At 35.6% G+C, this 106,565-nt stretch overlaps 9 protein-coding genes and 2 pseudogenes across 12 annotated transcripts; 4 read left to right on the plus strand and 7 right to left on the minus strand.

Annotated features, from left to right (window-relative positions):
- The first annotated feature begins 4,620 nt into the window (after positions 1-4,620).
- On the plus strand, positions 4,621-8,110 carry LOC125216632 (AP2-like ethylene-responsive transcription factor AIL6). Its single transcript, XM_048118388.1, has 9 exons — positions 4,621-5,023; positions 5,284-5,650; positions 5,769-5,851; positions 6,659-6,667; positions 6,759-6,847; positions 6,922-6,995; positions 7,084-7,134; positions 7,227-7,303; positions 7,392-8,110. Exons 1-9 carry the CDS (start codon positions 4,873-4,875, stop codon positions 7,826-7,828), a joined length of 1,338 nt encoding a protein of 445 aa, XP_047974345.1. The 5' UTR covers positions 4,621-4,872; the 3' UTR covers positions 7,829-8,110.
- LOC125216631 (receptor-like cytosolic serine/threonine-protein kinase RBK1) lies at positions 8,111-10,497 on the minus strand. Its single transcript, XM_048118387.1, has 8 exons — positions 10,215-10,497; positions 9,749-10,150; positions 9,398-9,655; positions 9,167-9,324; positions 9,017-9,096; positions 8,814-8,949; positions 8,586-8,735; positions 8,111-8,516 (listed from the first exon to the last, which is right to left on the minus strand). Exons 1-8 carry the CDS (start codon positions 10,225-10,227, stop codon positions 8,301-8,303), a joined length of 1,413 nt encoding a protein of 470 aa, XP_047974344.1. The 5' UTR covers positions 10,228-10,497; the 3' UTR covers positions 8,111-8,300.
- Positions 10,498-18,974: 8,477 nt separating this feature from the next.
- On the plus strand, positions 18,975-23,110 carry LOC125210499 (serine/threonine-protein phosphatase 7 long form homolog). The gene is made up of 6 exons (XM_048110048.1): positions 18,975-19,181; positions 20,794-20,846; positions 21,019-21,657; positions 21,750-21,837; positions 21,912-22,342; positions 22,419-23,110. Exons 1-5 carry the CDS (start codon positions 18,975-18,977, stop codon positions 22,092-22,094), a joined length of 1,170 nt encoding a protein of 389 aa, XP_047966005.1. The 3' UTR covers positions 22,095-22,342; positions 22,419-23,110.
- A 4,447-nt stretch (positions 23,111-27,557) lies between these two features.
- On the plus strand, positions 27,558-31,728 carry LOC125214614 (KH domain-containing protein HEN4-like). The gene is made up of 7 exons (XM_048115713.1): positions 27,558-28,356; positions 28,980-29,405; positions 29,539-29,811; positions 30,171-30,443; positions 30,553-30,629; positions 30,891-30,999; positions 31,281-31,728. Exons 1-7 carry the CDS (start codon positions 27,709-27,711, stop codon positions 31,407-31,409), a joined length of 1,935 nt encoding a protein of 644 aa, XP_047971670.1. The 5' UTR covers positions 27,558-27,708; the 3' UTR covers positions 31,410-31,728.
- A 1,391-nt stretch (positions 31,729-33,119) lies between these two features.
- Positions 33,120-36,293, minus strand: LOC125211950 (probable 1-deoxy-D-xylulose-5-phosphate synthase 2, chloroplastic). The gene is made up of 9 exons (XM_048111923.1): positions 36,135-36,293; positions 35,889-36,053; positions 35,645-35,809; positions 35,150-35,572; positions 34,807-35,080; positions 34,420-34,727; positions 34,071-34,352; positions 33,699-33,983; positions 33,120-33,383 (listed from the first exon to the last, which is right to left on the minus strand). Exons 1-9 carry the CDS (start codon positions 36,225-36,227, stop codon positions 33,237-33,239), a joined length of 2,142 nt encoding a protein of 713 aa, XP_047967880.1. The 5' UTR covers positions 36,228-36,293; the 3' UTR covers positions 33,120-33,236.
- Positions 36,294-46,713: 10,420 nt separating this feature from the next.
- LOC125211618 (probable glycosyltransferase At5g03795) lies at positions 46,714-50,902 on the minus strand. 2 transcript variants are annotated; one of them, XM_048111494.1, is made up of 6 exons: positions 50,315-50,902; positions 49,921-50,229; positions 48,697-48,983; positions 47,851-48,083; positions 47,268-47,359; positions 46,714-47,117 (listed from the first exon to the last, which is right to left on the minus strand). In XM_048111494.1, the coding sequence occupies exons 1-6, from the start codon at positions 50,498-50,500 to the stop codon at positions 47,016-47,018; spliced, it is 1,209 nt and encodes a 402-aa protein (XP_047967451.1). In that variant the 5' UTR covers positions 50,501-50,902; the 3' UTR covers positions 46,714-47,015. The 2 variants fall into 2 exon arrangements, with proteins under 2 accessions (XP_047967451.1, XP_047967450.1); XM_048111493.1 differs by having other exon boundaries at positions 47,268-47,425; positions 50,315-50,886.
- A 22,877-nt stretch (positions 50,903-73,779) lies between these two features.
- LOC125210500 lies at positions 73,780-86,179 on the minus strand (annotated as a pseudogene).
- Positions 86,180-88,329: 2,150 nt separating this feature from the next.
- Positions 88,330-91,821, minus strand: LOC125210501 (rhamnogalacturonate lyase-like). The gene is made up of 14 exons (XM_048110049.1): positions 91,762-91,821; positions 91,552-91,673; positions 91,215-91,268; positions 91,032-91,145; positions 90,808-90,927; positions 90,586-90,721; positions 90,213-90,386; positions 89,958-90,116; positions 89,746-89,852; positions 89,574-89,664; positions 89,191-89,489; positions 88,928-89,044; positions 88,676-88,802; positions 88,330-88,582 (listed from the first exon to the last, which is right to left on the minus strand). The coding sequence occupies exons 1-14, from the start codon at positions 91,819-91,821 to the stop codon at positions 88,337-88,339; spliced, it is 1,926 nt and encodes a 641-aa protein (XP_047966006.1). The 3' UTR covers positions 88,330-88,336.
- A 3,625-nt stretch (positions 91,822-95,446) lies between these two features.
- On the plus strand, positions 95,447-98,704 carry LOC125216084 (E3 ubiquitin-protein ligase HAKAI homolog). Of its 3 annotated transcripts, none has more exons than XM_048117704.1 (5): positions 95,447-95,589; positions 95,747-96,061; positions 96,824-96,882; positions 97,398-97,894; positions 97,975-98,704. In XM_048117704.1, the coding sequence occupies exons 2-5, from the start codon at positions 95,810-95,812 to the stop codon at positions 98,523-98,525; spliced, it is 1,359 nt and encodes a 452-aa protein (XP_047973661.1). In that variant the 5' UTR covers positions 95,447-95,589; positions 95,747-95,809; the 3' UTR covers positions 98,526-98,704. The 3 variants fall into 3 exon arrangements, with proteins under 3 accessions (XP_047973661.1, XP_047973662.1, XP_047973663.1); XM_048117705.1 differs by having other exon boundaries at positions 97,990-98,704; XM_048117706.1 differs by having other exon boundaries at positions 98,029-98,704.
- A 797-nt stretch (positions 98,705-99,501) lies between these two features.
- On the minus strand, positions 99,502-100,905 carry LOC125210502 (annotated as a pseudogene).
- Positions 100,906-101,552: 647 nt separating this feature from the next.
- LOC125210503 (glutathione S-transferase T2-like) lies at positions 101,553-102,572 on the minus strand. The gene has a single exon (XM_048110050.1). It carries the CDS (start codon positions 102,570-102,572, stop codon positions 101,553-101,555), a length of 1,020 nt encoding a protein of 339 aa, XP_047966007.1.
- Positions 102,573-106,565: the final 3,993 nt, after the last annotated feature.

Genomic DNA, 106,565 nt, shown 5'->3' on the forward strand with positions numbered 1-106,565 from the left:
ACATAAATTAATTATAACATGATTTAATATCTACTATAAAGAAAACAATTACACTTTTAAGATGTTCTTTTAGTATAGTATTAAAAAGATCTAACATCAAACTCAAATCGAGTAAAAAAAACATAATACGGTAACAGTAAAACAACCCTCCTTTTGTTACATAGTACTAGTAGAATTATTTTTCCATTTCGAACATTTCATAGTAATAGAGTTATTTCTTTTCTTTAGTAAAAGTTAACTCCTTTTCTCACTCTAATTTTCCTCTCTTTCTTACTTTATTACTCTTTCCGTCCCAGATAATTGGGACAATTTGACCGGGCACGAATTTTAAGAAATGTAATGGAAAGTGAGTTGAAAAAGTTGGTGGGATATAGATCCTACTTTTAAAGTATTAGTTTTATAATAAAATGTGAGTAGGAATGAGTTAGTGGAATGTGAGGTCTACTACCAAAAATGGTAAAAGTGAAATGGGTCTAATTATTTGGGACGGCCGAAATGGAATACTGGGTCAAATTATCTGGGACAGAGGGAGTATCTTTTTAGTTAATACATTACACACATTTTACTTAATTTTCGTACCTGAAAGAAATGCCTCTATCATTACAGAATGGAGGGAGAATCATAAGTTTTGGAAGAAAATATACACAGTAAATTAATATCAGTAATGTTAGAGTAGTGCAAAGTGCAAGTGTGACTGAATTTATTTGTAAATCAACTTGATATTCCGGTGTTCATATATAATTCAATCATAGAAAAAAAACAAAGACTAAGACTAAGACGCATGGCTAGAGGCCTCAAGTAATAATATATTCTTTACGTCCTTGAAAAATAGACAAAGTGATAGATGACCCGAGTTTTAATATGTTATTGGTAAAATAAAAGAGAGACGTAAAAAAGTAAGAGAGAGAGAGGGAGAGGAAAAATGTAGTAGAAAACTTTACATATTAGTGTGTGTAATTGGTTAAAAACTTTACATATTTAAACTTTGTCTAATTTAGGAAGACGGCAAAGATGGTTAAATTAGTCTATTTTTCGAGGATGGATGTAGGGGTGAGTATTCGGGTTTCGGTTCGGTTTTTTGCCCAAATCGAACCAAAACCGAAAAACCAAACTTAGTTCAAAATCCAAACCGAACCGAACTTAAAAAACAAACAAAACTGAATAAACCGAAATTATATGAAAAAACCAAAAAACCGAAAAACTGAAAATATATATATATATATATATATATATATATTAATTAATATATATTTTATTTTATATAATAGAATATATATCTATAAAATATAAAATTAATAGAATATATATAATACATATTATATAGAATATATTAAAAAATATATATGTAGGAGTGTGATCAAATACTAACTAAGTTACAGTAATAACTAATATCAATTTTGTATGTTAAAAATATTAACACAAAGACATAAATTTACATGTTGTATTGATATAATTATGTCTTTGTGTAGATAATTTTAATACACAAAATTGAAAGTTATTAGTTATTACTGTAAATTAGTCAGCACATAATATTATATTTAAAATATAATTTGGTATTTTGGTTTTTCGATTTTTTTTGCCGCCCGAACCGAACTGAAAAATCTAAATTTTTGTATTTTCGAACCGACCCGAATTTCAAAATTTCGGTTTGATTTGGTTCGGTTCGGATATTCGTTTTTCGATTTTTTGCTCACCCCTAGATGGACGTAGTATTTCTTTTTACCAAATAATGGAAATTTACAAACCATATAGTCGACGGACCTTTTTTTAGTTCACTCCTTACAAAATTAGTAAATTTTATCATAATTATATCAAAATATTTTAAAAACTTCTCGATAGTGAACGTGAATATCACAACCAACATTTGGATCCCCAATAGTCACATTTCAGTTGACGACTTTTTCATTGCTTATAATTTGAAACCGGAATCTAAGACGCATGGCGCCAAATGCATTTTCAATATTGGGAGAATTAAGAGTGCATTTTCGATATCGACAAATACACAATGCAAATTATACTTAAATTTATTTGTTACAATTAACTAGCTATTATCTAATACACATCAATTTAATATACGTAAAAAAAAATTATTAATTTCATCAGAATATTAGTATATTTTAAAATTTGGAAATTATTTTATAGACATCGATAGTAATACGTAGAATAAAAAAAAATATTATCAATATCATTACGAATATGAGTAAAGAAACTCATACTATTAAATACTACTCCCTCCGTCCGCCGTTAGGAGTTCTATTTGAGTTTGGCATGAATTTTAAAAAATACGAAGGAAAGTAGGTAGAAAAAGGTAGTGGAATTTGAGACCCATTTTTGTATATTAATTTTATAATAAAATGTAAGTGAAATGTGAGGTCTACCTACTATTTATAGTAAAGTGAATTGTGACTCCTAACGACAGATGGACTAAAATGATAAACCGATACTCCTAATGACGGATGAAGGAAGTACAATATATGAATACATGATCATAAAGGTTTAAAACTTATTTGAGTTGGCAACTTCTCTACTTTTACAGTTTTACTATTGGATTATGGTGAAAATAATTTTATCTTTTCATTTTTTATCAATAGTAATGTTTCTCTCCAAAATGACATTTTTGTAAATAGTCCGAAAACTCTCCTTTCATATTCGTGTAGAAGTATAGATTACAAATAATGTTGCAGATCGCAAGGCCTAATTATTTTACCCTAAAACAAATTCACATGTCAATTGAATGTAAATTATATTATTGCATTTGCTTCCGCAACTCGTGGATTGTCCTGAATAGCCCGCTAAATTTAAAGAACAAGTGTTGAAAATTCTAGCCAGATAAAATTACAATCCGATTAATTCGCACTCGATTAGCCCACAACTAAATAGGCACTCGATTAGCCCACAACCTAAATATATACATTGATTATACATGGAGTCATATGTAAGTAGTAGTGAAATACTCCATCCGTTCTATAGTAATAGAGTCATTTTGTCATTTTGGTACGTTCCATAATAATAGAGTCATTTCCCTTTTTAGTAAAAGTCAACACATTTTTCCACACTTACTTTACTCTCTCTAACTTTTTTATTTTCCACTTTATTCTCCCTTTACTTAACTCATCTAACACAATTTTTCTTAATCTCCGTGCCGAAAATAAATGCCTTTATTACTATGGAACGGAGGGAGTATAAGTTAAAAAGTGTAATACTACTACTATAGTATACCACAGTTACCACTTTCTGATTGCTCCAGTTAGCCATGGCGAGACCAAGAGCGTTGTTTGAGAGGGAGAGAGATGGATTATGCAAGACACCTTAAAACAAGGGAATGGAGGGGCATGGCGTGATCACTTTAAATTTACCGCAAACCAAACAAGCCCTAATCACCGGTTCTCTGTTTCTCCTGCTTCTTCGGCCGCTGGTCTCCGTCACACACACAATATCAATCCCCATTACTACTAATTACCACTTAACCTTTTTCACAAGAGTATTAAATATACTATGTTTACCAAAATACGAGCTACACCTACCACTCTACGCCTAAACTCAAATTAATCACTCCTTTTATCACCATGCCTACTATAAACAATTCGTTTTTCAAATAAACGATCACACGCATAATTATTTTGTTTTTTTCTTTTTAATTAACTTGAATATTCAACGGTCTATAAAAATATTCTAAATTCTAGTAGTACTAAATTTTGGAAAAAAAATAACAGGATAATATATTGAAATGTCATAGATGTTATTCCCTCTCTCCTACAAGAGTATCGTATGATTTTTTCTACATAATTAATAAAGTAAAAAATAATAAAAAAATGATTAAAATATTATTAGTATAGAATGAGTTTTGTTTTATTAAAAAGATAAAGATATTTTAAAATTAGAAAATGCATATTAAAAATGAAAGAGTGTAATATTTATGCGTGAGGGAAGGAGTATTAATTTTTAGGAATATGTTAAATTTAACAGCCGAAATAAATGAGCCAGACGTCTAATCACTGGTTTGAACTTTAAAGTCAATAGTGTGTCCGTTTTGATTCATAAAACAAGCAAAGTTAGTTCACAAGATTAGTTAAAGTCAAACACATAATCAAGTTTCCACATAACATTAATTTACTACTAACAGTAGAAGATGTGTGTATAAAAATTCTAAAATCACTAGTAATTACCCGTTTACGTATCCAATTTCCCATTCTCTGTGAAACACATACCTGATACCTATAATTCAGTATTAATTAACTTAGCTAGTTTAGAAAATCAGATAAACATATGCTAAATATAGAAGAAATCTTAAAAAAAGAAGTCGATAGACCGCTAGCCCGCATCTTTCGCGACCCTTGCCTCAGACACATTTTCCTCTGCTCAGAATCCACTACCCAACAAAACACTAAATTTAAAAATAAAAAAATTTAAGAAACCCTTCCAATTCACTTATTAATTCAAAATTTTATCACTTTTAATAAAAGAAAATGTAAAAAAGGATAAAAAAACCCTCTCTCTATCTCTCTCTCATGCAACTAGTTACCTATGGCTAGCTTCCATTTTTATTTAAATTTTTAACCTCAAACTTTTTTAATATAAACACCAAAACCCTCCTCTCACTCATCAGTCATCACCACTTACTTTTACTTATTTCGTGTGATTGCAAGCTGTTGATTGAGTAATTTTTACCAGCCTTCATTTCAAACTCTTGCATGTGCTCTCTCTCTCTCTCTTGGAGCCATAAATAAACACCCTTTTTCGGCTAGTTTCATTTCATCCTTTGCTTCAACCTTAAGGTGAAAAAAAAATTAATCAATGGATTTTGCTAATTAGCTAGTTGGATAGTTGGATTTACTACTTGTTCAAGATTTTTGAGGAAGAAGAGATATCATCATGGCTCCTGACAACAATTGGCTCTCTTTCTCCCTCTCTTCAATGGAAATGCTCAACTCCTCTTCAATATCATCTTCTTCTTCTCATCATCATCAACCTAATGATTCCCACCATTACTATTCCATGGGAGATAACTACTACACCAACGCTGGTACAAACACACACTCACTCTCTCTCTATCTATGTTTTTTGGAATCTTTGAATAGTCCCTTTCCAAAACAACCTCGATGTCTCCGTTTTTCTTTTCTTTTGCTCAGATAAACATGTGTGAAAACAAGACCAACAAACTTTTTTTTTTTTTTTTACTTTTTCTCTAAATTTCTTCTTTCAATACCCACCATTTTTTCGGCTACATTTTTGGCATTTTCTCTAAATTCCTTCTTCTTTTTTTTTTTTCCTTTTTCAAATCAGCCGCGGCGGAGCAGCAGCATATTTACGGCGGCTACCCCCCGCCGAAGCTTGAGGATTTCTTCGCCGGCGGCGGCGGAGACTCGACGGAAACCCAAGATTCCACCCTGACCCACATCTACGGCGCCGGCGAGAGCTACTTCGGCGGCGACGAGCAGCAAGATCTGAAGAGCATCATCGGATTCCAAGCCTTCTCCGGCGACGCGCAGGCTCACTCGCCGGCGGACTACTCTCCTCACTGCCCCGTCTCCGCCGCCGAAAATGCGCTCTCTCTCGACGTCAACATCGACACCAGCAAAGCTGTCGACAACTGCAAGAAAATCGCGGATACATTTGGGCAGAGAACTTCGATTTACAGAGGCGTCACAAGGTAAAAATTAAAAATTTGAAATTGAAAAAATCCAATTTTTTCTTGATTCGGAGCTTTTTACATGCATGGCCCAGTGAAAAAGATTTGATTTTTAGCTGATTAAAATGGTTTGTTGCAGACATAGATGGACAGGAAGATATGAAGCGCATCTATGGGATAACAGCTGTAGAAGAGAGGGCCAAGCAAGGAAAGGGCGTCAAGGTACAACTACTACTGCTGCTAGTACAACTTAATTCATTTTCTTTGTACTTTCTTCGAGGAATAATCAATACAATGCCCTCGTACGAAGAAAATTAACAAAATCACATCTTTCAACCACGATGATTGATTTGATGATATGGGCCGCCAATTTCTTGCCCAATAGTTAATGAAAATATTCTTGCGTTAGATTTGATTGTAATAAGTGTAACACAAACATCTGGTCTGTGAACATTACCTCAGCTACTCTGAACTCTGATGGTCTGAATTTTTTTAGCCCTTTTTTCTTTCATGGGACAATGACTTTTGATGAGGTTTGACCAAAATGAAAATTTGAATGCTCACTTTCTTTTTGAAAATTGGCATCCCTTAAATTGTTAATTTCCTCAAACAGAAGTTTCTTGATTCAAGTATAGCTAGCTAGTAGCATTCATATTTTAATAAATGGGGTATGATGATCGCATGAATTGCTGTATTGGGAAAATTGGGACAACGGTAAGTGATGGGAACATGTGAATGTTTTTTGGGGTCTAAAATGCTAACTAGTGGCCTGTGACATTTTGCCAATTTTAGATGCACTCTAGGGTTTGAAATGTGACATAGGTTGAACAAAAATTGATGATGAAAATTGAGTTCGGAATGGTGAAAAAATGATAATGACAAAAAATTGATGATGAAAAATGATTTTATCATAAGGAATCTCATTGCTTTTGAATCGATTTTGTTTGTTTGGTCTAACTCCGTGTATCGTCATTTTGCATGAACCGTGGTCGTGTTGGTGTTGCTCGAAACGCGAATTGTATGCTGCAGTTTATCTAGGTGAGTATTAAGTAACATTTTGTTTTAATGCTTTGTTCAAAATATGCAATTTATGAATGTGAGTATTTATCATGTAATGTGGGGAACGCAGGCGGATACGATAAAGAAGACAAGGCAGCGCGCGCTTATGATTTGGCCGCTCTCAAGTACTGGGGTCCTACGGCTACTACTAATTTCCCGGTATAGTTCTAATCAATCGCCTTTTTCATGCTTGCGGTTTAAAATCCTAGCTAATCCAAGAATCGTGCTTTTAGATATCGAATTACACCAAAGAAGTTGAGGATATGAAGCATATGACCAAACAAGAGTTCATTGCTTCACTAAGGAGGTTTGTGAATACTACTATTACTTGGGAAAAACAGGTCTATTTAGTTATGGCATTTCCCCTAAATCATTATTTTCTTTACTTTATCTAGGAAAAGTAGCGGCTTCTCAAGGGGAGCATCAATGTACAGAGGTGTTACAAGGTGTGGTTTGTCGATATCAAGGTTAATTTATTTGGTTCGGTCATCGAGAAAAAAATATTGCTAAGCTCGATTTTCGCTTACTTCTTGTGCAGGCATCATCAACAAGGCCGATGGCAAGCAAGGATCGGCCGTGTTGCAGGGAACAAAGATCTCTACCTCGGAACATTTGGTACGCTCCGATTTTTATCTGTGTCGTTGCATCTAATATATAGTAGATACCACTAAGATTGTTGAAACTGACAATTTGTTGTGGACAGCAACGGAGGAGGAAGCAGCAGAGGCGTACGACATAGCCGCTATCAAATTCCGAGGGATAAATGCCGTCACCAATTTTGAGATGAACCGCTACGACGTTGAGGCAATCGCCAAGAGCCCCCTCCCGATCGGTGGGACAGCGAAGCGGCTGAAGCTCTCACTCGAGGGGGAGGGCAAGGCAGGGAGCAGCATGCTGCAAACTCCGTGCAACAGCAGCGGCAGCAGCATCAGTTTCGCCGCTATCCAGCCATCCTCGGGCATCCCGTGTGGCGTGCCGTTAGACAACTCGACACCGTACTACTACCACCACCACAACCTCTTCTACCCCAACAATCCGGTGGCCTCCGACACCTCCAGCTCGGTGTCATTGCTGGGGACGCCAATGAACGTGATGCCGACGCCCGGGGAGTACTTCGTGTGGCCCCACCACACCTATTAACAACAACATCATGCTTAGCTACACTTAGCCAAAGATACTGCTCTTCTACTAATATTTAACCCATAGTCAAGAGGGGATTCGTTGTAGGATTAGTTTCTAGGTAGAAGATGGGAATATGTGGTGTAAGTAGCTTTGGTTTCTTAATTTTAGAAGTATGTTTAATGATGCAAGAAGCAGTTGGTGTGGATTAATTTTCAACCTGTTTTCCACTGCCACAATCTGCTCTTGCAATCACTCAATTTTTGCTAATCATATATAAAAATCACATAATATATAGTACTATATTTATTCTCAGATTCTTGATTGTGTATACTAATCCAAAAGCTATTTGTTTTTGCCATTTCCATGGCAGGGTAGCAACAATACTTAAAACATCAAACACTAGAAAAAAGAGGTGAGAAAAGAGGTGAGAAACACATGAACTTCAACTCTCCTAATTCTCTCTAGTGTTGTTGCTATATATGTACACACACTACTCCATAACTAGCTGCATATGGCGATTTAAATCCGTGAGGTAAGCGGGCGATTCATAGTCCTCTTCATCGCAGGCGTCTATGTGAAGTATCCGTTCCCCCATCGACTTCTGCTTCATGTCATGCATGCTGTCGTCTCTTATCATCTGCACGCGCTCACCCATGGACTTCTGCTTCATGTCCAGCCCATTATCGCCTTTCAGCAGCTGCACAACCTGCACGAAAACACGAGGGCGTGAAGCGTTTTTGCAGATAGCTCAGCCTAGAAAATGATGGTTATGTACACGGATCATGTTTGGCCGCAGGGTAGGCAGGTGGTGGATGCAGGTTGACGCTGTGAACATTGCGCGCTTCATTTCCACAACGTTGAAATTTCCTCCTAACCTAGGGTCGGCTATCTCATCCACGCTGTTGTTCTCCAAATGAGGCTTCGCCTGGCAGCGAACATGATTATTCAGTCTTGTGTTTCATTTCATCAGTATAAACAGAACTAACTCAGTTTACAAACATACCCACATCACTAGGCTTTGGCTGGAGGAATCAACTGCGCGACGCCCTGTGATCAGCTCGAGCAGAAGAACACCAAAGGCAAACACATCGGTCTTCTCGTTAACCAACCCATGCATGAAGTACTCCGGGGCCATGTACCTAATCTCAACGTAGAAAACATTAGTACGGATACGGTAAAGACACAAGAAAAAACACAGTCTCATACCCAAAAGTGCCCTCGATTGGAGAAACAACAAGATGAGCCCAGCTCTCCGGAAGCCATTTTGCTAGTCCAAAATCGGATATCTGCAACACACGCAAAGATCTTCATCGTATCGAATCAATGTACAATATTGAGAAAAAACAGAACAAGAACCTGAGCTTCGTAATCCTCAGAGAGTAAGATGTTTGAGGCAGTTATATCTCGGTGGATTATTCGCCTATGGCAGTTGGAATGCAGGTACTGCAAGCCCTTGGCCACCCCGATAGCCAACTTGTACCGCGTCTCCCACTCCAAACGACAATCTTCCGAGCCTGAAATACTAAACTACACTTGTTCAGAAATGGATCCAGCACCATATTCCAAGGCCAGAGGAAAGAACGTTACCGTGTAGGGCAGTGGCAAGGCTGCCATAGGGCAAGTACTGGAGCACGAGGTACAAGCCCTGATCAGCGCTGAAGCCTATGAGCTTAGCAGTGTTGGGGTGGTCGATGTGGGCAATGATCCCGAGCTCAGCCAAGAAGTCGCCATTCTTTTCCTCGTCGTTCTTCTCCTCCTTCATTATCTTCTTCACTGCCACAACTTGACCATCATTCAACTTCCCCATATAAACTTCCGCATGCCCTCCTTTCCCAATCAACTTATCTACAAAAATGATCAAACAAAAAGGGATAAACCATTTTGCGACAAATCAATTGTGTTATAAGAATAGTAGCATAGAAATAAGCAAAAAATAACCTGAAGCAAAAGAATGTGTAGCATGTCTTAACTCCTCATAGGTGAAATTCCTCCACGACGGTTTAGGCATGATGAAATCTCCGATGTCCTCAGAGTTGCTTCGTCTCCCCTGCATCCTCCTCCTGAGTGGTATCTTGCCCCCTCCGAGCACGGAGATGGTGGGAACCCTCCAGTTGGAGGAGGTCCTCTTGACATGGACGAGCTTCTTTTTCCACTGCAGATCGTCGACGACGTCAATGCCCGATGCCAGCATCTCCAAAACACCCCTCGGAGACGTCTCCCCATCGCTTTCTCCCTTCTTCGCCGCAGATGCAGTCTCGTCCTCTCCTCCTTTTCCTGCCCTCGGCTTCGTTTCATGATGATGCTTCTTCTTCTTCTGCTTTCTTGGAATGTTGTTGCACTCTGCACGCATTTTTTAAACAACAATACATGTATGTGAATGTGATTTTCTCAACCATTAGCTTACCTTCGATCGTCATGGAGAGATGATGGTACGTTCTTGACGCAAGAGAAAGGAGAGGAGATGTGAAATTTGTGTGGAATAATTGAATACAGAGCTTTCTTTTCCTCTCCCGCTTGGCAAGAACAGCGGAGAGGGAGCTTGGAGAGAGAGAAAGAGGTGTTACTTGTGAAATGGTTGATGATCGTTGAAGAGGGAAACCGAAAAACTGGGCTATGTGGTGAAGAGAAGAGCGACTATAAATTAACGATATATTTATGGATCAGAATTTAGTAAAATATTGTTCAAGTTAAATCTATGTGCTTGTGAAATCTATAATGATAATGATTAATTAGGATGTATGTGAATTTGCCTTCGTCACTGCGCCCGCAACTACCGCTTCTACGCTCACAATTAACTACAACGAATTTGTATCCCATTAATGTTTAATGGAGGGTATTATTATTATGTTATGTCAACTGCACAAATAAAAAATCCATCATCATTCCATACCAAATACCTAAGTGACATTAATTTTATGTACTTTACCTATAACTCCTTGGGAAAAAAAAACCACCTTCAATTCAATAAAACTAAGGACACAAAATAAACACCCATTAATCATAGAAAGTTGCGGTATATTACTATTATTAAATATATACGAAATAGACCCCATTAATCATTGAAAGTTGCATTATATTACTACTATATGGAATACCATCATAGAATAGGCGAGCAATATACATGTATATTGACGACCTCTTAATGTAATACTTTACGGATAAAAAAAAAGGGTTTTTGGCTTTTTAAACCAAAACCTTTCCCTGAATTCTGATTTTTTCCATGAACTGTGAGATTTGTTTTTAAAACCATGAACTTTCATTTCGTTAGGATTTTCCCAACCCGACCCGAATAGCACATTTCCGACCCGAATAGCATAATTCAAAATGTTAAAGTTGTGTTTTGTTTATTCAAAAGTTGTCATTTGTTATGTAATAATTGTGATTGTATGTATTATTGTGACAAACAAGATCCAAGTAATCAATTTAGTGACAAATAGGATTAAAATTGACATATAGACAACCCGGGTTTCGTCGTTGACCCGCCCGAGAAAAATCCTAACGAAATGAAAGTTCGTGGTTTTAGAAACAAATCTCATAGTTCATGGGAAAAATCGAAATTCAGGGAAATGTTTTGGTTTAAAAAGCCAAAAACCCTAAAAAAAAAAAAGCATATTGCATTAAATATCTCATTTATTTATCTATCATACCAAATTAATGCACATTCATATCAATTTGTCTAACATGACTAATCTCAGTCGGGGTCAGACTATCAAATATGGAATATATTAGGGGTCATCTTCTGATGAGTTTATCACCTTAATCCCAAATTGAGACTGAATATGAACCCTTTGATCCAAAAATTAGCTGAGATTGAATAAAAAAAATATCAATAGACTGAATTAACAATCTCAATAAGGGTAAAATAGACACTTTACATAAAATTAATCGCGTGCAGGTTTCAATTTCATTTCTCAAACCATTCACTCACTTTCAACGCAACACTCACGCTGATTTTACTCTCAAACACATCGACGATTTCACTCTCAACCACATCGCCGCCGGACGATTTCACTCTCAACCACATCGCCGATTTCACTACTCCAACAACATCTCTCTCACTCAAAAACCAAAGAACAGCTCGAAACTCTCCATCTCCTCCGACGAAAAGCTCGACCTAGGGCAGATTCACAAATTTGAAGAAAAACGACGATAAATATCAAATTTAAGCTTCGAAATATGTTTTGAACTTGCTAGAATTTCAACAGAAACGATACTAATACATTTATTTTGCAGTGAATGACTTTAAAAAAAGTGCAATGGTTTCAATCGAAAATGCTCCTGCAGAGTCAAGAGGTATTTTTCAATTTGATTGACCGATTTCTGATTTTTTTTGCATGCAGTTTGAGATTTCTGATTTCAACAAAGAATTAGGGTTCAGATTTTGGTGAAATATGTTTATAAGCTTCTGTAGTTGTGTTGCTGGTAGATTGATTTCTAATTTGATAACATATGAGAATATGAATCTCTATTTTCTGAAAGCCTGAAGCTCTGATGAATTATTTAGAAGTTCTGTTAATATTAGAAAGCTTTTGTTTACTATATCTAGTACAAATATAGATATTGAGGTAGCTAATTGTATATAATGTGTAAGATGTATGTTGATAATGTGTAAGCTATATGTTGATATTGGGTAAGCTGTTGATGATGTCTTAGCTAAATGTTGATAATGTGTAAGCTATATGTTGATATTAGGTAAGCTATATGTTGATATTGGGTTAGATATATGTTGATATTGAGTTAGATATTGAAGCCATTGAGTCTGAAACTTTTGTATTAAAAAATGTGAAATAGGTATTCTTTCCTGTCTATGACAATAAACACTATTATTTAGTGTGTTTTGAGATGAAAGTAGGGAGAATGTCTGTTATAGACAACTACATGCATTTTGAAGAACGAGAGCGGACTGACGAGTATGGAATCACACTTGTCTTGCTGGTAAGTAGTTTTCTAAAACTATATTGAATAACAAAATTTAAACTTGTTGACATATTGATGAAAAATCTATGTTGATATATGACTGCTTGTGTATGGCAGCGGAAATTCTTTTCCATATATCTTAGCTACAGCTGAAATATAAAGCTTGGAAATGCTGTCAAAGAACTGAGTATGGAACACTTACAGATGCCATGGAAATCATCCATCAACAAGAATGATAGTGCAATATATTTAATGAGACACATGGAGATATACAAGGGACAAAAGATCAAAGATTGGCAAACAGGACTGCCAATTAGAGGATTGAAGACTCTGAGAATCTTACGTGCCAAATATTTCACAACTCTAGTGATGTCTAGATTCAATTGCAACTGCGAGTTGGTGAAGGAGAAGGAAAAACACCATCTAGCTGAATGCAACAAATTTGGCAAAGTTGATGTGGAAGAACTTATTGCAAATTGGGCAAAACAGTAGGAGCTTTGGAGGATTATAAATAAACTTCTTTTGTTGCCATTGAATATTTTGTTTGTAGAAATACTAATGGCATTACCTATATCATTTTGGACATGTTATGTGAGTGTTCCTTTTGCAAGTATAAGTATCGTAACTCATCTGCAAAATATTAAGAAGTACATGATTTAGTATTGTTTCAATGTTGTGTTGATATTATTTTGTTATTCACAGCTATATGAGAATGTGTATAGGCCAATTATTGAGAATTCCAAATAGTGAGAAATTATACACGAATTATTCAGAATTCCAAATAGTAATGTTGAGAAATTATACACGAATTATTGAGAATTCCAAATAGTAATGTTGAGAAATTATACACGAATTATTGAGAATTCCAAATAGTAGTGTTGAAAAATTATACACGAATTATTGAGAGTTCCAAATAGTAATGTTGAGGATTTACAAAGTTGTATTGATGTCATCGTTTACACGAATTATTAAGCAACACGAAATGTTTTGAACAAACTTACCCCTAAAAAATGTCAGTTTACCGACGGAATTACTGATAAGGCTAATTTCATGCATTGGTTATGGGTTTAAATTCTGTAATTTCCCGGGTCTAACAAGATTTTGTAAGCCAGGTGTGTAGAGAAAATGCCAGATCCAGGAAGAAAGGTGTCTGGCAGAGGAAGTGAGCAGAAAGAAGGAAATTCACCAGACGGAGGAGCATCCTAGATAAAGGGCAGAATGGGAAATACAAGGAATAATCTAGAAGCTCCAATCCTTATAAATAAGAGCACGCGGCATACATGAAGGAATCCATCCATCATCATCCATTCTTAGCTCTTAGCTCAGTTTTCTCACACTCTACACACACTTGGGGGATCAGTTTGGGGGTTTTTACGGTTCATGATTTAAGAATCAGTTTGTGCAACACCGTCTCTACGTGAGGCGAAGATACAATTTAGTTTCTGTTTTAAGTTTCCGTTTTGAATTTCTCGAGACTTCGTTGTTCGAAGCTCAGAAGTTAGTGCTATGGTTTCGTTTCATGTTATTACTGTTTTTTTGTTTATTTTGGATGCTTTTAGCGATTGATCTGAGTTTTGAGTTGAATTGTGTGGAGATCGTAGTTAATCAGTTGAATCTGGTTGAATCTGTGTGATCGGAGATGGGAATTGCTGTGGTTTGTTGTGGATGGCTTGGATCCGGAGCGGATGAAGCGTCCAGTGTTTGGATCTGTTCATTCCTGCATGGTTTTGATGTTTAGTTTCTGTTTTCTCATTTACCTCGTCTAGCAATAATAGATCTGCTTACTCTTAGTAGCTAATCGTAGTTTAATGGTTTAATTCAGCTTGCTCTGTTCCATTTTATAGTTTACTTTGTTTCTCTCTGCATTTTGTGATCAAGGATCGTCAGAGAAGATGAAGCTAGTTGTTAGTTGAACCTTTAGTTAGTTATTTTGCAGCTTTTCATTCGTACTTTGCTATTTTGGGAAATGGTCCCCACGATCTGTCTTTCTTCTGTCTAGGCTAATTTTAGGCAAAACTGTTCATTAGGTCTGGTAATATGTTATCGCCGGAGCGTTGTCTCGTTTACATCTTGTTTTTCGTCATGCATATCTCCGTTATATTTGCCTAGGTCTAGCTGTTAGAATAGATTATTTACGTTTCCCCAGTCTAGTAGTTAAGTCTCAACCCCAAAAAATGCGTGGCAGCAGCCAAAAACAGTGTCCGAAATCTCTTGCATGTTTAGTTACGCTTCCATCCCTGTGGGATTCAATCCCTACTTCCTTATACTAAATTTTAGTACTGTGGGTTGGAGGTTTTGAAGAAGCAGGGTAAGATTACCGACGGAATTACCGACGGAATTTCCATCGCTAATTATTTTCCTTTTTAATTAATGTATTTTCCGTCGGTAATTCAGTCAGTAAAAGAAAAATTACCGACGGATTGTAAAAACCTCGTCGGTAATTTTTACCGACGATGACGAGTTCCCCTCAAAACATTTTCAATTGCGGGTTTCATTGCTGGGTCCTGGTCTGTAATTATTAGCCTAGGATGTGCACCCATACATGGTAGAAAATGAGTAAACAACCATGAGAAAGATTCTCATTCGATATTTTCATTTGAAAGAAAACCTGCTGCAAAGGTAACATGACATCCATGGTTGTCCTTACTAGTAAAGGGTGCAAAAATCATACATTACCTACATCAAAAAAAGAAGAAGATGAGGTTAATAATCTCAATATAGTAACATGTAAACCTCAATAAACATAAGTAAGAACCTCAATAAACACCATTAAGAACCTCAATAAACACCATTAAGAAACTCAATAAAAACTTACCTATTAGTTGAATAAGTAGTGTCAAAAGACACCACATCACCAAACATGTCATAGTTTCTTCTAGACACGACATCAGACCTGAACAACCGTGTGAGCTTATCAGCAACGTCTAGTTCATAAGCGTAATAAAAGCCATCACATAGCTCCTTTTTCGTACGCATCTAAGTTAAAATCATCTCAACGTCATATCCTTCCATGCTTGACTTCATATCACGAGAAATATTTCTGATGTCAGTTACCGTGCAGCCAATAGCGTCATAACCCCCCATAACTTCTTTCAGAAGATTGAATGTCATTGTAGGACCAATATTAGCTTTAACACAATCCTCACCAAATTTAAGATGCACAAAATCCAGATTCCTATTACTTTCATAAACTGCTTGTACTTGGGCTCAACCATAGAGTGGCTATGTTCCTCAACAAAGTGTTGCACAACATATCTAATCACACCAAAGTCAGATACAAACTTTAAAGATATCTTGTCTTCACATTCACACCTCTTGGATGCACGCCTACGTTTACTATTGGAAGCACCTTCCTTTGCATTCAAAGAATCTATATCATGTAACTGCTTCACACCCTCCCTACTACATACCATATACTGCCAAGTAGTAATGTTGCCTGTTGTTTTCTACCAGATTTTCGAGGATCAAATCCAACCTCTTTAGCATCATAGAAGGAGATAGCAACATCAAGTGACTTGAAACTTTTTCCAACAAAAGACCTTAATTCTTCTTTGCACAGAGGTGTAACTTTAACTAAAACATGAATTCAACATTATAGAAAACAAATTCAACATATCAGGTTACAAAAATCAATAATAAAGTATAGAAACATCAATAAATTACATTATCAACACACAACATAAAACATACAAATTAAAACTAAGAAACAGAGAATAAGAACAAAAAACAGAGGAAACAACATATGAATAAAACTGATAGAATAATCATCAAACAAACTGAGACAAAAAAACACTAAAACTAGTACTAATCAATGAAAAAACTACTAAAAGCATAAACATGTATCGGAACATGAACATCAAAATAAAAAATTACAAAAATTACTAACGAATGTATGAAACAATAGCTCGAATAAAAACAGAAACTTCAAATACAAAAATTGAGAAGATGCATTTCGGATGATTCAAAATTAAAACATAAAAGCACAATTATTAACACATACCTGCCATTACTGAACAAACACAAGCAAAATAACTTCGAAAAGGAGACAATCACGATAGGTTGAAGAGATTGACAGAAATTGACAAGCAAAATAGCTTCAAAAAGAAGAATATCGCATGAAGACTGAATTTGATGAGATCGCTAGATTTTGAATAGCGAGAATCAATTCCTCCAATTTATAATCGCGTGATTCAGAAAATATAAATTTGGAAAGAAATCTTTGAGATTTGAAGACCAATTTGATGGTACAAAGAAAGAAGAGAAATTTGAGGAAGGAGAGATTTTAGGAAAAGAAATCTGAGCGTGAATTAGAATATTGGCATGCAAAACAATTTGGATGGACTAAAATATCCTTCTCATATTATTTAAACTAATTAAAGGAAAAAAATATCTTAAATCTAGGTTAAATCAAGCCCTTGGATTAGAAAAATGGATGGTTATGATGAAGTCTTAATTTGGGATTAGCAATTAGTTAGCATATGATCATGCCCCCTAATAGGAGGATTTCAATTTTGATAATTGATAAAATATGTAATTGGGTAATGTATCTTTATTATTAAGATTTCTCAAATATTACAATCAAGAAAAATTAACCAAAACTATCAAAAAATCCTAAAGTTTCAATCTATCTTAATAAATTAATTTTTATTCATTCAGTCTAATCCTAAATGTTAAACGGTCCTAAAAGGAATAAAAACTCAATATAATAATTTTGATATATGTATTTAATTAGACCAACGAATTCGAAATTAAAAAAAATTAAATGCAACACGCGGTTCTTTCTTACCAAGCTTGAATTCATCCCAAATAAAATTTTACCCTACATCTTCTCCAAAAAAATTCGTATCCACACTAGAGGAAAAATTAAAATTACGACGTAACATTTTTAATTATTTGTATTGTATAATAATATAAATATGTGTCAGAACTTATATTCACAATCCATTTTGTTGTTTGGGATAAATAATGGGCCTAAAAATCAATCAGGGAAAAACACGGGCCGGCCCATTAGTGGAAATGTGATTAAATTGTTGCGTTTATTCATAAGGTCCATGCTTGCAGCAAATGTTTCTGTTTTTCACTCTGTTCTTTCCATTTTATGATTTGTTTTTATTTTTTGATAAAAATGGTCTAGATTTGGAGTTGCACGGTGATAATGTGTATTTCACGTTGGAAAATGGTGTGCAAGACGTGGACCAACGCCAACCAGGCACGACTGCTTCAAGTACTACATCATCTAAAGTATGCTTTGAATCTTAGCAAGTGGAGAGATTGAAGAGGACACAAAACTGAGGCATTGTATTTGACATAACTAGAAAGCTTGTGAAAAATTAAGCTAGATTACCTTGCATTGTTTTTATCATCATTCTTTGGAAATGAGTTATTCCTTGAAATCATTTGTCTGCTTGGTTACTGTAATTTGTCCAGAATGTTAAGGTGTCCTACATTGGCTATATCAAATCTCTCAATCTCTCAATTGCACATGTCTTCTTTAAATTGCAGGCGCAGAGTGTAGTTAGAGTGTTAATTTCCTTATGTAGTGTTGTTTTGTCATAATAGAATATAGTAATGATATGTTACGTCATTACCTCAATGTGAAGTGAGTGTTACATGTAGTACTATTTGTTTTTCTTCTCTATTTTTAACATAGCCAGCTCTTATAAAGACAACTGGATCTGGTGTCCAAAGTGAGGTCATAGTAATCCTCTCCTTTCACTATATTCCTTGTAGTTAAAGAAGAAAATATGAAAAAACAAAATAATGATTTTTTATGCTACTAAAGGTTCAATATCTCTTTGTTACACAACCATCTTAGCATGTGGTTGTTTGATTTATGACGTGCCTTTGTTAATTGTTTGCGTCTTACTCCATTAATCAATGAGCCCATGAACATGCAGAAATGACATTGTGTATTTGTGTTCATTATTTTTATTTTTTGTCGTTTAACATTATTATAACACTGTACAGGGGCACTCAAAAGCATCTATTGGCATTGGATCAAGATTTTGTGAACAAGAAGTTGATGCTATGTCCAAAGACTTAAGCTCGAAGAACTACCAGAAACATGGTACAATCAGTTCTTTGAGAAATATAGGGCAAGTAAATCTTATAGATTGATGTTTTGGGATGGAGAATCTGAAAAACGGACACCTGAACGTTCATGTCTACTTATCTTAAATTGATTGAGAATCACAAAAGGAGAGTAGCCTTTGTAGACAATATATCAAGCTTGCTAACAAATCCGGTAATGATCGATGGTAATCCAGCTGATGATGCTCCCCTTTCCCCCGAAACAATGTATATTTTAAATAGTGTTCCTGATAGTGCAGTCCTTAAAACAAGGAGACCTGAGAATAGTCAGAAAGTGTCGTTCAATGGGGTTTTAGACAACTTACCTGATATTGATTATGATACCACGAAGGACCCATTGAATATATTGATCCAAGAACTCCATGTATAAGGATTGGCAGCGAACTCCATTGATTGAGAATCTGGTTTGATCCACACCAAGAGCTTGGAAAACCTCAACCCGTTGGCTATATGATCAGCCAAGAACCTCGGTATGGTTGAACGCCACAAGAACTTACTCAAAGTATCTTGATTAGTTCCAAACGAGTGAAATACTCTATAAAGAAGACAGAATTCAACTCACAAGACAGTTTGTTTTTGTATTTGATCAATGGGGTACTCAAATGACATGCTTACAACTAAAAGCCTTTTAATAGGCTAGAATGGACTCTTGAAAGTCACACATCATTAGTACAACTTAGGACACTTAAAAGGAGAGAAAATCGGATGTGCGGGGGACTCTACTACTACAATAACAAAAATGTACCAACTTTGTTATTTCTTCCATTTATGGGAAAAACACCAACTGCTTTGGCGTCTCATTAAGAAAAAACGCCAGCATGATCGGCGTGTTACAATTTCTTATCGAATTAAATTTAAAACAGTATTTATCTAAAACATGCCAACGACTTTGGCGTGTTTAAGAAAACGCCTATTGTGTCGGCGTCTTTAAGGCAATTTCGGCTAAATTAAATCATATTTAAAAAAAAAAAAACTGAAAAACGCCATTCTAGTTGGCGTGTTTCCCTCTTCACAGATTCTGCATCTATTTTCCCCCAAATCGCGAACCCTACCTCCATTTCTCCTCCGAAATTGGAAACATCCCCAATTCTTCTCCCAAATCGGAAACTACTCCACTTCCTCCCAAATCGGGAACCTCCAATTCCTGCGCGAGAGACTCCAACTCACGTGAGAGACCTTCAAAGTTTCAGCCATTTTAATCAGGAACCTCCATTCCTACTTCAAGAACTTCCCAAATCGGGAACCTCCAGATCTCCAGCCCTTATAAACCAATCGAGGTACACATCAAACTCTATATTTTTCATAGTTTTTTTCTTGAGTGGTAATTTTCTCAATGCTCTGTATTTTTTCTTGAATGGTAATTTTTCTTAAATATATGCTGCATTGGATTTAAATGTATGCAAGAGCATCTATTTGAGCTTAAAAAGAAAGATATGATTATACTCTTGATTGTGAAAATAGAGAAATTAGGAGATTGGGCCGTTTGAATTGTTATTACTGCTTAGTTAATTCCATTAGTTTTGGTGACCAGGTTGAATAATTAGAGCCAACAATAATTTACCTACAGTTACATACATTTGTTGATTTAATGGTAAAGACACATTTTTGAAAACGTCAGTACTATACATATTTGTTTTGCACTTTTCCATTTTTAGGGGTTTGACAGTAGAGAAACCATTCCATTTTCTAAATTATTCATATCTTCCCAGTTAATGCATCAGTAATGGTCTCTTTTTTCCTCTCAAAAGAAATTAAATTAAAGAATTTATGATCTCTTTTTCTTCTTATGAAGATATGCCAAGTTTTTACACACATGGTCTCTTTTTTCCTCTCAAAAGAAATTAAATTAAAGAATTTATGATCTCTTTTTCTTCTTATGAAGATATGCCAAGTTTTTACACACATAACGCAAATACCAAGTAAACCATAATATTTTTAGTATATTGATTCATTGATGATCCCATCATGTTGTATAGGTGAAATATGACAATGCCATCAAGCTCTCGACGGCGAATTCTATGTGGTCCTGGTGACCCGTCGGTATTGTATCTCCAAAAAGAGCATGTATCACGGATTATATGGGCTGGAGAGAAAGCACCAGCTGTGCGATGTAGAAGGTACTGTGGGCCTATATGAGATGTCCCTATACATCAGCGGGTTTTGCATGTGATTGATGAGATGGGATTTGGCACCATATTAAGGTGTGACAAGCCAAAAAACATCGATCATTATCTTATCACAGCCCTTATTGAACGATGGAGGCCCGAGACACATACGTTTCACTTCCCCGTTGGTGAGGCCACTGTCACTTTGGAAGACGTGGAGGTGTTATGGGGACTAAAAGTGGATGGCAATCCGGTTACGGGTCACATCCCCACCAAGAGTCCGGAATATTGGAAGGAGCATTCCTTGAATTATCTTGGAATTTGTCCTTCTAATAATGAGATAAAGGAAAAGGTTTGGAAGTCGACGACCTTATCAAAGCAATTACGAATAGAGCTAGGCGATGAAGAAGAAGATTATATATATGTCAAACGAGCTCGTGTATACTGCTTGCTTCTACTTGGTGGTTTGATGATCCCAAACGCTACAGGCAACAAAATTTCTTTTTTCTATTTGCAATTCCTTGTAGATCCAGAACGGTGTGCTCAATATAGTATGGGGGGTGCGACGCTTGCCGCATTGTATCACAACTTATGTGAAGCTGCATGTGGGAGGAGGACGGAAGTCGGTGGAGCTTGTACGTTACTACAAGTGTGGGCATGGGAAAGAATCTCAAGTATTCGACCAACGTTGACAAGTCCTCCCGACCATGCAGACTACAAGCCATTAGCAAGCGTGTAAGTTGTTGAAATTGTTGTTTTTTTAACCGTATTTAATCATAATTTTAGTTTAATTTATCCTTGTCATGCTTAAATTGAATGTTTATTAGATGGACTGGTCCTTCTTCATATACAAAGGCACCTCAACATTGTGTTGAGCTTTACAGAGATCAATTCTCTAGGATGCATGCCAATCAGGTAATTTATTATAATTAATTTAATTCATTTGGTTTGTAGTTTATTTGTATTGACTTAATTCATGTAATATGTAGTTCATTTGGAGACCTTATGTTATGCGAGACTTGTCGGCTGTTTGTGTTGAGGGCCGGCCTATTTGGGCGTCTATGACATGCCTCATTTGTTGGAATATGGTGGAGCCACACATGCCACATCGAGTCTTGCGACAGTTGGATCCCCACAACCCATCATCGAGCTTGAAAATAGGTTCCACATGACATATTTCATGAAACAAGATCGTCGTGGTAAATCTCAATGGAATTGGGAATCTCACCACCATGAGCAGATTCAACAATGGGACAATCGACACAACTTGGTGTGGACAGATTGGGATTTCACGAATGACCCAAATGAGAGCGAACCATATATGAATTGGTTTCGCAACATAACGGTGGTGTACTTAATGAAACCTGGCATCCACCACGACGAGGGAATCCATGAAGGGGCATCTTCTCACCACTTTGCTGTAAGTTCAAATAAATTTGGGTGATATTTTTTGAAGATATGATATGATGAACATGACTAAATTTATGTGATTGTAGGTTGAAACTCTTCACCAGTTACATCACTTCATAAGGGGTCGAGATATGACAAACCAGTCGGATTTGGCTACAGTCATGAAGATGATTGAAAACTCTCTCCAAATATGTGGAGAGAGTGAGTTGATGGACATCCGTCCTTCCCAACGGTCAGAACTGTACATTGACATGCCTGTGACCAAAAAAATCACGGCATCATGCTAAAAAGTCTAGCCAGGGAGCATCCTCATCTTCAAGGAGGGATGTTTGGTTGGGGGATGATTCAGATGACGACTTTGTCGATCCACCTCCACCCACATCTTTGGGTCGAGGTCGTCATTCCGGTGGTACAAGTGATGATATCCGCCCCGATGGTGACTTCCGGACTCCACCTCGAAGTTCAGTGCGCGATACTTTCTTTGATGTGGACTTAGAGACGGCCGTTGTACCAGATACACCGAACACTACATCAAAATACAGTAGGGGGTTACGGGATTTGTTTATGCGGAGGTCTCGACGAGAGTGATGTATCAATCTTTTTATTTAGTCGAATCGTGGATATTTTGTAATTTATATATGGTGGTGGTGCTTATTGTCAAAAGCGAACCCTCCATCAAAAGACGCCAATCATATTGGCGTGTTTTAGATAAATACTGTTTTAAATTTAATTCAATAAGAAATTGTAATACGCCGATCATGCTGGCGTTTTTTCTTAATGAGACGCCAAAGCGGTTGGCGTTTTTCCCATAAATGGAAGAAATAACAAAGTGGGTACATTTTTGTTATTGTAGTAGTAGAGTCCCCACACATCCGATTTTCTCCTTAAAAGGACTCATAATAATAGAAAAGTAACTCATAAACCTTTGGTGTAACTCTAAGACATCTAAAGTAACTTATTTAACACAAAATGTAACTTAAAAGGACCCTTTATTTTGGCTGCTCCATCTGGGACGAAAATGCATCATGTATATTCAATTTGGGCTTCCAAAATGTGATATGTATTGACTTCAAAGTCCAAACTTCATGCATTGGGCTTCCCATTAACTTGAATAATATTCACCATTTCGCCCAATGTAGAATGGTCTTGGACTTGGGCTTTTATTTCAGCAACTAAAAGCATCATCCACTCATTTATCTTCTGAGCTCTAGTTCTTGTAATTGGCCCACTTTGATCAAGAGATCCATCTTGTTGTCCTTGTAGATCAGTGAAAGTGAAAGTGCAGGTTTTCGGTGTTGTGTTAAATTAAGGGTGTATCCAACTGATCAGGATGAAAATCCCAACCTAGCTGAGTCGTTGGCACGACGACCGGAACCTGGTATCAATAAAATTCCTCAACCCACTCTACTGGCTAGTATAGTCGAGGTAAGGGTCGAATCCCACAGAGATGGACACGTTTAGGATAATTGTAGTGTTAGTCTGGAAGGTTTTGGTACGCATCCAACCTGAACCGGAAATACTTGTACTGACGTTCTAAAGCGTTCACGATACGCATAAATAGATCCTGGTGCATCCTAAAACGTCGCCTGAAAAAGTTGTCCCCAAACCGCGGCTGCTCAACAAAATAGTCGTCCCACAACCGTTGGTAGACGTGGTCTCGGGGAACTACAGCTCGATGATGGATGGGGCGAGGTACCGCCGGCTGCTGCTGCTGCTGCAAGACTGCTTGTATCATGCGATTTATCTCTCGGGACGTATAGGCCCACATCTCTTCGTTAATCCGCCGGCGTACCTCATCAGCATCCCCACCACTACCACCTGCACCACTACTTCCCGCATCAACCATTTCCAAATGTAGAGAGAAATGTAGAGTGAAACTCGTTAATACAAGTGGTGCAAATGAAAATGAAGTGCAACGAGCCGTATATATAGAGTTTTGAAAAAAAAGTCAAAAAATCGCTAGTCCGTCCGCTCGTCCGTCGGGAGCCCACAATAGCAGACGGACTAGCGCCATAAGCGATGGATGAGAGGTCGCAATAGTGGACTAGCGCGCCGGACTAGCAGCTAGCGATCGCTAGTTCACGCGCTAGTCTACTATTGTGGATGCTCTAAGGAATTGAGGGAATATAAAGTAGGACTCCTCCCACTAACCTTTTTCAATCATTTTCTACTTTATTTCTTAAAACTGGTGCTTGATCAAATTCGCCTTGTATTAGTGGGCGGAGGGAGTATTAGATACAAGACAACTCAATGAGGTCTTATTTAGACCAATGGAGCTCTTGGGTGACACCGTCTTAATGCCGGACATGTCTATCACTACACACTTACCAAATTTTATTAGAACAAGACTTTTCTTAACTTTCGAAAGTAAAAATGGTCCTAGGCTCAAGCTCAATCATGACTTCTAGGGTATAACATAAAGAATTCAAAATCAATTGGATACCCTAATGCATCCGATCATTTTTCTGCCAATATCATCAACTTACAAAGAAAGCATGCATTCACTCATCATCACTTGCAAAGAGTAGTAGAGACATGCTCTTATTAAAGACTCACATAATTTGGAGTTGATTGCTTAACATATACCTAACAAGACCCATCCCCTCTGTTAAGTCCATGCTGCAAGGACGAAAAGTCTTTTTATCAATCTCTATGACTGCTTTCCCATCAACGAAACCTCCAGCTTGATCCAACTCTACCCTACAGTCAAGGTGCAACAATAACGCCTTTGCATTGGCATCAAAAGGATCAACTCCAATAATTTTCACTTGTGGGAGCACCCACAGAATGTAGGCTTCAATCTTCTTCCAATCCCGAACAAAGTGTTGTGAGGTACTCCCTCCTGGATCAAATGCACAAGACCCAAGTTTTGCACTTAATCGGCTAGGCGAAAGTGAAGCAATATATTCCAGAGAGGCGTCATCCACCTTTTGACAGTCAATGTGGGCTCGTCGAGCTCCAGCGGTGTCGGGCAGGGTGTGGCTGAGCAGTCAATAAATCCATCGCAAAAAGGGATCACCCGTGCATCCGCGTCGAGGAAAGTTGATCGATGATTAATACCTAGAACATCACCAACATGCCAAACAACATATACACATGCAATTACCTTCTTCACTTCCTCAATGGAACCATCTTCGTCCTCTTTCAACAAAAAAGAATCAATCTTGTTGCTCAACATTGTAATATCCACCCTATTATGCTCCACAACATGTATAGGTTCTTGGCGTGCAAAAACAACATTACATGAATCATATATGTCATCTTGACTACCATGAATTGGTCCATCAACACTAGAGTGAATAACTTCTTTTGTCTCTTCATCACCAATTGGATCCTGATTAAGTAATTGATCACTTACAATATTATCATAATGAATTTGCTGAGATTGCACTGATTCATGTTCATCAATATCATTGGCAATGGACTCTATTGAGCCGTACCTGATATCAAGACTGCACGGTGGGGAGCTCTGCGCTGGTGGCTGTTGCAGGCTGCTTGTGATGTCGGGGTTCACGTGCAGTTGCATGACGTACGGTGCAGCGGAGTAGGGCAACAGATCGGTCGAGTGTGACATGCCTAGGGTAGGCGGCTGCGGGTGGCAGGCATACTGTTCTCCAAGGGTGTGCGGCTGGAGCGAGTTTGGCGTGATGTCCGACGTCGAAATGTGGTGTGGGGCGTGATGGAGAACAGCTGGGGCGGCGATAGTCGGCTGCGGTAGGGGACATGATACTGGTGCAGTGTACGGGATGCTAAACCCAGTGTGTGGATCTCCTAGACGACGTTCTTTTGCATCCATCCGGGACACCAATTGCTCGACATCTGCGGTCAAGCGCTCAAGTTGTGAAACCAAGGCAGCCACCGATAGGTTCGGTCCCACTTCCGGCGTCTCCGAGGGTGGAGTACTCCCATGTCCTTTCCCCTTCACAGTGTCACTTTGGTAGTCAATTTCATGGCCCAAAAACCAAGTCTCCTCACTATAGCCAGAATTAGCGTCTTCTTCATATTTAGAAGAATCCCTAAAATCATTATGACCATATATGGATTCCTTCCCTCCACAATTGAAAGCTGTTGTTGTGCTTTGGTGGTAACATATACATATTCATCCACATTTATCTAGATATGCATTTGGGAACACACGCCTAACTATGACTAGTTATTCATGCTTGCATTTTTGTAAATATAATTGTTACTAAAACGTCTCATCCTCACACTTGGCCGTCACTTACCAGTTGATAAGTTGGGACAAGTGGAAGGTAAAGAAAAGACAATAAAAACAATTTACGCAAACACGCATTCTCCCACCCTCACACTTGCGGATACTTCTCAGTAATTCAATCGGCAAGATAATTCAATCGGCAAGTAGGAGTCGAAAGAAATGCGAAGAGTTTGAGATGTCGTGAACCCACCTCTTGGAGACTAGAGTCGAAAGAGGCAGCCACTAAGGAGTCCACCTTTTGGAGTCTTCATAGCGGTGCAAGGTGTGGATCGAGAAATGCGAAGGGTTTGAGAGGGTTGATGTGTTGTTATGCCATATTTTTCATCTCCCCGTCCCACAATTTGCCGATTGACGTGTTGATAACTACTCCCTCCATCCCGTAAAAATATGTGCACTTTTCATTTTAGTTCGTTCCATAAAAATATGAGCATTCCATTTATGGAAAGTTATCCCGATATATTACCTATATACATCAAGTTATTTATAACTTATATCACCATCAAGGGCAAAGATCCTTTGTTGTGCACAACAAGCAAGGGTTGTGCTAAATGTATACACATCCAATTATTTCATAATAAAATAATATTATGTGTGAAACAACGTCCATGCTATGCTATCAGCCACGTCAGGATCCAAACCCCCCATCAAAACACAAATCAAAACACAAATAATGATCCACTAACACCATCATATCGATTATTTTGACTAATCATATTTATTCCACTATAATTCTGGCCTATAATTAGAAATTCATGCAAATGAATATATATCTATTTTCAGTACAATTATAAATAATTCCGGTGGGCGTAGCCGGAATTTGATCTGCCGACATAAACTGGGCTGTGAAGTCCAAACCGACAACTTCAATCTGGAAAATAAACAGTTTTAAGTTTTAACTTTAATTTAAAAACCTAAAAAAAATACAGAAATTGAACATTTTGTAAAGTCAAATTCTTTACCTCCATCGTAAACCACGTAAAGCACCAAATCATCTGCTAATGCTAATCTCTCTCTTTATTTCCCGAATCCCCTAATCAAAATCCTCAATTACACAATGGAATTCGTTTAAACCTTTCCCCCAATTCACAAGAGCGCGCGCCTCGCCGCCGCCGCCGTCGTTTCAAATCCCTCTGCAGATTTATGCATACCACTTGTCGATAATGGAGGAGACGACTCTCACGACTCCCACGACTTCCTTTCCCCCTCAGAAAATCCCCAAATCGGGGCCCAAGCAGCCGGCGGCCGGCCACCGGAGCTCCGCCGCGGCTAAACAGATCCACTCCGACGCCCCCGCCGCGGGGCAGGCGGCGTACCGCCTCCTGTGCCACGTGCACACCGCCGGCGGCGTGATTGGGAACTCCGGCTCCATAATCAAGCAGCTGGAAACCCTAACCGGCTCGAGGATACGCTTCGAGGAGGGCATCCCCAATTGTCACGAGCGCGTGGTCAACATCGTCGGCGAGGGCGCGATGGAGAGGAAGATATCCGTCGGCGGAGGCGAGGACGAGGATACGGTGAGCGTCTCGAGAGCGCAGGAGGGCTTGATTAGGGTTTTTGAGAGGGTTTTGGAGGTGGAAGGGAGTGCTGGGAAAAATGACAATGGAGGAGACGATAGCGAACATCGCAACAACAACAATAACGGATTGATTGTTTGCCGGTTACTAGCTCCGACAGTTCAGATCGGAGCGCTGATGGGAAAGGGGGGCAAAATTGTCGCCGCCATTCGCAAAAGCACGGGGGCGAAAATTCGTGTTTTCAAGAAAGAGCAGGTTCCCCCTTGTGCTGCACCGGAAGAGGAGCTGATTCAGGTGATTTAGTTCTTGCTATTTTTGGCGATTCTCTCAATGATTGCTTGAATAGATGATGTTGATTGCATATAGTTTGATTAGGAATTTGACTTTTATGTGTATGTAAGCATTGAGTCATGAAATGGTGGGAAGATATTTACATTTCAAACTTAAAAATGGATAAGTTAGGAAGGATTGTTGTCGTTGTTCACTTACACGAGTTAGGTGGTTTCCTAACTCCCAAAGTTTTTTCCCAATTCGAGTCCATTTATCTGGGAATAGAGTCAAAATGCATGCCTTCCGTTATCCTGTTTATGTTTCCTTATTGCTGCAGTTAATGCTGGAATGTTTCAATTATTGCTAAATCCAGACATGATCAATTGCCAAAATGTAAGCCTTAGGTAATCAAGTATGTTAATATCTTAGAGTAAAAGATTCGGTCACTTAGTAATAAATGGCTATCACTATAATGTTATTAGGATTTATACATGTTCAATGCTTTTTGTTCCCAATTTGATTTTTTCCCTTGAATGAACGAGCTCAGTTTTGTGCATATAGTTTGAGGCAACCCACCTCTTTATCTAAAAGGGGTATGTTTTCTAGATTATTCTGCCTCAAAGCATATCTTCTCAATTATGTGACAGATTGTGGGTGGACTTCTCGCTGTTAAGAAAGCACTGCTTGCTGTTTCTCGTCGTCTCCAGGATAGAATCCTTGGTGAAGGAGCTCCTGGCCATATATCCACTCATGGGGCATTACAAAATTCATACTCAGATTTCAATGTGAAAAACAATACTTCCACACTGCCTGTTTCTGATACTGCTGTTGAGCATTGTTCTGTTGACCATTCTTTGTCGGCAGACACTGAAAAGTATCTTAATGTAGATGATAAAAGCTCTCTGAAGAAAGTTATCTTCCGATTTCTTTGCTCTAGTGGAATTGCTGGTGGTGTCATTGGAAAGGGTGCCAACATTGTCAAATATTTGGAAAAAGAAACTGGAGCTTCTATAAAGTTTGCATCTCCAGTGTCGGGGTCAAGGGAACGCCTTGCCATCATCTCTTCTTTGGAGGTTTCCGATCCAGCTTTTACATTTGTTTTCTTTAGATGACATCATCTATTCTCTCTCTATGGTCCTTACCTTGCTGTTACTCTGTCAATTGTTTCTTCTCGTCACTTTTGTGTTTCGTCTGTCCTCTTTGCAGAGTCCAAATCCGCTGTATTCTCCTGCACAGATCGCTATTGTCCGTGTTTTTTCCAGATGCGTCGAAGTTGCCCTGGACCAGGGGGCGATAGTGAGCTTCGGCCGTGGGGAGAGTGTATCAGCAAGAATTCTCGTTTCATCGAGCCAGCTTAGCAGTATACTGGATGGGGCCGGAAAGCTTGCTACAGATATAAGTCTTGCATCAGGTGCTGAGATACAACTAATGGGAGCGGATCTTCCAGATTTTGCTGGAATTGGCGATAATGTGGTCCAGGTAGGTCTGAGCTTGAACTGCTACTGCTTATGCATTTAAATCTTGAAACCTCCTAGTTTTGCTCAACCCAAACTAGAATCGTATGTGCTTCTTCCTGGGTAATGGATGGTTGATGTTCCAACTCGTATATGTGTGCTTAAGTAGTAACTGAAAACTTATTGAAATATCTCTTTATTCAAAAGATGCACATCTTCTCTTATAATGTCACTATTTCTTAATGATAGTCTTGTTCTTTTATATTAGAGTCAATTAATTTAAGCGTCGCACGATCAACATGAGCATGTTGCAGATGGACATGATTATTTCGTGTAGTTATCCACATATTTTTTTTCTGAACTTGTGCAAGTCTTACTTCACAGATTTCAGGTGACTATGAAAACGTTAAGAGTGCTCTATTTCAACTTGCTGGGAGGCTTCGGGAGAATTTCTTTTCTAGAATAGGATACAAAGGAGCAGGAAGCAGACATAGTTTGTACTCAACTGTTTCCAGCAGCATTCCTATTGGTGGAGAGGGAGCTTTTTCAACACAATCTGCACAACTGTCTAGACTTTCCCATATTGATGAATTGGACCACCTTGGATTTGTGCAGAAATCAAGCAGCTCTTGGCTACCAGGATTGCAGTGGGAACTGGTAATGGTTTTCTTCACGACCCTTTGGCTGTATGATCATATTGTTTCTCTTTCATGAAAACTAGTGCGCTTGTATGATTTCACTGTTCCAAGTGATTTCCTGTTAACAGGCAAACAACATAGAGAGTAAACCAAGACTCGTTGATGGTTCTAAAGAAACTTTTCCCAGTGGGTTCAAGCGAGAAAGGTATGCACCATGCCCTGTAAATAGCCGGTTTCTTAGTAGTATTCTCATCCTTAATGTTAAACTGTGGATTCAGCTGAGTATGTCAAAAATTAAAAAAAAAAAAAAATCGTGTATCATTGTAATCTAGAGTTGTTATCATTTGTAAAGTTGACCTCAATTGACCATAGCTTGTAGCCTTGTATTGTTATCTTCTAATCGGACTTATAGTTGACTGTTGTATGCTGCTATGTTTTGCTCGATAATTCAATGTTTATTTTGCAGCAATATTGTGAATGAGGGGTCAGAACAAAAGGTCGAAGTTGTGGTTCCCAAGGAAAAGTTTAGCTCTGTGTATGGTGACGATGGAAGCAACCTGACTCGTTTAAGAGAGGTATGCTTCATCTAAAACCCATTCCTTGTTAATTCGTCTTAACCTGCATTACCCTAATACCATCTTTTCAAGAGTCTGCTTTGTGTGTCATTGTGCTGTTTCCATGTTTCCCCGACTTATCTATTTGTATGCCAACTTCTGCAAATGTGAACTCCAGTTTTCTTGTTATTTAAAGTTGAAACGAGTTCTCAAGCTGCGATTTCAACTCTTTGGGCTGTTAACGTTATTCAATGTTATTACTATCATTTCATTCATCATTGAATTATGGTCTCTTTTGGCAGATATCAAGTGCAGTCGTGACAGTGGTAGATCCCAGCCCTGGGGAAAGCAGCGGTAAGGTGATCATATCAGGGACACCCGAATGCATCCGGATTGCTCAGAGCCTACTTCAAGCATTCATCTCATTTTGATGGAGACTGCGTTCTAGGCTGCGATCGTTTACATCCGCGGTAAATAGTGAGTGCTAGCATAGCACGTTTTAACTGTGATTAAAGTAGTGTTTCCCACATCAGCACCTATCTGAGGTGTTTTGTATGGTAGATGAAGATCTTTTAACGTGATTTGATGTAAATCCTTTGTAATGCCACTGGGATAGTTTCACCTTTGCAGCTGTAATTATTATGGTAACGACGGATCTTTTGAGTGTGGATGATAACTGATAGTCTTGATTCGTCTGTAAAAAGAGGAGTGAGCTTCAAATTTAGTGTTTGGAAAATGCACTTTGCACAATTTATGTCTCTGAATTATAAAAAATATACTCCAGATCTCTGGATTAGAAAATATAATATGATTTCATTTCTGTTAATTTTCTTAATTTCCGCTTTTACCCTTGAATACTGAATGATTAGTAGAAGAATTCTTGTATTTTTCTATTTTGTTTCTCATACAACTTCTTTTTTCTCTCTTTTTTACGTGTAATACTATTTAAATACTCCCTCTATCACACAAAAGATATTACACTTGTTGGACGGTACAAGATTTTAGGAGGTTTTATTTAGTGTGTTAAAAGGAAAGAGAAAATATAATTTTTATATTTATGTAACATAGACTTTTTCTAATAATGAAAATGCATAGAGAGAATACTAATAGTTGATTTTTCAACAATAGTATAATTTATAATACTCCGTCTAGGAGCCATTAATAGTTTCATTTTGATTCTATTCGGGTTTTAAAAAATTGCTTGACTTTGTGAAGAAATATGGGAAAATAAGTTACTCTCTCCGTTTCTTCATAGTTGAGGCGGAATTTTTCGGCACGAAATTTTAGAAATGAATGTTGGGTGTGTTAAATAAATAGATAAAAAAGTAAGAGAGAGGAAAAAGTGAAGAAAATAAAGTATAAAGTGCATAAAGCAGAGAGAATAAAGTAAGTGAGAGTAAAGTAAGAAAGAGAAAAAAGTTACCATATGTGGAAATGACTCAATTATGAAGAAACTTCCCGAAATGGAAAAATGATTCAACTATGAAGAAACGGAAAGTAGTTGAATGTGTACTCCTCTTTTATACATTGATTTTATAATAAAATGTGATTATAATGATTTAGGTGAATAGTGGGGTCTATTTACTTAGAATGGAAAAAGATAAATGAGACTTCAAATCGCGGACATCCAAAAATTTCAAAATGAGACATTATTTTATGGACTGAGGGAGTACAATCTTAAATCTTAAATTATATTTAGTTCAAAATTATGTTAGTTTTTCGAAAAATTTGTTATCATTTTAACTTATGGAATAATATTGAAGTATTGAATTCGATGAATGGATGACACCAGCCTAATGACAAATTGGATAAAAAAAATAAAGGAGAAAATATAAATAAAATATAAAAGAGAAAGAGAAAAAGGCGTAAGTGTATTTTTAAAGGATCAAATTCAACACTCACTCTGAAAAGCGAGAAAAAAATTTCATTGTGTTTCTATGAAAACTATCAGTTTGATTGTCGTGGCACTTTCTTTTTCTTTTCTTTTTGTATAAACGTGATTAACGACAAAATTGTTAATCGTCAAAGCTTCAACCGTTTGAGATTCTCTAACAGATGAGACAACAAAGGCATTTTTTGGTGGGTTGTCTTGACTTGATTATTGTGTTGAATAAGACAATTTTACATTTCTTGTAGTCTGGTGAGCATGATAAATTTGATTATTAAAAAAAGAAGAGAGACTATTCATCATATAGACATAGGAGATAATCACAATCTTGCATATAATTAATTTGTTTCTAACAACACAAATTCTTAACCTATTGAAGTCTGAGTGCCTCCACAGGCCTTCCAACAAGTGACAAAACTGTCCCACAAATATGCCTTGAAGTGAGACCTGCTTCTTCAATCTGATCCTTTGGTGCTCCATGGTCTATGTATCTATCAGGTAGCATCATTGATCTCAGCTGCATTTCAACCAAAACAAGACATAATCAAAACCTAGGATCAACAGTATTCGGTTTCCTAGATAAATAGTGCTAAGATATAATACAATACAAGATTGAGTTGTGAAATTATTTTAGTTGGAAGAGGTTGACTATGACTATAATCACATGATTCCTCATTTATGATTGAGTTGTGGGATTCAATCTAATGAACCAAACACACTATACTCATTTAAACTCAAGATACAGTCTTGCAAACTGAACAGGCCCGAACTGAATTGGGGGAGTGCATGTGTGTGAATGTATGTAAGTAATAAGAAGGCATTGTTTTGATACCTTGAGGTGACCATCAAGGAGTCCATTAAGGCTTAGAAAATGTGAAACATGGGAGCCGAATCCCCCGATCGAGCCCTCTTCAACCGTGATGAGGATCTCGTGCTCCTTGGCAAGTCGCCGGATTAGATCAGTGTCCAGTGGCTTGCAGAATCTTGCATCCACCACTGTGGGTGCTATGTCGTAGGACTCGAGAACCTTTGCTGCTTCGAGGCACTGCTGCACCGCGGCTCCGTACCCTACTATTGCCACCCTGTTCCCTTCTACTAGTATTCTTCCCTTCCCAATCTGTTGACACATTTTTTGAGGTTGAAAATACAAAGATCATAGTAATATGCAATAAAAGATCATTTGTTGTTGGTGTTGTTTACTTACTTCGATTGGTGTTCCTTTGTTATTGTGAGGGAGAGGAACTCCCACGCCGTTCCCTCTTGGGAACCGGAAGCAGCTAGGGCGGTCATCTATGGCTGCAGCCGTTGCAACCATGTGTATGAGCTCAGCCTCATCCGCTGGAGCCATCACCACCATGTTAGGCAGGCAGGCCATGTAGGTGACATCAAACGCGCCACAATGAGTGGGCCCATCAGCCCCAACTAGGCCAGCCCGGTCCATGGCGAACCGGACAGGCAGTTTTTGCAGATCAACATCATGGACCACCTTCACATCACCACACAAAAATGTTAGTACAACTCCAAATGTTCTAGGTACCATAGTTGCTCCTTACCTGGTCGTAGCCTCGTTGAAGGAAGGACGAGTAGATGGCACAAAAGGGCTTGAGGCCCTCAGAGGCCAAGCCGGCTGCAAATGTGACAGCGTGCTGCTCAGCAATCCCGACATCAAAACATCGCTCGGGAAATCGCTTCTGGAAGAAGTTGAGGCCAGTTCCACCCCCCATTGCAGCATGGATCCCCACAATCTTGCTGTCTACCTCAGCTTCTTTCACCAATGCTTCTGCAAAATACTGTGTGTACGAAAGTGTCGACGATTTCGCCTTGTTTTGCTTCCCGGTCGAAGGATCAAACTTGACAACACCTAAAACAAACACGCAAGAACAAGAGATGAGACAACAATACTTCTTATAGAGAAATTTGAGAATTTGGGATTATCTAACCATGCATTCTATCAGCTGCTGCTTCTGCTGGTGGATAGCCCTTCCCTTTCTCTGTCACAATGTGTATGAGAACCGGCCCCGGTGCTGGCATCGCCTTAACCTTCTCAAAAATAGTGACCAAATCATCAATGTTGTGTCCATCCACAGGGCCAATGTAGTACAACCCGAGCTCCTCAAAGAGAGTGGAGCCAGACGCGCTCAGCATCCCCCTCGCGTACTCATCCACCTTAGCCGCCACCTCATGCGCCTGCGGCCCTATCTGCTTCGTTATACTCTGCAAGAGAAACCGGTTTCAGTATCAATCAATCGATCAAACAGATAGAATTATGCAAATTAGGCCTACTTTAGCAGCCTCCCTAAGCTGCCTAAACTTAGGGCTGGCTTGAAGCTTGGTGAGGGCGCTACTGAGGGCGCCAACAGGGGTGGCAGGGCCATCGAGCGTGGCTGTGGGGAGCGACACCTGCTTGTTGTCATTCAAGACGACGATGAGGTTGGAGTCCAGGAAGCCTGCATTATTCATGGCCTCATAGGCTTGGCCAGCAGTCATGGCTCCGTCTCCAATCACCGACACGACACTGTTGTTTTTCCCTAACAGATCTCTAGCTACAGCCATACCAAGACCAGCAGAAATGCTGGTGGAGCTATGGCCAACACCAAAGGCATCATGAACACTCTCATCCCTCTTGGGAAAGCCGGCCAGTCCCGATGTCTGCCTTATCGTATGCATCTTCGACCGCCTCCCCGTCAGAATCTTATGACCGTACGCCTGCACAAACACACATCCACATAGTTCTAAAATTTTCATCCAATCAATTTAAACAATTAATCACATCCCGACCTGATGGCCCACATCCCAGATGAGTTTGTCATCTGGGGTGTTGAAGACGTGGTGGAGCGCGACAGTGAGCTCCACCACGCCGAGGCTGGAGCTCAGGTGGCCCCCGGTTTTCGACACGGTGTACACGATCTCTTGCCTCAGCTCTGCAGCCAACTGTTCCAAATCCTGACCAAAACCATTGAAGAGATTGATTAAATCTAGAGATCTATGATTGCGAAACAACCTTTATCTTTTTATGACTCACCTTCTTGGTGAGATTCTTCATATGAATGGGGTGGTTGATGGTATCTAGCAACGGCGTCGCCGGTTTCTCGCTAGAGAAATCAAGCTTCAATTCTTCCTTGTCTTTCCTCATCGCCATGTTCCTTTCCTCCGATCCCGAACTTGCTCCGCATGCTTTAACACGCATCTACACAACATTAAGCTCAATCAATGCAACATATTCATATAAATATTTGCAGAAAAACAAAAAAAATTGTGAAGAAGTTACCTTTTGTTTTCTTGGAGCATGATTGAGTTTAGGAGGTGGGAAATTTGGTAGTGTAGCTTGGTTTAATCTGATGAAATATCCAGAAACGGCCATGGTGGAAGAGAGTGTGTAAATGAGATCAATGGAGTTGCTATTTATTTAAGAAGCAACATTTATACTCATTTTTTGGAAATTATACAATTTATTATTTTGTCCTCGTTTTTAACTACACTGCTGTATAAGCAGATTCCTTTTATTAAAAAATTTATTTTCGTTTTTTAATATTAATTTCACTAATTCAAATCCAAATTGAAATTGAGATTATTAGTGTGTACAAATTGCAATACATGTAACTTCACCATAATCGTGTGGGGAAGCATCGATTTGCATTCAATCTCATTGTGTTAGTTGAATTTGAATACTCACATTCACATAACATGATGACGAACAATTCATTTATTATTCCAACTAATTCCATTTAATTTTTTGTTCAAAAATTATTTAATGATTTGAGTCAGCATGTACTAAGCTCCTTTTTTTGTCGCTGGTAGAGGAATCATTTGGGAAAAAAATTCTTGCTCGCGATTTTTAAATCTCATTTGGCTTTATGTGTACTAATATGCATATATATTCTTAATATTCTATGTCTACTATGTCGGATATATATTATTTCAACAAATATGTAATTACAGATTTGTGCTCTCAATAAAAAATTGCGGTCGCATATCCATAATTAGTACTACTACTCCGTCAGTCCTTTAATACGGTCCACGCTATTATTTTAAGAAATATAAAGGTAACTGAGTTGAAAACGATGATATATGGATCTTACTTTTATATATATCATCTGTTCGTTATTAGGAGTCTCGATTTATCATTTTAGTCCATCAGCCAATGATTCACTTTTACTATATATGATAGGTCGACCTCACTTTTCACTAACTTTGTTCACTTTCTATTAGAAAACTTAGTAGTGCACCATATATTTCTCAATTACATTTTCTCAATCACTTTTCTTTATATTTCTTAAAAATCGCGTCGAACTCAAATGAGATTAAAATGAGATTCCTGTATTTTATAATGTGAGAGAGAAATAGTATAAAATGTGGGGTCTATTATCAAAAATACTAAAAGTAAAGTGAGACAATTAATAAAGAACGAACTAAAAATGAAAAACTAAGACACTAATGGGAGATAGATAGAGTTTTTTTTTTCCTATAAAATATACTAGTATTACAATCATGCATGATCAAAAGAAAGATACAATATTGTGTAGCAGTAGTACTCCCTCTGTCCATAAATTATTGTCCAAATTTGACTCGACACGAATTTATAGAAATGTGAAGAAAATGTGTTGAAAAGTTAAAGGAATGAGGGTTCCACATTTATATACTAGTTCTATTATAAAATGTGAGTGTAAAGAGTTTGTGGAAAGTGTAGTCCATTTACCAAAAAAAAAAAAAAGCAAAGTAGACAACTTTTTATGAACGTGATAAAATTAGACAACATTTCACTAATACATGGAGTAATAAGTAATTATCTAGTTATATACATTCACTAATACATGGAGTAATAAGTAATTATCTAGTTATATACATTCATTATCTTGAGTAATAAGTAGTAATTATCTAGTTATGTACATTCAGTATCTAGATTCTTAGATATTTTTGGGGTCAACTCGAACATAGTGTCACTTCTAAAATAGCATATATTTAGTGGAATACTGAAAGGACTCAACTTAATCTCAATTTATTTAATCTGTCAGACAAGATTTCATAGCAAGTTACAAATAGGTAAAAACACCTCACTAGTACTAGGAGAAAAAAAAAGAAAAAGATAAATTGTTTTCCTGTTAACTACTTGGAATTGAATATGTACTCCTAGCCCTATTTGATATTGACATTCAATACTTGCAGGCTATTTTGAAATTAATCATCATCTATTCACTCGTTGAATTTTTCTCAAACAAATGCTTAAAACGTTGGAAATTTATTTGAAACCAAAAGATTTGAGAAAAGATTGAAATTGTTGCAAACCTAAAATTTATGGATTAATACAATCATTATTATTTTTTTTCTCAATTGAAAAGGCTCAAAACCTGTGATGAGTAGATGTGAGTTGTATTTTGCTATTATCAGTCCATTAAATTTATTAGCACTAACAGATTATGGACATATATAAATGATAATCATATTTTTGGTACTTTTATACTATTATTACATATGAGCATATTCGTCTAATCTCATCGGTCCTTCTCTCTCCCCTACACCTAATTTATTGTTTGTCCCATTCTAGACTCTTTTTCTAAGAATTTCTTATTTTATCTCTATCCATTTTTGCACTCAAAAGTCTTCTTACAATTTTTGTTTTATTTTCTCAATCTCCACCAATGGAGTTCTCATATCAACACATGGTGGAAGTTGCATCTTTCTTTTTCAAAAAATCATTAATGACGTTTTTATAGTTCTCCCATATACCTAGATTGACAATTACTACTACTTTTACTTATATCAACAACCACAATTTCTTTATGTCTTAAACGACGCACTGCTAGTACAAATATAACATGAAAATGGCATATTCAATCATCTTTCTCCAACACCAAACATTTCAATTTCTTCAAATAATAGTTTAATGAGAGTTTGTCAATGAATAAGTACTACAGTGAATCCATGCACCAATTTCTCATTTCTCAAGAAATCTTGTGACATCCCAAATAATATATCTTGGAGAAGTGAGTGTGTCGAGGGTGTAAAGGCAGGGCATTTGGCCTTTCATGTAGCCGAGACTTAGTGTAACCTTCAATATTATTATAGTGTGTCTTAAATGCCAAGCTTTTCAAGTATCATCCTTTGGCTTTATAAATAGACTTGAATATGGAGTAGAAGAGTACTCCTACAATAAGCATTCTCTATTCTCTCCACCTTTCTACATCACAACGTGCATTTTAGGAGCATTGTTGGCTCAATCCGAGAGCACTAGCCGGAGAGTAATTTGTCTTGCGGAAAGAGAGTTCTCATTGACTCGACTTATAGTTTGGCCTTTTGTTTTCGTTGTAATTTTCATTCCATTTATTGTTGTACATTGTTTGTACACAGCTAAGGAATTTTATCCCATTATATCTGACAATCGCAAGAGAAATTATTGTACCATTATAAGACAAGATTATGCCAGTCGAAGTTGGTGGAACGTGAACTCCAAAGTTGGAATGAAACAACGGTGGTCGCAATGTTCTTGGACTACGAAATGCTTAATTCTTTAAAAATTTATTCTCTTAAGATCGTGTTTATCATTTATCATTTGAAAGCAACACCAAGATAGATTTGGTAGTACTAATTGGGATGCATATGTTGTTGAACACAAAATGCACCTAGAGTTCATTATATATCTTTAAAAATTTATTCTCTTAAGATCGTGTTTATCATTTATCATTTGAAAGCAACACCAAAATAGATTTGGTAGTACTAATTGGGATGCATATGTTGTTGAACACAAAATGCACCTAGAGTTCATTATAATTGTGTACATATTGTTGAAGACAATATTGTGAAAATTGTTTTAACGTGTTGTTAAAGACAATGAGGACCACAGGTGGTCGCAATGGTCTTCGATGGAAAATCACGATAACAATCCAAAGGAATGGTTTGGTGATATGGGTACCACATGTCATGTGCTCTCGGAAAGAAACACTTAATCTACTTACACATCTGTTGGATGTAGAAATATACGTATGAGATGGTTGGTGTAATGTGTTCTTGAAATTAACATCTGGACAGGTTTTAACTTTTAAGAATGTGCTACTCCCAGACATCTGAAATAACTTGATGCATGTCAGACTTACTTTTAGTAAATCATAGATTTTCATTAGAATTTGAGTATGAAAAGTTATTTTGACCAAGTACAAAAAGTTTATAGGTGAAGGCATCTAGTGAATGGACTTCTTAATTTGAATGTAATGAACTGTGAGAAGATATAAGCAATATTTTCACTATTGAGCAATATCATTCATTCAATATCAAAAAATTCTATCATTTTTATATTTTATACGTCATCTAGGTAAAGAATTAACGATGGCCAAATCCATATAACATAGTATATTAAATTAAAATGTGAATGAAACTTTTTGTATGATTTATACAAAACTTCAAAATTTTATATGAATCGTATAGTTAACCCCTATCACTCTTTATCGAACTCAATATCATTTTGTTAAGAAACATAAATTATCATCAAAAAAGAAATATCATTGTTCATATGTCATATTATCATTTTTTTTGCCTTTGATATTATACCATGTAAGTAGAATTTTGTTAGAATGATTATAAAATTACCTTTAATTTGGTATAATCTTTATAAAAATAATTTAAATTTGAAAAATATGTGAAATTCAGAGAAATTAACTTTCATATACGATTTGAAAGAATTAATCATTTGGATCTTACATTCAAATGTTAAAATTTCCATTTACATTAAGAATGAAGGAAAAAGAAATATTAATTGTAGCCACTAAATTCCTAGATCATGTGATTCTGATTGAGTTATTATTATTATTATTATTATTATTATTATTATTATTATTATTATTATTTAACCAAAAAAAGGTTCAGATTGAGTTACTATTAGTTACTATGTCTTCAACAATATATATGTGCATAGAATCAGAAAGTAAATGAAATTTAATTGTGAGACAAAATAAGATAAGATAACATGGATTATTAATAATAAGGTGATATCTTGCCACGTAAATGACGAAAATAGCCTTAGAGTAAAAAGATTAAAAAGGTAGAAATATCTAAAAATAATATAAAAGGATAAAAATATGTTTACCTTTATATCCAAGTTTTATTAACACTAATAAATTTTATCTAGAATCGACAATATGTAAGTACAATTGCTTAACGACGTTTTTTGTAATTCAGTCCAAAAACAAGCACGTCAGCATTATCGGTGGATAAAGATGTGAGCAAAGGGGTACAAATATGAAGGGATAGAACTATAATCCCAATTATAACACATTAATAGTCATATATTTATTTCACATTCTTGAATCCCAATTATAACTCATCAAGGCCATCTCCAACCATTTACACCAAACTTAAACCCATCATTTTTGAGTATGCGTCAATGTAATTTTATTCTAATCATTAACTCCAAACTCAAACTCAAAAGAATATTAAAACATACTCCCTCCGTTCCATAGTAACAGAGGCATTTTGTTTTGAGCACTCATTTTGAAAAAATAATAATAAATAGTTAAAGTGGAAAAAGAGTAAAGTTAGAGAGAGAATATTGTAGATAAGACTCTTCACTACAATATATCTCTCTCTTACTTTACTCTTTCTCCACTTTAACTATTTATTATCATTTTTTCAAAACAAGAGCTCAAAACGAAACGTCTCTATTACTGTGAAACGGGGGGAGTATATGAAAGCATTCCATCACTACCAACCAAAAGAAATATTCCAACGAAGAATTCGTCAAGTACTTGTTACACATTGTGATAGAGAAAATGTCCTTTTCATATTATTATGATGCATATTCACATCAATTGTAAAATAAAGGCCTAGTTTGTAATATTTTAAATTTTTTTCAGTAGATACCCAAATTTGATGTTGTACACTAAATTTGGTGTCGTTTAAGGAAAAAACACAAAAAATGAATATGGATTCGGAGCATGGTTGAAGAAGATATTTACACTAAAAATGAGTTTTAGTGTACGGTTGGAGATAACCTAATAATCATATAATTATCGCATTCTTGAATCCACTAGTGATCAAACGGCAAGTTGATTATAAGTCTCCAGCAAACAATTGTCCCGTGTTAAAAGTTTTTCATTTCCTGCATTCATTTTTAAAAAATAAATATAAATAATTAAAGTGATAGAAAAAATAATTATAAATAAAATGATTCTTCTATTATAGAACAGAAGAAATAGTATTTTTGTAGTACTAATTTTCCATTGTTTTGATTTTTGGTATAATACGCTACTATTTTTATGTTTTATGTAATATCCTCAAATAAAAAAAAATCCTTGCTGTTTCTAATTGTTTAGATTTTAATTACAAAAAAAACACCATCAGGAAAAATAGAAGTTAAAGCAAATACAAAAGGTTCACAAAGTTACAAGATATCGAAATGCAGAAAACTCCTGATAGGGTTTAAAAATAAGAAGAGAACATAAAAAAACAAAAATAGGTACTGCCAAAACAGAATAGGTTCACAAGAATGAAACCACAATCTTATCCAACAAATTTGATGCTACTCCAAACTCAAAATTATTAATTAAAAATTATTAAACCATCCAAACTCAAAAGAAGGGAGGAGGGCAAGCTTAAGAAGTTGCTAATTCTCTTTTGAAGGAAGAGGTAAAAAGAAATACTCCGTAGCTATTATATTTATTTCTTTTTTATAAAAATTAATTCTTCAAGAGAAGGGATATTTAAGAATTATATTTATCATAGATATTCTCACCTAAACAAAATTACAATTTTTTAATTAGCTGAGCTAGATAACTAAAAATGTGTTTCTTTTCAAAATATTGAGTAATGTTGATGCATGCATTATATAAAATCAACTTAAAACCTCAATGTTTTTTATTATATTATAGAAAAAAATTGTTTGTAACGCTTCTATCTTTTAATTTCGAAATTTACCGTGGAGGAAAAACCATTGTTTTTTAAAAACTTTAAAAAGTTTCATTCCAAATAATAAAATTCTAACTAGAAAATGGTTAAGATGATTGCTTCCGACAATGCGACAGCAATGCATGACTGTAGTATTCGTAGTTTATTCACTTATAAAAATTTAGAGTGAACTTCAAATTTTGAACTCTTTCTATCTCTTAAAATTAGTAGTCTATCCAAACCTTTTAAACTGGGAGTACAAATTTTATGATAAATAAACATACAACATAGTATTTAATAGCATCACATTGAAAATTGAATCAAGACACAGCGAATAGTAGTTTATTTTAAAATGACCATAAATTAATGTTATTTAATTATGAGAAAGAACAAATTTATATAAACCGTATAGACGGAATAGTTTAATTTTTATGATTCACTTTATTTATACTTGATGTTTTTAATTAAATTGATTATATTTGGGATATACGAAAACTGATTTGATTAAATTAAGTTAGTGTGCGTATGGACACGTACAAGTTTTTAAAATAAAGATAAACATATTTGTTCAATTAAATATATTAATATATTTAAACATATGCATGTTCAATATATGTTCTGCTGCAGAGTCCATTGGAGATAATCAGATAAGTTGTGCATCAGCAAAAGTAATGGCCACGTAGGTTAGATAATGCTGAATTTCATAGTTCTTTAATAGACTTTTATTAGTTTTTTATTAGACTTGTATTACCTATATACATTGATTAAATAGATGAAGGTCGATTGGTTTGTTTTGCGCGCGTTAAAGTGTAGCCCATATTCTATATAATTAATGTGCTTACTATTAAATATGCATATTTCTATAAAATCATGTCACGAGATGCACATTCGCATGTCTACCTGTCACCAAACAAACAAAAAAAATCAGAAAAAATTATATTACCTCTTAATTTAGACGTTTCATATTAATCAAAAAAATAGCCGAGTCAGTCGACACAAATCAGAATCAATTTTAAATGATAAGAAGAAATTAATTTTGTGCTAAAAATATGAAAAACCATAGTTGTTTCATAAAATACACAATTAAATTAATTAGCTTGATGTTGTTTCAATTTGCGAATGGTTGTGTTTATTGTTTTTAATTGTCTCGTGAAGATTGAGATGAATTTAATTTGTAGCACATTTCACCATCATCTTGCAAAATGTTGAGCGTGGACTTCTGTCTAAATCATTACCATGTACATTTAATTATTGTAGAACACTATTTCTTCAACGTTGGCAGATTGTGATGAACGCGGGATATTAATTTCTTGGAGAAAAGTATTTCTTGTCATTTTATATTAAAATGGGATTAATTAGATTTTATTAAAAGGATTCATGATAAGCACACCCCATTCATATTTTATTCATAGAAAATTTGAATAGAAATTACTATTAAAATGCACACGTTAATATCTCGTGTTAGGAGGATAAAATAACAAATTAAATAGATACTTCTACATTATTTTTCATTATTGAGGGGTATTGATTAATTGTTATGATAATATATAAATACGCGTGTTAAGCGATAGAAGGTAACGTGTACGTGTTTAAGGGCGACGTGGTCTCAAATAGGGACAAACATAAAATTGGGAATTGAAATTATTTTAAATTGATGATCTTGGAACTTTAATTAGTTGGCCTACTATTTATTTTTAAAATAATTAATACTAGTAATTTGGAAGAGTTTTGGAACGTCAACTTAACATATACTTCCTCAGATGAAAGAGTTTTGGAACGCCAACTTTAGATGGCATATTGATATAGTTTTTTTTTTTTTTTAATTGAATTGAGGGAAAGTTAAGTAGTTATAATAATATTTTTATTTTAAAAATATGTCAGTGAAAATTGAATATCTAAAATAAGATTTTGTGTCACTGCACAGATAGAGATATAGTACTCCTTAAATAAAAAAATGTAATCGATAAAATATTATCAACAATGTACATAGACGATTTGATTTCTTCTTTATAGTGTGTATTCATTTAATGAGTATCACTTGTTCAAATTTTATGTAACTCATATTACTTGGAAACAATGTGTTTCACGTCCACGATTGAGACATCCTGACAGCTTCACTTTATTTAATTTGGGTTACCTTCCTAAACCCTAAAAATAATTCTTAATGTCAAGCATAGATGTCCTCTATATTTATATGATAAAAAAAACTAGAAAATTACTTATAAACTTTGATTTGCTTATTGTACTTAATTTCAATCAGTTGTGTCATATACTCCTTTCATATTAGTTAATATGATATGTTTTCATGTTTAATACTTCATCAGTTCCAGTTACTTCATCAGTTCCAGTTAAGATGATCTTTTTTTTTTCACATATTTTATAAAAATGATAATAAATAGTTAATTGTAAGGATAAAGTAAAGTAACAGAAAAATAATATAAAAGATAGTCTGTACTACATTATTCCCTCACCTAATTTAATTTCTCTCAATTTTAACTATTTATTATCATTTTTACAAAATAAGTTCGAAAAAAAGGATCATCTTAAATGAGACAGGCAGAGTATGTCTCAAATAATGATATGTTTCTATTTTTGAAAAGAATAGAATCACTTTCTCTTCTCAACTAATATAAACAGCCATTTTTTTTTCTATAATTAAAATATCTATCTCTCTTGATTTAATACATATATCCATCTTTCTTCTTTAATTAAACACATGAATTAATAATTCCTAAAATTTCATTCAAACAAAAAATGGACCATCTTAATTTGTTGAGACGGAATGAATAATATTTTATATTTTTCAATTACTATTATACCTAAATGATACTAAGAATCATCTTCTGTACCAGCTCAAAACATAAAAGAATCATCTTTTGTACCTAAATTTCTTGAATATTGCGGTGAGAATGATTTATTCTATCTATATACTTCCCCGTCCACAATTAATTGATAAAGTATAACTCTTTTTTTATTCATTCACAGTTAATATATATACTTTTTACTAGTTTTAATAATTGACCTCTCATTCGTATAAAACTAATATAATATATAAAGTAAAATTCATATTCAATTAACTTTTTCCATCCACGGCAGGAGCATTTATTATTAAGATAGTAATATTGACCATGAATTTAACCATTTTAATAAATTAAAATTTTTAATTTTTTTCTATTGACTCATATACAAAAATATTTTATTGACGTTGAAAACAACATAATTTCATTACTTATAAGAGTATTTTGTTTTGTGTTTCACTTTTTTTTCTTTATTCTCTTTCCATTTTAAAATCAAATGTCATCTCAAGCATCACCAAATACTTTGTTTTATATACACAGGAAATAATAAAAAAATAAATTAAAGTTTAAGATTTAACAATCTATTTACAAATCTCATAAAAGTAATTAAAATTTGACCAAACTTCATATTTTATGTGACTATTATCTCTTTATTATTTAAATCTAAATATTTTAAGCACGCAAATACCACATAGATAGTACTCTAAGAAAGATGGCCCATGACTTGGGCAGCACGAGATTCTATGAACTCTTATTTTGTTGTTAGGTGGAGAGAATAAAGAGAGAGAGAAAAAAGTAAAGGTAAAGGGATTTCTATTTTAAACAATACGTCATCTTAGGTGGGACAAATTAAAAAGGAAAGTGAGCCATCTTCAATGGGACGGAGGGAGGTACTTGCAATTGAGTACTCCATCTGTCCCTTTAAAAATGAAATGTTTTTGTTTTTGAATTGTCTCATTAAAAATAAAACGTTTCCTAAAATGGAATCAACTTTATCTCTATTTTTTCATATCTCTTACTTTACTCTTTTTTATTAACTCACAAAATAACACCACATAAAATCTCGTGCCAATTTCAAAATATTTCATATTTAGTAGGACGGAGAGAATACTTCAGAACATATAGATAAAAGAAAAGAACTACCAAAATCAACTCAATAAGGATAAATAAATTGAGACATCACTGAATTAATGCTCTATTTCCATAAAATAAAAAAAGGAACCATAAATCAGAAATGTTCACCCTGTTAGGATTGGTAAAAAGGAAGAATAACACTACATGGATATAGATGAAATAGTTTACTAGGCACCCCTTCACTCTAAAATTGGTATCGATTCTATCTGCAGATCTAAAACATTTTTAAAAAGTAGACACGAACGAATGAACAAATTGCAACTCACAAGTAGTAATATACAAGTTTTTCAAAGTCACAACCAGCAGAAGCTAGCCATGTGTTGAGATGGAGTTGTGTGATTTAGAAGTTAGTACTTGATTACATGATGGCGTAACCAGAGCTCGTACATGATCATATGGAAGGCGTCGTGACTCACAGCAGGTGAGTTCCAATGGAAGTGTTTTTGGACCTGACAGCAGATCATCGTAAAGAATTAATTTACAATCAGTTACTCTGTGCGCTCAATGCACAAAACCAATATCATGTAGAATAGAGTAGGGAAAGATAAACTACTTAACTCGAGATTTGAATTTACAATCAGTTAAGAATTGAATTGTACCTTATGCAAATTGTTGTGCAATCTGACAAACTCTTCTTGTGTGATATTCTTCAGAATTTGCTTAAGCTGGTAGACATCCTTCTCCTTTAGTACTACCGAAAATTTATGCCAATTTAGTATGTCGTTGAAAGGCAAGTCGTAGTAATTAGAGAGAATCACTGTACAGAACAATTAATAGTTAATCAAACTACAATTATGAAAACACTGAATACTTACAAATAAGTAGTGCATACACAACATATAAAGCAGCACATGTTCATATATATTCTTCAAAATATTGAATACAGAATGATCCATTTTTCTCCCCTTTTCTGCAAAAGTATTTCCATTTCTGACGGTACAAGTCGTGGTTGTATTCAGACGGTAAAATAAATACATATTCATTGCTGTAACTAGATTTCCATTTCTAATACTATGACTATATTCCAATCTTGAGAAATGTTATGCTACACACCTATACAACCATCCGTGAGCACCATTTGTTTAATACACGTTTAGCGACTTTCATGAAACATAAAGGCCAAACCCGCTAAAACTTATTATAACATATACATAGGTGAGAAGAGAGGGGATTAGTTCTCACCAGGTATACATCCATAGTGTATAGAGTCTGCTATACGGGCACTATTGACTTGAGAGCCACCTGGGCAAATGCAGAATTTTGTTCTGTAAAATCTCTTTTGATACACAAGATGCCCAGTGGCCCTGTTAATTCTGTTGTTGGATATGTCAAGTTCAGTATCATTTTCCCATACTTGTGCCAATATGACACGAATCTTGGAATTTCTATGCCCTGCCCAAAAAGCGAGTGTCGTCCTGCAACATATGTTAATTAATTCTTCAAATCCCGTTCTTAACTGATGAATAGAAATGGATAAATGGAACATTGTAAAAGAAAGATTAAACCATACTATTATGGTTCTAAGTGATCAGCTCAATCTACTCAATACCATATATTGCACTAAGGGGGCATTTACTTTGGGTGACAGAACAGCAGCTAAAAGTAATACAGGCTTATGTTGACCTGACCATAATTTCCTGCAAAGGAGAATATGCGTGTAGACAAGAGATAGTAGCTAAGAGTTTAGCAACAGAAAGTCCACTTTTCACCCAGACAGAAGTTTCAGCAAAAATAATACTAAAGTGAATCCCCCTTTGGCACTTTCTCAAGGTTCATGGGGTTTCAAGGAATGAAACGATCTCCTTTCTTTTAAAGCCATGGAGGTTATTAGAATTTTTTATTTTTATTTTGATCTGACCTTCTTCAGATTGTAGATTACTCTCAGAAGCAGATTGGTGAACATATTTCACGCATGGTAAGGTTAATTAGTTCAGCTAAACAACAGCAAGCACCTTAATAAATCGTATATCAAGAAATTAAAATGCAAGGCAAGGAAAACTTAAGAGGTCCAATTTTTGAAATAAGTACCTATTTTCTATATCATTTTCTCCAGCAGGAAGGGCAAAGGGCTGAAGAACTTGAGGGAGTGCAACATCTTTGTGTGGTATAAACCCAACATCATAGCTGGGGGAGCAAACAACACGAATTGAGTTCTTTATAAGGTTCGGAAGCCCTTCGGTGGCCCTCACACCAACATCATGACAAGTAACAAAAAAGTGATCTGCACCTAGAGTTCTATTCCAATATGGGTATTTGGACATCAATCCCTCCACATAGTCCCGGACAATTATAGTCATGTTCTCATATGAGATACCCTGTATGTTATTGTAAGAAGATCGAAAAATCAGCAATTCAAATCCTCATATATTAGTATTGCAGGTAGAACACGAAAAGGATTACAAGAAAAACTATTCAAGCTAACAATCGCTAATAACTCAACCACATGGAAAGCAATTGAACATAAACATTACCTGTTTTTTATATGAGTTAACTGTGTAAGTCTTTATACATAACAAACATTTTGCCTAGATTAAAGTAGCAGACAATTATCAGTAATGAGATGTGCGGTAGAAATAAGGGCAGTAGCAGAGCTAGTGAAATCACATTAGACCTTTGCTTTTAACCTTTTATAGTAATGAAACAGCTCATGGTGATAAGCCAGGCAGTTGAAGTGGAAGGAGATAGTTGTTTAACCATTTATCACACTTTCTCGCTCAAAGAACAAGATCATTAGGCATGCTGAGGAACAAGTTCAGAAAAAGGAAACAACATCTGCTCAGAAAGTAAGTAGAATTATAGTGCTTAACTGACTTATGAAACTGGATTAGGATGGGTGACTTCAGCTGCCCTTTTCCTAAGTTCTCTAGCTTCGAAGGGATATATAGGTTAACCAGAGGAGCACTTCCTGATTACTTTGGCTGCGTTTTTTTTTGCTTATGAAGACCTAAGCTGAAAACATTCCATTCCCTTCCATTTATACAATTATATGAATACAGGTAGTTTCTTCAGTAGATAGATAAAATAAATTTTTACAAAAGAGAAGAAATAAATATGAAAGCTAATATTTAAAATCGTTCAAAATCAATGCAGTAGGAACTCCAACATCTGAAGCAGCTCAATGATTCGATTTTAACAAAAGGACACAGCATCTACAGAAGTTAAGCATTTAACAAACTCAATGGAAGCTGAATCTCGAAATCAAGCATCAAAAGCAACCGCATTGCCAATGAAAATTGACGAATGTCGACATACCTTTCCTCGCATCTTATGGCAAGAGATCGGGATGAAGAACAGATCCGCCTGATCTGGATCATCCGTCACGAATTTACTATCCCTAAGATTCTGAAAAAAGTATCCTTCGCTCGCGTATTTTCCGGTGAGCTTCCGCGGCGTCTGGTAATAGGTCTTCGGATCCCCATCGGAGTACACGTACACCTTAAATCTCTTCAACATCTCCTCGTAGTTCAACCTAAACACCTTCGGCAAATGATACACATCGCCTTCCTCCGCATCGTCACTCTCCTTTCTCTCTCCCTCCGCAGTATCGCCGTAATCAACATCCTAGAATGAGGAAACGGAGAAATTGATCGAATCGAAACATGAGAATTAGTGAATTGACGCAATTCGTAGGCAGAACAAGTAGTACCTCAGGCAGGGAGGGTTGTACGGTAGAGGTGGTAGTGGTGGAGGATAGGAGAGATGGTGAGTGTAGGGATTTAAGGGAGAGGTAAGTGAAGGAAACGAGGGTTACGATAGCGACAGTGAGGACGGAGCGGCGAAGCGTGCAGAAAGCGGCGAAGGGCGGTTGCTGATGGAGTTTTACCGCGGACATTGGCTGCCGGGGAGAGGAGGCGCCTAGTTCCGTAGATATATCTTCCCAAGCTAAACCAGAGATATTCAAAGAGAGTTCAATTCATTCAGTGCAAGATGGCAGAGTATCACGCATTTACCTATGATTGCTTATTGGTACACCAATCACGATTTCATATTTAAACTTTGTGGCAATGAAATTATGATTACGTGGCATATTTTTTTTATGATTACCGATGAAAGCTCTCGACACTGAGCGGTTCATCGGCGAAGTAGTCAGCAAACAGCCAATTGTGGGTAGCGATGTGGTTCCAGTTGATTGTACGTCGATGCTGGATCCGTCGAGGGACCACTGGCTGCATCTCTTCCCGAATGTGGTTTTCCAGTTCACGGTCTAACTCCGCTCACACATGCTCCCAAATGGCGTTGTCGAGGAGCTTTTCCATTGGATCCTCATCACCATCAAATGCCATCTTTATATAGAAATTTCGTGTAGAGTAGTGAAATGTGAGGAAAATGGATGGAAAAAATGAAATGGGAGTAGGGTATTTATAGAAGAAAAAAAATATGACTTGGCGCCTATTATGTGAGGAAAATGGATGGAAAAAATGAAATGGGAGTAGGGTATTTTATAGAAGAAAAAAAATATGGCTCGGCGCGCAATAGGCGCCGAGCCAGCGCCCAACGATCGCCGAGCTTTCCCTTTCCCCCATGGCTCGGCTGTTGCAATAGGGCCCTAGCCACCACCCTAGCTGCTAAGCGGTGGCTAGGGTCATATTACTAATGTTGTGTTGGGGTTTTGTGCCCTTTGCACAATGGAAAACATTCATAAACAAATAAACCATGCATACAAATTTATTTGACTGATAATGGGACCAATTACTCACATGTTAAACAACCAATTGCATACAAGAACACACATTAATTCATGCTTATGTAATTTAAACCCTAATTCATGAATTCCTACGGTTTAGAATTACCGATCTGATCATCCAAAGAATCGATGATTGCTTGCATCTTCTCCATGTGATGTTCTTCATACTCAACCATGAACCTTCTAATCTGTATCCCGAAACTTAGATAATGACCCTTGAGTGGGCAAAGCTTGTCAGAATCGAAAAGGACTTGATTAAAAAGAAGACAAAATATTAGTTATGTTAAAAACCGATTTTTCGTCCACTCCTGAGCGGGAGCACAAAAATTATGAGTTAATTCACATTAAATTTCCTATCCAATCTTCTTTTATATAGAGTTATGATGAGTCAGATTAGGGATCTATGGAGGTTGGACTTGGGACAAACTTGTTGGACATTTACAAATTAAATTGAGCCTCAATTTAATTCAAAGCTGAACATAATATTATTATAATCCACTATAGTATAATAATATTGATTGCCCGTCCAATCCCAAATTATGAGTAATCCGGGCTTTACCTCTTTCATTTATTATTTCATGTGTTTAAGATATAAATAGCCATTAATTAATTTAAGTTTGCTATTTGATTTTAATTAATTAATATCTTTTCCTAAGAGTTCTCTAGTTCAAAATCTTTATTTATTATTCTTGAATAAATTCCAACCGGCTGAGTTTCTGAATAATAAAACCTTTTTCAAACACCTCGTGATGATATTATCAAACTGGACTCACCCAGCACACGATTCATTATAATGACAATACTAGCACCTCTAGACATTGATCACCACTACCCAAAATATCAGGATTCTTATTACGAAAAAGCAACACCTTTTTGATAAATCAAAGTAGTGCATAATCAATATCGTTTGTTCAATGTTATGTCAACAATGATTAAAAAATAACAATCACGGAGACCTCGTGTTTCAGTAAATAGCAAGAAAAACTTATCTAAACTGTTAGATCCTTCATTGTTATACCACATCAGTGTCGTTTATTTCCTAAGGTAAGGAAACATGTGGACTGACACCGCAACCTTTCACGATAGGTAGCCAAAGCCTATCAAGGTTGTGAAATTCTATTTATCATCTACAAAGAACCAACTGCGTCACCCTATGTGAACGTCGTTCACGACCAATCTACTATGTAGAAGAATTAGACTTGTTTGCTTCTTATACATTTAAAAGTTTTAGAAACATCTTATATGTAACACCCGCCCTTTTTATTTCTTAAGTCTTTTAGAAAACCGACTTATTAGTATTTTTTCTTCGCGCCTAGTCTCTTTTACCACGCGTTGTGATCGAGTTAGAAACATCTTATATGTAACGCCTGCCCTTTTTCTTTCCTAAGTCTTTTAGAAAACCGACTCATTAGTATTTTTTTTCTTCGCGCCTAGTCTCTTTTACCACGAATTGTGGTCGAGCTTTATGTTGGAAGTACGTTTAAGTGGTGAATGAATATAGTTCTACAACAATATTTAATTTTCTTATAGTCCGTTTGTGAAGTCCGAGTTACAAATGAAAGTTCAAAGACGTTTTACATAGAGTTCAATACTAGAATAAAAATAACGACACAACTTCTAACAACGCGAGAGCCGTGTCACGACATGCTCACGCCAGAAAGTCACGGCGGGCAATCGCGCACGCTATCCCAGACAACCTGTCCCTCACTCGCTGAACCTTGCCCGATAATCACGTCATGCGCTCCCGCTACCTACACAAAATAATAGAACACGTGTTAAATACACTTTTGACATCAAATTAAGACGAGACGTTTGACGAAATCACATCACATTAAAGCACGGTTCCCAAACGACGGCACACAGTTTCCAAACTATGACCGTACTTGTTAGCTGTCATTTTAAGTGACGAGATGTAAGATGCTTGCCATTTATGGTATAGTGAATGATTGAGGTGACAACTTGTCTCATTTGGCAAGAAGTCCATAACCTTTGGACAATGTAATTCTTCCATAAATCAAGCTTTTACCCATGTTTTTCCCATGCAGCATTTCTTTTATAATTACTACATCCACTCCATCCTTTAAATCTTTTACTACTACAAAAAAAGCACTACACCATCAAATTACACTCAAGTGAGGAATTGGAAATTTTCAAGCAAAGGAACTCTCATCACCACCTTCACTTCTTCATTTCCTCAAGGTATCTCTCTTTTTACCATTTTAAATTTCCTAGTTTTAGATCACATTTTGCTTAGTTCAATTACACCATGATAGTAAATTTCTTTCGAATTATTCTCTTCCTTACCAACATCGATATGCAGAAAATACTTAATTTTTCATATGCAACTTAGCACTTTGATATAGAACTACAAATCCTATTCTTATCATATTCTCCCATGAACATAGCTTAGCCCTTATATGCTTGAACCAATAGACTTTAACGTCAAATCATGTTATCACGTGATTAGACATTTTCATGAAAGACTTAACTTGAGTAAGCCTTGCAAATTTAGTAGACGTGCACAAATTTTAAGAATCAAGGGTAGAAAGTGACTTAGCTTGTAACGGAGAGGGCTGCTCCGGCAGCCACTGCCTCGGGTACACTCATGCCCAAACGGCGCCACAGCTGCCCCACCGGGCAGCTACCGCTGCTGTCACTCGGCAGCTGCCGCTGCCGCTGCTGCCCCTTAGCAGCCTTACACACCGAACTCGTGCTGCCGCCACTGCTGTCACACACGGCCGCTGCTGCCTCACACGCACAAACGCTCGTCAGCCGCTGCCCCGTGCATATCTCGCTGCACTCGGTAAGCCGGTGCCTGAAAAAATTTAACCGAGAAAGAGAGAGTTGGGGAAAAAAGAGAGAGAGTCCTAATTTTTTTTTTAAACTTCTTTTTATTAGAGTTCCTTTTCTTTTAGATACTTTAGGGTTCACACTTTGCGCTAAGGTAATTTTTTTTAGTGTGGTCTCTTATTCTCTAATGTGGGCAGAGTTTAGGGAATAAAGGAGAATATCGGGAACTTATTAATTTAGCATTGGGCTCTAAGTGAGGAATGTACCTGTTATTTATTTAATTGTTGGGTTTAATGATTTTATTTTTTCTGTTCGATAATTAAAATGTTTTCGAGTGACCACATGATTAATTACTTTTAAATTAGAGAGTTGTGTTTTGATAGAATGAAGTTATTATGATTGAACCTCGAACATAGGATACATATTCCATGTATAATTACTTTTAAATTAGAGAGCTGTGTTTTGATAGACTGAAGTTATTATGATTGAACCTCGAACATAGGATACATATTCCATGTAGGATCATTGCATGTCATGCACCTTATGTATGTTCATAAGACTAATTGAATAAATACCCTCTTTCAAGAAGGGCGTGTACAAGGAGTTTGCTTTCAAAGCCGAGCTTGTGTAGAGAAGTAGTACTTTATTGGGAAGCATCGAGGTGGGCTCTATATCCAACACATCATGTGTGGATAAAATTGTCAAGTGTATATATAATGATTTTTGTTTGATAAAATCACACTTACTTTCTTTTCAAATGTTATCGTGCCATAAATTATTTGTTTTATGATGCCTATCAGTTTGACAATACCAAATGAATTAATAAATGAATCGAATTCGGACTCCAATAGGACCAAGATCCTACTCGAGTTAGTGTACACAAAGGAATGGATCGTGAGTCATCATAAAGGTTGGCCGGTAAATGTGATCGTGGAAGGTGGCCACCTTCCCGACACAGAATGAACTATCAGATATGGTGGATTAATGGAATGAACTTAGTCTAATCAGACGAACTTTATGAAAATGAACTTAGTAAACTCGGGTCTTTAAGAAAAACCCCATGTGTTACTGTGCTGGCATGATAATGATAAATTTTCATATATGTGTAACTTTCGGCAATGTGTCTACTGAGTACCCCGTACTCAGCCCTGCATGTATTTCTTTTAAAGGATTCTCGTGGCATATGTCTTCACACATACGGCCATGTGTTACAACTCCTTCCGCTGTGCACTATTATAGTAATTTATACTCCAATCCGTCTCACTTGTGACATTCGTAACCCAAATCATACGTCATAATGCATAATTACATATTTGATTATAGTTATAGGATATATTTTTATTAGAACTATAGAGCTTTGAGTGGGTTAAGTAAACTACATATTTTATTATAATATATTTTATTATAATATGGTATTTAGAGTTTTGAGTGGGTTAAGTAAACTACATATTTTATTATAATATATTTTATTATAATATGGTATTTAGTAAATTATGTGAGGTTTAAGTAAATTATTACTTTTTTTTTATCTAAAAATATACATTAGTGATATTAGCAATCATATATCACATAATTACTTGTAATTGGGTTTTAAAATTAAAACAAGTGTATTATATATTAGGTGTTTATGTATATTAGGTGTTATTACGTGTTGGACTAGGAGTATTTTTGCAATGACTAAGCTATTCTATTTATGTATACGTAAGGTGGGTAGTTCCAATCAATTAAAGTCCAATTTTTTTATTATAGTTGCTTAAAATTTTATTTAACAATATCAATTATAATGTTTATCTTTGTTTGATACGTGTGTGAATTTTAGAGTTAGCAAAAATGAATAGGCGAGAATTCTATTCCCATATCCGACTCTAACTTACCTTATATAAGCCAAAGTGTATTTTTATTTAAAGAAAAAAAAGGGAAGCGAGAACTTGGAGTCCGAAGGATCAAGATTAAATGGGAAGAGGAGTTAGGGGTTCAGGTAGAATACTTATTGTAATCAGGTGTGTATATAAATCACACTTTTGATTTTACATATTTTTATGTGATTGATTCCTATGTGTTAAATTGGAGTGAATATTTGAATTATATGACGTGAGACTAAAATGGTTATGTGTTATTTGATATTGATGGTGGAATATGACGTGGATATGTGATTTGTGTAATGCATATATTTATCTATAATATTGGAGTTAATTGATGGAATATATGGATATGTTATTGGTGCAATGAATATATTGATGTATGATATTGGAATTATTTGAATTATGGAATTAAAGAGGATATGTGACAATCTTGCCCTGGGTCTGATATCAATGGTAATGAAAATAGACTTACGGGTCATATTCAATGATAATGGACCTACGGGTCAAAGAATATATGCAAAGAGGGACCTTCGTAGAAAGGTCAAATCAAAGAGGGGCCTTCGTGGAAAGGTCAATATGCAAAGAGGGGCCTTCGTGGAAAGGTCAAAAAGCAAAGAGGGGCCTTCGTGGAAAGGTCAAATAATGAAAATGGACCTTTGGGTCGTATACAATGGAAATCTCGGGCAGATACCAGGCTTGATCTGTCACAGAATAGTGAAAAGGACAGAGAGACATATGCATATGGATATTAAATTATTTATGATATTTATTACTTCCGGGATATATTTTGATGAAAGAATGTGTTTGATATTTGTGTGTGAAATTAAAGGTAAGGTTTATATGCACTGAGTTGTGGCTCATATAAACCACTAAGGGCATGCTTGGTATGATGGAATGGAATGAGGGTGGAATGGAATGGAGGTTAGAATGGAATGAAGATAGGAATGAAATGCCAATTTCCTTGGATTTCCTTCGCATTTTCATCCATTCACTCATTCATTCCATCACACCAAGCAAATGAATAGAATGGAAGTAGGAATCACATTCCATTCCACCATTCCATTCCAACATACCAAGTAGCCCCTAATATTTTTCAGGAATAGGATATCAATGATGCGTGGATTGATGTGAGTTACAGTTATTATAAGGGTCGGCGGCTAACGCGTTTTGGCAACCTTCTCATCCTCATCATTTTTGCATATAGATAAATGTGTAGTATATAGAGTGGTGAGAGGGCCCCACTACAGTTTAGAATATTTTGAAATATGTACCTGATATAATATGTGGATTTTATGTAGTTAACACGTGGATTATTTATTTTAAATTTTGAATTTATTTATAGTAAATGTATAAGTCATAAGGGTTGAGGTGTGACACCACTAAAGATGACTCACTTTCCTTTTTTGTTTGTCCCAACCAAGATAACACATTACTTAAAATGGAAACACATTTATGTCTACTTTATTCCCTCTCTCTTACTTTACTCTCTCCACTTAACATACAAAATAAAATTGTATAAAATCCCGTGCCGCCTAAGGACGGAGTCATCTTCCTTGGGACGGAGGGAGTACTAGATGGGTCATAAGAATAATGATTAGTGACGAGTGACCTGTGATACACACTTTTGATCTTCATGATCTTTCGTTGACTTGTGAACCTCTTTTATCTTATTGAGAAGTATTTGTGTGTCTTATTGTTAATTCTTTCATTCCCATTCTATCCCCTCTTCTTAATTCCCCCTAGTTATGATTCACCGAGCAATGCTATCCCTCAGCAAGGCGCGGTACGTGACAGAGTGTTATCCGAGCCTAAGTTTTCTTTCCACTCTAAACCCACGAGTCTTCCTTCTTAAATGGTTTGGACTTGATTCACTAGACCATGTGACGACTCAACCAAAGCTGAACACCAGTTCATCACACTCAACGAAAAAAGGTAACTTATGTTTTTTTTTGAAGCAAAAGATGAAAGTGTGAGTTTTTACGTGAAAAGTTTAAGAGGTTGAAGGGAATGAATAAATCTTGAAGTTGACCTTTAGGATTTTATCGTTGAATCAAAGAACATAGAATGTTTGTTGGAACATATATACTAAAAAACATTTTTCGAGTTTATTATGAATTTGATAAATTGCTTGTATATTGTAAACTCTCCTTATTTAATTTGAATAATAAATGTTTTCTTCATGTTGTGCATTTTACTTTAATGGGTATTGACCGTATTTAATTATATAATAAATTGTATAATTAAAGCGCCGGAAAGTAAAATCAGTCTAAGTCTTCTACATTAAAGGTTGGGTCATGGAACAGGTCATCACAGTAGGTGGCCCAGCCGGTACCTTGTAGAAGTAAAACTTTTTCACAACCTAGATAGGCTTTGGCTACCTATCGCGAAAGGTTGCAGTGTCCATCCAAAAGTCGTCTTTACCTTGAGAATGACTAGTGACACTGGTGTGGTATAGCATTGGAAAGATCTAAATAATAGGCACGTCTTTATTGCTATCTACTGTAAGACTTACAATGTCTTGGTGATTTAATATTTCTTAATCTTTGTAATAATATAGGGCACACGTTATTCGATCATACACTGCTTTGACTTATCAGTAGGTGCGGATTTTTCGTAACTCGATATTCCTGATATCTTGGGCAGTAGTAGTTGATAACTAGTATGGTGTCAGTTTTATTATTACATTGAATCGTGTGCCTGCGTAGTTTGACTATATCCCAAAGAGGTGTTCGAGAGAAGTTCTATTATTCGGAAACCCGGCCGGTTTGGATTTTATCCAAGAATAAATAGAAAATGAAAGTATATTTTGATATACATCTCGTACTAGACAAACTCTTGGAAATAGAAAGATATTAATTAATTTAAAGTCTATAGCAGACTACAAATTAATTAATGGATATAGAAAGTCTTAGACACGAGATATAATATATTAAAGAGGTTAACCCGGATTGCTTGTAATCACGGATTGGATGGGCAGTCAGTATTTCTTCGATAGTGGCACAAAAAAATTCCATTGGCCTTATATTGAATTATGAGTTATAATTTAATTAGTAAAGAAGGTCCAATTGGGGAGGCCCAATCCAAGCCCCATAGATCCCTAACCTAGCCCATCATAAACTCTATAAATGAGGATGTAAGGAGAGGAAACAAACACACATTACACAACACAACACAAAACCCTAGCCTCCACACTATAGAATTTTCGGCTCCCTCTCTCCCGTAGGGGTTTCGAAAATTCCCTCTTTGTGTGTTTTTTTGGCTTTCTTGTCTTCTCCTTCAAGATCCTTATAATTTCTAAAAGATTCCTCCTACAAGGAATTTAGATTATAGAGTTAAGGGTCATAGGTTAGAAGATCATTGGTCTTGCATTCATATTCAAGCTTCAAGATCTACACGTGGAGAAGTAGCAAGCCACTTCGATTCTTTGGAGAATCATAATTGTAAGTATTCAACATCATAATTTAATTTAAATTATGTGATTAATTGCGCAATAATATGTCTCTACATGTTCAAGCAAGAAATTGAATCGATCCACATAATCTCCTAAATAGATTCTTTTGTGGATTTATTTAATTTGCAATTTTCGCTGCGATTTACCCCAACACGAACTTAGAATGACATGTATAATTTTATCATTACTTTTCTGAGCAAAGAAAACGAAGAGAATGATGTAACAATGAGTCATTCAACACACAGAAGAAACATATAAGATTGGAGAAGAATGTTTTTATTGCTTAATAGCATGGACTAGTTTTATCGCTCAAGTGTTCTAAACCTTGAGGCATTTGAGTCGACTACCGTCTTAATCCTCGAGAGTGAATGAAACCAACTAATACCCATTGACAACTCTGCTCCTTACGCGTTCTAAAAGTAAACAGTTGGAATGCAAACAGGTCGAGCAGATTTACTCAATCAAACTGGTCAAGCAGAATCTAGACCTAGTCGCTTGTCGTCGGATGCGCTGTAAGAGCTAATATCAAAACCTTAACCCATAATACTATTGATTAGTATAGGGAAATAAGGATCGATCCCACGAGGAGGAATGTGCTAAGAGTGTGTTGGAGGTTGATTCACTTGGATTTTACATGACTTTAGAGGGTAGTTTTACTTGGTTTTGATCATATATTGTGTAATTTGAGACATGGTTATAGCTACTTCTCTATTATGTTAGTATTTTGACCATTTTGTGAAGAATGTGTAGAAAAATGTACAAAATATGTGGATGTGCAGCTGCTCAATGTTCGAGACAGATTATCTGGAGATTTTGAAGTCCGATTCGCATGTAATTCATACCATTCTCTTCGTCATCGAAAGAGCTTCGCGTGGATATCTTAAACGTCTCAATCGGAGTTCGGTAGAAGAAGTTATGACCGTTTTACCAAGACTGCGCAGAGCAGTGACATAGCTGGCGACCCGCCAGCAAAAGACGAGAAAAATGCCGTAAGCAGCTGGCAACTCGCCAGCTTCGACGCACACCCAACCTGGCGACCCGCTAGCTTCGTCGGACAGCTTATTTCGGGCCCAAAGTCAACCCTAGGTATATATATGCCTAGGAAACGCCTCCAAACACAACTTACACGCCTCCTACCCTAAAAATACCACTTTTTCACCTAGGAATAAGAGAAGAACGAGCAGAGGACGAGTATTCATCGCAAGATTGAAGACGAGGCCTCCAATCCGCCCAATCCAATTCTAGGAGTTTCTACTTTTAGTTTTATTCTTGTTCAAACAATGTTTTTGAATATTTCTTTGAATATTTCTTTGACTTTTGTGTTGAACATGAGTAGCTAAATCCTTCGTAGAGTTCTACGGGGGAGATACAATGATTCTTATGTTTAATTGATTTCCTTTTTCTATGCCTTGGCTCATGTGGTTATTTTGATTTCTTCTGTGCTTATACATTTATTTGACTGATCACCTTATAAATGCATGTGGATTTTACTACAAGAACTGAGAAGTGAGTAGTTTAATTTGAAAGAGAAGAAATTGACGTCTTTGCCAATATAATCGAGTGATTTGAGCCTTTGAATGAAGCTAAGTATCTTAGGAGCTATTAGGAGTTGTTGCCTTAGTTCTAGGAAGGAAACTTCAGTTCTAGATAGCAATCTACAAATTATATGCTTTGAGAAAAGATATAGTTGAACCTTAGTGATAGCTTAATAACCCTTGAGACCCTTTGTTGGCATAGTTAAGAAGTTAGTTGAGCGTAGGATAGTTGTTATCGATCCCGTAGGATTCTACCCTTCTCATCCTTGATCTACATTCGTTTTCTTTTTTGCTTTCAGTTCTTTAGTTGTTTTTAATTGTTTTAATCTTGCTTTTAAGTAGATTTAGGAAACCCAAACTTTCCGATTCATCTAGATAGTAGTTGAGGTTGGTTTGTGGTAATTAGGTTGACACTGATTGTCTCTGTGGATACGATACTCTTTGCTTACTATTTGCTACATTAGCCCCGTACACTTGCGGGTATACTTGTGTTAAAAATAAGTTGAGTCAAGTTTTTGGCGCCGTTGCCGGGGACAATTTTGTGTTACTATAGCCTAATATCGTGATAAAAATTAAGATTACTAATTTAGATTTTACTTGCTTTATTTTTCTTTTCTTTTTGAGTTATTTTCACTTTTTGTTTTTCTTTTTAGGTTGTATGCTCACTCTCTCTAAGGGGCAACCATTAGAGTTATTCGATCCTGAGAACGAAGCATCCAACCGAAGGGGAAACGCTCAGAGAAGGCTCAACCAAAGGCGATCACTTTCGCCTCTCAAGAGAGAACCGCTTACTCCTGTTGCAATAACAATGGCGGACAACGAAGAGAACAATGCACCACATCCAAATCCGATAGTCCAACAACTCCAATTACAACTTGCAGATGTGGTGAAACAGCTGAAAGAAAAAGAGGAACAACAAGCCACAGTGCCAGTGCAAAACATGTACGCTTACAGAGAGGTAGAGAACCCACCAATTGGCAACGATGGGATCGATGCCAATCATTTTGAGCTCAAGCCAGGATTGCTTAATATGGCTGAGGCTAATGCTTTTGCGGGGAAGGCCAATGAAGATCCCAACAAGCATCTTACTAAGTTTATTCAGATTGGTAACACGGTGAAGCTTAATGGGGTAAGAGATGAACAAATCAGACTAAGTCTATTCCCATTTTCCTTGAGAGATGATGCTAGAGATTGGTACGACAGCATGGGGTCAGGATCTGTTAAAACATGGGATGCCATGGTAGACTTATTTTTGGAGAAGTATTTCCCACCCAGCGAAGTTCTAAAGAGGCAAGCAGAGATAATTCAGTTCCAGATGAAACCTCATGAGACAATCCGAGAAGCATGGGCTAGATTCAAGACACTGCTGAAAAGATGCCCCAAGCATGGTCTAAGTCCGGGACACCAAGTCATAACATTTTACAGGGGGTGTACTCCAGATGCAATGCGTGAACTGAATTGGAGCTCATGAGGAGCACTCTTTCAATTAGGGGAGAATGATGCCATGCAAGTGATTGAGAGAGTAGCTTCCACTGATGAAGGATGAAATAATGAAAGAAACAAGTCATACAGGGTGGCCTCTGCTACAGAAGTGATAGGATAGACAGAATGTCAAAGCAGCTAGATCTTTTGACCACTCAGAGGTTTTGGAAAGTGTTGGCTACTGCCTTGCAAACCAAGTAGGTTAAGTTCAAATCTACTGAACTTGGCGGAATTAAAAGATTATTCTATCTAACGGACCTAGGAGACTGGAGGAGTACGAAAACATGCATGAACCTTTGATATGAAGCAAACACTTGAATCTAAACTAAATCAAATGGAAACACCTGTATAAAGCGAGATCATGCCGAAACTTTTCCCAAATAGCCAAACAAAACATAAAAGTAAAGTGGGGACCAATTTCCCTAACTAATTAAGCTGGCAGAAAAGTTGTAAAAAGGCGTCAAGCAAAAAGCAAACTGCAGATTTGGATCCTAACCACCACTGCTTCATCTTCTTCATGTAATCAACGAAAAATAGAGTAAAGCAGAACAACAAACACCATTGAAATAAAGCATGCTTCGGAACAAGACATAAACACGAAATTCAAGCTAGAACTACCAAATCTAGTCTACCTGACCAAGTGGAATTGATAAACGAACAATAGTAAGCCATAATCATGCAGATTCGAAACAACACAGTTGAGATCTACCAACTTAAACTCCACCTAACGTGGATTCACCGAAATCCAATTTCGTCAAACTCAGATCCATGAAATCAAACTCGAATTCAACCGAATTCCAACACCCTACAACTAACAATTGCTAAACGTATCCAATCAAAACACAATAAATCTCAATAGAACGAAATCCAACGGTACACCTGCGGAAACATCCATAACATCAGTTATAACACCAAATTCACAAAAACCAAAGTCAAAATCTAGATTTAACACAAAATAACAACGAGATTCACGAGCTAAAGAGTTCAACACTAGAGAATACTTAAAAACAACAACGGAAACAATACAAACAGAAAATAATAGATTGTTTCTTCGCCCACGTAGGGAGGTGGGACAAGTATCACGAGCTAAAACACCACCAGCTGTCGGAATGGAACTCCCCTCCAAGTGCACAGAACTTAAAACTAAGATTTGTAGTGAATATGAGCTTGGGAGACTTGAGCTAAGAAGGAGAGTTGCCTCATTCTTCAATCTCCATCCCTTTATATAGGGAGGCCTGAGGCTTTAATCCCTAAGGCATCCTCTCTCTGATCCCTTAAAGAGGGATTTTTGAAATCTGCTCTTTTTTACCACTTTTGCTCTTATCGCCGTCTTCATGATTCTCCTTGGTCAGTTTTTGGCTTGTGGTACTTCACTTCAAACTCTACTTTATTTTTATATTTTATTTAACTCAATAAACATAACTTTCTTAAATCTTGTGTAGAAAAGAAATATCTCAAGTAATGTAGGACGTAATGTAGGACGGAGGAAATATGTCACAGTACATCTTTTAAAAATTATAATTACCGGCGCTTAACATTATATAATCATCCAGAATATTCATTATTTATACGAACTTCAAAGATGTCACATAGTATAAATTAAAAAAGTTGAAATTATAATCTTGTTTCCCTATTTAATCACTTCATCACCCTCTCTTTTTAACTCATTCCAAAACAACAAAAGCATTATTGAGCTATCTGATTGTATACAAATATAGCATCCGAATAAATGGTCCAAACTTTGGATTGGGATCTTTTAATTTACTTCATCACCCTCTCCTTTTAACTCTTTCCAAAACAACAAAAGCATTATTGAGCTATATGATTGTATACAAATATAGCATCCGAATAAATAGTCCAAACTTTGGATTGGGATCTTTTAATTTATTTCATTGTGATCTCTCTCATTTGCCTATGGTATTAATATTTCATTGTGTTATCAAGTGACACCAAATGCTTTATAGGGTTACATTTAGTCTTCCAAGGTGGGCGTTAAAAGAATCATTAAATGGCCCAAACTTGTACATAATATACACCATTAATCGTATAATTATTCTTTTGCGAATTTAAATAATCAAGTCCAAACTTGAACAAAACAACAAAAGATTATAGGCATGTAGCTGCGTAAAATAGAGCATATTTATTGTAGTTGAAAAAAAATTAGCAATAGTAAATAAATGAACCCAAATTTCTGCTAGAAAAGCCATTTTCGTCCATCACCAATCACCATTTAAAGGGCAAGGTCTTTGTGGGCCAAACCGTTCAGGGTGATCAATATTGATGCCATAAATATCAATAATGGTCCATACCCATAAGCATAATCATATATAGGTGGTGTATTAAATTTCTGGTCGCCAAAGTTAGGTGCCAAACAATTAACGTTAGATTTTTTTTTTTGCTATATTTTATAGCGGTTGTCTTTTCTATAATATTTTATTTTTAAACAGCCGATTGATCACCACTTGTCTCATATAGCGATCAGGAGTAGAGTGTAGTATTTTTAAAAGGTTGAAACATTTGGTTTGAATTTTAATACACCCTCCGTCACATATTATTTGCAATTTTTTATTTTAGATATAATAAATTTCACAATTTTTTATTTTAGATATAATAAATTTGAGATTGAATTTATAGTGTTATCAAATTAATATTTTAATTAATAGGAAATCATTTAATTAACTCTAATATGTACTATAGTATTAACAAAAATATCATAATTCTTACTTAAAATATAAATAGTGTAAGTCGTTTGGGACGAGTTAAAATTAAAAAATACAAGAAACATGAAACAAATGGAGCAAATTTGTTTAGTTTTCTACAATTCCACAAATTTTATCGTCAATATTGTTTTTTGAATAATATATACTCCATCCGTCCCATGAAATATGTGCAGTTTTTATTTTAATCCGTCGCATAAAATTATGGTCATTCCATTCATGGAAAGTTATCCCAATATATTACTCATATATATTAAGTTATTTACGGCTTATACTACTGTCAAAACAGTAATAATAATATGAGTCTAACTATCAGCTAACACTACTTTTACAGCTTTTCTCCTCATCTCTCTTATTTTACCAATTTATCTTAATTCTCGTGTCATATCATCTGCCCATATTCTTATGGGATAGAGGGAGTACTACTATACCCCTTCCATCTCTTAAAAATAGATAATATGGGAACAATATAAATTTAAATACAAAATTAATAAAATATAAAAGATATAAAAAAGGAAAAAATGGTTTGAATATTATCAACGAAGAATATGCTCCATTTTTTTAGGAAAAAAAAAAAAAAAACTAAAATGGAAGTGTGCTAAACTCAAAGCTGCATACCAAAGTACAACATAGCATATAACAAAGGAGTTCAAAATGTATCACCAAAACATTAAATCTGACATAAAACAGATTGATCACAACCTCAAATTCACCATCAGTAACATGGCCCAAAATGCCAGTCTACATTATTATTCATACTAAAAGATGGAACAAGATCAAGCCATTTTCTGGGCTACTTCTTACTCGGGTTTCAACGAGTTCTCAACATCAATCACGAACCTGTACTTCACATCGGATTTCAACAGCCGATCCATAGCCGTGTTTATGTAGTCTATCGGTATTACCTCCACATCCGCTAGTATGTTGTTCTTGGCAGCGAAATCAATCATTTCCTGTGTCTCCTTCATCCCTCCTATCCCGCTCCCAGCTATCGTCTTCCTACCTGCCATCCCACGAAAATGTTAACTCAAATTTTACAAAAGGCGTGGCTCGGATTGAAACAGAAACAACTAAGATTGCGCAACGCATAATGCCACTAGCCTTGGATCAAGGTGAAAACAGGCAGCTGCAGGGGAGCCTCTGGTGCACCAACCACGATTAGCTTCCCGCTTGGCTTCAGCAGGCTCAGCAATGGCACAACTGGATGGGACGCGGAGACGGTGTCAATGATGCCATCTAGTGTGCCTACAGCAGCCTACCAAGCAGAAAACAGACATACAAAAAGGGTTTACTTTCAACAAGTTAAAGATTTTTTTTGGACGAATAGAGACATGAAATCCATTATCTTCACCTGCATCTGCTCCGGGTCACGACTAACCAAAAACTCATCCACACCAAGGCGTTCAATAGCTTCCTTCTTCTTGCTAAGAGACGTGCTGATAACTGTAACCTTCGACCCAAAAGCCTTAGCGAATTTGACAGCAACGTGCCCTAGCCCACCGAGGCCATTCACACCAATTCTTTGCCCGGGCTTGTCTAGTCCAAAGTACCTCAGTGGGCTGTATGTTGTGATGCCAGCACACAGGAGAGGGGCACCGGCATCTAGGGGGAAGTTGTCAGGCCAACGGATGATGAAGTGCTCGTCCGCAACCATGATATTGGAGTAGCCTCCCCGGTTAATGGTGCCATCCAGATAAGGGAAACCATAAGTTTGTATCTGTTTAGGGCAGTAGTTTTCAAGATCATTGGTGCACTGATCACACTGGCGACACGAGCCAACCAAGACCCCGACACCAACTTTGTCACCAACCTTCACCTTCTCGACCTTGCTACCAACTTCAGTCACAACTCCCACAATCTCATGCCTACACAAGGTTAATTGTTTTGCTTTTAGTGTTCATTCATAAAATCTGAAATTAACAACTATTGCCACACTGCAGTCTGAGTCATTTCCTATTTAGCAAAAATCAACTTTCTTCTACCTTACATTACTCTTTCTTACTTTATTCTATCTTTTTCCTTTCTACTTTATTATCCATTTACTTAACTTACTTAACAAATTTTTTCTAAAATAAGAAATACCCCTACTACACATGGACCGAGGGAGTACAATTGTTCCATAAGATGAGATTCAAGCAATAGATGATTTTCAATTGAAAGATGCCATTATTAGTGATTTGCAAAATAAGTATTCCTCTCTAACTCTATCAATCTATCTCTCATGACATCTCCAACCATTTTCGCTAAACTAATACTTATTTTAGTGTAAATCTCCCGTCAAATATAATTTTACTTCAATTATTTAAACTAAACTCAAACTTAAAAAATTATTATCAATATTATGCCTTTTTTTACTCAGAAACTTCGAAAAAGTGATAGGTATTTTTTACTCAAAAACCATAAAATGAGATTGGTTTTTTAGTAGCATTAGAGCTAATTACACGTATCCTATTTTAGGAGGTTTTAATGTATCACTGGAGATGGAGGGAGTATTTTTCTTCCTTAGGAATCATCATTCTATTCGGAGGAGGGAATAGTCATTCCTTTCATTTAACTAAGGAATAGTCATTCCATTCCATTTTTCTCTTTTATTTTTATTTTAGATTTTAATTATATAAATTTTAGAATTTTTAATTATTACTAATAAAAAACTACACTACACACATTGCACACACCACACACTCTACACACATTGCACACTCCACACACAATTTACACACACTACTCAATTCCATTCCATTTGTATTCATTACATTAACCAAGCACGAGAATGAAATGAAATTCTCATTCTATTTCCATCCCCATTCCATTCTCATCTCCATTTCGTTTCCTCTTTATTCCATTCCATTCATATTTGCTTGATATATTGTAACATCCCAAAGGCTTAGAAGTAATGTATTATTACGTTAAGGAAATCTTTGAATTTAAGCTAATCTCAAAATAATTTTGAAAATAGAGAAGGGTAATAACTAAAGAGAATTAAACTAGTAAATTACTTAAATGTAATCAATCGTTTTTTCAGTAATCTATGTAGGGTTGTGTTAAAATAACAACCATTAGATATAGGAGCAGATTCAACCTTAGCCTGCCACGTGGTAGACTTGGTTGCCTATGAATCATAGATTGCTTGATTATCTTTGGTTTTGTATCGTAAATTGCTTGAAACCATATGTCGAGTTGCTTGCCTATGTATCGAAGATTGCTTGCCTAAATTATTATTTTAACTATGGTGTCACCATAGTTCTCTGATTTCGTATCTTATATTGCTTGGAACCATATGCCGAATTGCTTGCTTATGTATCACATATTGCTTGCATATGTATTGCAAATTGCATGTCACTTGTTGTCACGTTGTCACGTTAACAGTGGAGTCACCCTAACGCACTCCAATCTATGTATGAAGAAAGAGGTTATAAATATTTATAAAATTATGTCAAACAATAGGGATATGCATAAATTAAATCATATATTTCCATAAATCGGAAATTTAGACACGGAGATATCTTTATCTCCAATACTTTCTTGAATCTGGAAGAATTATCTATTATAATGATATAGTGTGTGTATCATGCCATGTGGCCTACTTCAAATCCATGTATTAAAAAAAAATAAAAAATCACAATAATAGTAATAGGGGGGAGATGAAGGGGCTTCTCCCACAAGTATTCTCGGCAACACAATTTGACAGTGGTTTCTTTTATCAACTTTCACTGGGTTTTTCTCGTATTATCGATTACATCGTTGATTCCATCGCATGTACGAGGCTAAAATAAGGGGGTGTTATGTTAAGGTTATTTTCCTTAACAATGATCGGCGGCGGCTGCTCGTCGATCACTTCGGTTCCGGCGCCCTAGCTGGGGTAGTCGGACAATCAAGATTCACGTTGTGCGCGGTTCTTCGTCGGGCAGCGAGAATCTAGGGTTTGGATATAATACAATTATGTGTGGGCAAATAATATTTTCATTCATTGATTGAATACAATATCTCCTATTTATAATACTAGAATACTACTACCCTAATTTATTAAATAAGAAAACAAAGATATGGAAAAAGTATGGTGAAATAAAAGATAACTAAATAATTGAGATTTCCTAAGATATGAGATCGTATCAACTCCCCCACGGTTGAAATCCACCTTGTCCTCAAGGTGGAAACCATGAACCAAAGACGAGAGTTGAAAACAGAAGCTTTGGCGAGGCGTCTCCTCCTGGATCAAACACATACCGAAAAGCTGAACGTATCCCTCGATCATCTCCATCAAAAATCAACCAAATTGACCTAATGTGGCCGACAAAATTCCATGCCAAAATGAAAAGCATGTCCACACCTCCAAGAATGCTCAAACATGGCGTGTCATTGCGCGGAGGGATCAACCTTGCATCGGTGTCGAGCGATGTTGATCGATGATTCATACTTGGACCATCACCGACATTCAAATCCACATAAACACAAGCAATTACGGGCAAACCGGTGTAAGCACCATCTCCTTTCTTGCCCCAACAATTCCCAACAACATATTTGGATGACACTTGAACGTCATTGAGTGAGGCGACAACCTTCTTCACTTCATTAATGGAATCGTCCTCCTCTACATCATCTAACAATGCCACTTCCCGATGTGTTGGAGGTGTGGGATCACCAATCTTCTCATCATATACCCCGACGAGCACTTGCAGCAACATATTTTCGGTCTTGACGATCTCTTCCAGGGACTCGTCGATTGGAACATCAACATCAAGATTAGCGCCCCCATTGTGAGCAGCGTTGTTGGGAACATCCTCAACTAGATTTTCGTCATCAATATTCTCCTAAAACCACGCATTCAACTGGGCGAGAAGGTTGGCTTGCTCCAATCTATAAATACACAATTTCTCGTCGTAATCACTAACTGATCTAGTTGGGTTGGGCAAGGCGAACAAACCTTGAGACTTGGAATATTGGGCAGACCACGCTGCTTCCCCGAATCAATAAACCTATTGGACAGTTGAGGCGGGTGCGTGAAGCCAGACCGTGGCGGGGCAACGACAGCCAACGGAGCTGTGCGGTGACTCAACGGTCGGTTAGACTGCGTAGGCTGCAAGGTCTGCGGGCAGCGAGAGTCGGTTGGATCCCAACGACTAGGCGGACCTAGTGCTGGCTGACCATAATCCGAATATCCTCGCGATGCACGACAATGCGGTGGTTCCCAACAAGAGGGCTGCCGCGACCGTGGTGGGTCGTAGGGCTCGAAACTCGGCAGTGGTTGGTTACTCGTCGACGTGTGATAGTTATGCTTTGCATGGTAATTGTGTGGCGGCTGATCATAGGGTGGAAAACCCTGTGACTGTCTGGAGGGTCCCAGCAGGTTGCACGTTGTGGCTGGACCGGCTGGTAGGGACGGAACAGTTGCGCAGGCTGAGGGAGTTCGTATTGACGACGACGATAGTGGACGTAGTCGTATGACATGATGGTGGTCTGACTTTGACGCGGCCCGCAGGAATCCTTTCCGTCGGGCGTTGCAGAAGTAGAGTTGTCCGGCAGCTAGAGCTCGACGGACAGGCGGGACTCAACAACCTAAGCAGTTGTTGTGCGTGGAATGTATTCCGTCGGGCAGCGGCGTAGCTACGGTTCGAGACGGTGGGAGGGTAAGATCACGATGAAAGCACCAGTTGTTAAGATTATTTTCCTTAACAACGATTGGCGGCGGCTGCTCGTCGATCACTTCGGTTCCGGCGCCCTAGCTCGGGTCGTCGGACAATCAAGATTCACGGTGTGCGCGGTTCTCCGTCGGGCAGCGAGTAATCTAGGGTTTGGATATAACACAATTATGTGTGAGCAAATAATATTTTCATTCATTGATTAATTGATTGATTGAATTAATACAAGATCTCATATTTATAATACTAGAATACTATTACCCTAACTTATTGAATAAGAAAACAAATATATGAAAAAGATATGGTGAAGTAAAAGATAACTAAATAATTGAGATTTCCTAAGATATGGGATCGTATCATGTTACATATATTCTTTCCTTAGAAATTATTATTCCCTTACAAATGAGAATATTTATTCCATCCATTTAGCTGAAAAATGGTAATTCCATTTTATTCTTCTTGTTTTAAATTTTAATAAAATTATAATCCCAATAGATAGCATCTAAAACGTAATGAATTTTAATGCACAATTGGTTAAGTAAGAAACACAAATAGCAAGAAAAAATGATTTGAGTATTGTTAGTAGAAATGGGTCCACTTGATTAGAGGGAAAAAGTTTCCTTAAATAGAATTGATCTATTTTTAAGGGACATCCCAAAATGACAAATATGGTCTATTTTTAAGGGAAAGATGAATTACAACATATTATAATATATTAGTATAGCATTATATTTCAACTCAATCTCATCTCAATTTTATTATTTTTAAATTTTATAATAAACCTAAAATTTTGAAATTTTATACTCCCTTCGTCTGTAAAAAGTATGAATATTTGGTTCGGCACAATTTTAATACATAATTGGTAAAGTAAGAGAGAGATAGAGAGAAAAAGTAATTAATGTATTCTTAGTGGATAATGGGTCCCACCTTAGAGGCAAGAGTTTCCAATATTAGAATGTTCACACTTTTACGGGACGAACTAAAATAATTGTTCATACTTTTCAAGAACGGGGAGAAGAACATTACTAATTTTATATAATTCACAATGTTGTTTACATTGACAATATATCTCTTTATCTCTCTCATACACACACACACACTCATTTACGTGTATACAAAATAATATGATTCAAAATATTTGGAAAAATATTTTTGAATAAATCATTTTTTTAGTAAAATAAACATATTAATTATTCATATTTTATTTTATATCATTCCTATATTATTTGTAGTCATCAAGTATATGAATAAAATCAACTAAAGAATAACAATTTCATTCATTTTATATTCCTTCTCATAACCAAGCAAGATAATGGAATGATATTTTTTATTAATAAATTAATTTCTTTGTGAGCTATAATTTATATTTGATTCTAAAAAGTAAAAAATATATATATATATATAAATGGTGTAAGTGCACAGTCCTTTAGTTTGCAAGAGTTTTAAGTAGGAATGTCAATCCAACCTAAAAACCATGTGCCAATCCAAATAGCCAATAAAAATTAGCATGTTAGGCTGTAACTTTGCAACCCGAATACAAAAATGGACTAAACGGATTAACCTATTAGGGTTGCCGGGGTAAACGGTTTAGGACGGGCTGTATTAATAATACTCCGATAGGAAACAAATGACAACATTTTTTAAGGACACAATCAAAGGTTACAAATAACACCACTCTTGATTGACAAAATCTTGATTATTCCGAAAGACTTAATGATAATGTATTATAAGTTCAATAACTATAAGATACACCTAACTCTCTCAAAATGCACAATTTACTAAATACACTGTCTAACGTAAACAAATCCCCATAATTTAAGCTTATAGCAAATTCATACAATGACATGTAAGCAGCAAAAAAAATTAGTATGAGACATAATATGAATCAAATATTCGATATTTCCTATTTGATTCTGGACATTTTATCATAGTTTTAGACTCATATTTGGTTTAAATTTCCTTATAGGTCGAGAATCGATAAAGCTAGGACAAAGTTTGGTGCAAGAAATAGGTATATGCAGTGAGTTTCTAGCGGCTGAATGAGTTTGTCACCATATTCTACCCGATCGGGTGCACTGCCTAGTTTGGCCAGAGACTTCCACCCGATTGGATGACTTTGTTACCATATCCTATCTGGTCAGGTGGCGCAAAATAGTTATCATGAGAACCAGTTTTTATTACACTTTTTGGGTAGTTTCCCCCCATGATTCACTACACGCAAAATTGAGGAAAATCACCAAGAAATAGTGGAGATAAGTAGGAGAAGAAGATACACCATCCGATCGTACTTCACGTCTTGTATACGAAGTATCCCAACAATTGGGGAAAATCATGAGTTCTGCAGCTTTCTACTTTAGCATGTGTGACCAGTTTTTCTTAGTTGCTCCTAGCTAGCACTAGTATGATGAATTGATTGTATGATTTGTTGAAAATTTATGGTTAATCATTTTACTTTGGTTATTTATCTACTATTCTGATTTAATATATGCTATTTTATGCTGCATTTGAAATAATATGTTCTTTGCCTTCTTCTAACGTCTCTTTAACTTGTAAACTAGATGATAACATAGATGACAAACTTAGAGAATTTTATCTTGCTTAGGGAGTAATGCATAAGTGTGCATATGTTTGATAGATTCTTCACAGTTAAATTAGTTTGATGAGATATATGATGTGTCATGTGTTCAACTAACCATAAGAATGGTTGGCCTTTTGAAATTAAGTCCTCCCGGATCCATGTTAATAGACTCTTTTTTACTTTATTTTCTCTTAATCTTCTTACTTTATTCACTATTCATTTAACATACTATTCTTAAACTCCGTAGCGAAAAGAAATGCTTCTATTAATAAGGAACGGAGGGAGTACTTATGCTTCAGCAAGAAAGGCAATAATATTCTTTACGTTTTGAATTTCTTTACTTTGGACCTTTATTCTTTGCATTTAGTTTGTAATTTTATCTATCCATATTGTTCAACTCCATGTGGTTCGACTCTGAAATACTATAGTTGTCACTTATTCTTGCAATAATTGCAGCAGTTTTCAAATAGAACTTGATTTGCCACGTCGTTGGTACGTAGACATTGTTGACAGTTTTCCTGAAAATGATGCAATGTGAGAGTTGGTAAAATGTTGTTAAAATAGATTATTGTGATGGTACCTAGTGACATGGGCGAAGAACCAATCTCTTGCATAGTTGCTGAAACCAACGACGTAGATTAGATCATTTTTCGGGTACAAATCTGTGTATCTTTCCCATAAACCATACTGTCTGAACCTGGATTATAAGTTGTTGATAAGAAATTAATTATGGAATGTGATTTAAGTGATTTTTTGTTAAATGTGGAGCTTACTTTTGTGTGGATCTGAGGTATAGCTTGTTGACGAGACTGGGGGCAGGATCAGGAATGTAGAACTCTGATCCAGTTCGATCAGGGATCCCGATTTCCCACAAAGTTGGTCCGTTTCTTGGAGAATAGTACACAAGATTACCTATTTGAATCACACTACCTGGTTTGATTATAATATAACCGTTGTGTTTGAAGTCTCCGATGAACCCTGGAACCGAAGCGTACAAGTTATAAATGCCCGCTCGAACACCTGTTATTGCGAAACTCCCATCTTGACCTGCCTCTGTCCAGAATTGATAGCCCTGAGAAAAACAATCCTCTTATTTAGCTGGTAAGACGTTTTCTCTTGTAACCATAGTTGAACCATTATTGTTCACCTTATAATTATCTTGCCATGATCCCGCAGCTCCGGGAGGGGCCAGGACAACATATGCTGATCTTGCTGGCTTCGCGGGGCCGACATCTTGCACGAAAAGCCTTCCACGGACCGAGCCTCGTTGCCTGGAGTGAGGAAAGTCTGGTGATAATGGGAACTCATACGGCCATTTCGCTATCTCAGCTGCCGTCTGATCATCATTCATTTCGTTTGTGAGCAGAGACAGTTTGATTGGACGGATACATAATTTACAAGGGGAGAAAAAAGAGACCTGTCTCTTCGCATCTTGCCACAGAGTAGTTGGCTGAGTTGCTGCATCTGAATTAAGATATACAAAAATAGGGCCAAACACCTTTTTCCATGGCTCCTTGTTTTGTAAGAAAACTCCAAAGCTCGGCCCAGCATAGTGGTCGCTGAAGAATATCTGTAGGTAGACGAGACAATCATGCATCATTTATCCTAACCGTGCTACTACTCTTCTTTTGTCATTTTAGTATGTTCTATAAAATTATTACTTCTATATTACTACTAATAAGGTGAGTCTCACTTTCCACTATTACTACATCAATTACTTTTATCTTTCTCTTTCATACTTTACTAACAACGCATTAAAGCGTCTAAGTCCATATATTTAGGGAATGGAGGGAGTATATCAAATTCGAATAGTCTAGGATAGGTTTCCTCACAGATAAGGAAGTCGGGCCGACATGAGAAGTAAGATCCGGTTTGAGGGGACCTCCAGCACGAAACTCGTCACTCGGTGTTATGACCCAGAATCCCACATTGGGTCCAGAGCTAATCCACCCATGCACATGACTATCCTTGTTATCGCTCGAGTACTGATACTTGTCGTCCACCTGCACAACTAGAGAACTCAGTCTCCTGCAGTCCATAACATTATAATTATATTCATACATTACCTCTCCTTTCAATGAAGGATTGCTTGGATTTGTTAGTAAAACTGCTTCCTTATAAGCAAGAACCTTCCCAAATTTCCTGTCATCTTCCGTAGGCATAATCCTCTGCCTCTCATCCGAGATCGCCATGTAACGAAACCTAACACATTAATTCCAGATTACAAACATCAATTGGTAGATTCAACATTCTATATCAAAGAAGAATGCATAGACGGAAGTTGATGATTCGTTGATTAATTGTAGTTAGTATTTTACTTGGTTGATTTAATTCAAATTTTATTGAAACTGATACCATATATTTAATCAATAAATTTAATACGACCTTAATCCAGAGAAATAAACTGAAAGTACCATAGGTCACATAAGAATATAAATATTCTTACACATACCTCTTCTTGTCGAGCTTGAACGCGAGTCTTGCTCTGTCGATGTTAAGAGCAGGCCATCCTGCCACGTGCTCGAATATTGCATACGCATAGAAACCAGAGCTTCCACGCAATACTATATACCTGCACACAAAAAGAATGAGTGACATAATTTTCAGGACGATCGATCTCTGAATTCGGACAATCACCTCTTGTCTATGTTGAGAGGGACAGCATTTCGGCCGGCCGAGGGGTTCCATTTCAAGGTGAAGGAAACTTCAATTTGATCAAATGTTTGTGCTATAATCTTAAATTGCGTACATGCCAGCCTGCAAATTCACAGAAAAAAAAAATCTATGTTCGGACATATACATAAAAGGTAGTAATAAACTGCAAGCTCTAAATATTTACGGGTCAATAACATTTTTGCCTATCCCTGGCGCATCCCACCCTATATCCCAATACCTACATTTGAAAACAACATAGGAAAGAGGTTAGTTGAAAGCAGCAACAAAATTCAACAAGCAAAATTCAAAATTCTTCAATGACTTTATTTTTTGTTACTGACCCTCTTTGTGAGTCTTTAAACTCGGGTTCGAGGACGTTGGCGATGCCCTTATATGACACACCAGCGATTTGGCCCGACGGATTTAGCAGACTGAGTTTAACAATGCCGTTGTCTATCTCCACCTGATTTTTCATTTATATTTTTAATCATGTTAATTAATTAAAATTTGTGTTTTTGATTCTAAATTTTGTAGATACGAAATTTTCATTTTAGAATTGAAGCTTACAATGCCAGGTGAAAAACGCAGTTGGAGTGGAGAAGCTGCGGTTACATTGCTTTGAAGCAGCCTGCATTCATGAAATAAGACCTTACTTTTATAATTTTTGTCAAGGTGTAATCAATTGCAAACTGCACTACAAAAATGGGAACCAAAATCAGATTTTAGTCTATATTTTCTGGTGAAGATGCGGTTTACAGTATAATAGAACTCATAATAATTTTAATAATGAATCTCATATTCTATTACCTTATTCAACTCATCATTTAAAACTAGAACTCAAATTCTAATAACGTTTTCAATTCACTTTTTACTATATTTCTTAGAATTTGAGCGAGTCAAACGACTTCAATTAATGTGGACTGAGAAAGTACATATTTTTTCTTTCTCACTTATAGCATGAAAAAGGGAGTATGTGGTAATGTCTAGAGGTGGTGAAAAATATTCAATTAAAATACTTTCTATTTTAAAAAATTTTATTTCTCTCTAAAAAGATGGGATTCATTTTCCTAATATATACAAAATTTTCTCAAACAAACATGACCAATCGAAATATTTTGTATGATATACTATATGAAAAATTAATTACAGTCTATACTTTACCGACCCACCCTATGAATAAAACATTCAAATATAAAGATTTTAACAACAAACGACAAAATTTTTTGTATCCGTGACCGTGATACTGATAATCGTAATTGACCAAAATGTGTAAATATAGAAAAATGACATGGTAACAATATAGTTGACTTTCGGTTGTATTAAATTAATCTCATCAACTCATCAAAATAGTAGGTTTAACACCAAAAATAAAAGACTAAAAAATACATGTTGCGTGCTAACCTGTGTGAAGGAATTGCAGTAGTGGAATCGACAAAAAAGAAGAAAAAAAACATGAATCCAAAACATCCCATTAGTAAGCAATTTCGAGTCGTCTCCATATTAACCAGTTTCCCTTTAATTTAATTGTAAATGTAATTTTTGGCACTATATTTTTTGTTTACTCTAACCTTTGCTGCAATTTATGATCCAAGGAATGAGAGTGGCAGAGTGCTGATGTTGGTGAATATACAATAGCCATCTACGTGTTTTATTTAGAAATGTATCTGATACTATACGATTTTTAGACGTTTAAATAGCAGTAAATGGAATCATTTTTTAAATAAGGTCGAGAATATTTTTAAATAAATGCTTGGTTCCTACAATTTTATCAACTGAATACTTTTCGAATTTGTTTTTAATTTTTAAGATTTGAAAGTTTTTTTGGGGTCAAAGCTATATTTAAAGTTTCTACATTTTATATGAAATTTTGGTATTAATTTCATGTTTCTTTGCTTGATTGCAAGCAGTACGTATTTTTGAAAAATAGACCAAGTCCAACTGCCATCAGTTAAATTGACACTAAAATTTTGTAAAATAATCACTTAGAACGTAAAATAAAGCATATTAATTTGAAGATAAATTATTTTAATCTTTTATTTGTCAGGATACTTTTATTTGCATTCTTTAATTTTACTCTAATTTTAATTGGGATACAAAAATAAAAACGTTTTTAAAGCTTTAATGATATATTTAAAAACACAAATTAACCAAACATGTCCTTCAAATGTCTACTGTTTTTTATAGCGCCTTTATTAATTGTATAACTAATTTGGCTTGGATTTTTTTACGTAAACTTTTGAAAAAAAATCAATATAGATCAATAATTTGAGAACTTGATATTGTTTTAAGAGAAAAAATAAATTTATACTATATATACTTAGTGCTCTTCAAGTTTTAATCAAATAAGATTGGTTTATGCCTTTTTGGTTGGATTCTTTTACAAACTAAATAATGCATTACTACTAATTTGCCCCTCCTGCTTCAACTGTAGAGGAAACCACATCAGTATTTTTTATTCATTCATAGTATAATTTTAGGAAAATATATAATTAAATTTATTCATGAAAATCACCATTATTATTAAAAGATTCGTATAAAATTAACTATTCACAATCCTTAAACTATCAAATGGTATAAATGAATTATTCCACTTCTTTATAATAATATTGAAATTATGTAAAAAATACTCCTTTTATTTCGAACTTGTCTTGCATCACACCATATATATAGAAAAATGATATGTCTCATACTTTATTTTTTATTAAAATTTAAAATAGGAAAATATTTATTAAAATTATTTATTTAAATTTATAAAAAATATTTCTATTAATATTATGTATTTAAATTTATAAAAATGAAATATTTTCATTAGAAAAAATTTAACATTTTTCCTTTGAAACTGAGTTAGAAAGTTTCATTTTACATTTCTTAAATAGGATGAGTGGTTAATGTCAAATGAAAGTGATACTCTCTCCGTTCCATGCTAATAGAGTTATTTTTCTATTTTGGGAATTTTCAAGTTAATTGCGTCAATTCTATTTTTGGCAAAAAATAATTCTTCTTTTTACTTTATTCTTTCTTCATCTCTCTTACTTTTTCTTCATCCATTTAACACACTATTCTTATACTCCGTGCCAAAAAGAAATGACTCTATTAACAAGGAACGGATGGAGTATTAAATATGAAAACCCCATAAAATTGGGAAGTGATGAAAAATAACAAAATTGGCATGTATATAAATTTATGTAAATTATCATTTCCCCTTTAAATATTTTTATATAGCTATAATATATGTAAGCATATAGTATGTGACATAAAAATTTCTCCAATTTTTAAATTCGCTTCATTTTAATTAGATGAAGATAAAGTTTAGCAAAACATAGACCGTTGTTACAACTGGTATTAACACCCATGCTACGTTCGGGGCATTAGATCCTGGTCAGTTATTATCAACTTAGGCGCAAAACCCATACATTCGACAAACTCAGTGAGCAACCAAGAGAATGAGTCAACACCCTCATTTGACACGAAACCGGCACCAAACGTAACAGGGCATCCGTGGTTGTCTTTTCCAGTGAATGGCCAAAACACCATGCAATACCTATTCAACAAGAACACAAATGTCAACAAGAACTCAACACAGTACCTGAATTGTGAGCATAATGAAAAAATAAAAGAAAATGTCTGACACAAAATACACGTGTGATTACCTGTTCGTTGAGTACGTAGTATCAAAGGATACAATGTCACCAAACATCTTGTAGTTCTTTCGCGACACAGCGTCATACCAAAAAAGACTAAGTAACTTTCCATCACTACCTTGTTGGAATTTGTAATGGAAACCATCACATGTGTTCTTCTTCTCCTCCATTTGATTTAAAATCATTTGGACATCAATGCCTTTCATTTCTTGCAATATGTCGCGCTTGCCATTCCGTATGTCAGTAACGGTGCAACCCACAGAATCATAGCCACCCAGGAACTCCTTCAATAAATTGAAAGTCATTGTAGGTCCAATGTTGGCCTTTGTGCAATCCTGCATAAATTTATAATGGATATCCCCAAGGTTGCGGTTGGATTTCATGTATCGGGCATGCTTTTTAATGACCATCTCGTGATTTTGTTGTTCTACAAAGTTGCTGACAATATATCGAGGACTTCCGGACTCGGTTGAATACTTCAACGTAAGTTTGGCATTGCAATGACATCTGCTAGAACGGCATCTACGTTTGATAGAACTACCCTCTTCGTCGACATCCCACTTTTCACCTTGCCTGTTGCATACAACAGTCTGCCAGGTTTTGACACCATTTGAGTATTTGTGTCCAAATTTACGAGTATCAAAACGACAATCGTTGGCATATGCTTCATAGAAGGAAATTCTTTCGTCTAATGTTTCAAACACCTGACCACCGTAAGGTTTCAGCTCGGGTTTGCAATCTGGGATAACTGCAATTGTACACACAGCAAAGAACTGTCACCGAAGTCTATCATCAAGTAATGACACGGGAATGATTACCGGGGCAGAATATCATCACAAAATGAAACCGGAAAGATCATAATATAACAGAAAATAAGGTGTTGTCATCTTAATCTCCTTTCATATGAATGCGAACAGAAACATGTAATTTGTTGTCTACATCTTGTAAGACAAGTAGAACCTCAATATCTACACTAAATATCACCAATTCTATCCATATATCTAGAGCTGGGGAAAAATATCGAAAAAATGATATATCGCTCGTATCGTATTTAAAAATATCGAAAAATTATTGAATTTTCGATACGATACGATATCGTATCGTAAGTTTTCGATACGATAACGATATGAATTTCCTTATATCGCGATATATCGTTTTATATCGAAAATACGATATATATCGAAAATTTTCGATATATCGATATTTTCGATATATATCGATATTTTATTTTCGATATATATCGAAATTTTCGATATATATCGATATTTAACGATATATCGAATTTCGATACGATATATCGAAATATCGATACGATAACGATATGAAATTTTTTTATATCGAAAGTTCGATATATCGAAACTTTCGATACGATAACGATATGAAATTCTTTCATATCGATATTTTCGATACGATACACGATACAACGTTTTCGATACGATATATCGTATCGACCCACCCCTACATATATCACTGCATACTCATACACTGTATAATAAGGATTGACGAGATACGTTGTTTTACAGCCACAACAAAAGCTCACTGACCTTAATTTAGCAAACACCTCATTTAGCAAATAACATAACAGAACCTTAATTTAACTTGCAAATGAAATCATAGACCGAAAAAATACATTATTACTAAAAAAGAAGTTAAATCCTATCACCAATTCTATCCATATATCACTGGAGAAACGTACTATATCAGAATGGCAGCTGCAAGAACAAAAAATAACAGATAAATCAAGTGTTGTCATATCATGTATAGAGAATCAACACAAGCATAAAAAATTAGAGAATATTAAACCAATTCTTCACCCCAAAAAAGTCACCAATTTCATCCCAGCGCCAACGACCAATTCGATATATAACCTACTACTCAACCTCAATCATCAACTAACGTAGAAACATCCAACATAATCGCCATTGGTTTCAACATTATGCTACACAAATAAAATCTACTATTTTATTTAGCATGAAAAATATCTTGAGCTTCGTAAGACATCTCCATTTCAACACAAACGTGTACGTTGAACTTACGTCGGACGATATATACTCCGTAGAAGAACGTCGGGGAAGATTTATGTGATCAATTTTCACTGGAGAACGACGTCGATATCGAAATGTAATCTCTTTCCAAAATCGAAATGTAATCTCTCTTCGTCGTTTATTTATCAAGACTGCTTCTCTTTTGTGGCTGAATTAGTTCTATGATTTTTTGGCTGAATGTAATCTCTTTCAAAAAATTAAAATGATGGTGGTTTAGGAGATTGGAGATAAATTAGGGACTCATCTTTGACCCAATCACGTCAGTGAGCAGTAGGCGAATAACTGTTGTTAATATTATGGCATATTGGAGTGAAATGAGAGATGTAAATAACCGATGGAAGAAATGAATTCCATAAACACCCCCATTGACATAAAATGTAATAGTGACATTGACATATTAATCCCATTGCTAACCGTTGATTAATTACAAGGGATGTGTAGGATTAAAGTTTGTAGTTTGTATTATAGATAGGGGTTTGTATTTGATCACACCTCTCATATATTATATATATATATATTATAATATATATATATATATATATATATATACACTTTAATAAATAAACGTGACATATATACATACATATGTGATATGTGATGACTTCGGGTCATTTTCAGTGAATGGTGGCGCACTATTCATATGTTGACTATGGTTAAAGATGGTAAAAGTAATTTTTGTTACTGAAATATTATTGCACTGTCGTTTCTGACTTGTCCCATCATTTGTAGGAAGTTGGGGTTTCTTGAAGATAGAATACTAGCTCTGCGAAGAAGCTTTAGCTCGTTTTTGTATCATCATAAATTAGATACCATTAGTACTCTCATTTGAAAAGAAATGACTATATTTTGTAAATGGACATTTAATATCCATCTCCCCACTATTCAAAAGGTTTGATTATTCTCTTTATAATTTCGGGGATATTTATTTTCCGAAAATAGCCTTTACTTATTTAAAAAAAGAAATGGTTCAGGGAAAATCCTCTCTAAATTTTTTTTGAATTTTTTTAAAGGCCGCCCATTCGTTTCTCCAACTTCAATATTTTCCATCTTGAACTTAGTAAATTATTGGGAATTAATCATTTGAGCTTAACAATCCTTAAATTAATTCAATCCATTCAAAAAAATTCTTGGTTTTTTCTTGGTTCATGCTCCATTCCCCTTTTAAAAATTTTCGCCCACTTCAAATTTTTGCAAAACTCTTCCCCTTTTCTTAAATTTCCCCTTGAGTCCATTTCACGTTAAACAAGTCCATCCATCATGCTTTTTTCTCATCCAATTTTTGATTCTCATGCCCAACAATTTTTTTTTATCCTTGGCCCAAAATCAAAACATTTACTTACTAAAAGAAATCGGCTAATTAAATTCCTTCAGTCCAATTCCACAAAAAAATCGCATTTATTCCTTTTACCCTAGGCCCAATTACTTCACAATTAAATCATGAGGCCTACAAACTATTCATTCAACCCCATGCCCATTCCATTTAATTTACTAAGCCCAACAACTAAAAAAATTTCCATTCCCAATTTTAATTAATCTAGTCATCCAACAAAAAATTGGGAAAGGGCCCAAAGTACTCCCAACTCAACCCATCGATTTCCCCTTTTTCCCCCAAAATCATTTACTTCTAAACAAACCCCCTAACCCGAAAATACAGCACCCTTTATTTCTGGCGAAATCGCCGTTCCCTCGCGCGCCGGTGCGCTGTGCTCCAACAACGCCTCTCACCGGCGATTCCCCCGTTCCGGGCCCCCCTCGAGCTCCCCTGGTCCATCACCGATCGAATCGTCGGCGCTCCCTATCCCGGTGATTCCCCTCGGGCCCCCTCTCCATTTCTCATTCTCCCTAGTTCTCCGTCCGGGGCTGAAATCCCCGATCTCCTGGATCAGAGGGGGAATCCCGCGCCGCCTCACTGCCTCTTCTCGGGCGCAGAGATACCTCCGGGGACATTTTCCTCCTCGAGCTGGCGTCCAGCGGGTGTCCTTGCCCCTGTCGCTGCCCCCGCCGTTCGCCTCCTCCGCGAGCCTCTCGCCGAACGGGGCCAGCCTAAGCTAAGTCTTCCTCGCTTATACTATTTTTGAAAGTTTTTTTTGATGCTAGGTGATTGCTAAAAAAAAGCCTTCTCATTTTTTTAAAATTTTTGGGTTCCCGGGAAATTTTCATCTTCAAAACATTTGTCATTTTTTGTTTGAGGCTAATATGTTTGTTGCCTAAACCCCGCTACGATCTTTTCCCAAATTTTGACATCTATGGTTTAAGTTCTCATCTAGAGCTTGCTATGTTGAAATCTATATGAATGCTATTTACGTAAAGGATGTTGGGGAGAATTACCTTGCTTTGGTGATTCCTTAATTGTTGGGGGCTCAAAAAGCTTCCTCCCTCCTCTCATTTTGTTCTTTTCCAGTTTCGTGGTAAAAAGGGGAAGGGGTTATGGCTCTTTTTATGCCCAAATCTTTTGGCTTTTTGGGGGAAAATACCCAAAATTCCTTTGAGCCAATTTTTTCCTCTTTTGAAACTTGATAAGGGTTCCTTTTCCTTGGTGAAAATCTTTGGGAAGGGGTTATGCTTGGTGATCAAGTTCTTTAAATTTAAACCCTGTGGTAGAAAGGACTTTTCACTCTTTAGATTAAGGGGGTGACCTCATTCTTTATCCCAAATTTTCATTACATCCCCTTTGGGAAGATTTGTGATATCTCATTCCTTGTCTCTTAAACACTCTTGAAAATCTTTAAATACTCCTTTCCATTTTTTTGAATAACATTTTCTGGTTTTTTTTTAAGAAGAATCTAACATTTTTTGGGTTTCGGTTAAAAGACAACTCACGCTATCTCAGGAGACTACTAATGGACCTTGGCAGGATGGGGATCAAAAGAATTAGAAATTTTCTATGCATAGGAATTCAAGACATTATTACTATAAGTATAGTGTCTCTAGAAATATAGAAAAGAATAGAATCCACAATTACCAATAAATATTGGATATTATAGAACATAACGATTTCTATAGCGATATAAAATTTTGGATTTCTTTATCACAATTCTAAATTCGAATAAAATAATATTGGATAGTCAAACTTTTTTTATTTTGAATTCACATGATATTTGAAACAATATCTCCCATGAATCCCATGTCTTGCTATTGCACTGTCACTGCATATAACTCCTGTCGTTGATCAGATTGCCAGGATCTGAGGGGTCCAGGTGGAGCCAATCCTACGTAAGCTGATCTTGTGACATCAGGAAAAGGAGAAGCGTACTTGCCGTTGATTTCTCCTCGTTGTTTTGAATCAGGGAAGTCGACCGAAGATGGAAACTCATATGGCCATTTTTTCATTTCTATGTTCATCTGTTTTTCTTACAAGTTGCTTCAACAAAATCTCGAAAAAATCAACAATTTTAATTCATTGTTTGATACTATTACCTGTGTTTTTGCATCTTGCCAAAGTGTTTTAGGGTTATTGTCTGACCCCGAGTTTAGGTATATAAAAAAACTGGACCCAAAACCTTTTTCCATTTCTCTCCAGCATCTAAGTTCACTCCATATTTAGGACCAGCATAATGTGTACTGAAAAATATCTGTATCACATGACCAAAATTTAGTCCACATTGATGAGTTAATATTGGATACATAATTTTAGAATATATACTCCCCCAATCCCATAAAAATAGAGACTTTTGGAACGACGCTTGTTTTAATGCACAATTGGTAAAATAGAGAGATAGAAAGAAAAGGTAATTGGAATATTGTTAGTGGAGACTAAGGCCCTCCTTATTAGAGAGAAATAAGTTACCAAAATTTAAAATTAAAAGTGGATTATTTGTATGGGACGTCCAAAAATAGAAAAAAGTTTCTATTTTCATGAGATGGAGGGAGTACATAATTTTAATGTTATTGTTAAAACCAAAATTGAATCAAAACTGATGGTTTTTCCGACAATTGATTTTATGCGCTACTCACAGCTAACGAAGTAGAGCCAACATGAGAAGTGAGATCCGCTTTCATTGGACCACTTGGTCGAAACTCATCACTCGGCGTTATCACCCAAAATCCGACCTGGGGCCGTGAGCTGATCCACATAGAAAACATGCTATTAAAAGATTCAATTTCAACTTTATTCACATGTTTTGTTTAAGCTTGAATGCAACTCTTGCCTCTTCAAATTTCAAAGCAGGCCATCCCTTCATGTGCTCAAATATCGCGTACGAGTAGAAACCAGAAACACCACGCAGCATTATAAACCTGCACAAAATTAATCATTACAAAAAATTCGTTAGATTTCCACATATATAAATGAAGATATTAGAATGTGGGACACGCCTCTTGTCTATGTTAAGTGGAACCACTTTGAATTGAACATAAGGGTGGTCCATTTTGAGGCGAATGAAACTTCGATTACATCTGCAGTCTGAGCTATTATACTGGAAGTCGAATTTTCCATGCCAAGAAAATAACATTATGTTGAAGAATTTTGGTTAAAAAATTAATTAATTAAATGATCAATGTAAGTGAAATGAAGAGTACTTGTCGAAAGAACTCAAGCTGATCTTAGGCACGCCCCATGTAATGTCCCAATACCTACAATTTGATATAGTAGTAGTATTAAACTGTTAAATGACACGCGCGGGCTTTTATGTGCAATTGGTAAGCTGGTCTTAGTGAGATAATAGTCATAATTAAAAATGATTATATTTAATATTATCTCGTCCTAAAAAAAATAAACAAACTTGTAAATGACATGAGGTTTAAAGTATGAGAAAGATGGGAAAAAGGTAGTGAAATGAGTGTTAGTGGATTATGGGGTCCACATTATAAATGATGTGTAGAGTTTTATTTATTGAAAACTTACTATATTTTGGTCTAACATTGGGGACTGCTTAAAAAGGTAAAACTAGTCTATTTTTTAGGGACGGAGGAAGTATAAACTGACCCTCGACCGGAATCAGTAAACTCTTCTTCAAGGGCATATTTCCAACTCCTCCGTATGCGACTCCTTTAATGAGGCCCCCTGGATTTGTTAAGCTTAGTTTTACAATGCCATTATCAATTTCCACCTGCACAAATCACTCTAATCAACTTGATAATGACAATTGCCACTTCTTTTAAGGTTGCAGCACTAGGCAGAAAACATGCAGAAAACATTTTCTATGTCGAAATGACTTGAAATTCATATGGTGTTAGTGAATCAAATTGAGGGATCAAAGTCTTAGCTATGTCATGATACGATGGCTTTTGGTCATTCGACATTTTAGGGGTGGAAACACAATTTTCTATTGTTCCTTTTGAGGGTTTTCTTGTAGTGGGTGTTTTTTTAACACAATTTTTCCATATTAAGATTATTTACATTTTCAAGAAACTAGAGTTCAGGTACTCTTTATAGTACATCTTTACATCACAACCCATGACATGACAGAGAACAAAATTTTAAGTTACAACACAAACATTATCACAACAAATCAAGACATAAAGATGGATTAAAAATTCAATCTGTCATCAGTTCAAATATCGAAAAACATTACGAAAATATGAGGAAACTAAAGATTATAATATTCGTGTTTGGTAATATACAAAAAGAATTAGATAGATATAGTTGATTTTATGCTTACAGTGTCACGCTCTACGCGAAGCTGGAGTTGAGAAGTTGAGCTCTTGTTGATATGTGGAATCGATTTTCCAGAATTGATGCTTAGGATTGAAAAATATATGCAAATGCACAGATTAAAAGCCCATATTTTCATTTGCTTAGATTTCGTCTGTTTTTATTTTTATTTTTTTGAAAGAGAAGTAATTGGTAAAGAACTGAAATAACTACGATAAATTTTTCTTACAATAGTTTCATACGTTAAACAAGTGAGATTAATAATAAATTCTTAATTCAAGGATTTCATCAATCGAAACATCCTTAAATTTATGTTTCGATGTTATATATGCCAGGAAATAGACAAATGCTAATTATTTTTTCTATAAACATATGGAATGCGAAAGAGTGCCACAGAATAAATAAATAGAAGGAGAATAAGAAAATTAAAAAAGAGAGTATCCTTTTATTTTATTTTTGAGGAAATAATAAAATTAAAGAATCTAAAACTGAAATTTTTGTTTTTCCTAATGGGTTTGAACTGTACAAAATTAACTGAGGTAGTTAATGCATGAATCTATCGGTAATTAATAGTGGAAATAATAGAAAGTTAACTGCGACTTCATTTTATATTTATTTGGGGAGGTTTGCTTTAAAACTTGGATGATAAAGAATGAATGCACGTTTAATTTCAGGACGGTGCGAAATATACAATTCACTAATGCCATATGATCACATTAGTCACAATATTAATTCAATAGGAGTAAATTTAAGTATTAATAAAATATTAATTACATCTAATGGACAAATAAAATTATATAGAGTAGTACATATTCTTTGCCTTATTTTCATTTTATTTAATTCCCATGAATCAATTAGAGAGAAACAATATATGTATAATCAAATCGATGTGATTATTTAAAAAGTGACTAGATTTTCATAACAATAAACGAAGACAATATTATTATTAGATCTAAATAGAGAATTTCATATTTTGTTTCTACTGTGCTACTCCTATATTTATGGCGTTGGGCCTTCTAAACGTATATAATCGTACATGATACTATTAAAGGGTCCAAGCTTTGAACCATTCCTATTTGCTTGTGTTAAGAATAACTTGTTCTCTCCCACAACAAGTTTTTGGCCTTGCACCGGGATGCTGTAGAAACGGTACAACCCGTGAATCCCATGTCTTGCTAATGCATTATCACGGCCTATGAATCCCGTCTCGAAATGTGGAGGGGATATTTGATCGTTGAAACGTACCTTAAATTAAACAAGATTGATACAAATATATAGGAGTTGAGTATGTGATAGTGAATTAAAATTTGATTGATGGTAAGAAAAATGTGAAGGTACTTGTAAATCTAGTGCAGTGGCTGATGCGAGGGCCAATTGGAGAGTGTAATTTGCTTGTTTGTCGACGGTATTGAGGTTGAACACTATTTGCCATGTTGTTGTTGTATATTCTGTCTCTCCCATTTTCCTAAATTGAAATACTAATAGTTATATATATATATATATATATATATATGAAAAGGATTTGAATACATCCCTATATATATATAGGTTTAATAAAATGAATAAAAAGAGCAAGATAGCTAGTGTTACCTTGTAACATGTGCGAAAAACCAATCTGTTTTATAGTTGCTAGTCCCAATTGTGAAAACAAGGTCATTTTTAGGGTATAAATCGGTGTAGCGATCCCAAAGCCCATATTGTCGGAACCTGTCAATATAAGAAATTTAAGAGCATTCACGTCATAAAATATAAAGTTTAGAAAAATTCTATTTTTTAGGGATGACCCAAAATGGAAATAGTTTTTCTTTTTAAGGGAATGAGATAGTACATTATGTGCACAAAGAAATAATTACTTTTGAATGGGAAGTTTGTATGGATGAAGCTTGAATTTTGGATTAGGATCCGGAATGAAAAACTCGGCAGCAGTGCGATCTGGAGTCCCAATCTCCCACAAAGTTGGACCGTTTCTTGGGGGATCGAACACCAGGTTTTCAACCTTGACACTAGATCCAGGGTTGATGGTGATGTCGGATACATGTTTAAAGTCTCCTACAACTCCAGGAACCCATCCAAACAAGTTGTAGGTTCCCGGAATCACATTCTTGATCTCGAAATTTCCCTCTTCATCCGTCCGTGTCCAAAATTGATACCCCTAATTAAAATCCAAACCAAAGATATCACAATTAATCACATGAAAATTAATTGACCTTTCATCCAAGTGCAAGCTCAAAATAACCTTATTCTCAATCTGCCATGACCCAGCCGCCCCGGGTGGAGCTAATCCCACATAAGCTGAGCCAGCCGGCATAGGTTGCTCACTAACCAACCTATCAACATCAAAATAACAAGCTAAAATTAACTAGACAAAACATAAAAATAGTAAAGGCCATTTTCATATATAATCGTACCGATCATGAACAAGCAATTGACCGGTAATAGATCCCCGTTGATCGGATTTGAGGTATTCGATCGAATGTAGGAAATTATACGGCCAATCCGCTTCCTCCTTTTGCAACTGATCAATCGACCCAAAGAGAAAACATAAATACAATTCTCTCTACCATATTCAAAATCAAGTCCAGAAATATAATTGTGTGATTACTAGTATATAAATGCATACCCTTAGTTTAGCGTCATTCCAAAGAATAGAAGGATCTGCTAGAGCAGAAGCATTGGAGTTGAGATAGATAAAATTAGGACCAATAACTTTTTTCCAATTGTCTTGAGTTTCAAACTTGACATCTATGTCAGTCCCAATATAATGTCTGCTGATGAACATCTACACATGTAGGAAGGTAGGTAGGTAATTAGTTGGTAGCATAGTACTATAGTATTTTGTTTCAAAATTAACGGAGTTGTAAAATAAACTACTTACAGAGAGGAGAATTGGACCAGTATGAGATGTGAGATCTTGTTTGATTGGGCCACCTGTTCGAAATTCATTGCTTGGAGTGATCATCCAAAACCCTATTGGGACATTGTCATTGCTAACCCATCCATGGACCTTATTGTCAATGTTGTCGCTTGAGAACAAGTATTTATCGTCCACCTAATACATATATCATGTTTTTGTCTATCAAATATCTCAACTAATTAAGTAGTACCGTGTACTTTGGGATGACACCGGTTTTAATGTCAAATTGGAAAAGAGATAAATAGAAAAAGTAATTGAAATATGAAAGTTGACTAATTTTATGGAACATACCAAAATGGAGACGAATGGAGTATAATACTTTTTAATTACATACCTCTCCGTTGAATTCGGGATTAGTTGCATTTTTCAAGAGAACAGCTTCCTTATAAGCAAGTGGTTCGCCAGATTCACGATCTTCATACATTGGCATAAACCTTTGCCTTTCATCAGACATAGCCATGTAGTGAAACCTATGCATAAATGAAGTGAGATTCAATTTTTATATACTAGTACTACTTTTTTTACATAAATATTATATATATTTAATTGTTCTTACTTATTCTCCTGAAGCTTGAACACGATTCTTCCTTCTTGTATAAGAAAAGAAGGCCACCCTTTAATTCGTTCGAGTATAGCATATGTATAGAATCCAGGGGACCCACGCAGCATCACATATCTATTTAATTTGCCAAGAAATACTACTATTAGGGAAGAAAAAAAAAAGGTTTTCAATGCATAATTTTTTTAAAAAAAATATGTTTGGATTTATGATAATTCAACCTTTTATCAATGTTTAATGGGGCGAGTGAGCTAGGAGGAGACCATGTTCTGGTAAATGAAATCTCAATTTGATTTTCACTTTGCGATATCACCTTATAATCTGTTCCTTCCAAGCTGCACAAAAATATTAGTTAGTATTAATAAATTAATTCGATTTAGAATTATGATTATATGATTACTTACTTGTCAGTTTTGCCAATGCTGCTTGATGCCTCGTTCCAAACAACGTCCCAATGCCTGATATTAATATATATAAAAGAACAACACTCAATCTTAATAATAATAATAAAAAAAAAACCATTTTAATATTATGATGGTCGGTTTCTAAATAAAGTAGTAGCAAGATATAATCTGGATTAAGTTGTGAGATTATTTAGTAAGAGAGGGTTGACTATGATTAATAATCACATGACTATCCATTTAGGATTAAGTTATGAGATTCAATCTCATGAGTCAAAAATAATACAACTTTAATAATGAGATATAATCTTCCAAATTTAATTATGGAATATGACTATACCCTCTGTCTGTTTCTTTATCTTGAGTTTGAAGCAAATTGTCACTTCCTTGATATGTTATATTGGTGATTGAACCACCGGGTAAGGTCAATGTGATGCTAACTATTCCATTACTCATCTCAACCTGCGTATGATCCATTCTAATTAATTCATTCATTCTAATCCAAATTAAATTTAATTAACAATCTTGTCTAATTTTAAAACTTACTCACATGATTACCACGTTCAACAAGTGTTACTCCCTCATCCTGAGATGCCAAATCCACCACCATTCCTCTGCATGAAATCGTTCAAATATCATCGAAGCGGAAATTAAAAGAATAAAAAATCCACGGTTAATTTGTCAATAAAGTAAAAGAAATACTAAATGCATCCACTATAATTATTCTGTCACACCATTAAGATTTGAATTTAGATAATATTTCCAAGACATAATTATAATTTCATATATATTTATAAATACATCTCGACATGCCTCACATATGCACGACTTTTACAAATATTTATCAGTGCGACAAATTAAAAAATCGTTAAGGATATTTTTTAACGCAAATAAGGAAGCTAATTTGTGTTTCTATATATACCACCAACGCTTCAAAAAGCTTCCTTATTATTAGTGTACTAACCAAAATTAGAGAACGCAAATGGAAACATCCTAAAAATACAAAAAATTAAATTAATCTGTTTGTGATTTTGAAATGCTTTTTTTCATATCCTAAATTTTTGTTATTTTTGAAAATTTTCGACAGCAAACAATTGCATCTCGACTTTTGCATCCTTAAAAAATAAGGGCATGTTTGATAAGTTAGTAATACCAAGATAGAAAATTATATATGGACATTTTTAATTGTTTGATATCATACTTAAGCTTAACTCAAAGCCCAATATAAGACCAGGGCCCTATCTAATCTTACCAAAATTATAACATTAACCTTGTTTATGTATCCCACCAATTTGTCAAGTTAAGCCATGTTATTTAATATACAATACAAATTTAGATAATTTCTTTTCTATCAAACAACAACGGAAAAAAATCATATCTTTGCATATCTTGACATGAAGCCCGTATTTCTTATCTTGTTTTACATATCTTCTCATATCCCATCTTTTTTATCAAACGAGTCCTAAGTATATTACGTATATGTATTATATTAACACAGATATGATCTCACATAATTCTCTCGTATAATGACAAGTCGCAAGAGAAAAAAAAAATAAGAACAAAAATATTTACCTGTTAACAGTCTGAGAATGAATAGGCAAAAACAAGGAGAGCAAAACCATTCCAACCCACAACATCATTTGGATATTTTCCACTGTTGTTCTTAAAAATACTAGGCTGCGAACAATTCAATTTAAATACTAAGCCAAATATATTACTATGCTATGAATAAAAACATACACAGTATCCTCCTATTTATATAGGCGTCAGTCTACTTACTATGATGATGAATTATATGATTATCCGTATAGGATTAACTTGTGAGATTAATTTAGTTAGGAAAGTTGTCTATGATTCATTATCCTATAATTATCTATCTAAGATTAAGTTTTGAGATTCAATCTCATAAAGGATAAAATTGAATAATGATCTCAACAAGCAAAAATAATACTCGCAGTTTGTCATTTCGGAATGTCCACAATTTAAAATTTTATTTACTTTTTTCCATTTTTTATAAGTGGATCCACACTCCAATAAATCATTATAATCACATTCCATTATAAAACTTATATATATAAAGTAGACCTTATTCCATAAATTTTTTTCACCAATTTTTCTTCTCATTTCTTAAAATCCATACTAAGTCAAAGCGAGACTTAATGTAATAAATTTTGGACATCTTATTTTGGAGTACTAAATTTACATCAAAGATTTTTGGATTGGAACTATATAAGTTGAATTGATTACAATCTATTGCATGGAAATCCCAGTACGTTTTTATGGCGGAAAGTTATATGCTACATGATCTTGTGTTAGTCCCACAACGTAATTTGGTCTCCATAATAGCCAGTAATCACACACATACACATACACCAAAATTATGTGTATTATATCGTATTACATTGACAAAAATACACATAGATGTCGTTCGGTTGTTGTGACTCATTATCATATGATTGATTATTCATCTGAGATTAAATTGTGAGATTACTTTAGTTGGAGGAGAATAACTACGATATATTGTCATAAAATTATCCATCTAAGATTAAGTGTCGAATTTAATGTATAATAAATCAAACATAACAAATGTATTTAATCATGAGATATAATCTTTCTCAAACTAGTACGGAGTAACATGATCTTTAATTACTCAAAACAATTCGGCATAGACATCGGTACACGAATGCATTCATGTACTTTTGAGAATTTTTTAAAGAATTACTCCTCCGTATCCATTTGATAATAGTATATGTCACAGTTTTATCGCCTCGTGCTTTAAGAAACTTATTGACTTTTAATTCACTTTTACTTTTATGTACTAGAAGGTCCAATAATAAAGGTTCTATTTTTTACTGGCTTAATTAAATTTTAAGAAATTGTATAATTTGTAAAATAAATTGAGTAGGAAAAGCTATTGGAATATAATTCTACTTTCATATATTGATTGTAAAATAATTATGTGAGTAATATGAGTTATAATATGAGATCCACTTACTAAAAATAATAATAACGAAACAAAATATTTATTGATGGACATGTAAAATAAGAAAATTTATAATAATAATCAAAAAAGTATTTATTTAAAATATAAATATAAATAAAATTAGTTAATGAAATATGAGATAGTAATGTAAAATAAGATATTATTACTGAATAAACAAACAATGATAACTAAAACATTTAATAATGGACAGACTAAGTACATGATTTAATTTAAAGTATCATATAATTATATTACTCTCAATAAAGTCGTTGTCAAAAAGCAAAAGAATATAATGTCGACTACTTAAAATTGTAAAGAATGGACACGTTTAAAATAAATAAATTGTGCTAATATTTATTTGTAATATATCAGTAATTTTATTTTATAGATAACTTTTATTTAAATTATAATTTTTCATTAACTTCTAATTGATAATAATTTAGCTTTTAAAATTATACTTCCTCCGTCCCTAATAATTTTTTTACCATTAAACCCGCCACAAGTTTTAAGAAATGTACTAATAAAAAGTTAGTTGAAAACTTAGTGGAATGGAGTTAATAATATAAAATGCGAGTGTTAATAAGTTAGTGGAATACAAAGTCTACTACAAAAAATATTAAAAGTGGAAGGTGACATATTTATTGGAGCGGACAAAATAAGTGACAAATTTTTAGAGACAGAGGGAGCAATATAAATTAATTTTAAATTTTTCTCAACAATTTCACATTAACATGGCAAAAACAAATATGATAACAACCAATTTTTTTTATAGAACGACATCATTATATTCTCAGTATTAATTAAATATGGTGATATATCAAGAATTATAGCTTTGTTGTTACATCATATTTAAATTTGTTGCAAGAATTTCAAAAATATAATTTAACTTTTAGAATATATGGAACTATTCAGAAATCTTGATATTTTTGAATGTGCGAATTTTAATGTACAATTGGTAAAATATAAAAGAAAAAGAATGAGTAAAGAAATGAAGCTTACTTTATTACAAAGAGAAAAGTTATAAAAAATAAAAATGAAGGCGAAAATAAAAAACTGCCGATTTTTATGGAAACGAGCCGAGTAATTTAGATTTATTCCTTATTTATGAAACAAATAAAAAGATCCACTAAGCCCAACCGATGAATGTAGTGTAAAATATAAGATTCCTGGCCCAATAGCACTATAGAGAAGCCCAATGAATTTAATACTACAGTCTACAGCATAATTTCCTTATATCATCAGATCCCTCTCTTTCCAAAATCATCAATACACGAATTAGGTTTTTCTGTGAGCTTCGTCAATCTGTTTTCTGTATTTCTGGCTTCGGTTAATAGCTTCAATCGCTGCTAAGCTCAGCTGCAATGTACGATATTCACTGATTCGGAAATCAATAAGGTAAACAACCCTCATCTCTTCATGAAATCTCGCAAAACCTACCTAATCGGCTTATTGAGTGTTTCAACATTTGTTAAAATTTCACTCTGAAACTTTCAATTGATAAATGTCAGTTTCTCAATTGTGACCTAGCTGGAATATTATTGGATCGTTGCAGGAATAGGAGCTTAAGCAGTGGTTGTTTTCCGATTTGAAATTTACACAGACTAGTAGTAGTAAGATGCTGCAGATTCGGCTGAGCAAGCCAGCTAGTGAAAGCGGTGCAACTGCGAAACCTGTGCCTGTGGACACTGTTACAGTCGCTTGCCCCGATCATCTCGTGCTATCTGATCTTCCTGTGGCGAAGGGTTTGGGTACAGCATCTGCAACCGCTGTTATCAAGTCTGTTGGACGCCGCTCCCGTCGCCAGCTCGGTGAGCGTGTTCATTTCTGTGTTAGATGCGACTTTCCGGTTGCTATATATGGGCGTCTGGTGAGTAATAGTACATTTACAGTCTTTTAATGAAATTTGAGTTTTAAATAACCTTATGCCATGGTATGATTTGAATTGCGAGTCAGAGAAAATGATGTTGTTATAAGTATGTTTTTGTGTGGTATTCACTGAGACCGACATGCCACTATGTTCCTGTGATGCATCTGTTTCCTTCCATAGTTTGACTTCATGAACAAATGAGCATGTGCTGTGTTTTTTTGTTGGTTTTTGTTTGGGTGTGTTTACTTTTTTGGAGAAAGTAGTAGTCTAATCCATTGTTTACTAAAGTGGATTGGGCTTTGGGATGTCCGAAGGTCCTTGATAATTTCTCATTTGAGCTAATTTTGTTTGATTCAGATCCATTGAAAGGGTTGTAGGATTGGAGAAATCCTAGTGATGAGGATTAAAATACTTAATCATGTATCTTATGAATCATGACAAGTAAAATGCGCCCCTAAATGTATTGCTTTAAAACTGACAGTCACTTTTACAGGGACACCTTTAGCTACTGATGATCTTATATTTAAAAAGTTATTATTTGTATCTTGGTTTTCTTTATGAGTCTTTATTTTTGTTACACGGATCATGTAATCATGGTCTACAAGAACCTATGCTTTTATGTGTTAGTAGTTGGCACATCTTGGTAAATGTATCTGATCTTTTTAAAGATATGAAGAAGAGTGTTAAAGTCATTTCTTACATGCAGCTATTTGCTATGCTTATATATTTAGTTTAAATACTAACACAGTTTTTTTATTGCAGAGCCCATGTGAGCATGCCTTCTGTTTGGACTGTGCCAGGAGTCATTCTCTTTGTTATCTGTAAGTCACACTTTCTTATACATCTGGTTCCTTTGTGTGATAGTGTGTTGCATTTTGTTGAGGATCTTGGTTTTAAATCCTATGATCTCATGAAGTCTGTCAAAATTATGGTTGTCATTTCTGCATCAAAATCAGCTGGGTAATGTACAACAAGCAAAAATGTTTCCATGGACGACTTAGTACACTTATGTTTGAAGCTGCCAACACAACATTCTTATCACTTGTCAAGAAATCAATTACTTCAACTACTGTTAGAAATTAAATGAGTGAATTGTGGTTAAATTTATGCTAATAAATTAGAGGTTCATAAACTGGTTATTTTCCAGTATTTTGCATAAATTTATGAAGCTCTAATGTGAGCCTTTTAGTATTAAGGAGGGTTCTGATGGTGTCAAAACACGAGAATCTCATATTCAAACCTTTGTTTTGATCGTTTGCTTTGATAGTTCATTGACCTTGTCAGTGATCTGTGGTAATGCATGACTTCAACCATCCTTTGCATTTATCTTCTACAGTTGTGATGAACGCATCCAGAAGATTCAGACAATCAAACTGATGGAAGGAATCTTCATATGTGCAGCCCCTCGTTGTCTCAAGTCCTTCTTAAAGAAGAGTGAATTTGAGATGCATATAAACGAGTTCCATACTGATCTTCTTCACCCCAATAAGGAAAAAGAAGGGAATGAATCAGAAGCGATGAGTGCTAGGAAACCTTCAACCTCGGATACCACTGTTCAAGCACCCTCGAGGCCAATTTTCTCTCCCCATTCAAGTTCGCAAATTCATGATCGCGAAGACAAAGCCCAGCTGCCTCAATCCAGGGATCAACCACCTTTGAAACCTGCTGGACAGCAAAGGCCAACACCACCTTTTCCCGGACAAGCTCCAGATCATCCATCAGAGCACCCTGATGGTATTCCATCACATCCCTTTGATAGAGCTACTTCCCAGAATCAGTTTCCTAGGCAAACTTTTGAAGTTCATGGGCAGGGTGGTAGTCGACAAGATTCAGGTCAGTTCCAAGGAAAACATATCCAATTCTCATTTCCCCTAGTACCTGCAACTCGTAACCTTTTAATTATATTGTACCAGTTAACCCAAATTCAGGTCCAGCTCCACCTCAATACGGTTATCCTCCTTATGCAGCTGATGGAATGCAACCGTACTTTGGTGCACCATATGGAATGCCAAGACCAGACTCTGCACCAGAAGGTGGACAAGGACAGGGCTCGTTGCTTGGTTTCCCGCCCAGTCCTGCTGGACCCATGAATTTTCCTCAAAATTATCCACAGTGGAATGCAGTTCCCGGTTCTGTGCCTCTGGAACCTCCTATGGCATCTCAAGGATCTATGGATGGCTATATAAATGTCGATCCTCAAGGAAGAGGATTCTTCCAGAATGATTACGGACAGAATGCTGGGAATAAGAGTTTGGAGCAACAGAGGCAGGGTGGGAATTTTGTTGACCCAAGGGACGGTAAAGGAATATTGGCTCCCCAACCGCTTCATCTTCCTCCACCACCTCTAAGACCTCCTCCCCATCTGCCTCAAGGCAGTTCATACTCTGGTGATGGGAATCATGATGGACCTCCAGGCTTCAGCTGGCCAGCAGAGAGGCGGGATAACTTCGGAGGTGGGGAGTAGGCTTGATCTTTTCTAGCCTGCTGACTCATCTTCAAATTAGGTGCACAACTCCAGCTTTGGCTCCATTTTGTTCATGTTTGGGAGCTTACTTGAAACTGTAAATTTTCTAGTGTTCAGCATGTGAACTGCGTAGCTGACATTTGGTATAACTTTAAAATTAAGACCGTCTTTTGAGGTAACCGTCTTTTGAGGTAATCTCAGTAATTGAGTTTTCTTGAACATCGTGTACTTAATTAGATGATTCAACATCACATTGTGCTAAGAAATCAAATAATGTTTAAACCATAAGGGTGTTTTTTATCGGAAAATTTTCTAAGAATAGTACTCCGTCCATCTTGCCACAAGTGATCACTTCTTTTTAGCCTGAGATTTAAGAAAATGATACATTACAAAATAGTGGTGAGAATAAAGTAGGAAGAGATAAAGAGATACCTCCTTTTGTCCACGAATATATGGCCAAATTTGTTTGGGCATGGGTGTAGTGGATTATACGCTCTATTATCAAAAGTTTCCTTAAATAGAATTTGTCTACTTTTAAGGAGCATCCCAAAATGGTAAATATGGTCTAGTTTTAAAGGACGAAGGCAGTATGTTCTCTTGCGTTGATATATTTCCCTAGCCAAGTTGGAAAAAAATAGTTTTGTAGTTTGTTTTCCTTATTAGACTATGTTTATCAGCAACCACCCAATCCAACCCAACCAACCACTTTTTCAATATTTAATTCATTTCTATCTCCTCCACATCTTCCACATCATCAATATTCATCCAACCCAACCACCCACATTTTCATGGTTTATCAATGACCACCCCAACCACCCAACCACACTATTATATATTTATTTTTATATTATTTTTTAATAATATTATTAATACATGAAATACTTATTGTAAATTTATAGAAAAACGTAATAAATGACAAACTAAAAATTATAAAAACAAACAAAAAAAATATATATTACAATAATTGAAATATGAAATTTAAAATACATAATTGGTGCTCATACATAAGATGAAAACTAGACATTCAATTGCAATTGCCGAATTTTGCCCATATATGCTCAACCAAATCGTCTCGCAGAGCTTTGTGAGCTTCTCTGTTTTGAAGTTGGGCTTTGTTTTTCATGTAAGAAGCTAGACTCGCAATCCTATTCGTAGAATATATGAAATCATTATTCGCATCTCCATCTTCATTCTCACGACTACTTTGTCCAAGTCGATCTTGAATAAATTCTGCTGGATCACAATAGTTCGAATATGTGCTTCTTTCGTCTTCCACTATCATATTGTGCAAGATTATGCAAGCAATCATTATTTTCCCCATAATATCACGATCCCAAATAAGACATGGACATTTGATAAAAGCAAAACGAGCTTGCAAAACACCAAAAGCTCGCTCAACATCTTTTCGCGCAGACTCTTGATGTCGAGCAAACAACTTGTGCCTCATCGTTTGTGGACCTGGTATAGATTTGACAAATGCCGCCCATTGAGGATATATGCCATCAGTGAGATAATATCCCATATTTTTTTCGTGGCCATTTACTATGTAATTGACCTTCGGTGCTCGACCTTCCAAAATATCATCAAAAATAGGAGATTGATCAAGCACATTAATATCATTTCTCGAACCTGGAGTTCCAAAAAAAGCATGTCATATCCACAAATCTTGAGATGCTACTGCTTCCAAGATGATTGTCGGATTCCCGCTTCTTCCGGCATATTGTCCAGCCCATGCAGTGGGACAATTCTTCCATTCCCAATGCATGCAGTCAATACTACCCAACATGCCTGGAAACCCACGTTGTTCTCCAATATGCAGAAGTCTTGCCAAGTCTTCTTCGGTGGGCTTTCGCAAGTACTCATCGCCGAAGTTAGAGATTACACCTTCAACGAACTTGATGAGAGATTTGCGAATGAGTTGTGCGCTCATTCTCAAATATTCGTCGTGCAAGTCGGCCGCCGCCCCGTAGGCCAACATCCTCATCGCTGCTGTACATTTCTGAATTGCAGACATACCAAGTCGACCGGTAGCATCACGCTTCTGCACAAAAAAGTTGTCGGTGTCGATGAGCTTGTTAATTATTTTTTCGAACAAAGGTTTTCGCATGCGATACCTTGTTCGAAAAATATCTGGAGGATAGATTGGATCTTCAGCAAAGTACTGCTCGAAAATAGTATCATGACCCTCTTCGCGTTTCCTTTCAATGTATCTCCTTTTAGCTCTAGCCGTCTGGGTTGTAGGTTGTGAAGGCAAGGTTGTTGGCCAAATAGCTATATCCTCGATTAGTTGATCGAGTTGCTGATTTTGTTCAACAATTTTTTCTTCCCATTCATTGTCTTCAAGAAGATTGAAAGCTTCAAAATTAGAACTTGATGACATTTTTTAGGGAGAGTTGGCTCAATAATCGTGAGAGGATTTGTGTATAATTTTCTTGAAGCATGTAAGTAAATATATAGAAGTAATTTGTTGAGCATAGGATTCCACTACTATCATTTGTGATCACATGGGTTGTCCTTGGATTCCACCACCACTTGTGATAGAAAATGACTTGTCATGTAATCATACTTTGATTTTCGTGATCACATGGGTTGTCATTGGATTCCACCACCACTTGTGATAGAAAATGCCTTGTCATGTAGCCATACTTTGATTTTCGTGATCACATGGGTTGTCATTGGATTCCACCACCACTTGATAGAAAATGACTTGTCATATAGTCACACTTTGATTTTCGTGATCACATGGGTTGTCATTGGATTCCACCACCACTTGTGATAGAAATGACTTGTCATGTAATCATACTTTGATTTTCTTGATCACATGGGATGTCATTGGATTCCACCCCCACTTGTGATGTCATGTAGTCATACTTTGATTGAAGGGCTTATCACATAAATTGGAAATTACATAAGCAACATAAATTAAAGATTACATACTAAGCAACAGAAATTGAAGATTACACACTAAGCAACAGAAGTTGAAATTTGCATAATAAGAAACATACATTGAAAACAGATAAACTACGATCAATTCCCAAATAATTCTGCTATTAGATTGCGTTTCAGCGTTTCTTCTTCTGGAGTTAAGTCCCTCCTAGCCATCAGCGGAGTAAGGATAGCTGCCTTGATGTTCCGTTCCTGAATATCACTAGCTGCTTTGATCTTCCGTTCTTGAATATCACATTCCCTTTCACGTGTAACTCTCATTTCACGCAGTGCTGCAGTGAAATCATTAGGGATTGTATATGAAGACGTTGCAACTTCTTTGCCTCTTCTTTTAGCCTTACTCTTAGCTTGATCTCTTCCGGTAGGACGTTGCAATGTTGAAGAACGACTCTCAGGAATGGAGTCAATTTGAGGTCCTCCTTCCTCACTAGTCCTCGACCTTTTTGAGCTCCCACGACTTTCTTCAAGACTATCTTCATCTGGCTGGAAACGCGTTGAACCAGTACTATTCAATTTCAATTCCCACTTAGGATTGTATCTCATCACCTCCTCAAACACCTTATGGTGAGTAAATTTTCTCTTACCATACAGTTGTTGAGCGGTTTTCTCAATGTCCTCTTTAGACTGGCCACTCGTAGCTCGATCATGCGCTTTTTTGTATGCACCAATCCACTTTGTGACATTTGTGTTGAGTCGTTTGTAGCGTTGTCTCAATGACTCTAAACTTCTTTGTTGGCCCATTCCTGGATTTTCTTTTCTTGCTTCCTCATATTGATCAAGAACCTTTTGCCATAGATGGGCATTAGTTTGGTTGGTGCCAACAACTGCATCCCTGCTCACGAAACAATAAGCAGACATTAATGACATGTCTTCTTGCTCACTCCAATCATGTGGAGTGTTTGAAGCACTCAAGTTGGTTGGTGATATGACTTGGCTTGAATGTTGGTTTTGAAATGAATTTTGGAATTGATCAGAATTTGGAAAATCATCAAAACTAGGGAAATAATCTTGAGAAGGATTAAAATTTTGGGAAGGGTTGTAGTTTTGGGAAGGATAGAAATTTGGGGAATCGGAGAATATATTATTCTCATCATCATCCATAGTTAGCAACAAAGTAAGCTTAAAAATATGAAATTTTATCAAACAAGAAGATTATAGGAGGAGGAAAGAGATATTTTTTTTTGTGTGCAAACTATAGCAAATGTGGTCTCTATTTATAGAGGAAGAAAAATTATGAATTTTGATATAATTTTTATAATTTTATAATATTTTATATTAAAGATATATTAATTTAAAAGTATATATATATCAACCAATGAGATTGTGCCATTTGGCACAATCTCATTGGATGATGAATGGAGACCACCTGGTTGGCTTTTGACATGAGGGAGACCGCGGTCTGGTAGTGCAAATGCATTTTATTTCATTTTTTTTTTTTTAAATGTGGGGTGAGGTGGCGGTCGACCACCCCACTGATAAACATAGTCTTAGTACTCCCTATGTCCAACTCAAGATATCCACATTCTTGAGTGACGCGAGATTTGATGAGGGGTTGTTAGATGGAGTAAGTAGAGAAAAAAATATAATTGAATATTTTAATGAGGAGAGAGGAAATAGAGAGATTTATTTCCAAATATAGAAAGTAGACATCTTGAATGAGACAAACTTAGAAGGAAAGGTGAATATATTGAGTGAGACGTTAGGGAGTTACTCTATTTTATAATATAGAGGTGTATAAAGAATGAAAATAAATAACATAAAAAAAATGAAGTTAAATTTATACTCCCTCCGTCCCACTTTAGGAGTCCCGGTTTACCATTTTTGGGTGTCCCACTTTAGGAGTCCCGGTTGGAATATTCCATAAATGGTATTAGGCCCCACATTCCACTAACATTTTTCCACTCACATTTTATTATAAAACTAATATAAAAAAGTAGGACCTACATTCCACTATCTTTTTTCACCAATTTTCCTTTATATTTCTTAAAACCCGTGCCGAACTCAACCGGGACTCCTAAAGTGGGATGGAGGGAGTAGTATATACTCTATTGGGGAGTGTTATATTGCTAACTCAATACCTAATTGCTAACTACAACTAAATAATAGCCATTAGATATTCAAATTAAGGGCCTAGATCATCAACCAAGAAATATCAATACAATCAACAAAAAACGTCAATAAAGTCATAGGATTAATTCCATAAAATATCAATAGGGGTATTAATGTCAATTAACTACATGTTTAGTTATAACTAACTTTTAAAAGAAATCCCAAAACTTTAAATTCATATAACATATATCAAATTAAAGATAATTTTATAAGGATTCCAACGATATCATATATGCATATGTTCCGATGTCAAAATTTGAAAAAAAATTCAAAAATTTTCAATTTTTTCGTAAAGCAGAAATGTCAACATACTATATAAAATATGTCAATATAATACATGTAGAATGTCAATATAAGCAATGGGTTAACATTCTTAAGACATCGTGTTGACATTCTCAAAGCATTGTGTTGATATGTCCGAAACACTATATTGACATTTTCATCTAAAAGCCTAATTTGACGTTTTTTTTAAATCTTTTTTTATTTTATTAATGAAAATGAAAATTACACGTGGCAAATTGTAGACCACACGTTTTCTAAAATCCTATGGCCTTAAATTAGTTGTAGTTAGCAATTAAATGATTAGTTAGCAATTGATCACTCCCCTACTCTATTATTTTAAATTTAAGTATAAAATTAGAGTTGTCAACTGGAAATTGAACAACGTACACAATTAAGTATGAGATTATAGATGTCTTCACTTTGTAACTTTTGTAGAGCATCGACCGATCTATCTTTCGTGTTGAAAATGTGGCCCTCCAAAGGTTGTTTTTTCTTATTGCAGATAACAATTCCGTTGTGGAGTTTCCCATGATATTTATCACTATAGTGAAGGGATCTAAGCCATTAATGACTGAGCCAAAAATATTACTCCTTCCGTCCCATAATAATATGTGCATTTTCCATTTTCCGCCATCCCATAAAAATATGGTTATTTCCATTTCTGGAAAGTTATTCCAACTTATTACCCCTATACATCAAGTGATTTACAACTTATACCACTATTAAAACACTAATAATAATGTGGATCTCACTATCCACTAACACTAGTTTAACTTATCTCTCTTACTTTACCATATTATATGCCCATATTTTTATGGGATGGAGGGAGTATAAAAGTTTGATTCAATAAAATAACACTACATCTTACGATCTTTGATATACGTCCGAGCTTGTTAACTTTTTGTGAGCCAATAGACAAAGTTAAGTTGATACTTTCCACAAACGCAATAGATGCAGACTTGTCGGAAAAATTCATCTTCTATGTATTCGAATTATTGTTATCGGCCAATCCCGTTTGATGACGATAATCTTTCCCTGTCATAGGGAAGCAAGTCAAATGGTCTCGATTTCCTAGACAATTATCCATCACGTAGGCTTTGTTGAAAGAGCTACCTTCTTGAATTTTGTATATTGAATTTCAATTCTTTCTTTCGTTTCCCTATTTTCACGAGGTTGTGTATAGAGTCATTATTCAATTTTATTCAAAATAACAAAGAAGAATAAGAGAACGAATGAGTTTATTGAAAAGAATAAAGATAACAGAAAAAGAGAAGAATAATGAAAATAATATATGAGAATGATGAAAATGTACGAGTCGGAGTTATTTATAAAACATAAGAATGATGAAAATAATGTATGAGAATGATAAAAACGTATGAATCGAAGTTATCTATAAAAAAAAATTCCATAAATCATTGTACATTACTTTATATTTTGTTTCTTTCCTTTTTATTAATCGACCACCAAAGCAAAGTTCTCATAATTATATGTTCATTACTTTCCAATTTGTTTTTTTCTTTTTTTTTCATGCCAGAACTAAAAATAGTTAAAAGCTTTCATAAATATATTAAAAATTACTTTCCTTTAAATGTTTTTCCTTTTTTTTATGCCATGCTCCAATATGACTAAGTACTCCATGAACAATTGTTTGAATATAAATTAAATTTATTAATTGTATTAAATTTATTAATTGTAATAAATTTTAAATAGTTAAAATTAGTAATCTCATAATTTGTAAACCCTTATTCTCAAATTTACAAATTGTGGGGCTTACAACCTGAGTGGGCCAAACCTGAAACCCGATAGGCGGCCCGGTGGATTGACTCGGTGGATTGACCAAGGTACAACTACTATCTATTACTCCCTTCGTTCCATAGTAGCCGTTCCAAATCACGTACAAAGGAGGAGACCGTCCCAGGAGATTGGGAGGATGGTGTACATGATGATCCAGGACCGGTCCTATGATAGTTGCAACTTGGAACGTAAGGGGAATGCAACAACTCCCCCGTCAATCTACAATATTCGATTTTGTGAGAAAGCACAAAATCGATGTGATCGGATTACTAGAGACGAAGCTCAAAACCAAGAACTACACATTTTTAATGAAGAATAAGTTCAAGGAGTGTAGGAACGCCGACAATTTCAACCTTAGTGACAGAAGCAGAATGTTGTTACTTTGGAACCCAAGTCAAGTGGACCTGGAAATTATCCAGGTGGATTTGCAGACAATCCACACCAAAATCAGGTGCAAGACTTCCAATAATACTTTTTTCTTTACATTGGTGTATGATGGTCATTCTATTTCTGATAGACGCCCACTTTCGGACTCTTTGATTGAATATGTCCCGCGGGATGAGCCAAGCCTTGTCAGTGGAGACTTTAACAATGTTATGGGATACAACGAGAGAGTTGGGGAAAACGTCCCGTCGGAGTATGAGGTGAAGAACATGGTTGATACGTGTGCCTTGCTTGGACTCGAAGATGTGATGTCCACAGGCTGTCGTTTCACACGGTCGGAAGGAGGCATCCTGAGCAAAATCGACCGAGCATTGGTGAACGACGCCTGGAACACGCACAACTACATTGCCACTACGGAGTTTTTTCCGGCTAAGGTATATTCTTGTCACGACCGCAGTTAGCTAAAGATAGCATAACTCGGTTTATCGCGACTAAGGAGGGATTATAAGAAGCGGGGATAGAAAT

This window comes from Salvia hispanica, chromosome 3 (genome assembly GCF_023119035.1).
Source record: "Salvia hispanica cultivar TCC Black 2014 chromosome 3, UniMelb_Shisp_WGS_1.0, whole genome shotgun sequence".
Lineage (NCBI taxonomy): Eukaryota > Viridiplantae > Streptophyta > Magnoliopsida > Lamiales > Lamiaceae > Salvia > Salvia hispanica.

Excerpts from the sequence above, each read along its gene's own strand:
- LOC125216632 (XM_048118388.1), top strand. The coding sequence starts at position 4,873 with ATGGCTCCTGACAACAATTGGCTCTCTTTCTCCCTCTCTTCAATGGAA. Across the intron at positions 5,024-5,283 it reads TAACTACTACACCAACGCTG|CCGCGGCGGAGCAGCAGCAT; the intron begins GTACAAACACAC and ends TTTTCAAATCAG. Across the intron at positions 7,304-7,391 it reads TCTCTACCTCGGAACATTTG|CAACGGAGGAGGAAGCAGCA; the intron begins GTACGCTCCGAT and ends TGTTGTGGACAG.
- LOC125216631 (XM_048118387.1), bottom strand. Across the intron at positions 9,325-9,397 it reads CCTTGCCACTGCCCTACACG|GCTCGGAAGATTGTCGTTTG; the intron begins GTAACGTTCTTT and ends TTAGTATTTCAG. Across the intron at positions 9,097-9,166 it reads CTGAGGATTACGAAGCTCAG|ATATCCGATTTTGGACTAGC; the intron begins GTTCTTGTTCTG and ends CGTGTGTTGCAG.
- LOC125210499 (XM_048110048.1), top strand. The coding sequence starts at position 18,975 with ATGATCGATGGTAATCCAGCTGATGATGCTCCCCTTTCCCCCGAAACA. Across the intron at positions 20,847-21,018 it reads GCGAATTCTATGTGGTCCTG|GTGTGACAAGCCAAAAAACA; the intron begins GTGACCCGTCGG and ends CACCATATTAAG. Across the intron at positions 21,838-21,911 it reads CTAGGATGCATGCCAATCAG|TTCATTTGGAGACCTTATGT; the intron begins GTAATTTATTAT and ends TGTAATATGTAG.
- LOC125214614 (XM_048115713.1), top strand. The coding sequence starts at position 27,709 with ATGGAGGAGACGACTCTCACGACTCCCACGACTTCCTTTCCCCCTCAG. Across the intron at positions 30,630-30,890 it reads AGTGGGTTCAAGCGAGAAAG|CAATATTGTGAATGAGGGGT; the intron begins GTATGCACCATG and ends TTTATTTTGCAG. Across the intron at positions 31,000-31,280 it reads ACCTGACTCGTTTAAGAGAG|ATATCAAGTGCAGTCGTGAC; the intron begins GTATGCTTCATC and ends CTCTTTTGGCAG.
- LOC125211950 (XM_048111923.1), bottom strand. The coding sequence starts at position 36,227 with ATGGCCGTTTCTGGATATTTCATCAGATTAAACCAAGCTACACTACCA. Across the intron at positions 34,728-34,806 it reads AGCAGCTGATAGAATGCATG|GTGTTGTCAAGTTTGATCCT; the intron begins GTTAGATAATCC and ends TGTTTGTTTTAG. Across the intron at positions 33,384-33,698 it reads TCCTTGATGGTCACCTCAAG|CTGAGATCAATGATGCTACC; the intron begins GTATCAAAACAA and ends GTTGAAATGCAG.
- LOC125211618 (XM_048111493.1), bottom strand. The coding sequence starts at position 50,500 with ATGTCCGCGGTAAAACTCCATCAGCAACCGCCCTTCGCCGCTTTCTGC. Across the intron at positions 48,984-49,920 it reads GCCATAAGATGCGAGGAAAG|GGTATCTCATATGAGAACAT; the intron begins GTATGTCGACAT and ends AATAACATACAG. Across the intron at positions 47,426-47,850 it reads ACACTATGGATGTATACCTG|TGATTCTCTCTAATTACTAC; the intron begins GTGAGAACTAAT and ends TGTTCTGTACAG.
- LOC125210501 (XM_048110049.1), bottom strand. The coding sequence starts at position 91,821 with ATGGTGGTGGATTTGGCATCTCAGGATGAGGGAGTAACACTTGTTGAA. Across the intron at positions 91,269-91,551 it reads GATAAAGAAACAGACAGAGG|GCATTGGGACGTTGTTTGGA; the intron begins GTATAGTCATAT and ends TATTAATATCAG. Across the intron at positions 89,665-89,745 it reads CAATTGCTTGTTCATGATCG|GTTGGTTAGTGAGCAACCTA; the intron begins GTACGATTATAT and ends TGATGTTGATAG.
- LOC125216084 (XM_048117704.1), top strand. The coding sequence starts at position 95,810 with ATGCTGCAGATTCGGCTGAGCAAGCCAGCTAGTGAAAGCGGTGCAACT. Across the intron at positions 96,062-96,823 it reads TTGCTATATATGGGCGTCTG|AGCCCATGTGAGCATGCCTT; the intron begins GTGAGTAATAGT and ends TTTTTATTGCAG. Across the intron at positions 96,883-97,397 it reads AGTCATTCTCTTTGTTATCT|TTGTGATGAACGCATCCAGA; the intron begins GTAAGTCACACT and ends TATCTTCTACAG.
- LOC125210503 (XM_048110050.1), bottom strand. The coding sequence starts at position 102,572 with ATGGATGATGATGAGAATAATATATTCTCCGATTCCCCAAATTTCTAT.